The sequence below is a fragment of the Xenopus laevis genome, chromosome 8L (assembly GCF_017654675.1).
Source record: "Xenopus laevis strain J_2021 chromosome 8L, Xenopus_laevis_v10.1, whole genome shotgun sequence".
In the NCBI taxonomy this organism is placed as follows: Eukaryota; Metazoa; Chordata; class Amphibia; order Anura; family Pipidae; genus Xenopus; species Xenopus laevis.
This window is the reverse complement of record NC_054385.1, coordinates 14,136,176-14,280,354: the sequence shown is the minus strand read 5'-3', so window position 1 is coordinate 14,280,354 and position 144,179 is coordinate 14,136,176. Positions and strand designations below refer to the sequence as shown.

Sequence of the window (144,179 nt, the reverse complement as noted above, 5' to 3'; positions counted from 1 at the left end):
TCAAAAAAAACTTCGAAAAGTGCTCTGGAGGGTCCCCATAGGCTAACATTGCACTTCGGTAGCTTTAATGTGGCGAAGTATGAAGTCAAAGTTTTTTTTAAAGAGAAAGTACTTTGATTATCGAATGGTCGAATAGTCGAACGATCATTTGAATCATTCGATCCGATCGAATTTGACCAATTCGATGGTTGAAGTAAACAAAAAAATACTTCGAATTCGAATATTTTTTCATGCAAACTATTCACTCGAGCTTAGTAAATCTGCCCCTGGTTGTCAGCTCACCTCCATACCTTAAGTCTACTAGAAAATCATGTGAATGTAAAATAAACCCAATAAGCTTATTCTGCTTCCATTAAGGATGAATTATATCTTAGTTTGGATCAAGTACAAGGTACTCTTTTATTATTACAGAAAAATGCGAAATATTTTTTAGAAATTTGTATTATTTTATTATAATGGAGTCTATGGGAGAAAGCCTTTTTGTAATTTGGAGCTTTCTGGTAATTACATTTACAATAACTAAAAAAAACACTGAATAAAATCTTATCAATGTACATGCGAAAGGCATATTTTATTTTTTTATTATGCAAATAGCTGCTTTTGGTTGGATTACTTTTTGTAAGAGAGTTTAGGTGAGACAGAACTAGAATCATATACTGTAACTGTTATGCTGTGGATAGGCCCGTAGGTTCATGTTTACCAGGTAATATACAAGGAGAAAAGTGGCCATAATTTATTTTTTTTTGATTAAAGGAAACAAATATTCACAAACCTTCCATATCAGGTTCCTTTGATCTTTCTGTGCTATGTGTTTCCAGAAAACACGCAGCATAGATGAAAGGGGAACATGGAACATCTAGCCTAATGCTTTGGTACCTTGGTTAAATTACATTTATTGTTTTCAGGAAGGTTTCCTAGGAGAAGATTGAAACCCAACTACAACTGTATAAGACTAGGATCCCTAAGGATGCCGTACCTGCAGTACCTTAATTGGCCCCCAAATCATTATCCTGCTTTTGTTCATAATGCAATGGCAAATAGTTACCTACTTTCATGTGCTTTTTTATTGCACTCTCTGCACAAACAGTGATATCCTGAATGCCTGCTAGAGAAATAGATGAAACTTTGTAAATAGATGCACTCATGGATAGAAATACATTAGTCTTGTGGCTGATGCATGGATTAACTGTTGCATAATTAGATGGTTATAGTTAAATTACAATTGGATATATATATTATATATATAGTTCCCCAAGATTGACGCACTCCAGGACTTCATAATGCAGTTTAGAAAAGAAAATTTATTGTCAACGTTTCGGTCCCGTTCTGGGCCTTTCTCAAGACATATATATATATATATATATATATATATATATATATATATATATATATATATACACACACACACACACACACAATCTCATTCATATCTGGATCCCCTTACTAGAAGTGCATTACTAGATCTCTTTGTGTCATTTTCTAGTTTGCTTCACCTTTGCTCGCTCTTGTTGGTTCATAGCCTCTTCTCTATGATTTTCTCTTGCCCTCCTGCCCTTGCTTGTTCTCTCTCCACCCCCTTTCCTGTGGTTTGGCCTATTTCTCCGTCTTTATATACCCATCTCTCTATGGATCCTTCACTTCTCATGCAAAAATCAGATCTCTCTAATTTGCCTTGTATATCCCATGCAATTTCTTGGGGGTCACCCTGGCCTTTTCTGGATGCCCCCTATCTCTCTCTTTTACAGCTCTTCTCTATCTTTGCCTTTGCAACATGTGGAGGTTACTCTGGACAGTTCAGTCTCAGCATTGAATGTAAGAACAAAAATGAGAGCAAGCCGAACATTAAAGTGGACTTTGAATATCCTTTTAGGTGAGTGCTAACTGGGTCACTCTTGACTTTTCAGCATTAAACTTTGACCCCACCCAGTACCCAATTAGCTTGTGAAGATCTGGCCTGTCCATGGACAGTTCATTCACAAGCTCCTAATTGCTCTTGGCATAACATGGCCTATGCATTCTCTGGTACTGATCTCCCCTCTCTGTCCCACAGGCTGCACCAGGAATATTTTGATGCCCCAACATGCCGTGGTGCCACTAGGAAGGTCTTTTTAGTTGGAGATTACTCTTCCTCCGCTGAGTTCTTTGTCACAATTGCTGTATTCTCCTTTTTATATTCACTGGCAGCCATGGCCGTGTACATGTTCTTGCAGAACAAATACCGTGAGAATAACAAAGGACCAATGATCGTAAGTATTTGTGTACAGAATGAAAGGGGTCAAGCTGATTTTTAGTTAGGTATGGGTATGATACCAGCACATGGCTAGCTTTGGAACCTAGTCTATATTCTCTGTATCCATTCAGCCAATTTGCTTATTTTTCAGGACTGCATAGCAACAGCCATTTTCACTTTTCTGTGGCTGGTCAGTTCCAGCGCATGGGCTAAAGGATTGGCCGATATAAAGCTGGCAACTGACCCAGAGCTGGTGATTGAGACTCAGATCCCAGAATGCATGAAGTCAGAAAATGAAATGAACTGTTCTGAGCTGAGAGATCCTGTTATGTCTGGGCTTAATACCTCCGTGGTGAGTAACCATTGTGCTTCTCATTTCACTAAAACATAAACTAATCTGCTGGTTACTTTCCAACCATCCTGTAGTATATGTATTATTACTCTACATGCAATGACAACAGTAGGGTTGTAGTCTAAATATTGCAGGTTGATGTAGGGCATCTGCCTCCTGTGCTCAGTTGAGCATATTAGATGGAAAGGACTAAAGGTGGCCATACATGGTTGGATCTGCTCGTTTGGCGAGATTGCCAATCTTGCACTGATATGCCCACCTTGAATGGGCGGTATTGGTCTGATATCATCATGGGCCCAGGGGTCCAACGATTGGATCTCAAGGCCAGGAATACAAGTGGTGGGATCAACTGGCCAATTTCAGGGACATATTGATGGCCAATAAGCTGTTGACTTTGTCTGTCAGCAGTTTTTATCAGCTCGTTTATGGCCACCAAGGGATAACTATGACTATGAAGATTTTCATTCATCCAGGTCATGGTATCAATGAAGAAGTTTCACTACTCATCCGAGCAGCTTCTTCAGTTCAATTGACTGGTGTGGGAAATTCTCAGCATATAAACTCTTCCACTAATCCAATCACAATGGCCCATTGGAACTCTTCAAAGAGGTGACATCCTATCACAGTAACTACACAGAATCTACACCTTCTTCAAATGTCACCTCTTTGAAGAGTTACAATGGGCCATTGTGACTGGATTAGTGGAAGAGTTTATATGGCGAGAACTTCCTACACTAGTCAGTTGAACTTTAGAAGCTGCTCGGATGAGTAGTGAAACGTCTTCATTGATTACTCAGCAAGTCCAGTTGTTTTTAGATTTACCTATACTAGATACAAGGGATAACTAATTTATAATAATGGTGAATGCTTAGGGGGATCCAGTTTTTGTTTCTCATATGGCTAATTCTGATTCTTTTGCACTTCTAGTGCGCCACTTTAGGGATCCCGAATTTAGTCACAAGGATGGATATAGAGTTTTTATATGTTAAGAGTTATAACACATTGATGACAGGCAGTCGTAGGAGAGTCCCCTAATCATATTTGCCTAGATGGTCAAGCACTAAGGTCAATGCCAGTCAAACTGAAACTTGATAAAATGTAGTTCTTTTCCCTTTCCTTAGGCCTTTGGATTTTTAAACTGCATCCTCTGGCTCGGAAACGTGTGGTTTGTCTTCAAGGAGACAGGATGGACAGCTCCCTTCATTAAACCCCCCCCTCCAGCACAAGAGAAACAACCAGCCCCTGATGCCTACAGCCAAGGAGATCAGACATATGGACAGCAAGATGCCTCCTACGGACAACAAACCGGGTACCAGCCAGATTATTATGGCCAACAGGCAGACTACAATCAGCAGGGTTACAGCCAAGGGGGATACAGCCAACAAGGGGCCCCTACCTCTTTCTCAAATCAAATGTGAGCTGGTAAGTATCCTCATGATCTGGGCTAAGGGAAGCGTGTGTGGGGGTGTCATGGAACTGGACTGTAAAAACACTATCTACTCAAGAATCATTTCTGCCTACTACAATATGTTCATTCCCTCAGCAGAAAACTATACCCCCAAAATGAACACTTAAGCAACAGATAGTTTACATCATTTTAAGTGGCATATTAAAGAATCTTACCAAACTGATATATATATATATTTAAGTAAATATTGCTCTTTTACATCTCTTGCCTTGAACCACCATTTCGTGACTCTATCTGTGCTGCCTCAGAGATCACCTGACCAGAAATACTACAAATCTAACTGTAACAGGAAGAAGTGTTGAAGCAAAAGACACACAACCCTGTCTGTTAATTGGCTCATGTGACCTAACAAGTATGGTTTGTTTGTAAGCACAGTGAATCGTACGATCCCAGGGGGCGGCCCTTATTTTTTAAAATGGCAATTTTCTATTTATGATTACCCAATGGCACATACTACTAGAAAAGTATACTATTATGAAAATGGTTTATTTACATGAAGCAGGATTTTACATATGAGCTGTTTTATGTAATATCTTTTTATAGAGACCTACATTGTTTGGGGGGTATAGTTTTCCATTAATGAGCAATCAAAGGTGATGAGCATAATCCAGTCACCTGGCACCTCTGGGGATTGATAAAGGCAAAACATTTTTGCCTTTCTTTATACCCCGTACATGTACAGTGGCACTACTCATTTCTCTTCCTTTTGACCCCTTGGCTCCATCAGAACTATTTTGCCTTCTAGTTACCTGCCACCTGTTTCATAGACATCATGCTTCACAATGTGATTGGATGGGGGTCAGGGTTTTGGGTACTCCTGCTGAATTTGGGGTGCACTGTAAAGGCAAGCTTTGAACAAAAAAGCAAGGACACATACAGTAGGTCTGACGATGGGTGGGTGGGAAAGTGACTGACGTAAAGGTGAGTGAGTGGGTGTTTTGGCCCCATTGTCCATAATACTACTTAAAGTTGTAGTAAAAATGCCCCACATTTATACAAGTGTCATTGCCCTTACTATTCCTCCATTCCTCTGTCTCTTACCTCCTCTAATTCTTGACATGATTGTTTACTTTCTCCCGTTGGGTTTCTTGCAGATTTCGTCACTGCCGATCCACGAGATCCTGATACAGGGTGTAACTTTCTGACGTGCAGTGCTGCAGCCCAGCTGCCTGAGTGAATATCAATGGGAGAATGTCGTGTCCGTGATGTTTATATAATATATAATATAATATACATATATTTAATGATATCTATCTATACCAAAACACAGGAAAATCCCATCTCATTCTACCAGAGACTGTCTTCCTGCAGAGCATTGCTGTGTATTTACTTCATTGTCAGACCCGCAGAGCATTGCTATTTTCGCTGTGTAACCCCCCTTTTTCCTCTCGGGATCCCTACAGAGCATCACCATTTTACCCCCTCTTCCCTGCTGGAGAGGGAGCTGCAGAGCATTAGCTAGGTCACCTCCTCCTTCCCACATTAGTGAATGCAGTATTGTAATGTGATTATTCAGTTACATGGACGACTATCTGTGTGTCTGGCAGATAAAGGATTTTTAGGGGTTATCAGGTCCCATTGAGCATAGATTTTCAGCTTTGTTAGTTCTGTATTTCCTTTAGTGACCAATTATGTCTGCACTGCACAATAATTTGTAATCCATCCTTATGCAAACAAAAGCATTGATGCTGAATTTATGTTGTTCTGGATCAGGACTTTTTTTGGGGGGGGGGGGGTGTCTTAAAGACTCATTAGCTCTCCTGTTGGTTTGGAAACCTTACTAATGAGAAATATCAAGTGTCTCATTCTCCCTGCGCTGCTGGGTACCGAATTTCCCTAAATGTCATTGAAGCCAGCTTTTCTTGCCCATTACCTCTACGCCTATTGCTCCCATGCCTGGTACATCCCTCGTGCTGTGTATTGTGTTTGTGACGCTGAAGTTGCGTGTTGTATTCCTGATTGGAAATAAAGACAGACTGGAACAGACGTGTATGGGTGGTTATTAAGTAACACAAGTCAATTACTAAAAGGGAGAAATATTTACCATTTATAAGCCTCCCTTAAATTACATTATTATAAAACCTATTATGGGATGAGTGGCCAACCTCCCCAAAAAAGAGAATTTGGTGTATCCCTACCATTTAGGCAAGACCCACTTAAAGGGGTTGTTCTCTTTTAAATTAACTTTTAGTATGATGTAGAGAGTGATATTCTGAAACAATTTGTAACTGGTTATTATTAGTGATTTTCAGCAGCTTTCCAGTTAGCAATTTCAGAAATCTGGTTGCTGGGGTCCAAATTACCCTAGCAACCATGCATTGATTTAAATACGAGACTGGGATATGAATAGGAGAGGGTAGCCTTAAAGGACATTTGTTGTAGGTTGGGGTCAGGGACCCCTATTTGAAAGCTGGAAAGAGTCTGAAGAAGATCCAATTGAGTCCAATTGAAATGCTAAAAGTTGTGAACCACCCCTTGCTGCACCTCCTATGAACGCAAAATGCCAATGCCACCAGGTTGTCCAACAAAACGGTCGGAGTATTTCTGAGATACTGTTCAGTTCTGACTAAAGTTGGCCATAGACAGGCTGATATTAGTTGGTTCTCCACGATAATTCAGCCATGAAATCCAGGGGAGCAACTGATGCAGACATCTTCCGAAATACTTCTATTGACTCCTATTATGACCTTTTCATTGTCCTGATGGCTAAACAATTTTGACCTCTGTTCGTGTATGCTCAACTTAAAACTATCAATGTGTGCTTGCACAATTTTTCTATATATCTTTGTCTATTGGAAAAAAAATACAAGGCCTATTTGTGCATTCTTTTCCCAAGGAACACTGCAGTGGCCTTGCTTTCATACTCAGATTAACACAATCAGTTATTTATCTGCCCAAACTCAAAGACTTCTCAACATGGCTATTCTGATAAGCAGAAATTCTCATTTGCAGTTGGTCTTTGTTGAATAAAAACCTATCCACTGAATCTCTCATAGCACCTTCAAATATAGACTTCTGCACAACATATCAGCAGCCTAGTAATATCATCAACTTTTATTAACAGTAGCACTTGGTGATACTTTCCCTTTAATTGCAATTTTCTGAAACATATTTTCATGAGTGAAGACTCTTATCTTGCAGAGATCTCTCTCCAGCTGTTGTTGTACTATAGCTCCCAGCATCCCCTATTTACTTGGTACGACAAGTACAAGACTGTAGTTTGTGGTGTATAGAAGTAGGGGTATCGCTGCATTATAAGGAAAAGGAAGTGGGGGTGGTGAAAATGTGGTAGTCTGACTTACACTGCTGGTGGAATTGCTGTTGAATTGAAGAGTAGATGTCACTGATGAAACTGCAGTTGTTTGTAGAGGAGCCATCTCTAGAGGATCTTTGGTTGCATAAATGCTGGAGCTGGGTGAGCTCTAGAGGAATGCAGGAAACACAAATGTCTCAAACAGTTTCTATTTAACCCCCAAATAATGAGTAACAATTTCTTCCCAGTGACAGATATATCAAAGCATTGTTTATTTATTATTAAATAATATGACACGTCTAACTATAATGGAATTATGTATGCTTAGGGCACACACTAGGCTAAACCCTGTTCTATTTCTATTTTATGACATTTACATGAACAATAAACAGTTTATAATTAAATTAGACTCCTTAGCAGTCACTTTTGGGAAGGCAATACATGAGCAGCCTTATCCTGTAAATGGGTGCCTTGTGGAACGCCCATCTCTGATGCTCCTGTGATTTGGGACACTTTAAATAAGAAAATTAAGACAATGTTCAATTGAAATAATATACACAGAGAATTTGCCATAAAAGGCACACAGTTTACATCAGATATGGCAAGTGATTTCATCCAATGAGAAAGCAGCGTTTACCTCTCACAAGAGAATTCTGAACCACCTGAACCTTGCAGAGAACCCCATTTACATGATAGCAGGCACAAGCAGCAGATTTCTCAGTTCTCAGTGTTTATAGTGTGGCCTGCAATTAAGAACAAGTTTATTTCTGAATAGGATTTATTTGGCTTAATTTTGCCCCTAGTGTTCCTATTCAACCTGTTATTTGCCACTTAATTGAAATGTGTTATTTGACTATGGGTTGGTTGTAGACCTTCCCATCCCTTCTGTACCCTCTGAAGGTATCCCTGTGCATGGGTTTCAGACAGGCTGTGTATTTAAGAGTAGGGATCCTGGATTCAGTTGGGAATTCTGCTTTTGTCAGCAGGATTCGGATTTGGCCAAATCCAGGTGCCTGGCCAAACCAACTCCCAATTCTAATTTGCATAGGCAATTTGCATATTGTCGAATCGAATTTGCATTCGGATACAGCTGAATCTTTCATAAATGATTCAGGGATTCGGCCGAATCCCAAATAGTGAATTCGGTGCATCCCTATTTAAGAGAATCTTTTTTTTTTTTACTTAAGCTAATGGTTAATCTTAAAAGAGCAAAGTAACAGAAACCCTAGTTGCTAGTGGCAATTTGTTAATCACCCTCCCAGTGAATTCAGTCACAGATTTTCTACCCCTGGCTGGCACTCACCTTATTTATAAAATGCAGAGTGCTTTAATGAAGTGTGCCATCACCTACTTACTGCCTCCTGTGTTACCCTAGACTTGTGCGCATTAGAGATTACTGTATGGCATATGCACCCATCTTCATTCTATGCAAGATATACCTGGGAAAAAGCAGTAAAGTACCCCAACTAGTTAAAGGGGTGTTTCACCTTTAGTATGTTATAGAATGACTAATTATAAGCGATTTTTCGATTGGTCTTCATTGTTTATTTTTTTTTTAAAGGAAAAATTGCGGGCACACAGGAAAACTCCCATAGTGTATCACCAATGGTATAGTTACACTATGGGAGATACACTATGGGAGTTTTCTGTTGTGCACTCTCTTTTTCTTTTAAAGTATTTTCTGGTTGGTGTGTATGAAGCTGAGGATTCTACACTACTGAGAGCTGCCTCCATTTGGATTTGAGTTCAGCAAGAAACCTTTTTTCTTTTATTATTGTTTATTTTTTTATAGCTTTTGAATTATTTGCCTTCTTCTGACTCTTTCCAGCTTTCAAATGGGGGTCACTGGCCCCATCTAAAAACAAATGCTCTGTAAGGCTACATATCTATTGTTATTGATCACAAGTTTGGATCATGAATATAGCGGATCATATTCAAGTGATATATACTGTATGTAGGTATATGCAACTGTATGCCCTCTGAGACTCAGTGGTTAAACTCCAAGCCTCTGTAAAATAAATATATAGCTTTAGCCTTTATCACCATCCAGACAGATGGGAAAGCATCACACGATGAATATTTGTCAACTGGCAAAATAATCTGGACAACAGACAGCTGTGCGTTTGTTCGCACACAAATTTTGAAACAAATTCTGGTGCGCAAGTTTAAAATTGTGCACAAAATAATTATTTTGCGCATGTAGCTGAGAAGGAATTAGAGAGAACACTGACCAGAGATGCATATTGCAAATAAGCAAACTTAACTCCCAGGCATGTTATCATCTGGTGATATCAGTAGTAACATGAAGTTCTACAACATGTAGAGGCATTCAGATTTCGGAGTAACCCTTGCATATAGGAACACACTTCTCCCTAGAAGTAGCACACTTCTTACTGGTGATCAGTATATACAATCTCATGGTGCTATTTTGCTCCTTGGCACCCTACCTAGTCCTGAGCTCACCAATTTTTTGTCACAATGGCTAAATCCTAACTAGACCTGCCACCTACTCAGACCCTGGTCCTGCATGCACATGGGTGCTCTACCGTTTATACTTCTACACACTGCCACCTACTAGGCATTTCTCGAACAAGTCTCAAATTAGTCGACCAAGGAAAAGAAAGTAGACACAGAAGGAACCACCTAAGTTATTCAAACTAAATGGGGAACTGCCAGAGTAAAGTGCAGCTAAATTTTCAGGTTCCCTACATTTAATATGGACTGTTGGGGTAAGTTAGTGAACACTGCCTGCTTCACTCAGGATTCTCATTCTGTCTATGTCTATACACATGTCTATCAGTGTATCAGTGACCATGAATGTTCCTGCCTTGGGCCAGTTATTCATTGTTTCACGCATCTGAGGATAGATTTATATTAAACAATGATGTCCTAAGCTGAAGTCTTTGGACTGGAGTTGATCTTGGAGTAGCTGAGGGCTAAAAAAAAATGTGGAGCCATATCTTTCTCACTGGCATCAAGCTTGACAGTAGTAATATAATATAAATACTTCTCCTTAACTTATATTCAGTGCACAGCTATGAAGGTGATAGATGCCATCAGCATCGGACTGGAATACTACTTGACTGAAGTACTAATTGACTGGAGAACTACTTGAGGTACCACAAACCCCCTCCCATTCCCCTGAGCGTACCTGTTGACTAAATACATGTAGAGGAGGTACTGTATGTATACTTGCCTGTCCTCTGTGTTGTTCTGTACAAGTAGGGGGAGTTGTCCCCACCCCTGTGAGCTGATAGGAACAGGACGGACCAAACAAAAAGTTGACAGGAAGGAAGGCCTGCACAGGAAGTATTGTAAGAGAAGCTGACAGGAAGGACGGCCTGCACAGGAAGTGCTGTGAGAGAAGCTGACAGGAAGGAAGGCCTGCACAGGAAGTGTTGTGAGAGAAGATGACAGGAAGGACGGCCTGCACAGGAAGTGCTGTGAGAGAAGCTGACAGGAAGCAAGGCCTGGACAGGAAGTGCTCCACACAAGTATGAAGCGCTCACCTCTGCTTCTTTTCCTTTTTAGGACCAGGTGCTTAGCAGTCAAATTCCCACTCTGCCATGGGTTCCAATCATATGAAATCTCCAACAGACCGCAGCACACTGACACGCTGTTTCAGTAAATTTTCTTTGTGATTTATTGGCTCATTTGCAGTAGACAAAATAATGCGACGTTTCGAGTCACACAGGACTCTTTATCAAGCATTGATAAAGAGTCCTGTGTGACTCGAAACGTCGCATTATTTTGTCTACTGCAAATGAGCCAATAAATCACAAAGAAAATTTACTGAAACAGCGTGTCAGTGTGCTGTGGACAGGAAGTGCTGTGAGAGAAGCTGACAGGAAGCAAGGCCTGGACAGGAAGTGCTGTGAAAGAAGTTTACAGGAAGGAAGGCCTGGACAGGAAGTGCTGTGAGAGAAGCTGACAGGAAGGAAGGCCTGCACAGGAAGTTCTGTGAGAGAAGCTGACAGGAAGGAAGGCCTGCACAGGAAGTGCTGTGAGAGAAGCGGACTGGAAGGACGGCATGCACAGGAAGTGCTGTGCGAGAAGCTGACAGAAAGGACAGTCTTGCACAGGATGTGCTGTGAGAGAAGATGACAGGAAGCAAGGCCAGAACAGGAAGTGCTGTGAGAGAAGCTGACAGGAAGTGCTGTGAGAAAAGACAGAAAGAAATGCCTGAACAGGAAGTGCTGTGAGAGAAGTTTACAGGAAGGAAGCCCCCCCTTTGTCCCTCAAATCTGTGCCTGGTTGTCCAGCATATCAGAGGCCAGCAACCACTGGTGGGAGGCTATTTGGGCCTCTGTTTAATTGATATGAACCTTACAAGGGCATATTTTAAAACCCAGTCCAGACCTGTTGAGATTAGGCACTACTTTAACTGGCTATATATATATATATATATATATATATATATATATATATATATATATATATATATATATATATATATATATATATATGTTCGTACTGTTAGGCAACAAGAGTGTCCCGTTATGCTGCCACCCCTCCAGGGCTAGGAAGAAGAAAACAGTGCTTCTAGGTGGCGGGGTCACAAACAGGGGAAGGGAGATGACCTCACGTCTGGAATTGGGGGGAATAAAAATCCTCTTTTGCCAACCTTCAGATCTGAACCCGCGGAGTTTAGGACCCTGAAGACAGAAAGATTAGCGCGCCCCCGTGGCTTTGCCCAATTAGAGGCGCTCACGGGGAAGCGCGCGAGTCTTGCAACTCAATTCGGCTTTATGATTGGACAATGGGATTTTTAATTTCGCGCCTATGATTCGCTGAGATGTCATTGGCTTGCTTGATGCCGATTGGTTACTCTGTCATGAATGACGGCAATTGGTTGGCCGCCCTGTCACTGCTCTGAAGGAAATATGGCGCATGTGAGGAACCTGAAGGTGAGCGAACTGCAGGGGAAAGGTGACTCCTGTCCTTTATTTATATAATAAATCATTTCCCTACATCGGCAGGAGACGAGGGACTTATTCTGTTGGAAGGAAACAAGCGCTGTGGTATAATGAAAGCTCTTTTATAATGGCCTGAGGGAGCTGTCTTTGGCTCCACTCGTCTGTCTCTTTCATTGCCTCCCCTCCACACACTTAATACTTATAGGCACTACTTTCTACTTCTGGACAAATACTCCCAGCCTCCCAGTGTTGTCAGTCAGAGTCCTCCAACTGCTCTGTGAACTACAACTCCCAGTGTCCTTTAACAGTTTCCCTGCTCTTCATGTCCTTTTTGCTGCCCCCCCCTCATGTACTGCAGTAGCAGACCAAAAATAATAATAATAATGCCCCACTCTGCTGTTACTGGGTCATTTTCTACTTTCACAGAGGGGTGTAGTTACCAAATGCTAAAATGTGCTCTAGAGAAATGCAGGAAACACAAATGTCTCAAACCGTTTCTCTTTAATCCCCAAATAATGAGTGAAAATGTCTTCCCAGTGACAGAAATATCAAAGCATTGTTTATTTATTATTAAATAATAGGGCACGTCTCACTATAATGGGAATATATATGCTTAGGGCACACACACTAGGCTAAACCCTGTTCTATTTCTATTTTATGACATTTACATGAACAATAAACAGTTTATAATTAAATTAGACTCCTAAGCAGTCACTTTTGGGAAGGCAATACATGAGCAGCCTTATCCTGTAAATGGGTGCCTTGTAGAAAGCCCATCTCTGATGCTCCTGTAATACAAATGAGATTTGGGACACTTTAAATAAGAAAATGAAGACAACGTAGAACGTATAACACAGGGAATTTGTCATTAAAGGGACACAGTTTACATCAAATATGGTAAGTGATTTCATCCAATGAGAAAGCAGCGTTTACCTCTCACCAGAGAATTCTGAACCTTGCAGAGAACACCATTTACATGATAGCAGGCACAAGTAGCAGATTTCTCAGTTCTCAGTGTTTATAGTGTGGCCTGCAATTAAGAACAAGTTCATTTCTGAATAGGATTTATTTGGCTTAATTTTGCCCCTAGTGTTCCTATTGGACCTGTTATTTGCCACTACATTAAAACATGTTATTTGACTATGGGTTGGTTATAGACCTTCCCATCCCTTCTGTACCCTCTGAAGGTGTCCCTGTGCTTGGGTTTCAGACAGGCTGTGTATTTAAGAGTAGGGTTGCACTGAATCCAGGATTCGGTTGGGAGCGTACTTACGAAATGCTAAAATCTGTGCCAAATTGATTGAAATTTAACATAATTCACAAAGGTATTCAGTTCAATGCATGCTTTGCTATACTTGCGCCTTGTATGTAAACTGTTGTGCTGGAATTCTTGGGCATTGTAGGTAAACGGACACGCTGTTTGTCTGAGGTTTTGCATTCATTGCAATGTTGTTCTGTTCATAAATGAGCCTCACAGAGAGGCACAGTGCCAGTCTACAAAACACTGCATTGAGCGGCACAGCTGTATGGCCATCCTAGCACAAGCGGGGGCCTATAGGAGCCTTGGGAACCTTTTATATAATCCAGCTATTTGTATTCCATTGTACATGTGTTTTTATTTATAGATATGTGAAGTTTTCAAAACAAAAAGTATTTAAAAATGTATTTATTCTTCAGGGTTTGGTTGGCATAGTCACTGGAGGAGCCTCAGGCCTCGGCCGGGCTACTGTAGAACGGTTTGTGCGCCAAGGAGCCAGTGCCGTCATCTTGGATTTGCCCAAGTCAGAGGGGAAGACTGTGGCTGAGTCTCTAGGCGACACGTGTGCTTTCTCTCCCACTGATGTAGGTACTGGGGAAGCTAGAGTTACATATGAGGGGATAAATTATATCAGTGAAATGGAAAAACATACAGGTACGGGACCTGTTTTCCAGAATGCTTGGGACCTGGGGCTTTCCGGGTAACGGACATTTCCGTAATTTGAATCTTCATACCTTAAGTCTACTAGAAAATCATGTAAACATTACATAAACCCAATAGACTAGTTTTGCTTCCAGTAAGGATTAATTATATCATAGTTGGGATCAAGTACAAGCTACTGTTTTATTATTACAGAGAAAAAGGAAATCATTTTTAAAAATTTGGATAAAATGGACTTTATGGGAGATGGCCTTTCTGTAATTCAGAGCATTCTGAATAACAGGTTTCTGGATAACGGATCCCATACCTGTATATCAATGAATTGCAGTCTTGCCTCCCATAGACAAAGTCAGTTGTATTCTGTCTGACTTTCAGTCCAGTCCAATACGCTGATCAGTACCATGCAGATTAATGTACATTTCCTGGCCACATATTTTAAAGTTATTCTTTCTATGAGGGTGAATACATTTTCAGAAATAGGGATTTTAACCAGAGGTTTATAATAATAATAATATTTTTTACAGTGAGAGCTGTGAAGATGTGGAATTGTCTCCCTGGATCAGTGGTACAGGCTGATACATTACTTTAAGAAGGGGTTGGATGGTGTTTAGCAAGTGAGGGAATACAGGGTTATGGGAGATAGCTCATAGTACAAGTTGATCCAGAGACTGGAGTCAGGAAGGATATTTTTTGCCTTTCGCTGGATCAACTAGCAGTTAGGCAGGTTATATATACACTTAAACGGTTGAACTAACTTGTATACAGCAGTCTTGTTTTTCATAGGCTGGGACCTCCCTGCCTTATTGTTGTAATAGAGTGAATAAAAAAGGCACTCTGAGGGCCAGTTAGGGTAAGGCTTAAATGAATATTGTGGTTTTATATATGTTTTTTTACCTTTAATTTTTTTTAACACAGGTGACTTCTGAGGTAGATGTGAAAAATGCTTTGGAACTGGCACGCTCAAAGTTTGGCAGGGTGGACATTGTGGTGAACTGCGCAGGAATAGCTGTTGCTGCAAAAACATACAATCTAAACAAACAGCTGCCCCACAGTTTAGAGGACTTCCAGAGAGTAATCAGCGTGAGTCAAAACAGTATTGTCTGTACTGTGTTCAAGCTCTGCGAGTAGCCGTATTGCACTTGTGGTTTATTCACAAACTTTAATTAGTTGGATCAGTTCAGGGGTCCGGTTGGATCTCACTTGAGCCTATGAGATGTGCATAATTGCATTAGGGTTTTGAAGCCCACGTGTTAATCTAGGCCATCTGTACTTTACCACACAGGTTAATATCGCTGGCACTTTTAACGTCATCCGTCTGGCAGCTGGCGAGATGGGGAAGAATGAGCCTGATGAGGATGGACACAGAGGGGTCATTATTAATACAGCCAGTGTTGCAGCTTTCGATGGACAGGTAAGAGGGATTTTGTCAGCAGTAAACAAAGCAGCCGTCCAGCCCTTCCCCATATCTCTCCTTTTGCTCCAGCAGAGAGGCAATTTTGAGTCTTCCAACAACTTTTCATCTCTCCAAAGCTCTGGAATCATTGCTTTAGCAACCTTATTATAAGTGTCTATTGATGGTAGTTGTTGTTTGTTCTATCACTCAGAATTGTATTTCTTTCAGACATAACTGTTTATATATTTTTATATTCAATCTGCTAGGTGGGGCAAGCGGCCTACTCTGCCTCCAAAGGAGGAATTGTTGGTATGACTCTGCCCATTGCACGAGACCTGGCACCTATGGGAATCAGAGTTGTAACTATTGCTCCAGGTAACTTACATAATCCTTTCCTGAAATGCATTTTTTCCTGCCTTAGAGGCAACCTCAATTCCAGAATACAACGAGTGGTTATGCAGAAACACTTGTCACTTTCATTTGTGGGGTCATGCTATTTATCAGTTAAAAGAATATTTTGCTATCGCAACCTTTTAATGTCTCTTTAAGAAAATCTAGCTTTAACTGAAGGAATCAATGGTAAAAGAATGTATTGAATGTTTCTTTGCATCCTCAGGATTATTTGCAACCCCTCTGCTTGTTGGACTTCCTGAGAAGGTTAGAACATTTCTGGCCAAGCAAGTCCCCTTCCCAAGCAGACTGGGTGACCCGGGGGAGTATGCGCACCTTGTGCAGTCCATTGTGGAGAACCCAATGTTAAATGGAGAGATTATTCGACTTGATGGGGCTCTCCGCATGCAACCTTAATGAGAAGGACTATATGATTCAATGGGACCATTTGGGCTATTGATTTATACCGGCAGCAAAGCCAGGATGTAATACCCCTGTAATTAATAGCAGTTAAGTTCTTTAAAGTTCTTTATTCCCTGGAGTGCAGGTAAAGTGAATGGAGTTAATTGTTAGGCCATGATATGATCAGGATCAAGTTAACTGAACATGGAATCTCTTAAAGTCAGCCAAAGCCATGATCTACAAAAGTTCCTAACAATGAATTGGCCTTTCTGCCGCCGACCAACCATCTCCTGGTATATAACTGTAATTTTAATGTTAATCCATTAAAAAGCATTTCAAAGAAGACACGTTTCCTGGTGTAGAATGTTTTGGCCTATGATTGGTCTCTGCATTATCGCTACCAATGCTAGTGGCACAATAGCATACAAACCTACATACTTAAAGAGTTCACCAGATGATAGAAATGAGGTCTGAACAAATGATCTGAGTTGTTACTGGTCTTTCATAGTCATCATGTGGGGCTACCGTTATTGTTGGGCAGTTTTGTGCAGCATGCTGCAACTTTAATCTAAATGTGCAAGTGGGAAAGTTATAAACTTCGAAGGTGTGTATGGTTTCCAGGCCATGAAGCAATTCCGTTTCTCAATGTTTCACCACAAGAGGGCACTGTTGCTTAACAGATTGGGAGTCACTGGGAAGGGGCTTATTTTTGCTTGGAGGATTGCTGTCTCTTCTTAAATCACTGCAATCCAGTTACCAAAAATGCAAGGAGCACTACAAGGGAATCCAGACATTACTGACTGCTTCAACCTGATGTAACTGTAGGTTTCTTGATGGAATTTGTGACAGCCCCAGGCTGCCTTTCAATGGAGTGTCCTTGCACCTGCCCCCTCCCCCGTCCTTGTACTATAAAAAATCTACAGCACTTTGTATATAAGCAGCACTTTATTAATAGAACTATACGTATTGTACTTGTAGTTCTTGGGGGGACATTTCTTTAAATAGAGCACACTATTTTTTTCCAGTCCGTTTATGCCAAGTAAACTGTATAGCACGTCAGGTAGTTAGTGGGAACATTTTAGAATAGAATTTCACACTTTCTTCCCTAATGAGCCCTGAAGAATTTTGGGGGGGGGGGATTTAAAGAAGTGGTGATACTGAGACAAAATAAAAGTGGAGATAAAAATTTCGGATGTCCCCCCAAATTCACAAATCTCTAGCTTCACTTTTGTAAATTTGTCTTTTAAACAGACAGTTTTCAGATTTTGTCTTTCACACAACATTTTAACAACATTTTTTTCTGAATTTGTCTTTGTCTTACTAAACCAGTCAGACAGCCATCAATTTGGAATATCTGGGGGAGGGGGTTATTTTACCTAGGAAAATTTATACATATTTTTTTTTTCAGGATAACCTGGGCTTTCTAAATCTGCCTACATGTTTGGGTAATTCCACTTCTGTACAAGGGTCTAAATACAAAAAAATGCTATTTTGCATAATATAGGGATTTGTATCAGAAATGTGTATTATTATCTTAGGCCAAGTGTCTCAGTGTTGCCAATTAAAAATTGACTGGGAAGCTTTACTTTTCCTTTAGATAATATATTCACTCAAATTGCTAATATTTCCTCATTCATTAAAGGAGACATTTTGTTTAAGGAAGTCTCAAAGCTTTTGGCCTCTTCTCACCTTACCGCCTGCCCTCTTGATCCAATTCCCTCCGCAATACCAATCCTTGTCTAATTAAAGCCTTAGCTCACCTATTTAATCTTTCGCTCTCTGTTTCTTTCTCAACTAAAACATGCTCTTGTCACCCCTATTCTGAAAAAAACCCCTCTCTTGATCCCTACAATCTTGACAACCTCCGACCTATCTCTCTGCTACCTTTCATCTCTAAACTACTTGAGCGCCTAGTCTACAACCAACTAACCTCATTCCTCTCTGACAATAACCTGCTTTACCCCCTACAATCTGGTTTTAAGCCACAACACTCCACTGAAACTGCCCTGACTCGACTAACGAATGACCTTTTAACCGCTAAAGCCAACAATCATTTCTCACTACTAATACTGCTTGATCTCTCAGCTGCTTTTGACACTGTAGATCACCCTCACCTCCTCCAGTCCCTCCATTCGCTTGGCCTTCATGACACAGCCCTGTCCTGGTTCTCTTCTTACATCACCAATCGTTCCTTCAGTGTCTCCTACAACGGAGCATCTTTTCCCCTACCACTTTCTGCTGGGGTTCCTCAAGGCTCTGTCCTGGGACCATTACTATTCTCCCTCTATACTTCCTCCCTCTGCAAATTAATCAACTCTTATGGTTTCCACTACCACCTCTATGCTGTCGATACTCTGATCTATCTCTTGATCTCAACCCAGAACTCCTAACTCCTCCTGCCTGTCCGCTATCTCTACCTGGATGTCGCAACGCTACCTTAAATTAAACCTCTCTAAAACTGAAATGGTTCTCTTTCCTCCAACTAACACCAGTAACATCCTGAAAGTATCCATCATAGCTAACAATTCCACTATCACCCCCTCTCCCCAGGCCCGGTGCCTTGGGGTTATCCTAGATTCTGCCCTGTCATTCTCTCCTCATATCCAGTCACTTATTAAATCATGTCACTTTCACCTAAGGAACATATCCAAAATATGATCATTTATCACCCAAGATGCTGCCAAAATTCGTATTCACTCTCTCGTCATATAACGTCTAAACTACTGTAACTCTCTTTTAATTGGCCTTCCCCTCCAGAGACTGTCTCCTCTCCAGTCCATAATGAACACTGCGAGGCTCATACACGTCAGCAACCGCTCCTCCTCTGCCTCGCCATTCTGTCAATCCTTGCACTGGCTTCCGCTACCTTTCAGAATCAAATTCAAATTAATGACCCTGACATTCAAAGCACTTCATAACTCTGCCCCATCCTACATCTCTGAACTCATCTCTATATACTCACCCACTCGCTTACTACGCTCCTCTACTGACCTGCTACTCAACTCTTCTCTCATTACCTCCTCACATACTCGCATTCAAGACTTTGCAAGGGCTGCACCCCTCCTCTGGAACACTCTCCCACTGTCTGTCCGACTTTCTCCAAACCTTTCTGCTTTCAAAAAATCTCTGAAAACTCACTTCTTTCGAGAAGCCTACCCTCACTCTGCTTAACTACCAAACACAACACCACATACAATACCACATTTCTCACCCACTTAATTCGATCTTGCCCACTCCCACACCTTGTGTATTACTCCCTTCCCTTTAGAGTGTATGCTCTTTTGCATAGGGCCTTCCTCACCTTTTGTACTGGTATTGATTGGGATGTATTTAACTTCATATGTTCTATGTATATAATTCATGTGATTTAGTTGTATAATCACATTTACTTTACAGTGCTATGCAATATGTTGGCGCTATATAAATACATGTTAATAATAAAAAATAAGAATGTACCAGTGCGTTATACTCATTTAGATATAGAAGAATTGTGCTTAAAAAAGTAGTGTTTCAGGCTGATTTATTGTATATTTCTGCAAAAAAAAACAATAATCCCTCCCTTCTCTTCCACTTCCTGCTCCCTGAATTCCCAGGCTGTGCAGGGGGCCGGCGGCTCTCAGTTCACTGCAATGTTAGCAGCTAGCAGGACCTGATAGGGAACTGAAGCATGTCTGCGCTTGTGTGACTTCATGGCTATGATTGGCTGTCCCCCCACCTACTGTGCTTCTGGCAGGCACTGTTAGGACACGCCCACCCCTCATTTGACAGATAGACAGGGACCAGTGAACATTTATAGGGAGCTACAATCATTTTTAGCACCATGTAAAAACCTACATGAGGTGTGAAATGAAAATTGGTTGAACCAAAGCAGAGCAAATTATTTTAGAATTAATCTGACACATGGGGAAGAATTATACTGACCTTTACTCCATTTTTAAAATGTCCGGAGAAAATGTTGTTTTAAAATGACGTTTTTGCATCATTTTTATGTCATTGGAAAGACAAATTCATAAACGTGTCTGTAAACTGTCTTTCACTAAAATATGGTGCTAAAAGTGGCGGTTGAGATGGAACTTAATCGGATTTCTGTTTGTGAATATGGAGAAAGTATTTTACACCAGTTGACCACCACTTTTACTACAAAAATGGGTTATCTCCACTTTTGAAAATCCCCCTATGTATTGTGTAACTAAATATTTGTGTCTGGGGTTTGGTGTGCATTTAAAACCAAATCAAAAATTCAGCTCTAGGTGCAGTGTGCTATGCTGATATGTTCAAGCAGCCCTGTTCTTACAGCCTGCTATATAGCAGATATAATGATATGGAGGTTGGCCCACAACCCACAGGAGGGGTGCGTTCAGGGCAATCAGTTGCCCCTGCAATGGGTGGCGGGTTTAGTTTGCATAGTGCAGGCCAGGGGGCAAGTTTATACTCATTTTTGCTCTTAGCACCCTGCCTTGCACCTTGTAAATGATCTTTAGGGTCCTACATTATTTCCCTGCCCTCTGTTGTGTCTTATATTACCTAAAAGAATTGCCTACTTATGGATACCCCAGTAATATTGAACACTGTAGTTCTGAAGTATGTCTCTCTGGTTAGGCCCTGTAACTGCTGGACTGCGTCTCACAGAATTTTCTTTGGATTAGTTATTTAGCTACACTTAGAACACACCAGGCTGACATAAATGCTGTAGGCAATTCCTGTTCCCAGCATTGCATTTCCTCACACATCAAATTCCTAATCATCATACATATGTACAAACGCTACACAAGCTGCAATGCCTTTAATCCCTCTGTTTATCGTCATATCTGCCTAGAGCAGCCCCTCTGGCTCCTTAACGTCTCTCCTCCTCCATTTGCTTCGGTCCAACTGATTGACACCACTTCCAATATTCATCCAAAAAAGACTTTATTCCAATCATTTTTTTTCTTAAAGAACTATCCTATTTTTTTTTTTTTATTGTGCCAAGGGCTGTCAGGATCAAATCCTCTAGGAGCCACAGAGTAGGTTGATATGCTGCATTTATATTATTTATAACTTATCTCTCCTTTCCTCCCTCAAGTATATCATTCAGACAACATCCTGGACACTCGCGTCAGTGATTCAGAGGCAGAATTGGATTTTTCTTAATGCCTCTACTGTTTAAACCCATTATCAAACCAGCAGCGCCGATAGCATTGAGGCTGGCAGAAAACCGAATTGGGCTACAGTTACAGACACCTAGCTCTTGTGGGACAAGTTACTAACAACAGCTGCCAGTGTTACTGAGAATAAATCAATGAAGAATAGCAGCCCCCAGAAATGAGCCGTCGCAGCCTATCACCCAGAAGCGATCACAGGCCCCCTCGCGAGCCAGCATAAAGTGCTGCATTTCCATTCGATCTTCTTTCTCTCTCAAAACAATCTGATATCTTGTTCTGAAGGCGCCAGGATGGAACGGGCATTGCTTTCTACCCGTAACCTTCTAACAGTGACCAATGTTAGTATAGTGGTTTCATAGATGTGTATTGAAAGGATAGTCTAAAATCTGGCAGGGATCATGGCAACCACATTAGGAAAAAAGACAAAATAGAAGCTGCGATAAATAGCTTTAAAAGGCAGATTTATCAAGGGTCGAATTTCGAATTCATAAACTCCCTTGAACTTGAAATTCGACCAATCGAAATTTATTGTTAAAATCACATTTTCTTAAACTCGGGTAAATAAGATCGACCCGAAAAACTCAAATCAATCAGAGTTTTAAAAACTCAATTCGAATTTTTTCTCCGAACAAAACTTGAATGTCAGGAAGGCTGCAAAGAACTCGAAAAGAATCGATCCCTGGATGTCTCTGTAATAAAAACTGCACCTGGTGGTCCGCTGCTCCTCTTCAGCCGCCATTGCGGCCACTTAGGGCGCATTGGCGCTAAATTCAAATGGGTATATAAGGGAGCTCAGTGGTGCTATCTGAGCTTGTGCTAATCTGTGTTAGAACCTGTTTGATTCCTGTTGTGACCCCTGCCTGGCTTTTGACTATTCTGACCTCTGGATCCTGACCCTTGCCTGTATACCGACTACCTCTTCTGCTAAATCCTCTCAGATCGACTTCCTGGTTTGACCCTTGCCTGCCTGACTACGTTTATTCTCTGCCTGCCCGACCCAGCCTGATCTGACTACGCTATTGCCTAACGCCTTGTTCTACGACCTTCTGCCCAAAGACTTTGGATACCGTTGTGCCCCTTTCGCCTTGCACCTCTCGTTATAAGACCTGGCGGCATCTGAGTAGCTGAGGGCTCCTCCCGAGGCCAAAGGCGGCTGCTACAGGCGGAAGCACGAGCCAAGACCAGGGTGCTTGGCATCGGTTTTGACTTTAGGGTGCCAACCGTTAGTCTCCCATTGACTTAAACAGCAATTCGGCAGGTGTTAGGTGGCGAATAGTCAAATTTTAGTTCTTAAAGGGCCAGAGTATGATCTTGAAAATTGAATTCGAAATTTTTGAAAAACTCGAATTGATTTGGATAACTACCTAGTCCAATCTGCCAGTTTTGACCATAAAATCTGCCCCTACGTCTACAAACAATGCCAGATGCAGTGCTACTACCCTTTAAAAACAAACATACACACCACATTCAAACGTTCTGTTTTCAGTTATATTGACGTGCTGTCACTTTAATAGCTAGTCCACTCTGCTGTTTAATTCTATTGTTATCTGCATGACTTCACATGGCATGCACTGTTGCAATGTCACAATGCTCAGCAGTACACATTCCATAAAGGGTCTGGGATTCTGAATTGGAACTAAAAATGTGCTTGTTTTTATTTAGCATAAACTTGGTGTAATGTAAAAACAGGATCATAAAAACTCCTTGTGTGTTGTCTACAGGTATGATTTCTCAGCATGTGATTAATTAGCTGCCAGTGAATCTAGCAACTCTGATTGGTTGCTTGCTCCCTGCACCTTGAAACGCTTAGGAGGGAAAAAAATCGATAAAGTTGGTACTTTTGTAGAGAAATATCTGACTACATTATCCAGGGAGGTATGACTGCAAAAAAGCCTGCAAGGTATTTGTGAATGGATATATATTCTACATATCTATATATAAATGCATATATCATAAATGTGCGATAAAGATCTCAGCAGTTACCTGTAAAAACTCGCCTGCCCGTTGAACAATTCTGTCTGTCCCACAGATATTCCAGGAATGTATTGAGCAGTACCTCACACAAGCACAGGCCCTGAGGAAATCTGACAGTATAAAATCATGATATTTTATTAAAAGAAGGCTTTTCCAGTAAAACAGCACAGGAACCAAAGGCAGGGTTGGCAGGATGGTAGAAATTTTGCGGTTGGCAGTAGGGGTGGCATGACTCCGGGCAAAACAGAGGGTTGTGAGACATTGAACTTTATATATTATATAAAGTAGGAGAGTCAAACATATGGACCTTCGCAAATATGATACCTTCACTGCTACTATAGGCACCATCTCTCCCTACTATACCTGCTATCCCGCAGTCACACTCCCTTCCCAGAGACTATTATCCCACTGTTACTATAGACACCATCTCTCCCTACTATACCTGCTATCCCACAGTCACACTCCCTTCCCAGAGACTATTATCCCACTGTTACTATAGGCACCATCTCTTCCTACTATACCTGCTATCCCAGTCACACTCCCTTCCCCGAGACTATTATCCACTGTTACTATAGACACCATCTCTCCCTACTATACCTGCTATCCCACAGTCACACTCCATTCCCAGAGACTATTATCCACTGTTACTATACACACCATCTCTCCCTACTATACCTGCTATCCCACAGTCACACTCCCTTCCCAGAGACTATTATTCCCACTGTTACTATAGACACCATATCTCCCTACTATACCTGCTATCCCACAGTCACAGTACCTTCGCAGAGACTATTATCCACTGTTACTATAGACAACATCTCCCCCTACTATACCTGCTATCCCACAGCCGCAGTCTCGTCCAGAGACTATTATACCACTGCTACTATAGACACCATGTCTCCCTACTATACCTGCTATTCCACAGTCACACTCCCTTTCCAGAGACTATTATCCCACTGTTACTATAGGCACCATCTCTCCCTACTATACCTGCTATTCCATAGCCACACTCCCTTCCCAGAGACTATTATCCCACTGTTACTATAGACACCATCTCTCCCTACTATACCTGCTATCCCACAATCACACTCCCTTCCCACAGACTATTATCTCTCTGCTACTATAGGCACCATCTCTCCCTACTATACCTGCTATCCCACAGCCATAGTCCCAAGAGGCTATTATCCCACTGTTACTATAGGCACCATCTCTCCCTACTATACCTGCTATCCCACAGCCACAGTCTCTTCCAGCGACTATTATCCCACTGCTACTATAGACACCATCTCTCCCTACTATACCTGCTGTCCCACAGCCATAGTCCCAAGAGGCTATTATCCCACTGTTACTATAGGCACCATCTCTCCCTACTGTACCTGCTATCCCACAGCCACAGTCCCTTCCCAGAGACTATTATCCCACTGTTACTATAGGCACAATCTCTCCCTACTATACCTGCTATCCCACAGCCACAGTCTCTTCCAGAGACTATTATCCCACTGCTACTATAGACACCATCTCTCCCTACTGTACCTGCTATCCCATAGCCACACTCCCTTCCCACAGACTATTATCCCAACGCTACTATAGGTACCATGTCTCCCTACTATACCTGCTGTCCCACAGCCACACTCCCTTCCCACAGACTATTATCCCACCGCTACTATAGGTACCATCTCTCCCTACTATACCTGCTATCCCACAGCCACAGTCCTTTCCCAGAGACGATTATCCCACTTCTACTATAGAAACCATCTCTCCATACTATACCTGATATCCCACAGCCACAGTCCTTCCCAGAGACTATTATCGCTCTGCTACTATAGGCACCATCTCTTCCTACGATACCTGCTATCCTACAGTCATAGTCCCTTCCAAGAGACTATTATCCCACTACTATTATAGGCACCATCTCTCCCTACTATTCCTGCTAACTTAATCAATCTTACTTTATGCATATGCAGTGCGAAGTTCCTCATTTTGTACCTTTGTCTTTTTAAATTGTGTTTTACTCCTGTATTTAACTTATACCTACAGTATATAGTGTAAAATCTCTAGAGCCTGGATGAAACTTTTGCTGTATTTATTAGTGGTCAGACACAGCACCTCTAGTGTGGCCCTCTTCCTCCTATTCTTTGGGGATGAAGGAACAGAGGCAGTGGAAGGTCCTATTCATAAAGTAGGCTGCAAGTCTTGCCTGGCTTCTTAAAGGGCTGTTTCACCTTTATGTCAACTTTTAGTACTTTATAGTTTTTGAAAATTTGCCTTCCTCTTCTACATCTTTCCAACTTTCAAATGGTGGTCGCTGACCCCGGCGGCCAAAAAACTATTGCTTTGTGATCTTACAGTTTTCATATCAATGTCTATATCATACTAAAAGTTAATTTAAAGGTGAACAACCACTTTAAGTGCTCATGTTTCAATATCACATTCCAAATGATTATTAATTTAATTGTTATCCCAGGGCTACGAGACTTATATAGTGAAGTGAAGAGTTTGACACTCCCTTGTGAGAGCATGGTTATTCCAAATGGGAGCAAAGCATTTTTGGATGTGCCATGTGACCACCTCTAAAGCAGTCAGAAGGCACAGCGAGCAGGCCTATAGATGGATATTCATACAGAAAGGCCTGTGTGCTGTCAGTCGCATGTCTGTTTTCCTTCCCTAAGGGTGCAGTGGGAAGCAGACGCCCCTTTTTATTCCAGCTCCTTGGCTCCATAGAGAACTGTTGGGACTTGTTATTGGTGAAAGGCAGCCAGCTCTCTGCTGTTTCATGCTTATCCCTACATCTCACTGTTTATGGAATGAGGCAGGTGCTGACATCATCACCCAGGTGTGCAGAATTTTCCCCTTCAGGGCTAACACTCAGCAGGCGTCACCCTGACTCACGCTCCCTACAAGATATTGGGGGATTTGAGGGCCAAGAAGTCACTGGGTCCATTTTTCCCAGGTAGCTTTTAGGTGCTTGCACATTTAGCATGGGTTGTTGAATAAGATCAGGCTTTAGAACTAGGAATTAGGAAATGTATCCACATGTAGAGTTTGCTCCTAAAGGACAGGCTTTGCATTTATAACCAAAAGGTTGACTGGACGTTAGGCATGATTTAGAGCTGTCAGTTGAAGTTCAGCAAAAGATGAATGAGTTGGATTGTTCTTGTTAAGGGCATAATAGAAATATTAAAGGGCAAGTCAACCCCCAAACTAAAACGTGATTAATAAAAGAAAACATGATTCTAAGCAACTTTCCAATATACATTTATTTTGTAAAAACAGATGCCACAGAAAGCAGCATTTGCTTAACTCCTGTGGCTAGAGAAACAATGGCTGCTCAGGCAAGGCTAAAAGTATAGGTTGAGTCAGTTACACCATTAAAGAATTTTGTGGACAAACCGTAAATTTGACTTTTAATATTCATCTCTTAAAGGGAATGTCAACCGAAAAAATTAATTTTGCCAAGTAAGAGAAAACGTGATTCTAAGCAACTTTGCAAGATACTTTCAATGCAACTTTGGTACGGTTTTTAAGTTATTTGTATATTGTGGCCAGCAGACTGGGGTAGTAATTGCACTAACCATAGTAGTGTAAATAGGGATCAATTTCACAGTCTGCTATTCACTATTACGAGATTTTTTAGAGGAATCCTCCATTTTGTGAGCCAAACTAGGAGACAGCAAAATATTTGTGTAGAGCTGTTGTCACTTTTGGGTCTGCTGATGACTTTTCCATACTTTGGGGGGTAATGTGTTGATATATTTAAAGTGTGCTACTTTTCTAAGGGATCGTTTTCTCTTCCCCTGGATGAAAGTGCTAGGGTGCTAAGGGATGCAAAAGTGTGCCCCTAAGTGGACACTTAAAGCAGAAGGAAAGGCCTATTTACTTGGGGGTGCCAACGGTTAGGCAACCCCAAGTGATTGTATATACTTACCTGAAACCCCAGGCCAGTGCTCCTATCAGCCGAAAACTATACTGGTCCGGGGGTTCTTCCAGCGAGCACCACGGAGTGATAGTCTTCCTTGTTCTTTTTTCTTCAAATTTCTCAGGGCAAACGCATGCACAGTAGGATGAAATAGCTGACTTCTGTTAATTTTCGGCTTTTCATTCTACTGTGCATGTTCAGAAGAAGAAGGAAGGTGATCGTTCTATGGTGCTCGCTGGAAGAAACCCTGGACAGGTGCAGTATTCTGTTGATAAGAGCACCGGCCTGGAGTTTCAGGTAAGTGTATTTACTTGGGAGTGCCAAAAGTAAGGCACCCCAAGTGATTTTAAACAGTCTTTCCTTCTCCTTTAAGAAGCACTCGTTCCCCGGGGAAAGGCTCTGTTCCTCTTGCCAGATTTTCAGAACAGAGTGCAACGACAGGAGGTGCTCCTACTGCTCCCTAACTTGAGTGGGGTGCAAGTTAGGTGATGGTTAGGGGGTAGGAGAGGGGGTAGGAGAGGGGGTAGGAGAGGGGACGCCTACATGCCTTCCCCTGTCTGCCCTACTTGGAGAGAGTACTCTATTCAAGGGCTAGTTGCGATTCTTTGCACTCAAAAACCGAGTGCATGCAGCTATTCAGAAAAGACAAAACGTAATCAGATTGCAGCCTTTTATGGCACATTGCATTTTACTTTGAAAATTTCCCTTCTAGTAACGCATATCAAAAGATTTACAGGTCTGCTATTGGAAAGACAACATCTGATTGTTACTAGACCTGAAGCAAACAGAACACCCATTTATTGATGTAGATTCAGACTAGCATTTCAGTCTTGACACCCAACAATAATCTGATGGGATGATGAATTGGATGGCCTATTATAACTGTTGTTAGGGCCCCATATGGAGCCATACTTTGGTTGTTCAATCAAATATGACAAAATCTGGCCACATTAGTTTATGTATGACCCATTTGTCTGTAGTTAAAGGGGTTGATAACCTTTAAATTAACTTTTAGTATGATTGTATGATTTAGTATGATTGTAGAGAGTGATATTCTGAGACTGTTTGTAATTGTTTTTCATTTTTAATTATTTGTGGTTTTTGAGTTATTTAGCTTTATTTTTAGCAGCTCTCCAGTTTGCACTTTCAGCAGGCTGGTTGCAAGGGTCCAAATTACCCTAGCAACCATGCATTGATTTGAATGAGAGACAGGATTATTAATATGAGAGGGCCTGAAAAGGATGAGTAATAACAATAAATTTGTAGCCTTACAGAGCATTTGTTTTTTCCCCCATTTGAAATCAGGAAAGAGCCAAAGAAATGAGGCAAATAAAGCAAAAACTATAAATAATGGAGACCAGTTTAAAAGTTACTAGGAATTGTCAATTCTATAACATACTAAAAGTTAACAAACCATTTAAATGCCAACAGACAGGAGATCCTTGTACAGTAAGTGGGATGTTAGAAAACTGTTGTAACTGCTATATATCAATTTGAAACATTGAAAGGCACCAATCAATAGCCTAATTAACATGTTTAATATAGCTCTTACTCTGCAGCATCTGTTCAATAGCCAATTAAGGTTAAATTATTATTATTATTGTTATCCTTTATTTATATAATGCCAACATCTTCCAAAGCACTTTATAAAGCTTTTGTATAGACCTGATGGTATATTCCTGCATTTCTGTAGGATCCTTTTGAAATGTGGGAATATTATAAGGACACAGAAAATCATTTCTGGAACACAGAGCTTTATCTCTTTTCTACCTTTGCCAGTTTTTGCTTTATTTGAGCAGTGTAAAATATAGGAATGTGTTTAGGAGTCCGCGATGGGGTGAGGGAAACATTTTTTTGCCACTAATAAGTAGGAGATTCCAGGGAGGCTGTTAATTATATAGAACTGGCAAGGGGACTTTCCCAGGAACAACTTCCACATACTCTACTAAACTCTAAAACGACAGCACAGTGTATGTCTTTCTATGCTATCCCTGCTGTCTGTCTGTACCTATTGCTTTGCTCTTGAACAGGTTGTATTAGCATACATGAGATCATGGCTGTCCATATAGAATCAGTGCTGAATGTATCTTTTTGAAAGCTGCCACACTTTTTGCTATGATATCTCTATTAGGGATGTGCCTAATCCAGGTTTCAGCCAGTATTCAGCCTTTTTCAGCAGGATTCGGATTTGGGCGGACCCTTCTGCAAGGCCAACCGAATCCCAATCGGGACGGATGGGAAATCGTGTGACTTTTTATCACAAAACAAGGAAGTAAAAATTTTCCCCCTTCCCACCCCTAATTTGCATATGCAAAATAGGATTTGGATCGTATTCGGCCGAATCTTTCGCAAAATATTGGATTCGGGGTATCCCTGATCTCTATGTATAAAATGTTTCCCCTAGACTTCAGTGAACTGGCATCTAGTGGGCAAATTTGTTTTGAAAAACAGTGCCTATATTAGTCAGTCACATTTGATCATCACATCTCTCAAATATGGGGTATTTCTCAGCAAGCAGAAGACGTTTGAAGGCTCTAGTTGGTGGGCCCTTGGAGCCCATTCTATCACTGGGCTTCTATACTGTAAGCTGCCATTTACTAGTGCTTTATATTGGGCCTCTTTGGATCTTTGCATACTTGAAATGCCAGAGCCTTTTTAAAAAAAAAAAATCTCAGTTAAGACACAGCCCTAGCCCCATGTAAAGTGTAATAAAGAAAATAACACCTTATATAAGAGGTCCCAAAGTCTAGTTACAGCATGCCTCCAGAGTACCCCAATGAAGCTCTCTTGAACTCATTCTGTGAATATGCAGAGATATGACCACTGGAATGCTTGTGAAAATGGAACACTTCAAATATTTTCATGTTAAGGGTTTCCATGATTTTGTCTACTCTGTATAGTTGATGAAACAAGAGCTTTACAGAAGCGTTTTGTAGCTAATGATAACATAAGGTAGAATTGTGGTAAAAGAAAAAAATATATATTGTATTTTCTACAGCAAATAAATATGTGTTAAATTACCTTAACATACTGATATGGCCTATAAGATCATTGTGACTCATTGCTAACAAAAGAAGAGGCTAGAGTGGGTAAATGAATAAAAGAGGGACATTGGGAAGAAGTGATAAAATCCTGTATAAAACCCTGTATGTATTTCAGTAGTTGAACAACAGTGTCAAAACAATCACCCAAATACAAGCGTTTTGAAGCGCAAACCACTGACAGATATATATTATCAAGTTAAATAAACTTGGTGTACCCCTGCAGGTATCTGAAACTACCCTGGAAGTTTACCTACATAGGCCCCGTTGAGGCAAGCCAACCCTGATCCGCTGGCCAGGATAAAAGAAAAATGGCAGAACGATACACCAGACCTCGAGGATGAAATGTGGGTAGATGCCTTAAAGTAGGTCACAGATATTACAATGTCCGTTAGGGACAGGTTTATTCAGATTAAACTCATTAACCGAGCCTACCTAACACTTTACAGGCTGGATAAATTGTACCCCCAAGTAGCAGATACATGTCCCAAATGTAATCCTGCGGTAGGCATCTTCCTTACTTGGGTTGGGAATGTCCAGTAATTAAACAATTTTGGTCTGCTGTGTTAAAGTATATTAGTGAGAGCCTGGCTCTCCCTAAAGCTTGCCATAGATGCAAAGAATCATCGTACGATCGGACTTCCCCATCTCCCGACATGCTAGGGTTGCCACCTTTTAAAATAATCTTTACCGGCAGGTGGAGGGGGCTGTGATGATAAAGGGGGCGGGCAGGATGCACTATTGGCTGGCCGGGTCGTGATGTCAAAGGGGGCGGAGCCAAACGGACGAATTTGGCAAGAAGCCCAGGAAAAAAGGTAAGTTTGGAGCAGGCTGGGGGCAGGCCACGGGCTTTTTTAGGTGTATTACATATTTACCGGCAGCTACATTGCCGATAAATTTGTAATACCGGCCATGGCTGGTGTTTAACCTGTCCGATCGACCAAATGACTGATTTCCGCTGGATGAAAAATGCCGGGACGCTCCACACATGATCCAAAAATCGTACGAATCCTCGATTTGTACGTTCGGATCTTTGCGTCTATGGCCAGCTTAATATTCAGTGCCCAAAGGTATGCTTACTTGGGGTGTTGGAAGATTTGGGACTATCATCATACCAACGGTTATGCTATGTCCAGCTGTTGTTTTATGTAAAAAAAAAAATCTATTTTGTTGACCTGGAAATCTACAACGGCTCCAGCATTTACTCTCTGGAAAAAACGAATTAATGATGTATTACCGAAACAAAAGTTGGTTTATTTGTAAAGAGGATGCCAGATAAGTTTAACGCAATATGGGACACTTGGTTGAATGTTCAATCCGTACAAATTGATATGACTCGCAATGGCTTATTTGGCTATGTACTTTTTCTAGCTCTACTCTTTTTTTTTTCTTGCTTTACCTAATTCTTTTAACTGTTAAAGCATTAAATAAAAACTTTTTTAAAAAAAACAATGTACATAAAAATATATTGCATGTGACATTTTAAAGTCAGTTGGAGGAGGGAATTATTGTTGTACCTGCAGGCCAGGAAGTGAGCAGTGCAAGAACAAATAGCTTCCTGCAGCCGGCTGTTAATGCCTGTGCATTTTATATAATTTTCTATGTATGAGCAATGTATTAAAGTGACTCTATGATTTCATACTGGAGCATTGAGACCTCTGCCCCACCTCTGAGGAGCTGTCACTCACTAACTGAGTGTCAAAATGGACAGTGGCTGTTAGGTAATGTATTAAACCTAGCAGTGCCGTGCATATAGAAAAAGATTGCTAAGATATCGGTATCAGTGTGCACATATGGTTACAAAGCCGATCATATGCTTTCATTTGCTTCTCTTTTCTTACGTCGCTCATCGGGTTCTTTCCTTTCAGCGGCTAACAATTGTCCTTCAGTGCTTGCTACACCACCTGAGCTTTTACAGGAGTGCATAGCCAGAGGCCTTCCATCTGTTTAATTACACGTGTAGGCCTGCGTCCTTTCACTGCAAGTGCTGCAAGTCACATGGCAGCACCAGTGGAACTTGCAGTGGCACTGCCACGTGCGAGTATACTGGAAAGTCTTGTATCCACGGCCGCAGCACAAGAGCTCACAGCTGTCGGCTTGAGTTGACGTACGGTTGCAGAACCGTCCATAGGTGCCAATGCTGCCCGTGGCATTGTCCTTCTCACAGAAGTTGGGTGAGCGGTCTACGTACACCAGATCAGTCTCTGCTGGCTTGCTATTATTTTGAGGGATCTTAAGTTTGAGGAAAGTGGGCACAAGCTGGCGCCTACCTCTCACAGCCTCCACCATAACAGCCTGCTCGTACTTGTCCTTAAGAGCATAGCCAACCTCTCGGAAGTGAGGCAGTGTCACCCAGCATGTCTTCAAGGTACAGGACCCTGATACTCCATGGCATTTGCACTCCAAGCGCATGTTCTTCTCCAGCAGCTGAAGAAAGAAAAAGATTAAACAGTGTGGTTCAACTGCAGTAAGATGTGGAGTATTTACGCATAGCAACCAATCAGCAGTAAGCTCCAGAGTGTTTTGTGCATGCCACATTACACTAGCAACATATATGGATCTAATAATTCATCAAAATATGCAGTAAGACCGTTGTCTGAAATGCTTATTTATTGTCTGGCTTCAAGCTTCTTCCTAGTGCCAGCCATAGGCTTGTGTTCGCTACAGGGCTTAGCCTGCTAATGATCTTACATTCCCACCCTAGGTGTGCACATCAATGTGACCATTGATAACAACCAAACAAGCTTTGGTTTTGTGAACTAACGTGAAACACATACTAATTATGGTATTACCTTCCTCCCCACAATGTTGTTATGAACGTTCATTAGAGTGCGGGCATTGCGCTTCACTTCACTGGCATCCAAAAACTCTCTGGAGAAGCGGATCCCATATTTTACATCAGCTGAGCATCCACCCCACCTCCACCCTTTCTCTGGATCTTGGTAGCCATTCTTCTCCCTGTCACAGCCGCAGTATGTGAGGTTTCCTTGGCTGCATGCGTTAGTGATGGAATGGGCAATACCAGCCGACAGGATAGCATAGTAAAATGCGGTTTCCCGGCTTCCTGAAAAATAAGAGCAGTTGAGCACAATCCTGTAGGTGAAAAGCTGCTGTTATAAATATGTATATATATATATATATAAGGCGCTTATGTATACCGCAAAGCTTTAGATTTTACATCATTCACCTCCTGTATGTTTTTGGAGTATGGAAGAATAATGGAGTGCTCATTGCTACACTGCAGTGTCATTAAATGATTCTGGTTCTAGTAGCAGTGCTCGCAAGACTAGAAGTTGGAAGTTGCACTCTGCATCATGGCCCTGCCCTGCCTCTTCTCACCTTGACTCCAGTATACAATTCCAATAAATCCCTAGTCCTTCAATTAGAAAGAGGTAGAGATGCACTCAATACAGAATTTCTGGATTTGGACGATCAACAAAACGATCAACAAAAATTAAAAAACCTTTAAACTAAAAATGTCTGCACTCGTTGTTGTTATCCTCATGACTTTCAGGGTTTGGTTCAGCAGAATACTTATGATGTAGCCAAGTCCAACTCCTGCAAAACGGACTGAGATTCAACAAAATCCCAAAATGAATACAGGATCCAAAGAATCCTTAGAAAGTTATAGCAAAAAACAGAAAAAGTATTGCATTTGTTAGGATAGCCAATGAGATGATCTGTAAACAAAGGGGGCACTTGCTATTAAATTTTCACTATAGCAATATAAGACACACTTTGCAATATGTGGATAACAAAGGAGCCACATAGATTGTTAACAAGTATCTGATGTTGTTTGTTTTATCAGCAGGTCTATTGTGAACAGGCTAATTTCCTTGTTTAAGCTCTCTCTACTGATGCAGATAATAGTAAAGGATGTAATAACAGTACAAAGCAGAAGAGGAAGACGCTTGAGCATAAAAAGGGGAGGGAGGCTCATGAAACAAAGGAACCGTGGAAGGAAGAAAAGACAGAAAAGAAAGAAAGAAAAAACAGAGAGAAAAGTGGAGTCATAAAATATTGGGGATAAATAAATATGGATGGCAGAGGAATATAGAGGAATATAGAGATCAAGAGAAGAAGAATAGAGCATGAAGAATGTTTGAATATAAGGTGGAGGTAAAAGCAGAAAAGGTGACAGAAAGGAAAATCAGAAAAAACCTGGAATGAGCAAAAGATATGATATTAGGGAAGAAGATTTGGAATGAAGGGAAAAAGTTGTAGAAAAAGAAAGAAAAAGATATGTGGCAACAGAGAAATGTGAAAAAGCAAGAAGTAAACAAAATACAGTACAAAATGTATGGGACCAGTGCCTTGCAATACAAATCAGACCCATGACCGAGTCTCTAATTTTACTGGCTAACTGCCCTTTTCTGGATCCGTTAAAGGGTCAGACACATCACACATACCTACTTTTAGCTCCTGTCCAAAGACACTTTGTTCTCCCAGAGAGGTGCAGTTCCACCGACTGTTCTGGAACTGATACTGACACTCTTCAATACCCAAGCGTGCTCCTGTACCTACAGCAATCATGGCATCAGGACGAGCCTCGCAGATGGTCCTCTGACGGGGTGACAGGCCTGGCATCTTCCTACAGATAATGCTGGCTCCCAAGGCAAGAACTGAGGAAACCCCTCTGTAAAGTAAATAATGAAACCTCGAGGATCAGAAAAGAGTGAGATTAGAAGGCCCTCCTTCTGTTGTTAATAAGAACTCCTACTATTCCCCACAATCCTGCCATCTTTATTGTTGGTATACATTGGATAATTTGGGACTGTTCCCTCTACCAAATATTTTACTGTTGAGTGTAAGTTGAAAGGACCTTGACAAAACATAGCTGCTGGGGAAAAGACGCCAGCATTGGTGATACCAGGGCAGAAGAAGACTACCTGAGTGTGAGGATTGCTCCATCCTTAACACAAAATGCAAATGAACCTCATAGGTGGATGGTAATATTTACCAAAGTAAGTGTGTGTTGAAATCCACTAAGATTGTGGAAGTGAAATGTGTGCAATTTGACAAAGACATAAAGTGGCCATTAGTTGCTTTTTCCATTGGGACCCAAGACAAATAAATAAATACTGCCCACCCTACTACAGATCTCCCTGAAATCAACGTATTTTGCCAGGATGACACATATTCTGATCTGTTACTGATTTGGCCACCTAAGTGGCAGCCCACTTCAGGCTCATTTTGAAACTTGGGCCATATTAGAAAATTGTATAGAGCCACTATGGACCTTTACCATAAATTGATGTGGCTCAGCTCATGGCATTTTCCTTCCAGCCAGATCAATATCTGAATACCGTAAGTCCCTAATAAGATACATATTGGAAATGTGACTCCTTTGTGCCCATATACAGTATGTATCAAGAGAGTGCTGACTTGGTCAACAGAGAAGTAACTGTCAGTCAATGCCTTTCCATTAGTAGCCACGTTAGCCAGAACTTTAGCTATGCATTTCTTTCTGTGTTCCTCTAATGCAGTGATCCATAACCAGTGGCTTGTGAGCAACATGTTGCTTACCAGCCCCTTGGATGTTGCTCGAGTGACCACAAAGTAGGTGCTTATTTTTGAATTCTTGGCTTGGAGGCAAGTTTTGATTGCATATAAACCAGGTGTACTGTAAACAGAGCCTCTTTTAAATTGCCAGTCCACATAGGGCCTACCAAATGGCCAATCACAGCACCACACAGGAACATTTTTCATGCTTAAGATGCTCCTCAACTCTTTTTATATCTGAATGTTGCTTATGGTTAAAAAAAAAGGTTGGGGTCCCCAGCTCCAATGGCTTCCCTGACCCACAGGAACATCACTGTGTATGGGGCGTGACACTCCCTGAAACTCAAAGAAAATCAACCCTTTTCTACTCAAAGAAAGTGTAGATCCATTTCTCCCACATGCAAACTGAGGCCAAAAGGATAAAAGTAATACAGATAAAAAAAAAGCAGTGCCCCTAGTGGTCTTTTATAGCTAATAAACAATTATGGTAGATCTCCAATAGGAATGAAGAAAAAAGGACTGAAATGTTCTGTGCGTTTATTAATCACTTGCCTGAAGTACATGAGAGAAAAGCAGGCACAGATGTAGCCTAAGCCGAATGCCATAGAATTAGCGAGCATGCCTGTGCCAAATTTATAGATAAGTAAATTCTTCATTAACGAAACCGACCATCTGCAAGCACAGCATGCTATATTGTCACTTCTATATACTAGCAAGTTGGCCTCTTTGGGTTAAAACCAGAAGCCCAAACATAATTGGTGCCAAGCCGGGCAGAGATAAGGGGTGGTGGAACAGTAACAGATAATAGGTCATGAAATTCTACCGATCCATCCACAGCCTGTAACTGAACTGCTTCTTGCCACACAAGGGACCATTCTCTGCTTGGCTCCCAGAACAAAACGCCTGTGTGTTCTGCTAACTGATCAAGAGCTCTGTCACTTAACACTAACGTCCCCCTCCTTTTAAAAAATAATGTATTTATTTGCGGCGAAATAAATGGGACGCTCTGAGGAATGGATGTAGCTGAACGGTCAATTGAAAGAGCAGAACACTGTGAACTTGAGCAGGCTCTGCGCGCTACATCCCCTGCCTGTGTTCTCTCACTCAATCTGGACTCGGCTCTGAAGTCCCACATATACGAGTCTGGGCATCAAAGCAGCAGGCGCATCGCTGGAGTTGTTACAGATAACCGTTTTTATTACTTTACAGATATCCCTCTGTAGGGGAAATGCACAAATCAGAGGCCAGTCTGTTATTTTAAAGGATGAGCGCCAGTTATTTATATCCTGTACTTGTAAAAACAAATATCTTTGAAGCTTTCGTATGGCCAGTAGCTTTATCTGTTTTATGAACCAGCTACTCAATGATGAATCTACAATTCAATAAGGGGATTTCTTATTGATTCTTCAGGATTTGGTGAAATCCTTAGTGTTCAGAATGTGCAAATTAGATGCCAGATGTGGTTTGGTATTTATCTGTAATCAAATTCCAAAAATGATGGCTTGAGTGTGACACTAATACTCGGGCTCCAGGTAGTTGCTCTGTATAGAATCTTATGGGTGTAGATGTAAGAGCACTAAGGGGCGCAAGAGCAGGCACCTTAATGCTGCCTTGGGGTTGCTGATGAACGATTTGATGCTCACTGCAAACAGCAACATGAAGAGGTGCAACTCAGCCCTGTCCTTACCCCCTGCCCTTCTATATGGTCTGTGCCTCTTACCCTCTGAATGATGCTCAAGGTAGGGCATGGGAGGCCTACTTGCTTCTCCCTGCCTGCCTCTCACTAACAATGTGCTGACTGATGCAGTGTGGAACAGGAGCTGAAGGTCTCTGCTCCATGCAAAAAGAGAGCAGATACCTACGGCTATTTGTAGAATATTCCACGCAGTGTGCAAAGTGTGAAAATAGTTTGGTCGCTGCCTGTTTTTTTACACTTTGCACACTGCAAATGAACACGGAACAGTTATTTTTTTAAAAGTACTGCGTACCTTATGAGATGAGTAGGGATTCACCGAATCAATCTATGCACTTGGCCGGCCTATCTTATTTACTCCACCAATTTAAAATTATAAATAAAAATCAATTGTTTAATTTGCTGCAGTTCATATATCCTTTAAAAGCTTAAAAAGACTTTTAAAAACCCAATCACTGAAGATTTCATACGCCTTCAATCACAGTTCATAGTTTTCTATATTTCATAAATGGGGGTTATAACCTTTCCCGGATATTGTTATAGTTCACCAATCCACTCAGACAGTATTCAGGAGGTTGCTTTTAGGGATGCACCGAATCCACTATTTTGGATTCGGCCGAACCCCTGTATCCTTTGTGAAAGATTTGGCCGAATACCGAACCGAATCCTAATTTGCATATGCAAATTAGGGGTGAGAAGGTGAAAACATTTTTTACTTCCTTGTTTTGTGACAAAAAGTCACGCAATTTCTCTCCCTGTCCCTAATTTGCATATGCAAATTAGGATTCGGTTCGGCCAGGCAGAAGAATTCGACCGAATCCTGCTGAAAAAGGCCGAATCCTTGCCGAATCCCGAACCAAATCCTGGATTAGGTGCATCCCTAGTTACTTTGTTGCCAGTTCACATTAAGTTTGTGTTTTAGTAGTGCGAGCTACTATTGCGGTGTTCTTAATTGACTTATCCTTTCCAAAGGGCAATTTTCTCCCTACTAATTTAAGCCATAAAAATGCCTCTAGTATTGCTGAATAGCGCCAGCGACTACTGCGAGGCGACCCCCCCCCGTCACCCGCAATTCTTAATCCGGGAACCCTCCTCTCTCAGTTAGCGTCGGGTTGATTCAGCGTGCGTTTCACCATGAACCGCTCTACATTATGAGCTGCAGCCAAAGTTCGGCTAATGTTAAGCCTTTGTAAATCAGAAATCCTTCATGAAAGATTCGGCAGAATACCGAACCGAATCCGAATAATAATTTGCATATGCAGATTAGGGACGGAAGTGAAAAAGTGGTAAACCATTTTTTACTTCCTTGTTTTGTGACAAAATTTAAGTGATTTCTCGTCTGTGCCTAATTTGCTTATGCAAATTCAGGTTCGGTTCGGCCAGGCACAAGGATTTGGCTGAATCCTGAACCGAATCCTGGATTCGGGGCATCCCTTAAGATAAGTGAATAGACCCGATAGCAGAGACTGCAAGTGACAAATTTAAAATGGGTCAGCAAATTGACGTATCTGGGATTGAAAGTGGAAACAGATCCTAACAAATATGTAACAAATAATCTAGAACCAATAATCCTGAAGCTGCAGTCAGCGACTACATTATGGATGAATCTGCCACTAATACTCTGTGGAAGGGTAAATGTTATAAAAATGATTTATTTGCCGAAAATTTTGTATATCCTTTTGAACTACCCACCTACATATACTGTATATATAGTCATATATTAGGCATGTGTGATAATGATCATTTCAGGAGGTAAACATGCCAGGACAAACAGATTTATTGTATTGTTTCCCGTACTAGATCTGTTTGTGCTTTTCCATGTGTAACAGTCCTGAGCAACTAAACTCTGCGTCTCCACTCATCTGGCTCCATTCCACTTTAGCTGTTCTCCTCCCATTGGTGACATAGACACTGAGGATCATTTATAAACACTGGGCAAATTTGCACCTGGGCAGTAACCCATAGCAACCAATCAGTGATTAGCTTTTTTTCCAGCCAGCTTCTGGTCGAGCAGTGAAAGCAATCGTCTGATTGGTTGCTATGGGTTACTGCCCAGGTGCAAATTTTCCCAGTGTTTATAAATGACCCCCGCTGAGTTACAATTTCTTTTTTCCATAGTATCATTTGGCATGTCCAATAACTATGATTTTGCTTTCCCCACTCTCGAGTTTCCCAGAAGCACTTGAATATATTACTAATTAGTATTAGCACCAGTAATGTATTAGTTACTTCACGTAGGCCTTACTGAGCACGTTCCCTGAGCTTTCCTAACGTCTGCCACAGATCAGTGTTTCATTTCCGTATTCTTTTTATGGTACATTTTGTGAAGGTTAACTGCCCCTTTAAGCACCCACAGTTCAGACACGCCGAGGAGGCAACAAAAGTTAACACCTTGAGCTTCTCGTCAGCCAAGTAAAGTGACTCACTGTCATATCTGGCACATTTTTGTGTTCTTCATTGCAGCAGAATATATTATACCACACAATATATCAGCCTATTTTAGCACCTTATTCAAATAGTCGTGTCTGTCTCTTCTTAGTGAAGACTTAATTCTGGACAGGAATTAGGTTTTACACACTTGTAAGGCCAAGGGCACACTAAGCAGATTGTCCACTTTCCTCCACAGGCATTTTTTAGAGGAGGAGGAGGAGGAGGAAAGTTGATCCCCTCTTATGCACACACCACTGTAGCTTCATGGACAGGCCTCGCTTTGGTCTGTGTGGAGCTACATGGAATGGATATTGGGTTAAAAATGCATACATTTGTGTGTTGTGCCGATATCCTCTCCATGTAGCTCTGTGATGCCAGGCCTTTCAATAGATCTTCAGGGGTGTACGTATAACAGCAGATCCACTTTCTTCCATCTCTATAAAATACGTCTTTGAGGAAAGCGGGCAATCCACATAGTGCACTGTTGGCCTAAGTCAATGGCAAAGGGATTGTTTTTGCCTCTGGCAAATTTACACCAGTTTAAAATCCATTCCATTTTATTTTCCAAAGCATTGAATGCTTTATAAAGCATCTATTCTATAAGGTAGTACATAATATTTAGGAAGCAAAGCATCTAATCTTTGGTTCAGGGCCTCCTTTGAGATCTAACATTTGGTTAGGGACCATTAGCTCATAAGTTTTCAGATACAGGTATTGGATCCGTATTCCGGGAACCCGTTATCCAGAAAGCTCCTAATTACAGAAAGGCTGTCTCCCATAGACTCCGTTTAATCAAATAATCCACATTTTTCAAAATGATTTCCCTTTTCTCTGTAATGATAAATAAGTACATTCTACTTGATCCCAACTAAGGTATAATTCATCCTTATTGGAAGCAGAACCAGCCTATTTATTTTATTTCATGTTTACAGGATTTTCTGGTAGACTTAAGGTATGAAGATCCTAATTACGAGAAGATCCCTTATCCGGAAAACCCCAGGTCCCAAGCAAACAGGTCTCATACCTGCATATGAAACATTGTGTTTTGGCAGTTCAGCCATAGTTTCAACAATATCTAAGTATCTAGGATAGTAAATAGACATTCTACTTAAATCGCAACTAGCCTTCGGGCACTCACTTCCAGCCACCCATCTATGGGAGCAAGGTCATTGTTTGTGGAGAATTAGATTTGCCCAAAAGTTCCAACAAAAGTTAACATCTTGAGCTTTGTCAGCCAAGTAAAGTGACTCACTGTCATTTCTGGCACATTTTTGTGTTCTGCATTCCAGTGCTATTGCAACAGAATATATTATACCACACAATATATCAGCCTATTTTAGCACCTTATTCAAATATTCGTCTCTGTCTCTCTCTAGGGGTATATTTATCAAAGAGTGAAGTTAGAGATCACCACAGTCCACTTGAGTGAAATACCGCCTCTCTCCATTCATGTCTATGGGATTTTTAAAGCTGTATTTTTTAAAGAGTATTGATAAATACGCCTTTAAAAATCCCATAGGTCCCAAGCATTCTGGATAACAGGTCTGATACCTGCATATGAAAACATTGTGTATCTAGGATAATAAATAGACATTCTTATTGAATCGCAACTAGGCTTCGGGCACTCACTTCCAGCCACCCATCTATGGGAGCAAGGTCATTGGTTGTGGAGAATTAGATTTGCCCAAATGCTTGTTAAATTAAAAGCAACTGGGAGGAATGTACAAATAAAGGGCTGTTTTTCTCCAGTTGGTAATGTGTAGCAACCAATCAACAGTTAGCTGTTATAGATACAACGTCAGCAAGGCTAATGAAAACAAAATTCTAATTGGTTGCTGTGGATTGCTGCATTTATTGTCTTATGTGCTTTCATGCCATAGAGCAGGGGTCCCCAAACTTTTTTACCCATGAGCCACATTCAAATGTAAAAGAAGTTGGAGAGCAACATAAGCCTGCAAAAAGTTCCTGGGGGTGCCAAATATGGACTGTGATTGGCCATTTGGTAACCCCTGTGTGGACTGGCAGCCTACAGGATGCTCTGTTTGGTAATTTGTCTAGTTTTTATGCAACCACAACTTTCTTCCAAGCAAGGAATTCAAAAATAAGCTCCTGCTTTGAAGCCACTGGGAGCAACATCCAAGGGGTTTGTGAGCAACCAACTTCTGGTTGGCGATCACTACTAAAGAGCATATACCCACAAATGTTTGTTTTTGTGCTCTCAGTGCCCCGCATGTATTAATTTATCCCATTGACTCCAGCAGGTCTATACCCATTGGGATGGAGGTGAAATGTTACTGGACTGTCTTGGTCTGTTCGGCAGAAAATCGGGCTTGGTGATACCTCACATCATTTTGTGAATGTTGCACCGAGATGGAGGTAAGCAACAGTAGCCACAATTGTTGCCCACTCCTGTACTTTAAGTATTGTATATGTTTGTATAAAGATAAAGACAACTCAAAAAGACTCATAATAGTGTCTAAGGTTTCCATCCTAATAAGAGATCTTTGTTTGGGTTGATCAGGATTGAAACGTTGGTCACTGTTAACAGCACTTCTGAATAACATTTAAAAGGGCAGTATACACTGAAAAAAAAGCCTTTGCTAAAAATTGGCACATTTCACATTTCCTATTCTATTGTCATTGTAAGCTAATTTGAAAGTTTGGCTGTTTTCATTGACCACCCCCTTCCTTTATAAACCGGGCAATTTGTTTAGAATTGCCTATCTACTTTTAAACAAACAAACCTCTCTCCTCACAGGGTGGCGGCAGACAGGGAGATTAGTCTCCAAATGTCTTCCAGCCGGCGAGAATGGGAATCACCAGTGGGATGGCATACGTAGTGCTTCGTTTTCCAAAGTTGCTTGAAGTTGCCTCACAAGGAAACTTCGGGCCACTTTGAAATTCCGAAGTGATACGTATGCCATGCCACCAGCGATTCACATTCTTGCCATCGGGAAGGCATTTTGGGGAGTTTAGTCACCGGGCGACTAATCTCCTTATCACTGGGCGACTAATCTCATCTACCAGCACCCTAAGGTTTAGGGCACACCTGGGGATTCGGGGAGATTTAGTCGCCTGACGACTAATCGCCTCTTCTTTGGGGCGACTAATCTCCCTGAACTGCTTCCCCGTGTCTTCAATGAAAAAAAGCCTGCGCCAATGCACTCGCGGTGCTTCTATTTCCGAAGTCGCCCGAAGTTTCCTTACGAGTAAACTTCAGGTGCACCGCGAGTGCATTGGCGCAGGCGGTTTTTCATTGAAGCAGACAGAAGACACAGGGAAGCAGTTTGGGGAGATTAGTCACCCAAAGAAGAGGCCATTAGTCGCCGGGTGACTAAATCTCCCCAAATCTCCAGGTGTGCCCTTACCCTAAAATGCCACAGAGGGCTTATCTCAGCCAGCAGAAAAGTGCACTTCCAGTCCCCCAGATCGGGACCAGGAGCTGATAAAATGAATTATGAGCTGCTCAAAGCTTTCTTCTCTGCCTGCACCTGGAACCACTGCGTTTGCCTGGGTGCAGGAACACGCGGCGGATTTCGGTGCAAAAGCATACACTCAAGCATTTCCACACTGAAATCTTCTGCATGTTCCTGCACCCAGGCCTATGCAGTGGTTCCAGGCGCTGGCAAAGAAGCTAATGCCAGTGTTAGGGCTGATTCTCATAAGCCCCTGCGTGGCATAAACCTAAGCAGCAGCTCGTCATTAGGGACTTTGCAGTGGACTGTAATCAGTTTTATCAGCTCCTCTGGTGAACTGAAAGTGACAGGAAATATTAAAGTGAAACTGGCTTCATAGACTTGTTTAACTTCAGAATTAACAAAAGCCATAGATATTGTTTAATTAAAACAATAGACAAAATGCATGTTCAACACAAGCTCAGCTCATGTGGAAAAGGGGTGTGTACGGTCCCTTTAAAGGAGAACTAAACTCTAAAAATGAAAGTTGCTAAAAATGCCATCTTTTATATAGTGAGCTTATTGCACCAGCCTAAACTTTTAGCTTCTCAATGATCCAGGACTTCAAACTTGTCACAGGGGGTCACCATCTTGGAAAGTGTCTGTGACACTCACATGCTCAGTGGGCTCTGAGCAGCTGTTGAGAAGCTAAGTTTAGGGCTCGTCACTAATTATCCAGCAGAAAATGAGCTTCCCCTGTAATATAAGCTGATGCTACAGGGCTGATTATTAAATTCTGATGCTAATTGCACTGGTTTCTGTGCTGCCATGTAGTCATTATCTGTATTAATTACTAATCAGCCTTATATTTTGACATTTCTATTCTATGTGTACTGTATATTGTGAGTGGGTCCCTAAGCTCAGTAAGTGACAGCAGCACAGAGCATGTGCAGTGAATCAGCAGAAAAGAAGATGGGGAGCTACTGGGGCATCTTTAGAGACACAGATCTTTACTGCTAAAGGGCGGTGGTTGCCTTGGGCTGGTACAGAAGCTCAAAACATGTACAACATGTTTAGTTAAGCTTCAGTTCTCCTTTAACACTTCTTCTATAGTGCACCACTATACTGCTTAGGATAAAGATAGATGGATAGAAGATGGACGGACAGATGATAGTGTCTCTATAAGTGTATTCCGGACACAGTAATGACACAGAAGTTCATTTGTTCTCCTTACTTTTCTTTCATGCATATTGTCACACATTTGTTTCCCTATGAATACAAATATTGTTGCTTATTTTAACATAGCACAAAACATATTTAATATGTGACCCCCTGTTTCCCACAGGTAAGAAGATATAGTGAGTGCACAGCTAGATCATATAGTGGCAGCGATCTGAGGGATTCCCCTGCATTAAGCAAAGGAACCTGAAGGAGTGGGTGGAATGACGGCCAGGCAGGGGTGGGGGGACCAGCAGTGCCAGGAGGAGAACACCACAGTTGCCAGACTATTGCATTCTTTGAGAATAATCTGCACTGGCCGCGCGCATACACACACAACTCCAGCAGGAATGAAAAATATGAGAGTACAGGTTTCCTGGGCCAGTCCACTGTTGCTGTACAAACAGGTGTGTTTGTTTGGAAGCTCAAGGGGGAGGTGACAGCAGGTATTTTGTCACCTGGAGCAATAGAACTCACTGCAGGAATATACTAACCTCAGCATGCTATAGGAACACCCAAACAAGGCACATACGTGACTGTGTGGTGCACCCTAGGCCCCTGTTGTTTCTTTCTCACCTACATTTTGAAGTATAGGACCTGTTATCCAGAATGTTCGGGACCGGGGGTTTTCCAGATAATGGATCTTTCTGTTATTTATATCTTCATACCTTAAAGTCTACTAGAAAATCATATAAACATTAAACAAACCCAATAGGCCGGTTTTGCCTCCAATAAGGATTGATTATATCTTAGTTTGGATCAAATACAAGGTACTGTTTTCTAATCATACAGAAAAAGGAAATCTTTTTTAAAAATTCTGATTATTTGGATACGGTAGACAGCCTTTCCAGAATTCGGAGCTTTCTGGATAATGGGATTCCGGATAACGGATCCCATACCTGTACTGTGCCGCTGTTTAATACAGAGCATTGTAATGAATGCCTTTTTGTACTATGTAAACCATTTCTTGGTTTAAATGCTTCGCTTTTTAACAGAGGGACGTGGTTTTAAGGGCATGTGGCTATTTTTTTTTATCATCCTAGGTTTATTTCCAATTGTATGTATGTGTGTGTATGTTTTCTCCCTTACCCTATTTCATTTTCTTGTATTCTCACACTTTCCTTCAATTACAAGCATTTCCTAGTCACTTTACCTTTTACCTATAAACATAAATTCTGCGCGAATTTATTCCCCTGACCTGAAGCACAATTTAGAGCTCTAATACAATGGTCTACCTAACGTTATTCTTTTAGCCTGACCCTTTCCTGGGACTTCAGGTTGATCCAAGCAAATATTTTAAATCGAGACCATCGGCAAGTGTGAGATGATGCTGGCGTTGCTTACCCCTCTCCACAGAGCATTAACCCAATGCAGAGCACAGTGTGGCAGACCTCCAGTACACTCAGCTTTAGCCTCATACTTTGTTTTTTTGTGCTTCACTCCCAGTGATCAGTCAGCAGTAGGAGGCTTCCCCTGGACACTTCTCGAGCAGACGACCAGGCACATTTCCACCTGCAAAAGCAAGGTTGATGTGTAAAGGAGCTGCAGCGGGTAGATATGTAATGCTCAGCCAGGCTGTCACTGCTTTTGCTTCTTCCAGATGCACAGCTCAAAACAATACAACTGGTGTGCCCTGCTACTTCCCTTCCCAATAGATCCGTGAACAGCTTTGCCAGTCTCCAAGGAGTTCCTTTACCACCACCCCCTTGTCCCAGTTATATCAGTTTCCAAACACCCCTTTAGAAAAAGAAAGGAAGCTACCTGGTAATTGCTTTCAGCTATAGGATGAGGGAGCTCTGATATGTGTCTTGTGCTTTGAGTTTATGGTGCCTGTGGTACCTTCCTCTGGACTCAGTTGGCAAGGTTCGGGTCATTAAAGTTGCAGATATGTAGCAGGCGTTCTTAAAGAATCTTGGGAAGTATTCCGGTTGCAGGTGGGTGCTGTCTCCATAACTTGCAAGTGGGAAGTAGCTTCCACCAAATTCTTTCCCATCCAAATTTCACCTTAAACGCTTGTAGGCGGGTGATCGATGTGGGGTGGGGGAGAAAAGGTGGGTTAAACAATTCACCGTCGCTTGCCAAAATATTCTCTTGTTTTTATTCCATCACACACCTCCTTCTGAGAAGAGGAGAGAGAGAGAGGGAGCTGGAAAGACAGAATAGCTTGGTGGGTGGGACAGGTGCTGTCAAATAAGCTCCAAAATGATAGTAGCTTCAGTAATCATCCAAGCAGTAAAATTGGCTTCAAACTTAGCCCCAGAGCAAAAATCCTTCCTTCAAAAGAAAAAAAAAGCTAACATGCTTAATATACAGATAGAGGCAAATCTGCCTGAGAAGCTCATAGCACTATGCCAGTGTGGAGGGGAAACCGTTATCACTAATCACTGTCCAGACTACAAATCACCCTCTTTGTTTTACTGCCAGTTCAGAATAGTCAAGTCATATTGGCACCACCTCCTACAACAAGGATATTTTTTTTTCTTTGCAGCAAAAAAGAGGACTGACTGTCTGTTCTGTCTCTTTTTAACTATTTCAAATGCTGTAAGAAAAAGGATAGAGCTGGGTATCTAGCAAATCTGGCCATGGAAGCTCTTTCTAGACTTTATGGGGCAAATTCACTAACCTGCGGAGATGCGCTAGCGCAGCCTTCGCCAGGGTGCCGCTAATTCACTAAAATCCGAAGTTGCGCTCAGGGAGGCGAAAGGTAGCAAAGTTGCGCTAGCGTTAATTCGTCAAGCAAAGCGAAGTTACAATAGCATTGGCTAATTTGCATACGGCGCCAAGTTAAAGTACAATGGACGTATATGTAGCAGCAAATACATTACACTACACAAGCCTGGGAAAGCTTCATAAAATAAAATAAAGTTGTTATTTTGCCCTATACATGTGCCCACTGTATAGTTTAGGTGCCATATGTACCAAATGTAGGGGGGAAGGAGGGTACCCCCAAAAAAAGATTTACGATCTTTTCCAGCCTATCACCCTTAAAAAAGGAAGACACCAGCGTTTTTTGGGACTTAGAAAAAATGTCAACTATTTTTGAAGCAAGTCCTATCTACTCTATTGCACTTCGCCTGGTCTGAGCTGGTGAAGGCAAGTCTGGCGCAAGAGGCTAACGTTCAGTAAAATGCACAAGTAAGTGAATTAGCGCAGTTACGTCCCTTCAACATAGCGCAACTTCGCCTGGCGTAAGGGTGCAAAGTAGCACTAGAGTAGGTTGGGTAAAGGGGTACCAATCAATCAAGACAAAATAAGCAAATGTTAAAGGGCTTTTTTTGTATTCTGTGATGTTTTTGACTTTATACCCCGCACACCTGGAGATTCAGGGGGGATTTAGTCGCCTCTTCTTTGGGGTAACTAATCTCCCCAAACTGCTTCCCCAAGTCTTCCGCCGGCTTAATGAAAAACACCTGCGCCAATGCACTCATGGCGCTTCGATTTCCGAAGTTGCCCGAAGTTTCCTCACGAGTAAAGCAGTTCGGGGAGATTAGTCGCGCCAAAGAAGAGGCGATTAGTCGACGGGCGACTAAATCTCCCCGAATCTCCAGGTGTGCCCCTACCTAAAGACATCTAAGAGTGATTGTATGGTGGAGTGTGACTCATTACCTTATCAGTACTTACAGTGGTAAATCCTTAGTGCTTTGTTTTTAAAAGGGAATATTGTGTTAAAGGGAACATATTGTGTAAACAAAACAAAAGTGTGCCATTGCACTATACACCTCTAAATAGTAAAGTTGGATTGAAAAAAAGACCAAAGTGAGGTTCAACCCCTCCAAATGAACCCCAGTGCACATATATACACATACTTATACAGACCTCTCTGTACACTTGAATACACTATATACAGTATACCAATATCTAAACTAATTGTAGATTTTAGTATCACCATAGCCTATGATATTATGTCTGTCCAAGAAATCATCTAAACTCCTCTTAAAGGCATCAGCCAGAATGAGCCATAACAATATCATCCGGCAGTGCATTCCACAACCTCACTGTCCTCACTGTGAAGAACCACCTACTCTGCTTCAAATGAAAGTTCTGCTCTTTTAGTTTAAACAGGTGGCCTCTGGCCCATTAATACTTTTTATGGGAAAAAATGCCCCCCCCTCGATCTTGTCTAAAATGCCTCTAATGTACTTGTAAAGAGTAACCATGACCCTTCAGAAGCATCTGTTTTCCAGAGAAAACAACCCCAACCTTGACAGTCTCCCCTCATAATTTAAGTCTTCCGTCCCTCTAACCAATTTAGTTGCACTTAGTCTCTGCACTCTCTCCAGCTCATTTATGTCCTTTTTAAGGACTGGAGTCCAAAACTGCACTACATACTCCAGATGAGGCCTTAACAGGGACCTATAAAGAGGCAAAATTATATTTTCATCCCTTGAGTTAATGCCCTTTTTTATGCAACACAGTATTTTATTTGCTTTAGTGGTCACAGAATGACACTGCCTGGAATTAGACCACGTGTTATCTTCAAAAAGCCCCAGATCCTTCTCAGTTAAGGAAACTGCAGCACATTACCACTTAAAAAGCAAATGGCCAAAGACAAAACACTGGTCCAATTACAAAATGTTACATTTATAACACATTTGTAATATATCTTTCAGCCAGTTCTCTATCTAAGTACAAACTCTATGTTCCAGGCCAATATTCCTTAATTAACCAGTAACCTTCTATGTGGTTGCAAAGTCTAAGTAGATTACATCAACTGCTATCCCAGTTGAGTCGAGGTTCCTGCTCATCTGCAATTTAATTTTCTTTTATGAGGATAAAGGTAATTAAATTGGTTTGGCAAGATCTGTCACGCATAAAACCATGCTGGCACAAACTCATAGTATTGTGATTTGCAATGAAGTCAAGTATTGTATCCCTCAATACCCCTTTAAAAAGCTTTCATACCACTGACGTCAGACTAACCAGCCTATAGTTTTGAGGCTGAGAACGGGATCCTTTTTTGAATAGCGGCACCACATTAGCAATTCATCAGTCTCTCGGCACCATGCCAGACCTCAATCAATCCTGAAAAATCAAGTAAATCGGTTTGGCAATAACAGAGCTAAGCTCGTTTAGTACCCTGGGATGAGTACCATCTGATCTTGGACCTTTGTTTACCTTTACATGCTCTAGACTCTTTTGAATTATCTCTTGAGTGAACCATGCATCAGTAGTTACGCTTTTTCCCTGTTCTCATCAACCAACTGGCCCTCCTCTGATATTAAGCATCCCACCACCTCCTATATAGAAGGTATGGGCTTAGAATAGTTGTGCTGCTTAATTGAAAATTTCCCCAAAAACTAGACTAGCACCACCTATCTGTTCCAATTCCTAAGGTAGGATGCATTTTGGATGCTTTAACAACATGTTTTTGGACCATAAAATACAGAAAAATAAAATAACAACATGTTTTTGGGCAATAAAGTACCATAAATAAAATCTTGTCTCTGTAGATTTTCATTAAGACTCAAGTCTTAGGCCCGGGAGCCAAGCAATTTGTGTGCACTGATACTTGTGCTTTACATCATTTTGGGACTTCTATAAGAAGCTGTTAATTTGTCAATTATAATGGATTTTTTTATACATTGTTTAGCAAATCTCAAGTGTATACGTTTCTAGTTTGTGAGGGTAATGTGTGATAGCAGGCACAATATTGTATAAAACACGCTGGGGTAAGTTGGCCTCTACACTGTGAAAGCCAGTTCTGGCACAGAAAAGTGCATGGCACAAAGGATATCTTTTGCAGATACGTTGTAGAGGGGATCTGACACAAAGAGAGACTTTATTTAAGTACGATTGAAGGTGAGTGAAACAGCCCTGTGAGCAGAGTCCAGGACTTTCTTATCAAGCTCTCCTTGGGAGCAAGATAACGATGAGCAACTGTGGTTTTCAGTTTCCGGAGGCAAAATGAAGATCTTAAAAGCACTGCAGGAAAACCAGATTTCCGTACAAAAAAACTGGCTGCAGAAATGGGATTCAGGAAGCTTTAAAAGCTTGTTTTACAGGGGTTATCATATAATAATGAAAGGTTCACTGGAGAGCAAAGTAATGAAATTAGTTTTTTGATTTTTTTAGAGATGCATAGCACTACATGTTTTGGACCACATGGGTCCAAGGAGGAAAACCAGAAGAAGGACCCATGCGGTCCGAAACTTGCAGTGCTATGCATCTCTAATAAACTTTGCTCTCCAGTGAAGCTTTCATTATTATATGATAACCTTTTGTAGAACCTACTACACTGTTTGAACTTCACATACTTGAAGCGTTACAGAGGACACCTTTTGATAGACATTGTTTTACAGGGGCTAATATTGTCTGCTCCTGAACTAGTCAGCAGATTCAAAATGGTGGCCTTCCAGATACGTGAACCGAATACAGAATTGTGCAATGCACCACTTTAACCCTAGTTAGATAATGTCCAAATGACAGCTCCACTCTGTGCACATTTTTAGCCAGCAAAAAGAGAGCATTTGCATTTCGGACTAAAGCCAAGGCTAGTATTACAAGTTAACCAGCAATGTAATTGTCAGTAAATTTGTAATGCCTCGTACTTGCTACATCTGCCTGCCCAGTTTTGCCACTATCTTGCCCATTTATGTTCCAAATTCTTCCCAATCATCACTCTTTCAACAAACCCCCTGGATTGGCCTCAAGTTTACCAATCTGACCACCCTTTTCCCCATAAAGACACACCTCTCTCCTGTGAGTTTGCTGTCCCTCCCAGAGGTGGCTGGTATTAGACACGAGCAATCAGGGCTACCCTAATCTATATAGTAGGGATCCCCAACCTTTTCAACACGTAAGCAACATTTAGAAGGAAAAGGAGTTGGGCAGCAACACTAACATGAAAAATGTTCTTGGGGTGCGAAATAAGGGCTGTGATTGGCCATTTTGCAGCCCCTATGTGGATTGTCAACCTACATTGACGCTCTGTTTGGCAGTACCCTGGATTTTATGCAACCAAAACTTGCCTCCAAGCCAGAAATTTAAAAAATAAGCTCCTGCTTTGAGGCCACTGGGAGCAACATGTTGCGCACGAGCTACTGTTTGAGGATCACTGCTATAGAGTAATCCCTTTTTTAAATATTGTTTTTGCAGGCTTTCCAGATTTCTTTAATTTTCTTCTTTATGTCCGTCCTTCTCTGATAATCTTAAAATGACACCATTGTGCAAAGTAGGGCGCTGCCTTCTCCTGCATTAGCAGGGCATTCAGGTCCAAATGATTGGTTTGTCATTGGTCAGTGCTGTCATTCCCATGTTGATTATATAGGCACAAACTCACCATTCACTCCAAATAAAACTGAATCTGAATTGAGCTGTAGCATGCAAGAACTTTGTTTTCTTTGAGCCAAGAATCACTCTTTTAATGTCAAGGAACCAATGAGAAGGGCCCTCAGGAATTCACCAAATTCAAAATTTGGTTCAAGATTCAGGCACATTCATCAGAATTTAGATTTGTTCCCATCTTTAATGTTTAGCCAAACTGAAAAATGAATGTCATGTGACTATCTAAAGGAGACATGTATGTATTTAGAAACTGCGTTTTTTGGGGGGATATATAGGTATGGGATCCATTATCCGGAAACCTGCTATCCGGAAATCTCCGAATTATGCAAAGGCCGTCTCCCAAAGACTCCATTTTATCCAAATAATCCAAATTATTAAAAAAATTATTTCCTTTTTCTCTGTAATAATAAAACAGTAATTTATACTTGATCCAAACTAAGAAATAAATAATCCTTATTTAATGTTTACATGATTTTCTAGTAGACTTAAGGTATGAAGATCCAAATTGCGGAAAGATCACTTATCTAGAAAAGCCTGAGTTTTCTGGATAACAGGTCCCATACCTGTACTTATATAGGAAGTCTCGTAGAAAGGTCCACACTGTACAAAAATACAACCTGCAATTCTATTTGTCTACAGTGAGGTTAGAATAATGATATACTGACCTCTAGTGATGACTAACCAGATAGCAAGTGATAGATCCATGATTTTTTTAGAGATAACAACGGTGAACAGCTAGTTATGAATGATTATATCATTTAGGGAGATAGAGAGATTTTTGTACTCACCGTTAAATCTTTTTCTCTTGACCTATATTGGGGGACACAGGCACCATGGGGTGAAGATCCATCAGCTTGGAGAGTGGACATTAACATGTTAATTGTGACTCCTCCTCCTGCTCTGGGCTTCATCCCCTGCCTCCTCCTATAGTATTCAGTTTCAACCGAAGAGGAGATCTACTCATGGCAACCCAAAACAGAGAAGTAGTCTCTCCAAAACCCCTCAGAACTATAATACAATTATAAACAGTAGTAACAAAATGTGCAACCTTGGTTGTCTTAACTTCAGTGTATAATCAGGGAGGGAAGGCCTTTGTCCCCCAATATAGGTCAAGAGAAAAATATTTAACGGTGAGTACAAAAATCTCTCTTTCTCTTACCTAATTGGGGGACACAGGCACCATGGTTATGTCCCAAAGCAACCCGAGGCTGGGACACTGTAACTCTTAGTACGTGCTCAGTTAAGAACTGTCTGTAACACCTTCCTCCCGAAGCTAGCTTTGGCTGAAGCCTGTGTGTGAAGCTTGTAGAAGCATGAAAAGGTATGTAAGGATGCCCAGATAGCCACTCATCAGCTGAGGCCTGATGTCTAATTGCCCAGGATGTGCTGAATGACCTTGTGGAATGAGCTTTTACTCTCAGTGGAGAGTTTTTCCCCTTAATTGCATAAGCTCTTATGATGGTGGACCGAATCCATTTTGCTATGGTTGCCATGGACTCCTTGGTCCCCATCCTGGGCCCACTTGGAATAACCAGAAGAGCTTCAGACTTGCGTATATCTTTTGTGGCCTCAAAGTAAGTCTTGATCGCTCTAACCACATCAAGCTTATGTAGTCTGTTGTCGGTCGGGTTCTTGAGCTCTGGGCAAAGAGAGGGTACCACAATAACTTGATTTAGGTGGAATTCTGACACCACCATAGGGTAAAAAGTCAGGAGTTGGTCTCAATACCACCTTATCCTTGTGGACGATGGTAAAAGCAGCTTTGCAGGATAGTTCGGATACTCTACGTGCCGACATGATTGCCACAAGAAAGACCACCTTTTCCGTGAGTGTGGATAACAGGATAGTGTCTAATGGTTTGTAAGGTTCTTCCTGTAGGACTGAGAGTACCAAGTTGAGATCCCATGGAGGAATGGGGCATCTATATGGTGGGACTATTCGCATTGCTCCTTGTAGGAATGTTCGGATATTACTCCGCATGGCTAGCCTCTTCTAAAAGAGAATGGACAGCGCTGACACCTGAACCTTTAGAGAGCTTAATGCTAGGCCCTTGTTGAGGCCTTCCAGAAGGAAAGACAAGATGTCGTTCTCTGTTGCCTTCTGAGGTTCCTTGTGATTGGACTCACACATGCTATGAAAGTCCTCCACACTCTGTGGTAGATCTTGGCCGATACTGGCTTTCTTGCTCGAAGCATAGTGAGTATCGCAACAAATGGTGCTCCAGCCCTGTTTAGGACTGCGGTCTCAATAGCCACGCCGTCAAAGCCCAAAGATGAGAATTCGGATGGCTGATTGGACCCTGTGTTAGGAGGTTGTCTCTTTGTGGTAGATGAAAAGCTGGAGCTATCAACAAGTCCACTATGTCTGCGAACCACGACCTTCTTGGCCAAAATGGGGCGACCAGTATGGTTTGTGTTCCTTCTCGCTTTATCTTCTTTAGGACTCTTGGAAGTAGAGCGAGAGGAGGAAAGATCATGTTGAAGTCCCAGGGAATCACCCGTGCATCCACTGCGAGAGCTTGAGTATCTAGACTTCTTGCTACAAATCTTTGGACTTTGCGGTTGCATCTGGATGCCATCAGGTCTACCTCTGGTAGTCCCCACTTCTGTTCTATCATCTGGAAAACTTCCTGATGTAGACTGCATTCGCCTGGTCTAGAGTTTCTCTGCTCAGGTAGTCTGCCATCCAATTTTCGACACCTGGGATGTGGACGGCGGATATTGCAGGTATGCTGTCTTCTGCCCATAGCAGAATCTTGCTTGCCTCCTTTAGTGCTGCGGGTGCCCCCTTGGTGGTTTATGTAGGCTACAGCTGTAACGTTGTCCAACTGTATTCTTACAGGCAGCTCCCGCAGAAGTGGCGTGAATTGCTCCAGGGCATAAACTATCGCTCTTAGCTCTAGTAAGTTGATCGGGAGTAGTCCTTCCTCCTGAGCCTTTGCATGTTCGAGCACACCACCCCAACACTTCAGACTCGTGTCTGTGGTTACAACAGTCCATTGATGGTTGGGGAAGGGTTTTCCCAGTATTAGTCTTGGTGGATGTGTCCACCAGTTGAGAGAGAGTTTGACCTGTTCCGGAATGACTATTGGGCGGTCTAGGTTATTGCGATCCCTCCTTTGATGGCGTAGAATCAGGTGTGAAACTGGGCATAAGGAATAGCTGGAAATGATGCCACCATCATTCCCAGAGTCTGCATGGCTGTTTGGAGAGTCACTGTGTTGTCTCCCTTGAGTGAGAGATTCCGTCTCTTTAAGGTGGCTGCCTTTTCCGCCGGAAGAAACACTCTTTCCTTCCTGGAGTCCAGAATTAGTTGGAGGTATTCTATGTGTTGCGTTGGTGAAAGGTGGGACTTGTTGTAGTTGATCACCCATCCTAACCCTGTGAGGGTCTGAAGTACTTGGGATGTGTAGTGTTCAGCTATGTCTGAAGACGGTCCCATTATGAGCAAATCGTCTAAATATGGGATGACCGTTACTCCCTTGATTCTAAGGCTCTCCAGTGCTGCCGCCATAACCTTTGTGAAAGTGCGCGGGGCTGACTAAAGGCCGAATGGTAGAGTCACAAACTGCCAGTGATTTCCTGCCACATAAAATCTGAGGTATCTGTGGTGGGAGGGGTGGATCGGTATTAGGGATGCACCGATAGGTTCGGGCAGCTGAACCGAATCAGAATCCTAATTTGCATATGCAAATTAGGGACAGGGAGGGAAATCGCGTGACTTTTTGTCAGAAAACAAGGAAGTTAAAAATGTTTTCCCCTTCCCACCCCTTATTTGCATATGCAGGTGGCAGAGGTGTGCAAGAGACTGTACAGCAGGATCTTAACCGTGGTCCTGACCATTTGCTCCAGCCACTATATGTTCCATGTCTTCTCCTCTGAGGACACTAAAAGAAACTGAATACTATAGGAGGAGGCAGGGAATAAAGCCCAGAGCAGGAGGAGGAGTCACAATTAACATGTTAGTGTACACTCTCCAAGCTGATGGATCTTCACCCCATGGTGCCTGTGTCCCCCAGTTAGGCAAGAGAAAAAGTGGTTGGTACAGAGCTACAACCTGTCAGCACAGGAACTGAACCCAAATCTTTTTATAACAAATAGGGTGGGATTACAATAAATTAACATATAGAATAACGGGCAGAGGAAGCTGGTTCACAAGATCATACAGTCTGCAGGGAAAGGGAGCATAAGGTTGTTGAAATGAGTTTGTAGGGGCTTCAGCTGCCTGAGGCCACCCCCATGCAATTACATTGGAGCTTTTAAATAGCAGCAATGATCCAGGACTTCAAACTTGTCACAGGGGGTCACCATCTTGGAAAGTGTCTGTGACACTCACATGCTCAGTGGGCTCTGAGCAGCTGTTGAGAAGCTAAGCTTAGGGCTCGTCACTAATTATTCAGCAGAAAATGAGCTTCCCCTGTAATATAAGCTGATGCTACAGGGCTGATTATTAAATTCTGATGCTAATTGCACTGGTTTCTGTGCTGCCATGTAGTAATTATCTGTATTACTTACTAATCAGCCTTATATTGTTACATTAATATTCTGTGTGTACTGTATATTGTGAGTGGGTCCCTAAGCTCAGTAAGTGACAGCAGCACAGAGCATGTGCAGTGAATGATCAGAAAAGAAGATGGGGAGCTACTGGGGCATCTTTGGAGACACAGATCTTTACTGCTAAAGGAATGGGGTTGCCTTGGGCTGGTATAGAAGCACAAAATAGGATTTTTTGCTACTCACCGTTAAATCCTTTTCTCTGTAGTCGAAAGGGGGACACAGGGACCGATGGGGTTAAGCTCCATCCTCCAGGAGGCAGGACACTTGGTAATATTAATTAAGGGGCGTGCCATACTTGGCTTAACCCCGCACACTGTGCTGAAGCTTCAGTTTGTTCCAAAGAAAAAATTAACTGATAACAACTATGACAGAATGAAAGCCAGGGATTATCCTGGACACGACCGTCTGGTCAAAGGCTCGTCCTAGGGCGGGAAGCCCTGTGTCCCCCTTTCGACTACAGAGAAAAGGATTTAACGGTGAGTAGCAAAAAATCCTATTTTCTCTGTCGTCTAAGGGGGACACAGGGACCGATGGGGACTTAAAGCAGTCCCAGGACAACAGCAGGGTGGGACGAGCCAGATTGAACATTAATGCAAAACAGACTGCAACACCCTGCGGCCTAGAGAGGCCTCAGCTGAAGAAGTGGTGTCAAGTCTGTAAAATTTAGTAAAGGTATGAACTGAGGACCAGGTGGCTGCTCTACAGATCTGATCCATTGAGGCAGAGTTGCGCCAGGCCGCTGATGCACCCATGGCTCTTGTGGAGTGAGCCGTGATAGTCTGTGGTGGCGTCTTGCCTTTGGAAAGATAAGCTTGCCTGATGGCTTCTTTTATCCACCTAGCAATGGTAGTCTTGGAAGCAGGAAAACCCTTACGAGGACCGGCAGGAAGCACAAAAAGAGTCTGTGATTTCCGAAAGGTCTTTGTCCTATCAAGGTACCACCGAAGGGCTCGGACTACATCTAATTTGTGAAGACGTCGTTCCTTGTCATTTTTGGGATCCGGACATAGTGATGGTACTATGATTTCCTGATTAATGTGAAAGGAAGATACAACTTTAGGTAAAAATGATGGAACTGTTCGTAACACTGCCTTGTCTCTGTGGAACACCAGAAAGGCCGGATCCGAGGACAGAGCGCTCAGTTCGGACACCCTTCTGGTTGAGGAAATAGCAACTAGGAACACGGTCTTGTAGGTGATCCAACTGTCGGAAACAGAATGCAGTGGTTCGAATGGGGAATCCAGCAATGCTTCCAGCACCAAGTTAAGGTCCCAACCTGCAACTGGCTGCTGAAATGGCGGAACTACATGCGCCACACCTTGTAAGAAGGTACGTACGGTGTCTTCTGTTGCTAGTCGATGTTGAAACAAAATAGATAATGCCGAAACTTGGACTTTCAGAGAACTGAGCTTTAGGCCTAATTGTAGACCTTGCTGAAGAAATGATAGAAGTCTGGGTAAATTGAGTTCCAGGGCCGAGACATCTAGCTCCTGACACCAATTATAGTAGGAACGCCAAACCCTGTGGTACGACTTAGAAGAAGTGGGTTTACGAGCTTTAAGCAAAGTGGCAATAACTTCTTCTGCTATCCCCTGTCTTCGCCAGATGGATGCTTCAATAGCCATGCCGTCAAAGCGAATAGTCCGGGATTGGGATGCGACACTGGGCCCTGGTTGAGCAGATCTGGTCTGCATTGTAGACGAACTGGTTGGTCTATCGACAAATCCTGCAGATCGGAGAACCATGTTCGCCGAGGCCAATAAGGAGCTATTACAATCACTGTCAGTGTTGACTGCCTGATCTTCTTGAGCACTCGAGGCAACATCGGAAGCGGGGGAAACACATATGCCAGGTCGAATGTCCAGGTTTGTGTCATGGCGTCCACCCCCGCCGCTAGTGGGTCTCGAGCCCGTGCAAAGAATGTGCGTACCTTCCGGTTGGATTTGGATGCCATCAGATCTATCTGTGGTTGGCCCCAGAGACCCACGAGTTCCGCGAACACTTCCGGATGAAGTTCCCATTCGCCCGGTCGAACTTGGTTTCGACTGAGAAAGTCTGCCTTTATGTTGGACACTCCCGGAATGTGGATGGCCGACAATCTTACTCGGTTGACCTCTGCCCACTCCAGTATGAGCTGAACTTCCTTCAGTGCTGCTTTGCTGCGAGTTCCTCCCTGACGATTTATGTATGCCACTGTGGTGACATTGTCGCTTTGGATGCGAACTGGTTTTTGGTACAGGAGACATGACCATTGATGCAGCGCTAGTTTTACGGCCCGTAACTCTAGTATGTTGATGGGGAGTTTGGACTCCTCGTGAGACCATTGACCTTGTGCTGATAGATTGTTCCAGGTTGCACCCCAACCTTTTAGACTGGCGTCTGTGGAGATGACGTTCCATTCCGGAGTCGCCCAAGATTGCCCCGTGATTAGGTTGTCCATCCTCAACCACCACTGAAGGTTCTCCCTTGTTGTCTGGGAGAGATTGACCACTCGAGACAGAGGTCCTCCCTTCCAAGATGATAGTATGTTTGCTTGTAAGGCACGAAGGTGAATCTGAGCAAAGGGTACTGCTTCGATCGTTGAGACCATGAGACCCAGAACCTGCATTGCCATGTGTACAGTAGGATTCTGGTGTAATAGCAATGACCGCACTTGCGTCATGATCTTGTGTTGTTTCTCCTGTGGAAGGCATACCAACTGTGAGATTGTGTTGAACTCCAAGCCCAGAAACACCATCTGATGGCTTGGTTGAAGGTTGGATTTTGACCAATTGATGGTCCAGCCGAAGCTCTGTAACAGTCGGATCGACTTGTTTAGATCCTCCTTGGCCTTCACTTCTGATCTGGCTTTGAGGAGAAGATCGTCCAGATACGGAGTCACAGATACTCCCTGAAGCCGTAATGTTGCTGCTGTGACCGCCATTAACTTGGTGAACACTCGTGGGCCCGAGGACAGGCCGAACGGCAGTGCCACAAACTGAAAGTGTAGATTTGCAAATGCGAATCGGAGATATTTCTGATGAGGGGGCCAGATGGGGACATGGAGATAAGCGTCCTTGATATCTAATGACATCATCAGCTGTCCCTGTTCCATTCCCCGTATCACAGAACGGAGAGTCTCCATCTTGAAATGAATGGAACGGATAAACTTGTTTAGCAGTTTGAGATCCAGCACCGGCCTGAAGGATCCGTCCTTCTTTGGCACTATGAACAGATTGGAGTAGAACCCTGAGAATCTCTCCTGTCTTGGTACTGGTATAATTACTCCGGTGCGCTCGAGATTGGCAATGCAGTGCAAGAAGGCCTGAGCCTTTCTGGGATGAGTTGGAACTTTGGACATGAAAAATTTTCGTGGAGGCGATCTTGTGAAATCGAGGTGATAGCCTTCTGAGACTATTTAGTTGACCCATGCATCTGTTGAATGATGGATCCACACCTCCCGGAATCGCAGTAACTTGCCCCTTATTTGCTCTAGCGATTCCGGAGGGAGTGCCCCGTCAGGCTGAGGTAGACTTATCTCCTGCTGGTTTGTTGAATGTTTTGTTGGACTTCCATGGGGTACGACCTTTTTCACTGGTCTTCCCTCGAAAGTGCGAACGTTGTGGTGGGCTGCTTTTACGTGAATAACGGCCGCTTTGCCCACGAAAAAACCGTCCACGTCTGGTTGTTCCTGTAAACTTGCTCTTCGCCTGAGGGAGAAAGGTGCTCTTTCCCCCCGTAGCCTGTGAGATTATTTTCTCAAGTTCCTCTCCGAATAGTCTATGTCCTTTAAATGGTAATGAGGTTAGTGACTTCTTGGAACTCAGGTCAGCAGACCAGTTTTTAAGCCACAATGTTCTGCGTGCCGCAACGGACAGTGCTGAAGTCCGAGCTGTGATCTGCGAAACATCTAGAGTAGTGTCACACAAATAAGCTGATGCTTCCGCAAGCGTCTGTGCTGAAGACAATAGATCAGTTCTGGGGACTCCCTCTTGGATGTCCTTGACCAATGATTCTGACCATGCTTGAATAGCTCCGGAAACCCAGGCTGATGCCAAACTGGGTCTGAGAGTTGAACCAGAGGACGAGTAAATAGCCCTTAAAAATCCTTCCATACGCTTATCAGATGGATCCTTAAAAGCCGCTGCGTCATTAACTGGTAGCGCGGTAGATTTTGACAGTCTGGATACTGGGGCATCCACGACTGGGGGAATCGTCCACTTGTCTACTATTTCTTTGGGAAACGGGTAGGACTTTGAAAACTTTTTCGTGGCTTGAAACTTGCGTTCTGGATTGTTCCATTCATCCTGCAACATGTCCATCAACTGTTCATGCGATGGAAAACATAAAGTGGATTTGTGTTGTCTCTTGAACAGCTTTGCTGAATCGGACTGTTTAGGTGTTTGTGAAATGTTAAGTACTTCAAGTACCCCCTTAATGATTTTATCAACGTCATGTTGGGAATCACGGTCTCTCTCAGCCTCTATATTCTCCTCTTCCTCATCAGAGGATTCATCTGAATAAGGTATCTCGCCCTCTGACTGAGATGATCCTTGTTCTACTGACGACTCGTCAGGAGATGTGTTAGATGGATTGTCGGCTTTAGCGCCATGTGTGCGCTTGCGCTTGTTGCCTTGCTTGTGGCCCAACTTTGCTAGTGCTTTGCCTAAATTATCAGCTATGGCTGGAAGCCCCTGCAGGGATGCTAAAGACTGTGACAATTGTACCGCCCAGAGGGGGGCTGGTAAATCTTGAGCTCTGCTGGTGCCGGGTTCTTGTGGTGTACCCTGTCATTTGTACCTTCAGATAGATTTACTACTGAATCTGAATTATGCCCAGCAGCGGCAGGGGCCCCTTGCTCAGCAGAACAAGACCTGCAAAGTGGCTCACTCTGGCCCCCAGCAATTTTTGATTGACATTTGTTACAGGCAAAATAAATGACCTGTGTTGTGCTGGGTGCTCTCCCCCCTGCCCTAGAGAATAAGCCCACTGGCCTACCTTCTGCCATTGTGATTCACCTGAAGCCAAGCAAGTGTGCGTGAGTTAAACCTTGTAGGTCACTTTAACGCTGCTTGTAGTGGTGAGAAGGCTCTCCCCTCCTTTGCTGCCAGTCGCTCTGTGTGCACCGAGCAGTTACTTCTGCTCCCTCTGTGCGGCGCGTGTCTGCCCGCTCAGTGTAGTGCGCAAGATGGCCGCTGGAACGCAATGCGTTCCACCGCGAACGTCATTTGAAAATGGCGTCGCGCACTGAATGGCGCCAAAAACGAGACGCGCTCTCTCCCCACCGGAATAGGCTAGAACGGCAAGATATGCGCAGCAGAGCAGAGGCAGCCTCCCTCTGGGTCCCCTTTGAATGATAGCAATGACTCGAGTCTGGACCCAAAGAGTATGGCGACTGGCTGGTAGAGGGAGGAGGGAAGGGGAGGGGGGGGGCAACCGGCGCCACAGTAGCATATGGATACTGGGGGAGACCGGACAGCTTACCTCAGTAGCAGTTAACACCGGCCAGACCTTCTGTCAACCAAGTTTGGCGCAGGCATTGTCTGGGTGGTTGATATAGCCGCATGGCTAGAAGAAATACCCCTGTGACTGTTCCATGGCGGGGGCTAACCCTTAGGAAGCAGGTATCCCTGTTCCTGGTGTCACCCCGGGTGTCAGCCGATGCTGACCGAAGAAATCTTCCCCCAGAGGGGAAGTCCATCCTCCTGGTAGCAGGACACTTGAAAAACTGAAGCTTCAGCACAGTGTGCGGGGTTAAGCCAAGTATGGCACGCCCCTTAATTAATATTACCAAGTGTCCTGCCTCCTGGAGGATGGAGCTTAACCCCATCGGTCCCTGTGTCCCCCTTAGACGACAGAGAAAACATAATATACAATGTTTTTTAACGTAATTCTTTAGCTAGGCTTTAGTTCTCCTTTAACGGAGTAGCAAGACTACTTCTGTATATCAGGAACTGAAAATCCTCCCGGTATCATTTTCCTGATCAATAAACACTTTGACAATCTTAGTTTACGATGAGCCCATATAAATTGAATTTTTGAATGTCCCTCTGTTTTTGAACCCGGAATTATTGTCGGTATGGATGCATTTTAAGATAAATCTCCTGTGGTTAAAAATGTATTCACTTTTGACCATATGCATTTGCTCTTTTATTTTTTTTAAATTAAAACTGTTTTTTTAAATAAAACAGTTTGCACCAAACTATGTACTAAAAGACCAATGCAGAAGCTATTACACATGATTTTTATTGTAAAACAATCCACCATCTCTGTAATCAAAGCAACAGCTAAAAAGCATTACAGGCCAGTACAGCAAACATGAGTAGGAAAAGCTTTAAAAGTTTCTGCTTCTAAAAGTAGGGTAAAAATACAGCTCTCGACACAGTAATGCCACAATTCTGAGAGTAAGGGTAAGACTTCATATAATTACATCATGATTAGAAGTAACAAAAAAAAAAAATTAGGGTAACAGAAGTAGAAAAGGCGTAATCCATATTTTAGACAGAAGCTGACAGCGGTACAAGTCCATGTAACAGCCATGATGAAACTCTTGCCAGCCAGAAAAGAGTGGTCTTGGGACATCCAGGTGGCAGAGTCAAAGTATAAAGAAGAGAAAAAAAAAAATCTTCCTTGCGTGAAATGTTACAGAAGCAACAACGGTATGTCCTCTAATCATTTGGGTTGGGGTTTGCATCTGGGTACTTGGTCAGGTCAAACGTCAGAACTTTGCTGATTACACAATCCCCTTGCTGGAGAGAGAAAAAAAAAAAGGCTTCTGAAAACAGAGCTTTATTTTTTTGCATATTTGCATTCACTAATGAGTGGAACTCCTTCACTACCCCATGCATTTAGCAACAAACTACTTCCCCTCTTAAGGTGGCCATATACTGGTAGATTAAATCGGACGTTATCAGTCCTTTAGACTGATTCGGCAGCTTATCTGCCCGTATTTGGTGGCTTCAGATGGGTCTTCCTGATTGATATCTGGGCAAAAATCGGTAGATATAGATTGGGCAGGTTTGATGAATTCCTGCGATCGAGGACCATAATGGCTAGTTGATGTGGCCCTTTGACCGTCGGCACCCATTTCCTTCATTATAATCTAATCATTTGTCCGAACGATCGGATTAACCGGATATCGCCCTGCCCTTGGAGGGCATATCGGGTTAAGATCTGCTCGCTAAACGAGAGTATTTCATTGCATCGGACCACTTTTAGTTAATCCCTAGGCAGCCGTCTCTTCTGCCTAAACTCTAGTTCCAGCCTCATTGCGCAGGAATTCATAGCATTGAGACATCTTCGCAGAATGTAGGAATAGGTTCTGTTGGCAGCCTGCCTTAAAGGGGTGATTCACCTTAAAGTTAACTTTTAGTATTTTAGTATGACCAATTCCAAGTAGGGATGCACCGAATCCACTATTTTTGTTTAGGCCAAACCCCCGAATCCTTCTCGAAAGATTCGATCGAATACAGAACTGAATCCTAATTTGCATATGGAAAAGATTTTTTTTACTTCCTTGTTTTGTGACAAAAAGTCACGCGATTTCCCTCCACACCCCTAATTTGCATATGTTAATTAGAATTCAGATTCAGTTCGGCCAGACAGAAGGATTTGACCGAATCCGAATCCTGCTGAAAAAAGCCGAATCATGGCTTCAGTGCATCCCTAATTCTAAGCAACTGTTGTAGCTCCACAAGGCTACAAATGTATTGTTATTGCTACTTTTTATTACTTACATTTCTATTCAGCCCTCTACTATTCATATTCCTGCTATAAAAGCTAATTCCTACTCCATTTATAGATGGAGTGGAAACCTGTGCAGAAAGCTTGTCCACACTGTAGGGTTCCTGTACTGAATGCACCCATATGTAATGTTTGTTTTCATCCATTTAAACAGTTTGTTTATATTATATAGTAACATTACCTCAGGGTAGACTCCGATTAAACTCTCAGCCTTAGTGTAAAATTCCTCTTTTAGAGAAATGACAATCGCTTGGAAGTTAGACATTGACTGCTCCTTAATGTAATTTGCCACCTATGGACAGAAAGCAAAAAATATTTAGTGAACTACTCCCAAATCCTTTCACTCCAACAGTCAGATTAACACTATTTCCAGTTTATTCTAACTATAAGAACCAGTTCACAATCATTACAATAGCTGCAATGACAAAAGCACTTACCTTTCCTATGTTGGTGTTATCCAAGGCAGCGTCAATTTCATCCAGTACAAAGAATGGGGATGGTTTGTAGCTAAGGATAATAGAAATAGATAAGGAACTGTTTCCCAGGTAAAGGAGATCTAGTTAACTATACACTGCTTTCATGAGTCTTTTATCCATCAGCCAAGACTCATCTTCAATCATCTTCTACAACAATAATACTAATGAGTTGTATGGAATAAAGTTGTTCCATCTCCAGAAGATTCCGAATACAGCCAAGACTGAGTAGTTTAGGTTCCCCTCATTTCAATGGGGTTATCTGTTTAGCTTTTTATTGGCATACAAAGCTCTATACTCATCTGGTTTTAACTATAGCCAACCAGGAGGTATTGTAGTGGTTGATTTGTCAATACATTTTGCCCAAGATATGCAAAATACCTGTGAATAGCAAATAGCAGAGCAAGTGCCGCCACAGTTTTTTCTCCTCCAGATAAGTTGTCCATGGGCCGGAATCGTTTACCAGGTGCCACGCAGTTGTAATTGATCCCATCTAAGTATGGCTCCTCGGGGTTCTCTGGTCCCAGAAAAGCCTGTACGAACAAACAGTGTCAGGAGGCAGAGTACAGCAGCCAAAAATAAATACATAATAGTTGTCTTAGCTTGTTACCTGGGCACTGCTGTTTCTAGAGAGGGCCTTGTAGATTTCATCGATGTTTGTGGCAACAGACTCAAAGCAGGCATTAAACCGGTCAAATCTCTCCTTCTTGGTCTGCTCGAAGGCCTGCTTAGCTTTCTTGGCTCGTTTTCGAGCAGCTTCAAACTCTGTAAAGGGGGGTAAAAACAGCAGAATAGATTCATGGAGCAAACGTTAAAAATAAAAACTAAAGAGCACTCTATTTTTTTGTTTTGCAAGTTAATTTTTTGGCAGGCTGATATTTGTTAAAATCCCTTGTAGGGTCATATCCCGTATCACACGCATCCAACAATACAGCCCTGATCTTAGACGTATCTAAAGATGGTATCTATGTTTAATATGTGTGTTTCATTTACCAGTTGACCTGCCTTGCAAAGTTTTGCTGTTGGTACTTCTAAATGTCAAGCTGATGCCTGGTTTAATATACTTTACAATCACCCCTATGAAATTTCAGATACCGTTATCACTTTAACAGTGACCCTTAAAGGGGAACTAAAGTCTAAAATAGAATAATGCTAGAAATGCTGTATTTTGTAAACTCAACCTAAACGTACTGCACCACAAGTCTAATAAAACAAATGATTTATGCTTTCAAAGTTGGCCACAGGAGGTCACCATCTTGTAACTTTGTTAAACATCTTTTCAAGACTATGCACATGCTCAGTGTGGTCTGGGCTTCCTAGGGAGCGTCATAAATTATCAAGACAGTACAAGTCAAATAATATCTGCCAAACATGCAGATACAGCAAGCCTGATAATAATCAGAATATGCAGACGACACTGGGTCCTGTGTTGTCATGTAATCTAATGTGGATTTTATAGTTTTTGTATTGTTTAATACAAACTTTCTCCAACTCTGCAGAACCAGTGGCTGCAGCAAAATAATCCTTCAATGAGAATCCCAGTTTATCTGTTTAAATCTGGCGCCATGATCTTTGTCCCTCTCACTACAGCTGGAAAAATTAAAGGGGATGTAAAGGCAAAAATAAAATCCAATATGAATCTCTACACAGGGAAACAAACAAAGCTGCTTCAGTTCTGCAGGGCTGGTAAGTAAGGCGGGGGCTCCCCTGCTGTTCAAAAGTATGATCGTTTCCCTGCAGAGCAGTTAGGGCCTGTCTGAAGTTTCCTTTCCGCAGCAGTCAGAGCAAGTAAAACGAAGGGGGAATTTCACTGCATACAGTCAGGTTTCTTATAAAAACTGTACACATTTTTTTTAAAGTATATTGGAGATCGATTTTTTTTTTTACATTAAAGAAAGTAAAAATGGGATTTTATTTTTTTGCCTTTACATCCCCTTTAAGTTGCTCAGACTATTATACTGAGGGCAGGGACAGCATTATACTGGGGCAGGAACAGCAAATCGGGCCTGCCAGATACATAGATTCACTTGCGAAAACCATGCTAGTGGCGCCATGCGAATATGAAATTTAGGAACTGCTGCCTACATTGGCATTCGCATTACTCACCATCTGAGGTCTCCTGGAACTTATCTCTGACACTCTCAAGCTTCTCCATGGCCTTCATGTTGGGAGCAGAAATCCTCTGTAAAATGCTTTGCTGCTCATTTATCTTCTGATGCAACGCGCTCATCTCCTGCTTGATGTCATCATCAGCCACTGCATCCTAAAAAGGAAAAATTCCAGCCTATGAAATAAAGATTTATAACCAAGACAAAGCATACATGCAGAAAGGTATAGCAACGACCTTTGACATTTTGCAAAACATATTTAATGCGGTGTATTGCTTGTTATTAAAAAAAAATAAAAAAATAGTACAGGGATCCCCTCAGTTTGTTCGCACAACTCACCTTCAGATCCTCAGAGAGGTCACTGTAATCTATTTCAATTAATGCCTCTTTGGCGTAAACAGTGGAGGATCTCTGGGAACTGCTGGCAGACTCCTCTCCTTGGGAAGAACCCTGACAGAGAAAGAAATTGTGCTACTTTAATACAGTGACATTTCAAACATCTTTTCGTGTAAAAGGATGAAGAATGTTCCAACCTCTTCTTGACTGATATCATCCATGGTGCCTTTGGACAGTGGCAATTTGATATCCTGCATCTTGCAGGCCTGGAGCAGGTTATGACGGTCACTGCGCTTCTGTTCCAGCTTTGTTTCAATGGCTGTGACTTCCTTTTGAAGATGGGTGACCTCCCTAAGAATATCACGCATTTTGTTACACTATATTCACAGAAACTGCTCGTTTACAGACTTCACAAGGAGTTACTAACTTGTTTGCACTGCCCAGTTTTTTACGGATATCTTCCATTAAGTGGTTCTTGTCGTTCACCTCGGACTTTTTAGCCAAGTGTTGGTTCTTAAGATCCTGCAACTGGGCCATTGTCTCATCGATTATCTTCATGTGTCTCTGCTCTTCCTAAGTACAAAGAAAGTTTCCCAAAATCCATTTCAAATACCATGCTGCACTTTGGTGGCACATTGTGTGTCAAGGTAGGACAGCAATGCAATGTCTTAAAAAAAATCCATAGGAATTACAATTTTTCTCTTTGTCATTCATTACCTTTTTGAGTTTTTCTATTTCATTATCATCTTTCTTTACAGACTGCTCCCACGTCTGCACTTTGCCCTGGTCCTCTTTAAGCTGGTTCTTCTCGTAGTCCAGCTGAATGCCCAGACGGGTCTTTTGATTTTCAAATTCCAACCTGTAGTGAAAGAATAAAGGAAAATGAAATCAAGATCCAATGTCTGTGAGACGGTGCAGTGGTGGATCACGCAAATAGAATTGTCCTGAAATGCAGCCCACATATTTTTGAATATTGCAGCTGGAAAGTTATAGTTTGTATAGTCAAAGTAGTATATTAAGAGATTTTCTCAAGGACCTGCAACTATACTGCCTGCCCTGCTACTACACATTAATCCAATGTGATCAGGTGAGGAATACTTATATACATTAATTACTTAATGTGCAAATGTATCGTTCTTTCATGCAGATGACTTGAGGAATTTTTGAATTAGAAACTAAAAGACCCACCTCTTCTTGGCAATCTCATTTTGCCTCTTAACCTTCTCCTCTTCAAACTCTCTGATGTTTCTGACACCGATTTCCCGACAGAATTCTTCAAAAACTTCATCTTCCACCTGGTAAACAATAATTTTATGTCAGGAACAGACTGCTTTTCTATTTCAACATACTGTTTGGGCTTATCAGACATGCTATGCAAGCAGCCACCTTCAGCAGGTCTTTAAGGGGAGGAGTATGAGCAGCATTTATGTGAGGGGAGGATTATGCCTCTTGTGGTGATCACAGACACAAGATGCTGAAGGACAGAGAGATGGATATGCAGAACTGCTACTCATTATTTCTGGGCCAGCAGTTCTTAAGGAAAGCTGCTGTGCCCAACTACTCAAACAAGAGAACAAAAACAATAAAACTCTTCTTAATCAAAGGCTTCTTTCTACATTGCTCTTCACCTGATTCATTTTCTCCTTTAGATCTTTCATTTCCCGATCTCTGCTCTGAATTATCCTCTTGATATCATTGATACGAGGGCTGAAATTGGCCAGCTCACTCTCCAACTTGGACTTTTCCTGTTTGGGGAGGAAAGAAAAACACATTTAACACTACAGTGTATAATTGGACACTGCTAAAGGTTTTGGGTAGATTTCATAACTCAGACACCCGTACCAGGGATCTCCCGCTGGGCCTCAGTTAAGCACAATTCCAAATCAGCCCTTTATTCCCACCCTAGGTCTATATGCCACCTATTACATTTACTTCTGTCTACATTCGATTGTTGTGAGTGGGCCCTGCAAGGCCCTGTCTCACATTGCTCGTTTGTAAAACACAAACAACTGCTCACAAATGTACAGAATTTGGCTACTTACCTGCATGTTCATAGCCAAGTGCCGTGTTTTTGTTTGTTCCAGATCACTCTGGGAGTATTTCAATCTCATCTGTAGTCCATGGGCTTGGGATTGGACCTGCCTCAGTTCAGCTTCTTTGCGTTTAGCTTTCATTTGCTCCTGTAAAAGATGAGCCCTTGTCTGTGAGACATTTCCAACACTAGTGCACGTTCAGTGCCTTGTGTAAAAACATGATGGGTGCTTCAACAAGCTTTCTACAATACTTTATCAGTGTCTCCATGTTCTGATAGAGTCTAACCTTTAGTTCCTCTGTTAAGCGCTCCTTTTTTTCCTTGAGCTTATCAACCGCTTTTTCATCCCACCTCCTGGCCTTGGCTTTCAAGTCGCTGGCACCTCCGGAGATCACACCAGACTTCTGGAATAAGGTACCATCCAGGGCCACTGTCTGCAGAGCAAGGAGATTTAGGAGTAAGTCTGCCTGGTACTATACAGTATAAATCCGAATCTGTATAGATCATGCAAAAATAAATCTTCAGCTAACACCACAAGCATTAAACTGTTCTTGCTTAAACTCCACATTTCATTCTGTACACAGTTGCCTAATTATTCACCTTATGCCTCTGATGTCCACCAAAAGCAATCCTGCGTGCATCCTCTACATTGTCACAGACCAGAGCATTACCACAGGCATACTGCAAAGCTTTCTTTATATGTGGAGGCTCATAACGAATAACATCAATCACCAGTTTCGCTCCTTTCAGCTCCCTTAGCCTCTCATCTGTGGGTTTCACCTGTACGTAAGTTAAAGACAAGCAATGACTATCAGTGTAATGATGCAGATATATAGTACCTAAGCATCTTAACATTAACAAAGCTAAAACATATATACATTTGGTCTACATAGCCAACATTAACTCAGCAGCAACATTAAGATAATAAGATGGCTACCTCCAAATAATCAAGGGGAAGAAAGGTTTCAGGTTCCCCACGTTGCTCTTTGATATACTGGATGCAATCTCTACCAGTCTTCTCAGAATCAACAATGATGGCATCCATATTCTTTCCAAGCACCTTGGTGACTGCAATCTGGTACTTCTTTTGGGTGGGCTGACAGAGGTCAATCAGACGACCATACTGACGCAAAGAAAAGGGATAGAATTAGACTCCATTGTTTATAGTTCAACTGGATAGAATTCTAACTGATTAAACTCACCACAGATCCAGGATACAGTCTCTTTATGCTCTCCATAATCTCAGCTTTCCTCTGCTGTCGACTGCTCTCTTGCCTGTCAATCCTAGCATCTCCCAATTGTTCCATAACCTGATTTAGCTCACTGTTAATCTCGTCAATCCTTCGTTTGGCCATCTCCACCTCTTCGGTTAAAGTCTCCTCCAGGTTCTTCTGTTCTTCCAGTGACTGCCTGTAAGACAGAATATGGCAAACATGATTGGTGAGAGACAACATTACAGCACAAAATGTTTTCAGAGGCCCATCACATACTTGCTGGTGGCAATGTACTCCTCGAGTTTCTCAATCCTCTTTTGGTTCTCTTCTAACTCTCGCAATTTCTGTTTGATTTTTGCCTAGGGAAGGAAAATTCCATCTAGTGACTTTTTTGGTACACCCAAACCTATAGAAGATTTTACTTTCAGTATTTATAGTTTAAAACAGTGTTCATAAAGTAACAAACCTCTGTCTCCACTTTTTTCCTCTCCTCTAGATCAAGCCGATCTTGGTCGGCCTTCTGGTCCCTATTAAACTTCTCCAGCTCTTGGGCTAAAGTAGCGGCTCTCTTGCTGGCCTCTTCCTTCAGGCGATGGTATTTCTTGACCTAACAGACAATAATAACAATGCATAATATTATATATTATTATTAACTATGAGTTTATATGATCAGCATGTAATAAGACCATACCTGATTTTCTTCCAGAGTAAGATCCCGCCCTTGACTCTGGCTTTCCTCCTCCATCCGTTCTTCAAACTCCTGCCGAGCCTTCTCTACAGAAAGCATTTCCTTCTCCAGTTCGTCCATATCTGCTTTGCGCTTCTTGTACTGCTTTTGGGCATTCTGAAGAGATTTCTTGGCTGCCTCCAACTTTTTTATCTTGTGGGAAGTGTTTTCCTTGGCCTTGATATACTGAGGACGTTTCTGATTCAGTTCTGCATCCTTCTCTCTTAGAATGAGAGAAACAAAAATGTTAAAATCATCCACAAATAAACTGAAAACAGATACAAAAATATACTGCTGCTACTGTAAATATTTTTGACTTCAATCGGGACACAGCAGATACTGGAGGGGTCAAAGTTAATCTCATGAAGATCAATCCAACAAACATACTGCGCTTCCAAATCTATTGGTAATTAAAGTTATATCCTGGTAGAATGTAATTAAAAAGGTTCTAAACCCACATAGTAAATGACACTAACTTGCAAAAGTGCTTAGAGGATCATTCTGCGGAAGTTTACAATCAATGACCTCAGGGTTTTGCTCTGCAAACAGCAGAGAAGTAGATTCTACACACTACTGCTATCTGAAACTCTGACTTATCCCACATATCTCCCTGTACACAAGCACCTTAACAGTGGATCTCCTGTTACATGTACAAAGAATTGGTGCTCACTTGATCTCTTTCTCAATGGCCTGCTGCTCTCTCATCATCTTCCCCAAATCTTTCTTCTTGTCCTTGAGCTCTTCCTCCACTTTGTCCATATGCTTCTTGTCCTTCTCGATCCCCTTGTTCTTGACGCTGAGGTCCTTATTTAGCTTTTCGATCTCAGATTCATTATGGTAGAGTTTGAACAGTTGCATCTGGATTTGTGCTCGAGCCACCTCGTCTTTCAACCGCTGATACCGCTCCGCCTGCGTGGAAACCATGAAGCTTACAGCCCAATACTTCAACTCAAAACAAGAACAGAAAGCTAGCCTCTTCTTTTACTCCGCATGTAGTGACTGGCCACTAACTGCACTAAGGGAACATTACAAACAAACCTCTTCCTTTTCTTGCTTGGCCTCCTTCCTCTCAGCTGCGATGTTTTTCTTGCGGTGATAATTAAACTGTGTGTCTTCTTCAGCTTTCACCATCTCCTTCTTGCGCTTATCATACTCCTGTGCCAGCTCTCCTGATCGACTGATCTCCTCAAACAGAGCTGTACGCTCTTTGGGGTTCTTCATGGCAATGGACTCCACCGCCCCCTACAAACGACAAACTTTGTTTCAAAACCTTCCCAATAAAAAGCTAGCTAAAGGAGATAAAGACCAGGCAAGGCAGTAATTCATGAACGATGAACCAATAGTTAAGGCCATGTGAATTAAAAGTTATGGTGTGAGTTCATTTACCTGGAAGACCAGGAAGTTCCGGGCCTTAATCAGGATTCCCAGCTTCTCCAATGCATCGCTGTACTCGGATAGCTGAACCACCTTGTTGTTGATCTTATACTCCGATGAGCCACCTAAGAGATAGATGCACAAGTTTAACAGGAACAGTATTAATACGGGGAAATTAATGGTAGATCTGTAAGGGATATCTAGAACACCAACTGCTTTTGTATTAGGATTTTTTTTTACCATTGTGTTTGATAAGAACATTCTGATATTTGATGACCCCACCAAGCACGAATCTGGTCTCCTACCTACAATAACTCTTGAGAAAACCTTCTCTTCGCCACTGTCTTCAGAGTAGACCATACTGACAAAGGCCCGGTTAGCTGCTGGCTTGCCCACGGGTGCCCCATGGATAAGGTCACGCAAAGTCTTTACTCTCAGGTTGCTTGTCTTTTCTCCCAGCACAAAGCTGATGGCATCCATAAGATTAGACTTCCCTGTGTATGTAAAACAGACACGTTTTTATTTGCATATAGGGATATTGGCAGCCGGAGCTGCGTGCAGAATATTTATGCAAATGGTTGTATTGCGCATGTTTTTTCCTGAACGCTAATCTATTGCACTGCTCTGCCCGTCTTTCCGTTTTTTGCGAATTCACAGTGTGAATAAATTTTCGCAAATGAGACGGGAGTTTGCGCAAGCGCACCCAATGTGAGAGGTTGCTGTGCGCAAAAATAGCGTTGACAAAAACTTAAATTCGCAGTGTGCAAAACTGTTTCGCCAATATTTTATCCGGCACCAAAGTTGTGGCATAATTAAGTCGCAGAGTGTGTGCATAAATATTCGCAATTTGCGAATTGTGACATATTTAAAAAGCTCCTATAGACATTCGCATTGTGAAAAAAAAAATCGCAATTCTGTTTGCCCCCTCGTATTCAGCTTTATAAAAATAACCATGCGCAGGGCAAATATATTCACTTTGCGAACCAATCTGCCCTGCAAGAAGTTTATAAATGACCCCCTGTGGGTTTCATGTTTAAACAGTGGGCAAATTTCAACCTGGGCAGTAACCCATAGCAACCAATCAGTGATTAGCTTTTTTTTTCAGCCATCTGCAGGTTGAACAATAAAAATCAATCATCTGAAATTTGCCCAGTGTTTAAAAATGAGCCCCCGTAAGTTTGCACAGGTGCAATAACCCATAGCAACCACACATAGTCACCTTATTTATTAGGAACGGTCTTATTGCATGCTATGTGTTACTGCACCTGGGCAAACGTGGAGTCCTTATTAAATATAGGGGGGTAGGAATCTTATATAAATTAAGGATCCAAGATGTTGTACAAGGGACTCAGTACAGCAACGTTAAAGGAGAAGGAAAGCTATCGAAGCAGTTTGGCCACAATAGTGCAAGCTATAAAACTATATTTATTCTGTAGAATGCCTTGCCATACCTGAGTAAACAGCTCTAGAAGTTCTCTCGTTTGTTTAGGATAGCAGCTGCCATATTAGCTTGGTCTGACATCACTTCCTGCCTGAGTTTCCCCCCTAGTCACTCATAGTTCTGGGCTCAGAATACAACAGGGAGGGGGTGAGGGACAAACTGAGCATGCTCAAGCCCTGGAAGTTTATGCTGAAAACAGGAAGTCTGATACAGAAGCCCATGAGTACACAATAGAAGGAAAGAAATGCTGTGTTTATTTTGACAGAGGACTCAGTGCAGCATTACTTTGAGGGTTTACTGGTGTATTTATATAGACCTTTCTGATCAATCTTAATTAATTTAAGCCTTTCCTTCTCCTTTAAAGACTAAGGCACAAGACATGTTCTAAGCATAACTTTATTACAGTGGCCCATGGCAAATATATGCTTATCCTTACTGAGAGAAGGCACAGTTACAGCCCCGTATGACACAACTGGACGTCACCTCTGCTAATAGATCTAGGCCTACAACTCCCAACAGCCCCTGCGACGTTTCAGATCAGCTGCTAGAGAGGCACAGGTAATGCAAACAACCCCACCCCCTCCTCCATTGGAGACTCACCGGATCCATTTGGCCCGATGATGGCGGTGAACCTGTGGAAGGGACCGATAATCTGACGCCCCTTGTACGACTTAAAGTTCTCGATCTCGATGAGTTTCAGGAAACCCATGGTTGCGGCTTTTTCCCGTTACCCGGGTAACAGCCGCCTTTTTTTTTTTACGCCAAAGACAGCGACGAAACCCAGGGCCCAAAACGCGCCAACTCTATCCAATCGGCCGCCGTGCGCGCCTACTAGTGACGTGACTGTGTTCTTTCCGCTTGAGGGCGGGGCCTAGTCAATGCGAGGCTGGAATAGGAGTATCCCGAAGTAGTGTCGCTCTCTGTGAGGTGCGAGTCCATTTTATTGGTTGAACAAAATTGCCTTTGGGAGAAGCTATAGTTTCAGTCAGTCACAGTCTACTAGAGCTAAGGGGATTTTATAGCTGTGTCAGTCGCTCCACCAAGTACTTTCTGTTTTATTAACAACCACAACCATGTTTTGATATGTTTCCCTGATATTTTACATGTAGAATATTCATACTTCCAATTTATTGTCGCTTTGTGTTTATAAATATGTCTGGGAAGAAGCTGCTGCTTTTCTAATACCTTTTACGCGAGTTGTTCACCTTTAAATTCACTTTTGATATTCTGAGATATTTATCAATTGGTTCTCGTTTTTTTTTGTATTTGTGGTTTTTGAGTTATTTGGCTTTTTATTCAGCAGCTCTCCAGTTTGCAATGTCAGCAGTCTGGTTGCTAAGGTCCAAATTCCCCTAGCAACCGTGCACTGATTTGAACGAGAGACTGGGATATGAATAGGAGAGGCCTGAATAGAAAGAGGAGTGATAAAAATTAATAAAGTAGCAATAACAATAAATGGGTCGTCTTGGAGAGTATTCGTTTTTTTTAGATGGGGTCAGTGACCCCCATTTGAAAGCTGAAAAGAGTCAGAAGAAGGCAAATCAAAAAACTATAAAAAAAGAGAAACAATGAAGGACACTTGCAAAGTTGCTTAAGGTGGCCATAGACGAAAAGACATCGTCAAACGAGCTGATTTTCCCCCAATATGCCACTAAGGGGCATGGCTATATCAGGGGTAATCTGATATAATCCCTATGGCCAATGAGAGCGCAATGGGCTCCGGCAGGATCGGTCGGGACAAAATCAAACCTGTCCGATCAACCAAACAACCGATCTCCACCGGACGAAAAATGTTGGGACTCTCCACACACGATCCGAAAATCGCACAAATCCTCGATTCATACGATATGATCTTTACGTCTTTGGCCAGCTTTAGAATTAGTTTATATCTGCATGTTTGCACACTCAAAACAAATACAATTTAGAGAGATGGTGGTTCGAAAAAATAGTTTTTACTTTTATAGAATATCAACCACCCATTAGTTGTACATAGCAAGCAAGATATCAGCTTGCTTGCTATGTACAACTAATGGGTGGTTGATATTCTATGCTATTTTTAACATTGTATAAATTATGCCATGTGTTGTATGGCGTTGTTCATGTAAAATGCTTTTCTTTGCATAAAAGTAAAAACTATTTTTTCGAACCACCATCTCTCTAAATTGTATTTGTTTTGAGTGTGCAAACATGCAGATATAAATTATTGATATAGGTTACCTGCAGTAGGGGTAACACTTGTTTCTGCACCTCTTACTATTTTTTGAAAGTTCTGGTGTGCCCTCCATTCATTATTAACTCTACAGCTTTAGAATTAGCCATTGTATAACATACTAAAGTTGAACCACCCTGTTATTACCTGTTGCCGCATGATTTATGACCAGTAGACGGTGCTATTGTCCTATTGCTATCAACGGAGATTCCCTCTGGCCAGCCTAGTGAGTAACGGCAAGCCATGAATTCAGATAAAAACTCCTGCTGTATTTGCTTATCACTCTCATTAAAGGAGAAGGAAAGGTTAAACTTAAGTAGATTTCTATCATAAGTCTGGTGCACCCATAACTTACAAAGCGTAGTTAATGCTTTCTCCCTGGTGTCTAGAAGAAGGAACAGCGCTCTGCAGAAAATCTAGCAGTGGACTCGGGTGACGTCAGTAAATTTTAAGGCAGCCTTGAGGTGCGTTGGGCACAATTATAGTTTAATGCGCATGTCTAAGAAGCGCAGGCTTTCTCTCCAAATAACGCACATGCAAATTTAGCTATGCTAACAGTTATTGCCCGTTCTTGCTGCTATTGCTAATGAGCGATACGTCACATGTGATGCGCTCAGGGGAAGTTTTTTTCCGCGAGTGCTCATTAGTGTAGTAGAGGCGAAGGAAGTCTCAAATCCTTTATTAAGATAGCCGCTGCGTTCTACAGAAGCAGAGCAGAAAATCAACCATCATTTTCTACTTTTGTATGTGCATTGGTGAGGAAAAAATATAGCAATTAAGGACATCAATGTGAGTACTATAGAGGGAGGTAGTGTATGAAATTTACCTTTCTTTCTCCTTTAAAGGAGAAGGAAAGGCTGTATTTACTTGGGGGTGCCAAGAGTTAGGCACCCCAAGTAATTGTATATACTTACCTTACACCCCGGGCCAGGAGAAAACTGCACCAGTCTAGCGGGGTTCAACCAGCGAGCACCACTGAACGATCGGCTTCCTTCTTCTTTTTTCGTGCGGGGGTGCATGTGCAGTAGAGTGAAAAGCTGAACTTTAATGAAGTTGGCTATTTTGTTCTATTGAGCATGAGTCTGCCCCCAGAAATTTGAAGACAGAAGATGATTGATCCGTGGTGCTCCCTGGTGCAGTTTCCCCTATAGGAGCACCGGCCTGGGGTGTGAAGTAAGTGTATATAATCACTTGGGGGTGCCTAACTTTTGGCACCCCCAATTAAATAGGCCTCTTCTTCTCCTTTAACCTCTAGTATTTAAAGCTTGTAGTTCACCTTTTAATAACCCGTTAAGCTGGCCATACATATGGAGATCCGCTCGTTTGGCAAGGTCTCTCCCCGATATTGGACTGATCATGGGCCCAATGATTGGATCATAACAAGGCGAAAACAGGCTGTCGGATCGAGGACTGCATAAAAAAAAAAATAAAAAAAATCCCGTCGGATCACAGATATTGTTCGGGGAAGCCTGTTGGAAGGCCCCATACACCATGCAATAAGCTGCCGACTAAATCTGCCTGTGTATGGGGATCTTCATTATTTATTTTGCATTTTTTTTTTTTTTTTTAAATTTGCAGCATTCCCATTTTCCAGCTGGCTACTAAAAATAGTTTTTGGTTGTTAGGGTCACTGACCCTGGCAACAGGTGGAGTGTGAGGGATTGGTTATTTGTATATTTTTTGTGTGTGTGTCTTTTTCAGTCCCTCCCATATTCACCTGCCATGGATAATCTATAATTCTTCAAGATGGCCCCCCATGTGGCCATCTTCACTAGTACTTGGAAGATAAAATGCTTTGTGTTTGAAGCCTTGTCGTTCCTAGTAAGACAGGGAGCCATTTGCAATCAATGTGGTCCTCCAGTAAATAGCCACTATATCTTCAATGTTTTTAAAGCACACTGCTCTTGTCAGAGACTTGTTCCAGCAGGCAAGATATGTTTGGGATTCCCAAGGCTATACTCACTTACCAACAGTTCGTAGTATGGACAGCATACTCATTTTCCAAGTAAAGCCATTGGTAGAGCAGGTCATTCTCAGCTCTTTGTCCCAGTCACCTAGAGGCATCAAATACATTTTTATAGCATTGAATACATAAGAATCTGTATTACTGCCCTATACAATATACAGAGCAAAATGGCTGACAGTGGCGGTAGAATTCTTTCTTGAAAATGGACTTGTACCTTAAATTGTTGGACCGATTATTTTTGAGAGTTGAGAAATACAATGGGAACTTTTATGGACAGTTGATTTCGGCTTCAAAGGAGGCAAATGGTTAATTGCATGAATCTCTGGCACAGTATTTCAGTGTCCCAGGAAATCAACATGATGTTTAGAGTCACCGGTGACAAAGAACTAAATTAAGACAATATCATTTTAATCTCTAACTCTCGGATAAGAGTTTAAAATCCAGTGTGCTGGTCATACGTGTATGAGACTAGATGGCATTGACAGCTGTCCAAGCAGTGTGATGTAGTGCACTAGTTATATATACTGCTTTTTAGCCATGGGGTCTTAGGTTTGATTCCAGTTAGGGTATTATCTGCAAGGAGTGCACAAGGCTAGGGCCAGATGAGGCCAGTGGAGAAATGAAAGCCGAGAATCTGCTTCTCTGCTGTTGCACCTGGAAACATTGCCCCTGCTCGGTTGCAGGCGGACACGGTGGAGTTTGACCTGTTCTCTCGGGGGGGGGGAGATCAGGGGGCAGTGTGGGCCCAGGACCGCCATCAGAAATCACAGGGCCCCATTCGACAAAATTTCCTGGGCCTCCTGGGCTGCGCCCACCGCAAGCCACCCCGACAGGTCCGCCCCCCACCACACAGTAAAAAAAACAAAAAAAATATTGGTGGCTAGGGTTAATAAAAAATAAAAAGATATTGGTGGTCAGGGCCCCCCATAAAAAAACATTTGTGGCCAGGGCCCCCCATAAAAAATATTGGTGGCTAGGACCCCACATGAGAAAAAAAAATAAGAAAATTGGTGGCCAGGGCCCCTTAAACGTCCATGCCATCCTGAAGTCAGCAGCTCTCAGAAAGATGGGAGGTCCGGCTAATCAAGTAAGTGTAGCGTGGCCAGGCCCCCCTTACCCTCGGGGCCCCCTACAACTCTCCCCCTGTCCCCCCCTGATGGCTGCCCTGTGTGGGCCTGTGCAGGCAGCAGACAGTACGGGTCCCACTGGGTTTTTAGCCGGTGTCCCGTCTGCCCAGTTTGACTCCCTCTGTCTGCACCTGAGCGAAGGCAATTTTTTTGGGTGCAGGCACTTAAATCAGGAGACCACCAGAGAAGGCGGAGCAGATTCTGGACCTACAGAGATCCACACAGTGGACTAGCCTAAGTTCTCCATGTCTGCATTGTTTTGTGCTGGGTTCTCTAGTTTCTCCCCACACACTCCAAAATGATTTTATTGGATCCTGATAAAACTGATGCTAGTGTGTGTGAATGTAATAGGGCCCTTAGATTGCAGAATATGTTTTCATACAAACAATAAACTGCATACACCCCATACATTTTCTAGGTGAAAAGAAACATTAGTTTGGCTAGTTAATATTATAAATAAAAGTTATTTTAAGATGTACATAACATTTTTGGATGATGTATAGCTTATAATTCAACGGAAGCATATTTTCTTTTCAAAAAAAGATCACAATTTATTTGCAAACCATTGAGTGTAAAAAGAGCAATAAATACATTTATTTACAGCTTTTGCATAATTTAGGAAAAGCTTTACAAGGTTGTCTGGACAGACATATGCATCGTTCCTCATATAAGCGTGTATGTTCTTTCAGGTACTTTACAGTCTTGGCACCATGCGGGCAAAGCTGAGTTTGCGATCCAAGCAGCAAATGGGCAGAATAAACAGATTCCATGTTCACCACACGCATCCCGTCCTGATCCGTTTCATTCCAATTTCTCTTTCTTGCCACTAGAAGCTAAAGCTCTGCATCCTTCCCCGTCCCACAGCGGGGACTTCTCAGGTAAGCAATGTACAACATAAAAACAGACAGAATCACTAACAACATCACGTTTCAGGGTCTGTAGAAATGCAGTCACCCCTGACAAAAACAGTACAGACTAAAGGTATTCAGTTTAAAACAGCTTGTCCATTATATTAAGGCACTTATAAAATTCCAATGGCCAACCAGCCAATAAGAGCAAACTGTTCTGGGGGAAAAGGTAGCGCAAACTGATTCAACTAAGTGCTGAGACCCAAATTCCAACAGTAGAAGGTGCAAAACCCCCCAAAAGCACAAGACACTGCAGTGAGCAGCCTCTAGGGAAAACCCCAAACATTATGTGATGGAGCCCATAGTCCACGATCACTCTTGGTTCTCCTCCACGAGTGTACGCCAGCAGAACCATCAAGTGTATATTGCAGATCTTCACAGATCCGTTACTTTGTTTTCTACGAGAGCAGAGATCTGCTGAAGACGGTAGGCCAGTTGCATCTTCTGCCCATTTGGATCTTCCTCCAGGGCCGAGCTAATCTGTTGAGGAGTGAAGAGGATCATTACAAATGCATTCCTCCCATGTCATCTCTTACCACAGGTCACACCATTTGAGCCACCTACCTGATCATAGTACTTATTGATGTAATTATAAAGCTCCTGCAGTGCAACCAGGGAGTCTAGTTCAGCCGAATGAGCCTAGGCAGATAAAGTAAATTCAACCAATTAATAGTAAGAAACATGCTTGCTTTGACAATCACAGCAACCTTATGCTGAAATGCAATGTGTGGCTTAGAGCGCTGCCAATGGCCATAGTCTGTGCAAGCCTATTTTCTGCACTTCATGCAAGTGTTAACAATTTTCTAAGTGTTCTCCCCATTATGGATTTATTCTGGGTACTCCATACTCCAAAATTGAGTCCTGCGAGGGTCAATTTTTTTAAACCTGTTCCCGACTCCTAACCTCAACCCAAACCTGCAATTTGACCTGCATGTTTCCACTACCTGACCCGCAATAGGCCAACTAACCTTCCAACCAGTGGGACACGTGAAAACGGAAGTGACGTCACAATTGCTCGGAAGTGTTCACTCCAGTGCCGAATCTTCCCAAAAAAATCTAAAAACTGGAGTAACCACAAGGGTGGGTGGGAGGGATCAAGCCCACACCTTTGTTAGGTACCCGGCTGTGTTACCCATGGGCTGCCTGCACAGCAGAGGAATCAGGGACTTTGTGCCCGAAACTGGACCACTTTGTGGGAGTCTACTCCAAAACACTCAAGAAGCTTAACCGACTTCTGATAAACTTGTGCATAATATGAACCTCAGATTGCCTGCTCCACTAAGGGCAAGGGACTGATGTGAATGTGAATTAAAAAAAGCACTCCCACTTACCCCCGACTGTTCTGTAAGGAAGGAATTCATTTCTTGGTAGCTGGAAGCAGGTGTATTTTTGATGTCAGCGTAGTAGCTACAAAGAGAGATCATGCAAAAGGAAAATTACAATCCTCTCAAATATGTCTGGATTCCAAATACTTAATCCATTGGTAGATTGCTGTTGCATGTTACACATTCATGTTATGTAGTTAGGCCTTTTTCTGAATATTATTTTTTGCTCTACTGTACTGTAAGCTATCACTGCAATCTATGTGTGTGTTAGTAGAACTAGAATCAACCTATAGCTAATCAAAACATTAAAATCCAGGGTTAAGATCAAAGCGAGAACCACTTATTGTGATATAAAGGACTAGACAGACTTTTTAGCATACACATACTTTTCAACGAGTTGTTTATATCGTGGGATTTCCCTTGCATATAGCAGTTTGTTGACAGGAGAGTCCTGCAAAGGAAGGATAGGTTACCAATAGTACTTTGTTTCCTTGACATCATACTTTTCCCCCACTTCCAAAATATATTATAGCCACACTCACCCTTCCCACTTTGTGCTCAGAGATGATGCAGGAGTCAATGAAAGTCTGAGCTATGACGGCCAGAATGGAATCTACATTTTCCGATACCTCAACGTCGAACACCATCTGAGGATTTTTCAGAATTAGCACCCAAAACCGTAACATGAGGCTGGAAGAAGGGAAGTAAAAGAAAAAATATTAAAAGTATGAGAGTGAGAATATTACCCGTGTACTGTAACCTAACACAACCAAACCAGTAAAAGATAACTGGTGGTTGGTAATCACTGGGCAACCTTGCAGTGTCACTAATATAACCAGTTCTATTCTATTCTAAGAGGGAATTTAATGTGAAACTAGTTAAAATATCCAGTAAAATGTATTCTGATTTTAAAGATGAAACTGGAATTCTAGTTAAATCTTAAACACCAGTATCACCACTTCACAGGTCACCTGTTAGCATCTTGGATAATGACCTACAACCAAAGTGCCGAGGATGCTGTGAAATCTGCTCTACATACTTTGTAGCGCTTGTTCACCTGTTTGTCTTCCAGATGTGTACAGTCTCTGCATCGGTAATCTCATGCTTCTCCGCCATCTCATCAAGGAAATCAAAGAAATACTTGATAGCGATAGGTACAGGTCGGTTGACTCCCAACATCACCTGAAATGCGTCATCCACAAACTTCTGCAATGTTCCCTGTGGGTGGCAAGGGGTGCAGGGGTTTAGCAATAAGAAAACCAATGCCCATATTTCCAAAGATGTGCCATGATGAGAGGAGTCACTGTCAGTCTTTCTGAATTCATAAAGTCAATTTTATGGGACAAGAATACCAATAAGAGAAGTAGTTATGATTTCCTCTATCTCACCTTCATAGACAGTAAGCGGGTCAAGAAGATTTCTGGTATTGCTTTGGCACGTTCACGCTCCCGCATGCTGCTTCTCCGATTCTTGCAAACCTCTGGTTCCTCCACAGGCTTCACTAGGTGCCAAATTCTAATCCCTCCCTCTTCTCCATCCTCCAACATTGGCGTCTCTGTAGGATACACAGACAGAATAGTATCACCGAGAAGAAGAATATTTGGAGCATCTGCTACTGTGTTGTTGGGAAACCTACTACCCAGTGGAAAATAGCAAAAAAAACATAATGGCAATGGACAGGAGACTATGCAAATATGGACTCACTTTCTCCACCAATAAAACTGTTGCTTGGAGTCTCACACTGATTATTGTGCAGCCTTGGGATGAGAGCTACTGTTGCATTATCAGGAACCTGAAAAAAAGAAAGAACCTTGTAAAGCTCAGGAAGAAGGAACACTGCTACTGCTGCTGCTACTACTACTACTACTACAACTGTCCATGTTCTTACTTTGTAATGGTGCAGTGTGTTCAGCCTCTTCCACTGATCCTGTATTAAAGACGTCAGGTCTTCGTCAGACAGAGTCAAATGGCCCGCATTTCCAGAGCGCCACTCTGTAGATAAAGGGAGAAAAAAATATATCCTCACTATTTAAAAATATAGGGATTCGTATAGCCTATAATATAATGTAATTCAATATAAGAATATTAGCCTATGACGAAGTGCCAGATAGGCACAATACGGGCCAGGCTTATTTTGTACATGTTATTTGAATAAAGAAGTTTTGTACTTTTTTTTTTTTACTTTTTGCTTGTATGTTTGAGTTTCCCTTATAATTTTTCTACTGTGTTCCTCTCCCCTTGGCTGATGGTAAGGGGCTTGGCGCGCGAACCTGAGACTCTACTTATTTAAATATTTTTCTCTTTTTCACGTGTGAACAATTGAAGTCACAATGGGAAGTTCCAACAAGGCATCAGAGTGAGTTCTTTTACAAGTCATTGAACTCATAGTTGAGTCCTCATATTTAACAGCAGGGGGTGTTTCATTTTTTTTATAATACACAAGAGCCTTGAATATCCTGTTAATAATATCCTTAAACAGTGCTTCCAGTGATGTAATCACTCATAACTGGCGCTTTGTAATGTAACCTTTGTGCCTTTAAATGGTCTTTATGCCTTTAAATGGCCATAGAATTCCTTTGTGACTTATAATATCCCTATAATTTATCACAGGGGGTACATGGTAGTTATGAGACTACTACCCTAGATTTCCATACCTAGGTCAAGAGTTGTAGCTGCTGGTCTCTGTGAGAATGGAGTTCCTTTGTACACTTGGTTCAGGATCTTTTGTTTGACCTGGGTGATTGTGTCTGTATCAAGCACTTTCACAGGAACATGATGTGTCTCTCGCCCACTCTTCACGATCACAGTAAGTGTCGTGAGATGATAGTCTATGTCTTCCCGTAGCAAGTGGCAGTCATTTAGGGTACGCTTTGCCTTGCCGGTCACTGCATCCACTGGACCTTTATCCACTTGGTACTTAATGGCACAGTATAACATGTAGAGAGGCTCTGCAGCTGCTTCCTGTAAGAAAAACATTTTTAAAAATGTTTAGCTCTTAAAACAATCACTTATTCAGGCTGGCTGCCCATGTTTTTCAGTAAACAGTCTCCCGTTTCCAAAACCACAGCTGTTGGATCGTTTTGTTTCAGAAATTACACCAACAAGAAGAGAACAAAGGTCTCACTTGGAACAAACTCTGTTTTGCTTCATGCTTACGGGCAACTTTGTACATGTATGGGCATCTCTGAATGTTACAGCATGCTCCATTTCTAAATATACATTTCAAAAAGCTAAGAATTGTATCTGTGTGTGGAGTGGGAGAAGTTGATATATATACACTCACCCGAAGGTCTGTCTGGAGACAGATAGACATCCAGTTGGTTAGAAGTTTCTCAACTATGGTCTCTGTCCTGAAGGGAAAAAACAAAAAAGGTGGAACTGAACCTACGCAGTCTTTACTCAGAAAAGTTTACCCTGTGCTACAGAGGCTATAAGTAGAATATTCTTGTTTGGATACATTCTGCACAGCCACTAACCTGCGGAACAAGAGCTTTGGATTCTTGGCCACGCATTGGTCTATCAGATTAGCCAGCAGTGTTTTCATGACATCTGTAAGATACTCCAATTTTCCATGCAGAGCCACAGTAAGCAAAGAAGCAGCATGGCATCGGTCCCGCTGGGAAAGTGTGAGCTGAGCATCCAGGGTTTCAATTAGCTAAAAAAACACAGTGTCAGAGTCATGTTTATTAAAAGAGAACTAAAGCTTAAGTAAAGAAGGCCACAAGCGAAAGTTTTTGCAGGAGTGTTATATGTCTGCTTTATTGCAAGAGCAATTTGAGCATTTAGGAAGAGGAGGCAATGCAACCCACAGTACCATTTCGATGTATAAACTGTATCTAGGTGGATATGATCCTTTAAAAGAGATTGGACAATTTAATTAAGGGGGGTTCAACAAAACCCCAAGCCTAAAATCCTTTTATTTATGAAAGTGGAAAAAGAAAATTAAAGGTTAAAGAAAATATGTGCCCATAACCAAAGGAAGAACTGGACAGGGAGCACACGTGTACCTTGGTAAGAAAAAGCTTGTTATTGAGGAGGTTGGACAGCTGTGTAAGGCCTTGTTCCACAGTGCTCCTTCTTCCTGCTGGAACATCTAAGCTCTTTGGAAGTGGAGAGTCAATGTTTACAGGGAAGAAGATTTTTTCAACATATGTCTTAGAATCCAGAAAGGGAATTCCAGAACCTTCAAGTTCACTACTAAGATCCATCATTTCTGTCATTAAGTCTGAAAGAAGAGTGGGTGACACCATGATAAACAAGGAGGAAATAGCTCTAAAATACAAGATAAACAAGACCAAATCCAACGGATATAAGGTGGGAACATACCACTAAATTCCTTTCGACATTGATCTCCTACACGGGTCTCCAGGTTCTCCAGTTGCACAAGCACTTTCTTGTAATCTCTCATGGCCATCTTACTTTGCCTTCTGAAAACATTACCAAGAAGTAAAGGTGACTACACAATGCAGGTAACATTTTTCCCCATCAAGAACAGCACTTGGTGACTTATAGGCTTGATAATAATGTATGTGAAAAAGATTACTTTTCCCCCGCATTGTTTTCCCTAGATTTGTCCCTTAACTTACCTGTACATATAAATAATTATTAGCACAATAGGGACAAGAAGAGCGGCTCCAACTGCCAGTCCAATTTTGGCTTCCTTCGGAAAAGCAGTTTGCCCATCTACATCATATTTTACTTGTCCAAGATTGAATTGAAGGTTTCCCATATGCACCTGATGGAAAGGAAGTAGAGAATAATTTAGACCCTGGATAGAAGTAGTCACGAACAATCACCCCCTTATGTTCAAAAGCTCACCACAAATTCTGGCAGAGATGTGCTCATGTCCAATGGCTGTGGTGATTCAGGAGGAGGTTCACAATACAGATGATTGTGCGTCAGGGTTTTCACATTACAGATGCCATGTCCAATTGTTGCAACAACTTCTTGTTTACTAATTCCAGAATCAAGTCCCTCTCCCTTACAATAAATGTAAAATGGGTTAAGCTTATGGAAACCAGATAAAGAAAGAGGTAAGAAGAACTAAGCAAGATGTTGCCAGATGTAATTGTTGAAAAATAGTAAGAAGGCAAGAATTTGTACCTCAATATCAAGAACATTCCCAGGTTTCAGATTATATGGTTTGCTTGGGCTTTCTCTGTTCAAAGGTTTAAACGTTGGGTTTTTGATATACGTAAAGTTCTCTCTGAGGCTGCTGAATGGGATCCGCACGTTGTCCAGGACAAAGAACACATCCACAAGTTCAAAAGTTTCACTGATGCTTGGGGAGTAACATTTCAGGAGAGAGGAGGAATTGTGGTGGCATGGCCCACTAAACTGAAACACACAGAAAAATGAGTTTATGAGGGATTTTTCACAGTCATGGCCTGCTTTTATAACCTATAGTTGATTTAACATATCAGCTGGAGGATCTGGCTCCACCACCACCAATCCAATGATTTACAGCATACACACATACATGTAAGCATCATAACATGCTAAAGGACAGGGATATGTAATAATTGCTAGTGGCAACATGTTCTTGGAATCCAGCGAGCATTAGGGTTGATTTAGCGTCTCAGATGTATAGGGGAGAGAAGCGTGGAAAAATAACAGCTCCAAAAACATCTCCGCCAACAATTTAATTTACACCGCAGCATAAATAAACACATATAATAGACTCCAAAGTCAAAGCATAATCAACCTCTTGTATGGAGCCATGCTCTAGTGTTCTCTTCCGCCTCCTCTTTCTCTTCTTCTTTCTACCACTACCATCGTCCACTCCAAGCTCTTCAGAAGATAGCTTGGCCAAAACAGTCATGACTGGGGTCTCCACCACATCCATGTTTGTACCTTCCACCCAGATAACGCGTCCTCCTCTAAGAAAAAAAAAAAGGAAGGTGAAAATATGAGCATTGCCAAGAGGTCCATTTGTGCAATCCATTATCTTCTGTTCACCTACCCCTGGAAGCATCTAGAGGGGTTTGCCGATGAAATGCTTGGGTTCTCTGTATAGCTGTATTTTTTGTCCTCTACAATCCGTTTTGCACTTCCATAAAACACACTAACTGACTGATCTTCTTGGATTGGGCTGGCACCTGTGGCACAGTGTATCTCTTCTTCTGTTACTCCACCATTTCGTCTAGAAGGGGAGACAAAAAAAAATTTGCAGCCTGCAACTGGCAGTGATAAAGAAGAATACAATTAAAGGGGTTGTTCACCTTCCAACACTTTTTTTCAGATACTTTACCAGAAATAAAGGCTTTTTTCAATCACCTTCTATTTGTGACCATTTTTCTAATATTGACATATACATTTTAATTTTTCACCATTTCATAATTTTTCTTTCTGAAGCAGCTCTGAGAGCGTGGTCACCGACTGTCACTGTTTTAAATTGATACATAAGAGGATACATTTCTGATTTTTGTCCCTGCTGAGTAGGCAGCTGTTATAATTGATGCAATAGTTGCTAATATTCCACAGACACTGCAGAGGAACGTATCAACTAATGTAGCTAATGTAACAGTTCAGAATCTTCACCTGAATTACTAAACTGCCAGACTGAAGCACCGGAGATAGGACCATGAAACTTTAAATGTCCGTTTTGGAAAATTGGTGAAAAATAAGAAAGAAAGTCTTCATTTCTGATGAACTGAACTTAAAAAACAACTGAACTTAAAAAAGTGTTTTAAAGTTGAGCAACCCCATTACATTTAACTGTAACATAATCACAATTGGATGTGAAGATTGAATTTCTTTCAATGGTTGAGTTCTAATGACAAATTGCAGACTTTACAAGCAACAAAATCTAAGAAATGGTCGAGTAGTATAACAAGGGCGCATTCAGGTCTCGGTTTTCCTTTTAAAACGCTTGTTAGTTGCCAGGATATGTCCAATTTTGGCTTTTTGTAATAAAACTATAAAATAATAGCTGGTGAAAAAGAAAGTTGTGGCCAGTCTGCCAGAAAGAAAAAAGGCAGATTTGGCAAAGTTACAACTGCGGGCTTAGAAGCCATGTGTCCCGAATGGCAGCAAATTGTAAAGGTGGGGGCCTTGGAAATATATGATCTGCTTCCCCTTGGATTGAAGTCCCTTTTCTGACCTGAACCGTAGTAGATGCATTTTTGGGAGTCTGACAATACTGTTACACATTAAGACCTGACCAAGATATTCACCTACTTACATTTTACAGGGAATATCCCCCACTGTAACGTTAATCAGATCTCCTGTTAGAAGCTTGGAACCAGTGATGGTTATCAGAGTTCCGCCAGCCGCAGGTCCTTGTAGGGGATGCAGTGACTGCAGCACAGGGTCCTGTTGGGTGTTATCATCGTAATTAAGATTTAGCTAATCAACAAAGCACCAGTACAGAAGTGCAATCCTGAATATCCTAGTGCTGGCCTAAAATTTTAGATACACAGGCAATAGTTTCCTAGTCAACACACCTGATATGTGAAATGCTGGGCTGAAACCCCTGGTTGCTGATCGTCCACATACACCTCTACCGGGCCAGACTTTTCGGCATCGCTGGCAGACAGGGTGCAAACGATTCTACAAGAAAGAATCAATATTTAAGCCTCTATTTTCTAAGCTGCTACAGAACTAAGCAATCCACTTGTCCAGATGGTTAAGCCAGAACGGAGGCCATAGTGAGCCACTGTGATGAGGAAGCATGGATTATGGTTGCAGGTGGTTTTATTGGTAGAATAAAATGCATTCAATGTTAACTTTAATTGTCCAGTCCTATTGTTTTGTGGCTACATACTATAGATGGACAAACTGGTTATATTCAGCCATAAAAATGGGCCATTTACTATACAAATCACAGTGTGCAATCGGCCGTGGCCTTGCCCATATGAACAGCTTGGCACATTGTAACGTGATCAGCAGAACAGCTTCAGCTTCTATTTGGTTATATCTGCAATAACAAAGTTATCCAACAGGGGGCGTAAGCTACTTGTGGAGGTTTAAAAAAATAATGACGTTTTCAAAACAACCTCATGTATACGATATTGTTAGGCAGAACCAGCTATGCAACTGCCACAGGGGAATCAGGTGTGCATATAATGTGTGTGGTAGTTACTGTAGGCCATGCAAAGCAAGACTAAACTACTTTTCTGTGTATAACAAAAGCAAGAACCTTTTATGAACTCCTTAGATGGTATTTCAAGCAATTAAAGGATTATAGAAATGCTACACCTTATATTTTGTGATTCTACCCCAGCCTAAGACTACTGCAGCCCTTTATCAGGGAAGATATGTGCCTCTGAAGATGCCTCCAGTAGCTCCCCATCTTCAATGACTGTATAAATAGAATATAAAATTCACCATGTTTGTAATTCATTCAGATTCACATTACATGGCAGTATAGAAGCCGGTACATTCTGTATCTGACCTGAATAATCAGCACTGTAGCATTGCTACTATGATAGATGAGCATCAATTTCTTCTTGGCCCCTATGCAGCATTTCTAGCCAAAAAACAAGGAAAATTAAATTCATGGGGGATGCCAATTTGCTAGACAACCCCTGGTAAATCGCCAATTTATTTCCCTGTTCCTCAGGCACTGGCCTGGAGGTCTTTCTTATCCTGGTTTCCCAGATATCCCTTGCATCTTTATTAGATTCTACACCTGACAGGTGGATACTCTTACCTTATAAATTGGAATTTTGGCTCACAGCAAAAAAAAAGAAAAAGTTTTTATGATTTGTTTGCCTTGCTGTGTGATTAATTTGTATGAACCCTTCAGCAGCTCTTTAAAAATATGCATCTTTTGCCATTCATGCAAGCTGTACAGTACAATGAAGTATACTTGCTTTAAATACTAACCTATTAGAAGTAATGTAAAGATCTGGTAAAAGGGTGCACGGGTGGCCGGCCACTTTAACGGACACATCTTCCGCTTTCTGTCCCATGTTGGCTCCAGTGATAGCGAGTGTGGTCCCACCCTCAATGATACCAGTCAATGGTGAAAACTGGCCAAAAAGAGACACGGACATTCACTTATAAAGCAAATTAACAGTACAAAAACATACATGTTCCCACCATTGGAATGATTAAATTAACCAAACCATGTTGGCTTCATGCATAGACCTTTATTTACCGAATTGATTGTTGGCGTGGGACAAACATCGATAGCACTCTGCTGGCACTGACTCTGATGCAGACAGGCTTCACCTTCCATCTTGGCACACCACATACAGTTGTATTGATCATGCAAGGCCTGGCAGCGACTGCAGTCTGACTGTCCAACCGAGCAGTTATACAAAACCACTAAAAAAATAAAATAAGTTATACAGATCCACCATAAAAAATGAGGAGTCTGACAGAGCCATTATAGAAAAGGAGGAATTATACAGGGCCCTTATGGAGAAGGAGGAATTATACGGGGCAATTATGAAAAAGGAGGAGTCATACAGAGCCAATATCGAAAAGGAGGAGTCATACAGGGCCATTATGGAAAAGGATGAATTAGACGAGCCCTTATGAAAAATTAAGAATTATACAGAGCCCTATAGAAAAGGAGGAATTATACGGGGCCACTATGATAAAGGAGGAGTCATACAGGACCATTATGAAAAAGAAGGAGTCATACAGGGCCAGTATGGAAAAGGAGTCGTCATACAGGGCCATTATGAAAAAGGAGGAGTCATACAGGGCCAGTATGGAAAAGGAGTCGTCATACAGGGGCATTATGGAAAAGGAGGAATCATACAGGGCCATTATGAAAAAGGAGGAGTCATACAGGGCCATTATGAAAAAGGAGTCATCATACAGGGCCATTATGAAAAAGAAGGAGTCATACAGGGCCTTTGTGCAAAATGAGGAGTCATACAGGGCTTCTATGGAAAAGGAGGAGTCATTCATGGCCATTATAGAAAAGGAGTCGTCATACTGGGCCATTATGAAAAAGAAGGAGTCATACAGGGCCTTTGTGCAAAATGAGGAGTCATACAAGGCTTCTATGGAAAAGGAGGAGTCATTCATGGCCATTATAGAAAAGGAGTCGTCATACTGGGCCATTATGAAAAAGAAGGAGTCATACAGGGCCTTTGTGCAAAATGAGGAGTCATACAAGGCTTCTATGGAAAAGGAGGAGTCATTCATGGCCATTTTAGAAAAGGAGTCGTCATACTGAGCCATTATGAAAAAGAAGGAGTCATACAGGGCCTTTGTGCAAAATGAGGAGTCATACAGGGCCATTATGGAAAAGGAGGAGTCATACAGGGCCATTATGGAAAAGGAGTTGTCATACAGGGCCATTATGAAAACGGAAGAGTCATAGAGAGCCATTATGGAAAAGCAGGAGTTATATAGGGTCATTTTGAAAAATTAAGAGTCATACTGAGCCATTAAGGAAAAATGCAAAGTCATATAGAGCCATTATGGAAAATGAGGAGTCAAACATTATGGAAAGGTCCCCAAGTATTGTTGGACTAAAGTCAGCATTCTTCAACATATAATCAAGAGTTAAAGCTTAATAGGATGTTAGCGGACAAGGTCAAGAAACATGGCACTATGGGAAGAAAGGAATTAGAAAGCCTTATATAGAGAAGAATTCAGAACCTTTCTAGGAAAGAAGGAATTATATAGAGTCACAATGGAGAAGTCCCACAGATCCACTGTGGTAAAAGCTCTATAGAGCCATTATGGGAAAGGAAGTTATACAGAGCGAATTTGGGCAAGAAAGAGTCAAACATTTGGTATTATGGCAATAGAGAGGTTTTGAAGATAAAAACACCAGGTGAGAGAGGAACCCATTGTGGGGATATGAGAGGGAAGCAGGTGGACATACCCTGAATGTCTTCTTTATCATCCACTCGATGACCATTGCCCGTCTTTACATAAACAGTAGCCCGATGCTCCAGCGTATGCAGTGAATATTCAAACTATTAACATGATAGAAAATATTTAGGAAATATCCAGATTATCTACTCTAACATAAAGCCATCACTTTCTCAGTAATGAAAATGCATAAGGATTTGGTCCAACCAGGGACCCAAGATTTAGCCAAGTGCCAAACGGAATCAGTGATTTGTTGTGTTCATACTCACAGTGCTGCCCACCTTTCCCATCTATACAGTACTGTGTACCCACCTTGTGCGTCTGGCAGTGCACTTGAAAAATGTCTTTTTCTCCAGTCACATTCTCAATTTGTGCAGGCAGTGTTGTTGTGGTGCCATGGGCCTCAATTACACAGCTATAACCCAGAACCTCCTCCTGCAGAAAAGACAGAATTACATTAGCTGACTGACATTGTAAACCTGGGGACACACAAGTCACACAGTGTGATCATTCAGTACAATTTAGGTACATCTGGATGCCTTTACATTGCTTTAAGGCTAATTTCAGATGATGCTGTGGGGCTCATTTATCAACACTGGGCAAATTTTCCCATGGGCAGTAACCTATAGCAACCAATCAGTGAGTGGCTTTTTTCAGCCAGCTGCAGGTAGAACAATGAATGCAACAATTTGATTGGTCGCCATGGGTTACTGCTCACGGGCAAATGTGCCCAGTGTTGATAAATGACCTCCGTTGTGTCAATCAAATAATGTGACCCAGAAAATGTGGTAATTTAAATATATGTTAAAGGGTGTTTCGCCTTCTATTAGTATGTTATAGAATGCCCAGCTCTAAGCAAATTTTCAATTGGTCCTTATTATTTATTGTTTTAGAATGATTTGCCGTTTTCTTTTTCCAGCTTTCAAATGGGTTCACCATCTAAAAAACAAATGCTCTGCAAGGCTACAAATGTATTGTTATTGCTACTTTTTATTACTCATCTTTCTATACAGGCCTCTCCTATTTATATTCCAGTCTCTTATTCATGTCAATGCATGGTTGTTAGGGTAATGTGGACCCTAGCAACCAGATTGCCAAACCAATTCCAAATTGTCTCAAAATATCACACTCTACATCATACTAAAAGTTAACTCAGAGGTGCGCAACCCCTGTAATTAAACACGCCATTATCCTGATGGGCCCAAAAATATTCTGCTGTATAGCCCAGTAAATTGCAGCTGGCAAATAACACTTCACCTTACTATTGTAATTATTAAAGGGACATGAGAATGACAAACTATGAGTAAATTCTATGGCCTAGTTCCTCTTTAAAGCAAATCAGACATTCTAAGATTTCAGTTTTAATTTGGTTACTGGGAGCTTTGTATAATTGGCGGTTATGGATGATATTCAATTTAGCAATTAGCATGTCATCTCTCAATGATATAAATATGCCTGTACTGAGTACCATTTGCTCATGGGTTGGATTTTATGTTAAAAGTAAAGGCATCAATTGTTCACCCACCTTAAGCAGTTGTAAATTACGTCCAAAAAGATCCAGTTCTCTCTCTACACCAACAGGGATCAATGTCGACCCGTCAACGCTCTCTATTCTTGGGCAAGCATCTGGACCACCCTGCTATAATCAAACAGATGGGGTAAGTGCACATGTATTTATAAAGTAACCACCCCAATAATGCGTTTCTATGTGCTTCTTACGCTTTGATTGTCTATGATTGCATGATCTGGGCTGCAGTTTTGTACATCATGAGTGCAGCGATAATCATTCACGCACCAATGACAATCCCACTGGCTGCTTACACATCCGGCACACCTACAGGCACAAATCATTTCATTAAACATTTGCATTTAACATCCGTTTACCTTAAGATTAAAAGCACTGCAACATTAGTATGGAACAGAGGATTGTACCTCCATACGAGAAGCTCTTGCTTATATTACATCTTGCTCCTCACCCAAATAATTTTCATTCCAGGGCAGACAAAAGGAGCAAATATTATTATCAGTGACTCATGTTTTAAGCCAGGGACAGACAGCATGAATGGTTTTGATGTACCGGGGATAAAATATTAGCTATTCATTTCCCAAGTTTTAATTTTCATGGTTTTATTACCTGGTTTAGTTGCAACTCACTGGTTATTAAAAAAATAGTCAGTGGGCAGCAGTGTTTTCCGGTAGTATGATCTAAGAAAACACAACCTGTTTTGGTGCATCGGCAAGCCCAGGCCGCGGTCCACAAGTAATAATGAATATTTGTATCTCTCTGAAACAGCAAATCAAATTATACTAGTAACATATATGTATGGGGACCAGTGTTCCCTGGATTCACATCTGACTTTAACCCGCTCCCTCTCGAACCTGGGCCGGGCTGGTTTGTCCCCTCTGTTTATAGACCCATGCCCGTCCCACGGAGACAACACTAAAGGGTTGGGGCAGGCACAAGTCTATAAATTCAGGGAAAGGAAGCTGGCAGTGCGAGGTCGCAGGCGGGGAGAGCGGAAGGGCGAGCGTGAACCGAAGATTTTTTGTGGTAGCTGCTTTGAACCCACGGGTTTCATGCTGGCCTGCACATTTAGTAAAAATGCATGTAAGATAAAGGCTAAAGGGGATATATATATATATATATATATATATATATATATATATATATATATATATATATATATATATTCCTTCATAAAAATGACTTACGGGGCAGTAACGGCCAACTTCATAACAGCCTCGCAGTCATAAAATGAAAAATTCCTCTCCACTACGGTGATGGTCTCGAATATGAGAGCTAGCCGCATTACCACGTGATCTGAAGGAGAAAGAAAAATAAATTGCAAGGGTGTCAGAACCAGAGGAATTTGTATCAGGGATCTGGCTAGCTTAGACAACCCCCCTTCCCCAGCACAATAAAACATTTCAACCTTCTTATGAGAAAATTCAGTCTATTTATAGTAGGGATGCACCGATTCCAGGATTTGGTTCGGTGCATCCCTAATTATAGAAATGGACTTCCCTTGGAGTCCTTACCAGTCCCTGCAGGTCAGATTCGATAAGTGTATATTTATAACTTAAACCCTTCTCTTACTTTTCTTCTCTTACTTTGGCCAAATCATTTCAATCTGGTCCCCAGTGATTATAATGTCTTCAAAATTAGGTCACCCCCCCAACACTTAACAACCTAAATTTACAAAACATTATAGAATATTTAATGGCACAAGAGGAAATTAAATAATAGGCACAAAGTTTGCAAGTGGTCCAGTAACCCCTAGCAACGGGAAAGTAGAACTTTTGACTAATTGCAAAGGTTGCCCGGTTACCAAACTTAAGAAAAACTGCACTTTCTATTCCATTACCCTGTATATTTTCAAGACAGTTCTCAGTATTAGAGGAAATGGGAAGCGGTCACGTTAGACATCACCCTGGTTAGTGTGAGTCATGCCCAATGCTGTGCAGAATTATTGACACATACAGATGACATTACACGGAGCAAATGCTCAACTTCCCTTCCGTAAGGGACAGAAATACATTTGGGAACTCTTAATCTCTTGCCAAAAAGTTTGTTACCAAATCAACCTCAAAGTCTCTTTTTTTGCAGACCTCTATTGGGGAAAATGTTTGATATGAAATAACAAAAGTGTAATAAAGGATATCTCTAGAGAAGTAAATCTAGAGAAGCTGACTTGCTGATTAATCATTGAAGATGTTTCACTACTCACCCGAGCCATCTTCTTCAATAAATAAAGTATAAAGGGGATACCTTTATTGGCTAGCTAAGATGATAATCACATCAAGCTTTTGGAACACATCAGTTCCTCTTTCAAAGCCAATTGCCAGAACTTTTTTGAACGTTATTCAGGTATGGGACCTGTTATCCAGAATGCTTGGGACCTGGGGTTTTACCGGATAACGCGTCTTTCCGTAATTTGGATCTTCATACCCTAAGTCTACTAGAAAATCATGTAAACATTAAATAAACCCAATAGGCTGGTTTTACTTCCAGTAAGGATTAACCATATCTTAGTTTGGATCAAGTACAAGTTACTGTTTTATTATTACAGAGAAAAAGGAAATCATCTGTAAAAATTTGGATTATTTGGATAAAATGGAGTCTATGGGAGACAACCTTTCCGTAATTCGGAGCTTTCTGGATAACGGGTCTCATACCTGTAGTAATGAACCTTATATCAAGACTAGATTATTTTTTGCTTCTGTCCAACCAAGATTTTAAACGGCTATCTGGGATTTGGAAGTCAGCGACCCTAGCACCTTGGTGGGATATTGAGGGGTGGGATAGATATCTCTTGTTATCATTATTTCTTCACTGTTTATCATCAGACCCCTTCGTACTGATATTATAATTTATCCTTCAAGCAGCTGCCTGATTGCAATGGCCACCTGTATCACATTGATGACCACAATCGCATAGACACCAACAGCTCATATATTTACCAGGTGGGGATACTGCTTAACTACACCATCCCCCTACATTTACTCTATAAATTACATTTTTCTTTATCCGGCTCCAAGGAGCTTTCATATTCTTATTTTCATCTCGCCGGTGTGGACCATTTAGCCTTATCCTATTTTACACCATGGTGTAACTTGACTTACTGTGTCCTACTCACCTTTCCCAGGCTCACTGGGGGGCAGCTCATTTGGCAAGGGTGTCCTGCAGGTGACACGGTCATCTATTATGTGAGCTTCATTAGGTATGTCACCAAATAAGCATTTCCAGCTGCTCTGCTCTTTCACAAAAAGCAACCTAGGCACAGTCAGCGTTACCTGAGATAATAAAATACGGGGTTACACAAATAAAAATAAAACGCAAGTATACAGAGCCACCAGAAAGTCACTAATTCCATCCACCCATAATAACGATCACCCACAGAAAAACCACCACCATCCGCAGAGAAAGACCCCAGAACCACAGTCATCCTTACATCAACATTACACAGCCATTATCAGTTACATAGACATGGCTCCCATTATAAACAAAGATACAACGCAAAGTTATCCATGAAGAAACCTAACATCATCTCGGTGGAAAACCCCACACAGCCACCATCATTCAGTTAATCTTCTACACAGTCAGCGTACCTCTGTCTGCTGTGTTCGGCTCAGGTTGGCTGGGGCGATGTCTTCAATCGCTAAACATTTCGTCTCTTTATCATAACTCCACAAATAGTGGTTCTTCTCAGTGTAATCCGGACACTGCTGTTTCTCTGTGCACCTGAACAGAAACAGAACAATTAGTCGCACAACGAAAGAATGAGCCGGGGGCTCTGTATCCTCCCGTTGCCAATAAGAATTAATTTTGCATTATTTTTCATCCTGTGTGTTCCTAGGATTCTACCTTGCAGGTTCCAACGGATTTGAAAACTTAAGCTCGCCATAGATGCGCAGATTTACCTGCAATATCAGACAACCAAACGGACGTCCCCATCTCCCGACCTGCCAGTAACCTTCAGTTTAAATAAAGTAGTAAAAGAACAGATCAGACGATGTTCTGCCCCTGACAGCAATTGTACGAAAGTTTATGTCCGACAAAAGCTGGTGACAGTCTCCCACTGAAAATCGGCCGATCGGCAATACATGCAGAGATATTTTCGGCAGCCGACAGAAATCTTTTAAACTGTCCAAACGACCGATCTCCATGGGGCGAAAAATGACGGGACTCTCCATACACTGTCCGAAAATCGTACGAATCGAGGATTTGTACGATTGGATCTTTGCATCTATGGCCAGCTTAAAGGAGAACTAAAGCCTAACTAAAGAAGTGGCTAGAAATGTTGTACTTATGTTTTGTGCTTCTGTACCAGGCAACCACAGCCCTTTAGCAGTAAAGATATGTGACTCCAAAGATGCCCCAGTAGCTCCCCATATTCATTTCTGCTGATTCACTGCACATGCTCTGTGCTGCTGTCACTTACTGAGCTTAGGGACCCACTTACAATATACAGTAGAAATAGGATAGAAATGTCACAATATAAGGCAGATTAGTAATTAATACAGATAATTACTACATGGCAGCACAGAAACCAGTGCAATTAGCATCAGAATTTAATAATCAGCCCTGTAGCATCAGCTTATATTACAGGGGAACCTCATTTTCTGCTGGATAATTAGTGACGACCCCTAAGATTAGCTTCTCAACAGCTGCTCAGAGCCCACTGAGCATGTGAGTGTCACAGACACTTTCCAAGATGGTGACCCCCTGTGACAAGTTTGAATCTGGATCATTGCTGCTATTGACAAGCTGAAACTTTAGCCTCGTGCTATAAGTTCAGTAAACAGAATATGGTATTTTTAGTCATATTCATTTTTAGGATTTAGTTCTCCTTTAAAAGAGGTGGATCACCTTTAAGTATGTTATAGAATGGCTAATTCTAAGAAACTTTTCAGTTATTTTTTTTTAGCTTTTGAATGATTTGTCTTCTGACTCTTTCCACCTTTCAAATGGGGGTCACTGACCCCATCTAACAAACAAATGCTCTGTAAGGCCACAAGTCTATTGTTATTGCTACTTTTAATTACTTAAATTTCTGTTCAGGCCTCTCCTATTCATATTCCAGTCTCTTATTCAAATCAATGCATGGTATCTATGGTAATTTGGACCCTTGCATCCAGACTGCTGAAATTGCAAAATTGGAGAGCTGCTGAATATAAAAGGTAAATAACTAAAAAAAACACAAATAATAAAAAATGAAAAGCAATGGCAAATTGACTCAGAATATCACTCTCTACATGATACTAAAAGTTAATTTAAAGGTGAACAACCCCTTTAAACTACCCCTTTAAACTAACCCCTTTATACTAATGCGTGCCAATAGGAGATCCTTCTTTGGCAACTACATGAAACATACCATGGCTGTCCCTTCACAACCTACCTTCCTTGCAGGACACACCAGCCACAGAAAGGGTCTCCAGCGGCAAGACAGGAGTCACAGGAAGAATAGCTGGAACATTCGGCAACAGGCATTTTAGTGACCTGGGTGGGGAGAAAGGGAGGAATGAGAGCCCTATTCTCAGGGCCGGCCTTAGGCCTATTGGACCAATTGGGCCCAATAGGGCCCCACACCTCTGGGGGCCCCGCACCACAGGGCAGCACAGATATTTCCCTCAGCACATGATGCTGCCTGGCCTGCCCCCAACTTTGAGAGTCCAGCCCATCCCCAAATCCGTAGGTCCAGCCCACCCCCAACTCTGATAAGCCAGCCTGCCCCCAACTCTCATAGACCCAGCTTTCCTCCAACCTTGATAGGCCCTGCCTGCCCCCAATCCAACCAAGCCTGCTCCCAAGCTGAATTGGCCCAGCCTGCCCCAAACTAATTGGCCCAGTCCACTCTCCTATTTCCTCCCTCTCTCTCTTACCCTGTGTGCCCCTATTATGTGCCCCTATTTCATCCCTTTCACTCTCTTACCTTGTCTGCCCCTTTCCTTTCTATTTTGTGCCTGTATGCCCTTATTTTCCTAAATACTTGGTGTGTCAGTAGCCAGCAACACTTTGTCTAGGGGCCCCGCCAACATGGTCCCAATTGGGCCCCACATTTGATAGGATCAGCCCTGCCTATTCTAAATGGGAACATCAAGCAGCAAATAAACATCTAATCAAGTTATACTCGTATAATAACCTGCGCTCTGCATTACTGGTAGCCAGAACCAGAGCAGAGAACAATGGCGTTACTGTAACACATAATTGGAGTGTGAACCAGTAAAGCAAAAAATAAGGATAATTGGGCTAGTCAGAGCTACAAGCACGTGGGACGCTGTGAATAGCAACATCACAACATTAGGACTCAATGGGAACGACTGGGAGCGACCTGTGGTTTGCAATGTAAAAAAGCAAGTTTCACAGTAAATAATTATAGAGCAGCTGTTGTTATACTATCACTACCAACACTCCAAGCTGTGATTTATGATGCAGTAAAAAGCTGGAAGTCAGCAGCATAGGTAACCCTGAGAAGTGACCCTCAAGTCTAATGACCAGTATGAATGCACGACTTCGTCCGACTCCTCTTGGTTTGAGGTAAAGGAATAGAATGGCCAAGTCTAAGCAACTTTTCAACTGGTCTTTTAGTTCTTTAATTATTTGCCTTTTCCCTCTTGCCTTTTCAGCTTTCATATGGGGATTAGTGACCCCCATCTAAAAATAAATGCACTGTAAGGCCACAAATGTATTCTTATTTCTACTTTTTATTACTCAGCTTTCTATTCAGGCCCTCTCCTATTCATATGGCAGGTTTTTTTTTTAATATAAATCAGTTCATGGTTGCTAGGGCAATTTGAACCCTAGCAACCAGACAGTTGAAATAACCAACTGGAGAGCTGCCGAATGAAAAGCTAAGTAACTTAGAAAACACGAATAATAAAAAATGAAAACCCAATTGCAAATTGTGTCAGAATATCACTCTCTATAGCATACTAAAAGTTAACTTAAAGGTGAACAACTCATTGAATTTAAACTTACAGCCTATGTAATAAAAGCTGTACTATAGCTCCCTGAATATTATGCAATCATGTTATATTCTTATAGTATGTATAAACCAATCTCACGCCGTATGCTTTTATGTGGTAAAGGAGCAGCACTTTCCAGGTTGTCTGATCATACAATATTATTCAGTGGGGTACATATATGGCCCTAGGCCCCCCACAAAGAATACAATTTTAGGTTCTTTCCTCAATTCACAAACCATCCCTCTGCCAGTTTTTACCAGGCCTTCTTTCTCCCTGGGACCCCTGATAGTTATACTACTGCTATTGGTTGGTTGAAGCTATTGAAGCATACTTTATTTATATACAAGTATGGAACCTATTATCCAGAACGCTTGGGGTTTTCTGGATAACGGATCTTTCCGTAATCTGTCTCTTCATACCATAACTCTACTAGAAAATCATGTAAACATTAAATAAACCCAATAGGTTTTCCTTCAAATAAGGATTAATTATATCTTAAGGTGGCCATACACTATTAGATCCGCTCGGTTGGCGTTATCGGGTTAATCCGAACGTTCGGCCGAAGATCAGATTACAATGATGCGAATGGACTTGGACAGGTCGCAATACAGCTTCAACCAACCAATGCGGTCCTGGCTTGAAGAAAAGAAATCAAACTTCCCCGATCAATATCTGCCTAAATTGTGGCCAGATATCGATCGAGGTACCCATTGGAAGCCCCCACACACAGGCAGATAAGCCGAATCGGTGTAAAGGACCAATATCTGCAGCTTTTATCTACCCGTGTATGGCCACTTTTAGTTGGGATCAAGTATAAGACACTGTTTTATTTTTACAGAGAAAAAGGAAATCATTTTTTAAAAAAAAATTTCCATTATTTAGATAAAATGGAGTCTATGGGAGATGGTCTTTCCGTATTTCAGAGCTTTCTGGATAATGGGTTTCCGGATAACAGGTCCCATACCTGTAGCTGTAAAATGTTACACTGAACATTATAAAAGCTTTTCAACAATGATATCAGTCCCTGCCATAGCATTGCATTGCATAGCAGGGTCGGATTGGGTCGTACCAGACCCAATCCGTTCCGAAAACTCCACCCCTGCCTGACGCCAGTGTCGGACTGGCCCACCGGGATACCAGGAAAGGTCCCGATGGGCCCAGGTGTCAGTGGGCCCTTGTGCTGCTAAATATTTGGCCTATTTCATGGCCATTCCCTATTTCTATGAGAAAAAGAGGCTAAATAGATGGAATAATCGATATAATATGTAAAGAAAAGAGACTAGGAGAATAGAGGTTGAGTGAGGAGAGAAAGAATAATAGTACTGACAGTGGGGCCCTGGTCTAAGATTTTTGGGTGGGCCCCTGGTGTCCCAGTCCAACACACCGATAAACGATGGTATGGGAGGGGGCAGAGCAGGATTTTTGGGAAGGGGGCTAGGGCCTTGATCTGCTAACCCTTGTGTGCCCTGCTGGCCCAGACCCACCTGCACTCCAGACCTCCACCCCCCGATCGAAGAAATGACTAGCACAGGTAGGCGTGGGGGGCCCTGATGCAACAGACCCGGTGGGCCCAGACCCCCCCCCAGTCCGACACTGAGCAGAGCTTACAATCTAAGGGTAGGGTTGCCACCCGGCCCGTAAAACACCTACCAAGGCCGGGGCCGGTATTAAAATGTAGCTGCCGGTAAATTTGTAATACCCCTAAAAAAGGCCATTGGCCCGCCCCCAATCCGATCAAAACTTACCTTTTTCGCTGCCTTCTGCCCATTATGTGCCGTGGTTCCACCCCCTTTGATGTTACGGGCCGTCCCTTTTGTTTCCGCCCCCACCACTGGCCCATCGCGTACTGTTGCTCCACCCCCTTTGACATCACAGGCCGCCCCTTTTGTTCCTGCCCCACCACTGGCCGGTAAAAATTTTGTAAAAACGTGGCAACCCTATCTAAGGGCCCTATCACATTTACACACACTAGGGTCAATTTCCTCAGGAACCAGTGAAGCTGCCTGTATGTTTTTTGGGTGTAGGAGAAAACCGGAGTATCCAGAGGAAACCAGGCAACATAGAAATGCCTTACATATATGAAACATTCCATTCTCGTGCAGAGAATACCAAGTCACTTCCCCACCTTTGATTCTGTCATAACGTAGAGTTGCTTCGCCTTGTCATCTAGAATGAGGTCAGAGTTGACAGGAGACCCTTGCAAAGATGCTACTTTACTGTACACGACTCCTGTATTCGAGGACACAAATACCTGCAACAACATATACACAAGCTTTGGTTTTGCTTCTAAGTAAAATATTACAGGTATGGGACCTGTTATCAGGAATGCTCGGGATCTGGGGTTTTCCAGATAACAGATCTTTCCGTAATTTGGATCTTCATAACTTAAGTCTACTAGAAAATCATGTAAACATTAAATAAACCCATTAAGCTGGTTTTTGCTTCAATAAGGATTAATTATACAGTATTGTAGTTTGAATCAAGTACATGGTACTGTTTTATTATTACACAGAAAAAGGAAATTATTTTTTTTTAACATTTGAATTATTTGGATAAAATGGAGTCTATGGGAGATGTCCTTTCCGAAATTTGGGGGTTTCTGGATAACGGGTTTCCGTAAGTTTCCATACCTGTACTATTAAAAGCCACAGCAAAGCCACTTGGGTTGATTCAGTGAAATAGGACATGGTAAGATTCACACATGGAACACAAAAGTCAAATCGTATGAATGAAGTAAAGACCACAACAGCCCCGGTTGTATGATACAGTTACAGATAATTGAAAACCGGCCTAGATCAATAATGGCAAATGTCACTTTGCACGTTAAAGTGGTGGTTCACCTTTGAATTAACTTTTAACATATTATAGTACAGTAAGTTCTTAGCAATTGTTCAATTGGTCTTAATTTTTTTCTTTTTTTATAGTTTTTTTTATGGATTATTTGTCCTTTTTCTGACTCTTTCCATCTTTTCAATGGGGGTCACTGACCCTATCTAAAAAAAAAATAAAAGCTCTGTAAGGCTACAAATGTTAACAAATATTTGTAAGGCTACAAATATTTCTTTCTTTCTTTTCAGACCCTCTCCTATCCATATTCCAGTGTCTTATTCAAATCAGTGCATGGTTGCTAGGGTAAGTTGGACCCTAGCAACTAGACTGCTGAAATTGCAAACTGGAGAGCTGCTGAATAAAAAGCTAAATAACGCCAAAACGCCAAATAATAAAAATGAATAAATTGCACATCATCTCAGAATATCACCTTCTACATCAAAGTAATAGTTCATTTAAAGGTGAACAACCCCTTTAGAGCCAATGGTTGCCGGCAGACACTCTTCAGACTGGATAAAATGTATTTAGAAGCTTGCACGTGAGGCAATGGTCTGTGCTGCTGCAAATTACATGATTATTATTACATCACCTATTTGCTTTATATTTCAACATAAATTCCCTGTAACTTATAGCCCCCCCACCATCCACCAACTCACTTTGTGAATATTTCCAGCAGCATCCCCCAGAAAGGCGACGGTATAAGTGTCTTCTGCCAAAGCTGCCACAGCAGTGAGACTGGGCTGATCCTCCAACAGCGGCGTCGCTTCAACTGGAACACGGCTGGCTATTGGGCTTGGGGTGTGTTCCCCACCACACTGGAACGACTTAGGTGAATCCTGATTAAGAAAAAATGGATTATTCCAAGCCACAGCCTCCACCAGTGTTGGACTGGGATGCCAGGGGCCCACCAGAAAACCTTAGACTATTGGCCCACTTTCCAAACTATTATTCCTCCTCTCCTCACTCAACCTCTTTATTCTCCTAGTCTTTTATCTCTACATACTATACTCAATTCCTCCATTATTAAGCCTCTTAAAGAAATAATGACCATGAAATAGCCCAAATGATTAGAAGCAAGAGGGCCCACTGAAACCTGGGCCCACCGGGAGTTTTCCTGGTATCCGGGTGGACCAGTCCAACACTGGCCTCCACCCCTACAAATCAGTTTCAGCTCCTGATAAAGGATAAATGAAAGCATCACACTTCGTTTTTTTTGTTTTTAAAGGAGAAGGAAAGGCCTATTTAATTGGGGGTTCCAAATATTAGGCAACCCCAGGTGATTATACATACTTACCTCACACCCCGGGCCAGTGCTCCTTTCAGGAGAAAACTGCAGTGGTCCGAGGGTTCTTCCAGCGAGCACCATGGATCGATCGGCTTCCTCCTTTCTTCAAATTTCGTTAAATTCCGGCTTTTCACGCTACTGAGCATTTGCACTCGGGCCAGTGCTCCTATCAGGAGAAAACTGCAGTGGTGGTCCGGGGATTCTTCCAGCAAGCACCACGGGATCCATCGGCTTCCTTCTTTCTTCAGATTTTGTTAAATTTTGGCTTCAGCTTTTTCCTCTACTGAGCATGTGCACCAGCGTGAAGAAAGAAGAACCCCGGACCAGTGCAGTTTTCTCCGGATAGGAGCACCAGCCCGGGTGCCGAACGTTAGGCACCCCCAATTAAATAAGTCTTTCCTTCTCCTTTAACATCACAGGTATTTTGTATTGGTTCCCAGAATTTCCAGTCTGCACTCCCTGTGCATGCATTCATTGTTTAACTATAAGGTTATTTGGAGGCTGCACAGTACAGCACCGTGGTCTAATAATGCTAGGGATGCACCAAATCCACTATTTTGGATTCGGCCGAACTCCGAATCCTTCGTGAATGATTCGGCCAAATACCAAACCCGAACCCTAATTTGCATATGCATATTAGGGGTGGGAAGGGGAAAACTTTTTTTACTTCCTTGTTTTTTGACAAAAGGTCACGCAATTTACCTCCCCGCCCTTAATTTGCATATGCAAATTAGTATTTGGTTCGGCCGGGCAGAAGGATTCAGCCGAATACTGCTGAGAAAGGCCGAATCCCGAACCGAATCCTGGATTTGGTGCATCCCTAAATAATACCACTTATTTAAAACCATTTCATATAGGTATAATTGAGCACCGTGATTGATACAAATTCTTCCCTATTATCTTCTGGAACTTTTGAAGTACTGTGGTTGAAAATTGTGCTTAGGTTATAGCCCAGTATTTATTTATTACTACTAATTGGTAGCGCATTGTGAACAATGGGGAGTGGCCCCTACTAGTTTGCTCCTGTTGGAGTTTTTATGGGAAAGGGAAATACTTTTTTTTTTTATTTGTTTAAATAAAATATTCGTGATCTTAGACTTCCACATTTTTTCCCACAACTTGCATTTCTAGAATGTTATATCTGGTTGTTGCTTCTCAAGAGAAATGATACATGTGCAATACTGACAACATATAGGAAAACTGCCATGGGTAGGACAACATAGAGGTAACCCCTGGGATTTGCGTGTGGATTTGCGTGTGGGGGCAAACAGCATTAGTTTGTGGCTTGTCTCTGTTCAAATGCATTGCTGAGTGTAACACAACTGTTCTTTTATTCAAGGGGATGTAAACATATATACACATCTATCTTCCCCTTGCTAGTCTCTGCTTTGGGGTTTCCAGTTATTGATGAAGTCAATAAAGCCTGACGGCAAACCAAGTTACGTTTCAGGCCTTCATGAAGGACGGAAAGCTTGGATTCTAGTTGCTTTTTTTTTTTTTTTTTTAAATGCAGTTAAAAGCAATTTAGAAGATATACCGCATTATGGCCATTGACCATAAAATTCCAAATGGTGGAAGCTGTCTGTGTTGTTCATTTGATTGTTGTGTGTTTGGATCACTTGGAGCAGAAACCTTACTAGTTAGGGACTGCATTAGCTGGGGGAGTATAAGGCCAGCCGTAGTCAATTTTTGCTAGGGTCACACATGGAAGCCTTGACCTTATCAACTGTTGCTGTATCCAGTAAGGGACTACCCTAAGGTCTTCTGCTGGCTGCTGCAGGTATGGACTGTAGCCGGTAGGAAGCAGACCAGCAGAGAAACTACAGAGATATCACTGCTGACATCCCAATCAGTTATAATATATCTGGATGATTGCAGAGCAGCCAAACACTATATTTTGCAATTGGCTGACTCATTGTCGTAAGAAACAATGGGTTGCAAGCATCTACCCAACTTAAGGCAAATGCTGCTGGCCACATGACTCACAAGCAGACATGTCTGGTCTTACAAAGGGTGGTTGATACCATTTTCATTCACTTTCCCAGTTCAAGTAAATTCCACAAGAACATCACCCACATAACAATGAACTAGAATGGCAACTTTGAGGACAATACATTTACATTTCAAAGTTTAAACACATACCGGAGAGAGCTTAACACACTTTGAATTGACTCCGTACTCTATTACAGCTTCTTCTTTATTGTCTTTATTCTTGCCTTCTGCTGTATAGCACAGCTCTCGAGCCCTCTCTATGGTCATCTCTATGTCTTCCATTTTGTAGGAGCAGAGAGCTGTCCGACTGCTGGGATTTGGAGTTGGGCCTTGACTTGCTGCAAAGACTACAAAGAGTTCTCCATTCCTTGTCTCCAGATAGGCAGCTTGTGCCAGGTTATAGCCTCCTTGGCAGACAAGAGGCACCTCAACGTAAGAGTAGAGGTGGATATCCCCAGTGCAGACACTTCCGAGGTAAGTATTGTAATCCATCTGTGACTTACCTCGCCGGAAAAACAAAAAGTAGACATGATTTTTATTGGAGAAAATACCCACAAACGTGTTGTTGTAATCCGAAAAGTCTCCCACTACCAGTTTTCCGAGTCCCTCATTGGAGAATACAGGCGTCTTCCCTAGCTGTCTTATTGTTATTGGGGGTATGCCACTTGACAATCTAGCTGTCAGGCCCCGTCCGACAAACAGAAGGGGATGGTTGTCCAATGACCCTTCTACTATTCCCACGGTTGTGACTTTGGGGTCATTGGCAGCTACAAACTGATTGTCCCCCGGATCTATTGTCTGAAATATAATATCAGAGATGTTACTTAGCCTCCTTTTCTCACAGATGCCCTGAAAGACTTGACCACAGGTTATGAGTTCGCTACCATTAACGTTAACAGTCAGTAGCTTGTTAGTGTTGGGGGTCACAGTGGCTTGAGGACAATCCTTAAGTTCTTTAAATGGAAGACACTCTGGGCTGTCTTCTCTTGGGCCCGTGGAGTCCTCAAAGAGAAGTTGTAGATCAGGGGAAAGCTGGAAAATCCAGTTGACAGCCCCAATGTAGATGAAGCCTGAAGTGGGATCACGTGCCATGTGGTTGAAGGTGACATTGGGCCTAAGGAAAAAGGAGGTAGTGGAAACAGGAAGACAGTTGCAGAGGAAAGAAAGCAGAAAGGGAGCCAGGCCCAGCATAACGATGAGCTGCCAGGGAGAAAAAGAGGAAAGATATTATTGTTAGTTTGACACATAAACCATATGTATCATTTAGGCATACACACCCCGAAATCCCACTGGCATATCTTGGTGCTAGCTCTAAACTGGGAACAGCCCCGTAAATGTTTTTTGTAACAATGTTTTTTTTATTTCCAGTTTTCGGGTATTTAGTATTGCAGTACTTATTGTGTATTTTCAGCAAACACGTGTGGTTTTCTAATATAAAATAATTAATTCTTTGAAAAGAGCCCTTACAGAGAAATAGGTTTTCAATGCGGGTAGGTTGCCAATAATTTATTTACAAGCTGAAATTCTATGGATTTTTTTTTTGTTATCTCTGCATGATTTGTTATTTGAAGTTGCCCTTTAATCGCCTTCCTTCCACTTCATGACAAGAAGTGAAAGCAATAGGAGGCCAAAGATTGCTTTCAATAGCAATTCAATTTACAAATAACTATAAAATCTTTAAATAGTGTATAATATAGTATATATAGTTTAGCATTACATTCAAAATTGTATAGAAAGTCTTTATTTAATTTCAACATTTGGCTTCAGATATTCGCATACAATACATACAGCCTAAATTTCCCCCAAACAATCCCTTTCCGTTCTCAGGAATTAATCTTTTCTCCAGAAATCAGACTGTAGAAGGAAACTGCAATTCCCAATGTAAAGACAACATCATCAGTTACGTTATTTCACACTTTGATATTAAAAACGCAGAAACAGGTTGAAGTTCTGGGAATATTTCCTCACTTCAATAATCACTACTTAATAGGGTTACACAGTTGGCATTTGGAACCACAACATTCCCTGCTAATTTGGCATATGGTTGTGAATTTGTTTTGGACCATTACCACAATGACAATTAAAAAAATGTAAAATAAATCAAAATATAAAAATGCCATTTAAGACAAAACATTATTAAGTATTCAGTACAGTTTAGTGGATTATCTATATCAAAACAGGGTTTTGATATTTGTTTCTCAGTGAATTGTAAAAACATTTAAAGGGATACTGTCATGGGAAAAAAATTTTTTTTCAAAATGAATCAGTTAATAGTGCTGCTCCAGCAGAATTCTGCACTGAAATCCATTTCTCAAAAGAGCCAACAGATTTTTTTATATTCAATTTTGAAATCTGACATGGGGCTAGACATATTGTCAATTTCCCAGCTGCCCCAAGTCATGTGACTTGTGCTCTGATAAACTTCAATCACCCTTTACTGCCCTTCCCCCCCCAGCAGCCAAACAAAAGAACAATGGGAAGGTAACCAGATAACAGCTCCCTAACACAAGATAACAGCTGCCTGGTAGATCTAAGAACAGCACTCAATAGTAAAATCCAGGTCCCACTGAGACACATTCAGTTACTTTGAGAAGGAAAAACAGCAGCCTGCCAGAAAGCATTTCTCTCCTAAAGTGCAGGCACAAGTCACATGACCAGGGGCATCTGGGAAATTGACAAAATGTCTAGACCCATGTCAGATTTCAAAATTGAATATAAAAAAATCTGTTTGCTCTTTTGAGAAATGGATTTCAGTGCAGACTTCTGGGGGAGTAGCACTATTAACTGATGCGTTTTGAAAAAAACATATTTTCCCATGACAGGATCCCTTTAAAAAAAGAAAAGGTTCAGTTTTCAGTGGGCCACAAAGTAGATTTGGGGATTATTACCATAAATGGGGTGGATCCGGGATGTGACCATGCATCCGCTGTTGCAAACCAAAAATATGGAAAGCCCCCAAAAAAGTGTTCCAATCAAATGATTATAAAAAGTAAAAAAGATTTTATTAGGACATAGGGAGCCTAATGCGTATGTTGCCGAATGGGGCACTTACTTATAGGCCCCATTAGGGACAAAGCATTTTTTTCTTATTGGTAGGTCGGGCCCAGGTAACACTGGATAGACTAATAATTGGGTATTATTATATTAGAATTTTATATCACTATAAAGATATTATTATAATAATATAAATATATAATTGGGTATTATAATATTATATTGGTATATATAATTTTATAATAGTAGTATGTGACCCCATCATTACTGGCTTTGGTGCATTCCTATTAAACAGTTGTTGTTTACATAGGCTTAATACTATAGCAGGTATCCAGGGTTGCCACCTTTTTTGAAAAAAAAATACCGGCCTTCCTATATATTTTTCTTTTTTTATTAATAACATTGGGATCAACCATAATTGTTACCGGCCAGGTGGCAACCCTACAGGTATCCCATTTGGGTAAAAGGAAGAAACAGATTGTACTTATTAATTGTACTTAGTGTGCGATTGCTGTACAGCACCTATCACACTGCTTCCCGGGCGGCTGGGAGACATACACCCAGACCCACCAAGCATGACAGAAGATGCCTGTGTACTTAAAATACAGTACACTCCTGTTTTTTGGATATTGCCGTCTATGCAGGATGTGCCAGAGTAAGCAGTATGGCAGCTTTCATATGGCCATCACACAAATGGTTGTGCCACCTGGCAGCCACAGATGATGCTGCTCCTTTGGAAGCAAGACATTAGTCTGTGCATCTTAAGGGGCTTCCTCAACTCTACCGCCAGCGAGGGCTGGCCATTACCAGCTACAAATATTACTTGGGTGTGTAGCTACCCCTTCTCCTGCCACTCCTCCCAATTACCGACGCTGTAGGAAGCCGACCCTTTCCTAACCTTAACTCAACAATCACTCGAGTGAACTAAACAGATTTTGCATCTGCATCATTATCCTTTATGTGAATCAGGCATATAAAATGTAAAAAAAAAAAACCCTCATATCTTCACTTGTGGCAAATGTAATCTGTTGCATCTCCCAGCAACTGCCTGAACTCGGTCTTGGAAATAAGCCCGTCTGACCCTAATAAACGCACACACATAACCCAGACTTCAGGCTGATCACAAAAAGATAAATAAGCAAGTTAACCAGATACCTCAAGAATGAGTGTACGCCTAACCGATACATGTCATTTTCACAAGATGCATTAATAGGAAGGTTAGATCAACTTGCTGCACCCCTGAATAAATATTTATATAGAGGCAAGATTAACAAAGGGAAACAAAACCACTCATGCTCTGAATGATGTTACGTAACTGGTACAGATGTATTAAAGTTTTTTTTTTAAAACATTTATAAACGTATAAGGATACTGGGCCTCATTTGCTAAAGCAAGGCAGGGTGAAAAGTGTAAAAAAATTAGCACAAAGCACCACGTTGTTTGCACTTTGCACCATGCTCCATGCTGCAGGTTGTTTGAAAAAGACCTGCGTCTTTCATGAAAGGTGGGCTTAGGGTAGGGTTTCCACCTTTTCTGGAAAAAAATATTGGCCTTCCTATATATTTATCTTTTTTCCCCATTAATAACATTGGGATCAACCATCATTTTTACCGGCCAGGCCGGTAAAATACCGACCAGGTAGCAACCCTAGCTGAGGGTGACCCAAGCTTACACACATTCAAACGCAGTACCATGGAGCCCTTGCCTGTACTTACCCTCTGCTGGGAAGTCAGGTGCAGCAGCTAAGTGCATGGACCCTTTGGGATGCAGTAGCATAAGAAGGGGTCTGAGAAGGGGCCCCTAGGGTCAGACTAGGGGTAGGCAGAAGAGGCATATGCCTAGGGTACAAAAGTGGGGATGGGCAGTGGGTACAGACTGCTTCTGTCAACTACCCCAATTTCAACTTTGGGTAACTGTGCCTGTGGGGCTCCTTAGGGAGTTCCAATGCGATGCAAGGTCACCTTTGAGCACTGCCACTACCACATGTCCCCCAAACTCATCCCCACCCAGATCACTAGTCAGGAGCCTTGCCTTGGGTGCTGCTTCAGTTTGGCCTGCCACTGGGAACCCCTGAAGTTATGCACCAGACAGTGTCATTTGGCTCTTGCACTTGCGCCAGGGGCAATGACAAGTGACCTCTCCTATCATTTTTAAATGTTTAAAAAAAAAAGAAAAGTTTCGATCTGTGCTAAAAAAAACAAAATTCTTCCTATAAAAAGTTGTTTCTTTGCCTAAGGGTCAGGCCACACGAGCAGATTCGGGGAGATTAGACGCCCCAGCGATAAATCACCTCTTCTTCGGGGCGACAATCTCTCCAAATTGCCTTCCCCCTGCCCTCCGTCGGCTAAAATGAAAATTGCCTGCGCTTCCTTTTCCGAAGTCGCCCAAAGTTTCCTCGTGAGGGAAGGCAATTCAGGGAGATTGTCGCCCCTAAGAAGAGGCGATTTGTCGATGGGGCGACTAATCTCCCCGAATCTGCTTGTGTGGACTGACCCTAAAACTAGCAATGCCTCTGCATCCTCCTGCCACACACTCCTCAAAGGGTTATAACACACAGACAAAAAAAAAGAGCAATAGAAAAGCTGCTAAGAGTGCGTTATCCAATAGCGAACTAAAAAATGAACTTGCCCTTTAATTTAGGATTTCATTTAGGATTCAATAGACTTTCATTATGGGTACAAGAGGACCAGTATGCTAAGAAAAACAACTGACATTTGTTTCAGTATGCAGTGAGAACTACCTAGGACCAGTGTAAACAATAAAAACCCACATTTTATAAACCCAAACACTGCTCATCCTCATAATGGGTCTGTCCCTTTTATGTTGGCAACACCAAACACTGATGAAATGAAAACGATTAGTGTCCCTCGTGGACACACCCCTTCAGCAATCACACAAAGTGCTTCCAGTGATGACTACAAAAGGGAACCTCAGACCTCCATGCAAGGCACGATCATGAATGAACACAAACCTTTCTTCTTCTTTTAGAATGGGAAATAGGTGTCTGTCTGGACGCTCTTTATTTTATAACGCAAAGGCAATCCATTCTTGATATGGCTGGCTTCATAGGGAAGCAACATATAAGGATAGGAATAAGCGGTGGTTTATTCTAACATTTTTTTGATATCTTGATCCTATGTTCAGCATCTGTCTGTCTATCATTGAAAGGCTGTCAATTTAATTACAACACTAGCATATAGAAGCGTAACTTTTCTCTTGAAAAGAGGCAAAATCCGAATATCCTACAATCAGTTGACCTTACTGACAACTGGAAACGTACCAACTATGGTGCACCTGCTGGGATGTGGGCCATACTTCTGCTGTCCACAATGGGAATAACAACATATTCATTGTTGTCACTTTTTTTTTCTTTCAAAACTAGCCCGACCCATAAACCCCAGCTATTCCAAAGTACAATGGGACGCACACAATCTATAACAATGGATTAACCTAATTTAATTAAACTGCTACTATAAGTTACTAGTTATTGTAACCGCCACTTCTATAACTCGCCACCCTTTTGTTTCCCTTCAAACTCGTCTATTAAAATGATATATAATGAAATATAATTCCCTACTTAGCAGGTGACCGTGTTAGAAAGGACAGAGAAAGGCTACACAAGACATACACAAAGGCAGAGGTACTCACAAGCAGGCACTTCTAGTGGATGAGAACTCAACACCGAGAGAAGCCCTTAAGCAGAGAAACAATAGACAGATGTGCCTATGTGGGGACCTAGCGTTCCCCAAGGGGGTCTGGCACATGAATAGATGGAGCGGAAACAGCAAATTGCTTCAGGATTGGGCATCGCTTTGTGTGCTCTGACCTCCCTACTGCAACTGCATCTGCTACACTGGTAGTGCGGCGACATCCCCTCGTACAGACCCAAGCCTAAATGCTTAACCCATTATCTGCCATAGGCATCAGTGCAAAACTCTTCTGTCACTGTGTCACACAGGCGCCTTCCACCTTCCATAGACACTAACTTTCCCAAGGGGAAACCCTGTGCTGAATAAGGAGGGCGGAGTAAAGAGAAACAAGAGCCAGCTTGAGAGTGCCAGATGATGACATATTATTATAAATGACTCCACTGTCAACCCCGCACAGACTGTGATTCCATATCATAACAACGCCCCTACTGTCCTACACAAAGGCTCACGCACATATCCACGTACACACAGAGCCACACTTGTGCACAACATCTTAGCAGCTCTAACATACTAGCCACTGACTCTCCCTCTGTCCTGGACCCGAATAAAAGCCAGTATCTAAACTTGCTTAGCTGCTAGCACTCTTAATGCATGGGCCAATAAAAGCTTATTGGTCCCTGTATGGGGCCATCCGACGGGCGTCCCCGATCAATATCTGGCTGAAAGTCGGCCAGATGCCAATCGGGCAGGGTAAAAAATCCTGTTGAATCGGGAGCCACAATCACATCATACCTCAACGTGGGCACATCGGGGAGAGATCTGCTCGTTTAGCCAAACGAGCGGATCTCCCTGTGTATGGACACCTTTAATCCAACAATACTCCTATACCAAGAAAGCTCTAAACCGGTGTTTCGTACGATTTTTCTCATGGGATCCAAATTAATTTGCCAATTAGACACACATTTCTTGGTGTAGAGCAACTTATGCACCTCAATTCTTACATTGTAGTAAAATTCATATTATCAAAGGGGACCATAGGGAGGCTTCTAAGTGACAAGAACACTCCCCTTAGGCTATGACACACATGCACTTTTATATTGTTTTTAAGCTGCGTTTTAAAAAAACAAACAAAAAACAAATGCCGCGTAAATTCGATTCAGTTGGTGCATCATTGACTAAACTTGAAAACGCATTAGCCTGGACTCACGTGGCTTTTCATGGCGTATTCCGGTACTGGTGTTGCAGTTCAGCGACGTCTTTCCAGAATTAGTTGTGTGCACTGGAATAAAAATTTGTGTGCACGCATACACAGCTCAGAGAGAACATTGCTGATTAGGTATAGGGGGCCCAGTGGTAAGCAATATCAATGGGTTTATTAAAAAAAATGCCTTATTCCCAAAAGGGATATGGAAACTTTTACTTATGCCACTGCCGGTTGGCTACTGACTACGGAATTATCCAAACTCGATTCGAGTTTTTTGTAAAAAATCAAATTTGATTTTCGAGATTTATCATACTCTGGCCCTTAAATAATTTTACTATTCACCACCTAAAACCTGCCGAATTGCTGTATAAGTCAATAGGAGTCGTCCAGGGGTCAATTTAGAGTTGTTTGTAGCCTTCCTGACATTCAAGTTTTTGTTAGAGAAAAAATTCCTTCCAATTTAAGGGAGTTTAAAAAAAACTCACATGAATTCGCTCTACTTGTACATGTTTTGTACATTTCTCCATCCCCTTCCCCTCTGGACTATTTAGTGAGTTGTGAATTCAGCCACTAAGAGTGACTCTGTTATGAAGTTTCCCAGCACAACCACCCCAAACGTCCATCCAACAACTCTCCTAACTGGACATACCCATCTGTGCCAGCTTTTCACAATAGTAGGAGGCAGAAACTGGCAGCTCCTATCAACACTGCACCCACTGCTGTGCCAAGGTGACCTTACTGGGTCATAGAGGAACCTTTCCCACAGCCAGCAGCGATGAGCAGGGTGCCAAAGCATTGCGAGACAAAAACTAGCACACGAGAAAGGCAAGTCCTGCAGCCTGGGGATTTATTAGTGGAAAAGAAGAAGAATGTTTTAGGGAGGCAATCCTCAGGTGGAAAAAGATGGGGCCCAGATGCAATGTACTCCCATTCAGTAGAATGATTTTGAGTGGGATGCTTTAATCAACACTGAATTAAGAATGTGAATTAATGAAGAGGAGAGGTGAGGGGCAGGCTTCCCCACACACTGAGACAATTATCATGCCTGGCACAGACCATGACCTCCCCCTCCCACCATCATGCCTTAGTGCCAGTACAAGCTCTGAAAGACCCTCTTTGTCCCAGGGGCTCCGATAAGGTCTCAAAAGGAACAAAACAAAAAAAGGACATTTCCCTCTGTGCATGAAAATAACGAAGACGTTGAGCGAGTGAGTCACCAGGGCCTCCCCATTCATCCCAACATCATTCACACACCATTACTCTCAACCCTTCCCCATTCCAAGCCCCCTAATTTTATCGTTCCCCTGTTTATCTTCATATGCCATCAGTTTTGTTACATCTCCTCTTTAGTGCATGTGTGTATTTTCTTTTTATGCATATTTTTAGATAAGGGGAAATGTCTCCATGATATTTATCCTACCAAACATTTCCAAAGCCAGATAGGCTGTTGTAAGTTAGCGCTTACTCATATAGCTTGTCTGATTTGGGTCTGTTAAGGTGCTTCCAGTCATATAGGAGGTACATCTACATTAAACATACATAAAATACACAATAAACTGAGAATTTGTGTATGTTTGTAAATGTTCATCACATGATAGAGCCCCTTTAAGTAATGTGCTCTCCCACTTAACCCTAACTCTTGTGGCCTGTGTGGTGGATTACCATATGGTCTATCCAGGCAGTTGCCCAGGGTCCTTAGTCTGTAGGGGGCCCAGTGTTTATTTTCAGCAATACCCCCCCCCCTCCCCGAATCTGTACCGCTCTAAGCTGCCGCCCTTGGCAGGGGCCCATTGGTGCCTACACCAAAAAAATGACCCTCATACATTGGCACTAATGCTGCAATGCAACTGTAATGCAGGGATGTGGGACTCATAAACGGCTCAGGATGCTGAAATCATAATTCAAAAGTAAACATTTATTTTATATGGAAGGCAAGATCAATATTGCAATGGGATCTAGTACCCAGGACGTCTGGTTCTCTGGATGCAAATCCAATCTACTCATGAAAACATGACTAGTATCATCCTCAAATATTCAACATTCCTTCCAAAAAAAAGAGTCTGTACACAATTGAGAAACAGGAACATACAGGCAATAAATATATATATATTGACATTCGTCAAGTCCCTTCTAAAGGCCCCCATTCACTGGCCGATAAAAGCTGCTGACAGACCGAGTCGGCAATTTATTGGCCCGTGTGTGGGGCCATCCCATAGGCTTTCCCGATCGATATTTGGTCGATCTCGATTGGGCAGGGTAAAAAATTCAGTTGGATCGTGGCTGCATCTTTGCGTGTATGCGGCCCCACGATCTGACCGGCCGTATCAGATGCATTATGATCGAATCTTTGGGCCCTAGGGCCCACAATCGGATCAGCCCAATATCACCCACTTCAATGTGGGCATATCGTATTGCCAAACGAGTGGATCTCTACGTCTATAGTCACCTTCAGGAGAAGATTTAGCAACTGGCTTGGAAAAATTCCTTTCTTTTCACATTCTGTCACCCGTGAAAAAGATTCAAGTTGTCAGCAAATTATTGTAAATTATAGTGTCTATAGTAAATGATATAGCACTGCACAACAGAACAATAGGAGGGTGTATACACCGAACATATAAATTACATCACAATGCTGACTGATAAAGGAGGGCAAGAGGGCTTATTTCCCAAATTTATGACTGCACCCTAGCATTTTGTCTTAAGGTCAGAAACAAATTGGAGGGTCAGACATTTCCCTGTATTTATCATTCTTTCCTGAGTAAAAACAATTTTGCTGAGTTGCAGGGCTTTGTATTGAGATAAATTTCCTGCATTGTGGAAAAAAAACTCTTGCTAACTTTTCACTAGGCATGCAACATATCCAGAATTCAACTTGAGTTTCGGCCGAATCCTAGCACTATACAAATATAGATGAATCCTTAGTGTTCTGCCAAACCGAACCCTAAAACTCGTGTGACTTCAAAGCACTGAACAGCTGAAAGCGACTACTGCTTTTGTGTGGGGGGGGGGATATATTTATTCCTCTGGGAACATCCTTTTCACCCAGGAAAAGGTTCAAGAAAAGAATGATAAATTGCTGCATTGCACAAAATATAATTTAGAATATATTTACATACCAAGGGTGGTAATTTTCCTGACAATTTAGATTTTTTTCCCCCACTATCCCTTGATAAATATGCGCCATAATCTATGAGGTGCAGTCTCTCTTGCTGACTTGGATGAAGCTGGGGGTTGCAACCTCATATAAAAATGAATGAGCAATATTAATGGGGAAGGTGAAGGGAGGACTGGCTGACACTTGAGCACCCGGGAGGAATCTGCCTGGGGTGGGGAATTACAGTCTTCTCTAAATAATGCTGCAAAACAAACAATTATATTAGAGACATATAATCCTTATAATCACAGTTTAATCCTTATAATCACAGTTTAAACGGGGCTGAAATCAAGGGGAAGGCTAATCCTGCCAGTGCTGATTATACTTCACATGGCTTCCCAGAAAAACACATATTATCTCTGTCCCACTCTTCAGCTACTGGATTTCCTGCAGTACATCTTTTAAAGGGAAACTACAACTCCAGTCTGCAGCCTTGTGATATGAAGGCTATTGGACAGTGATTGGACTTGGGCTCTCGTGCCCACCAAAGGCCTTCCTTGCAACATACAACCTGCCCACGTGTGGACATGCAACATCTTGAAAGATATTGCATACTGCCTTCCTACTTTTAAACCTTGAGGGGATGGCTGACCCTAAAGGCAGATAAAGCTGCCGATATCGGTCGTTTGGACCAATTTGACAGCTTATCTGCCCGTGTATGGGGGCTTCCGACGGGTCTTCCCGATCGATATCTGGCCACGATATCGATCGGGAAGGTTTGATTTTAAACTGACCGACCTGTCGGACCCCCTTGGCGCATGGTAATTCGATCGTTCGAATTACCCCCGATATAGCCATGCCGTTTAGTGGCATATCGGGGAAAGATCCGCTCGTTTGGCGATGTCGGCAAACAAGCGGATCTTTGAGTCTATGGCCAGCTTAAGACATTGAGACCACAGGACAGTCAGACAATCAGAACATGCCCAAATATGAGGCTGGTAGGGGAGGCAGAAAGGAATGTATCTTAAGCCATCAAAGGAAAACTACCCTTTTCTGAAGCTTTTCAAAAATGACATCTGAATTACCCTTTATCCTTTTTTAAACAACAATATGACTTTTAGGGTTGTCCTTCTCCCGAGCGAAGAAACGTTAATGAGTCGAAGCATGCCTTTATAAAGGAGCCTAACACGCCCTTTCGGGAAAGAGGCGTTTCCTCTTCATTCTCTGGGAATCTGTTAGACTTTAGAATACAACACAACTTGCCTTTATCCCAATGTTATTTTGGATCAAGGGATATCTAATAAGTGAGCGGCACAACATTTAATACCCCAAGTGGCAGTATAACTTTAAAACCCATTATGCACTTTTTGGTAAGAAACCCTACGCACTTGCCCTGTAGAAACTGGTAGCACTGGAATCCAGCAACAGCAGCATCTTAACAGGTTAAGTTGGCCAAAATTAAGCTGATCAGCCACATTTAGAGGCCCACTTATCAAAGGTCGAATTTCAAATTCATGTGAGTTGTTTTTAACTCTAATACATTTGAAAATACTTGAAATTTGATTGGGAGGGTATTTAAGAAATAAATCAAATATCTAAAACTTGAACGAATATTACTGACCCGAAAAAAAACCCTTGAATGTCAGGAAGGCTAATAACATCTTCAAATTGGTCACTGGACCTCTCCCATTGACTTATACATGAACTCGGGTTTTAGGTGGCAAACAGTCTAATTCGAATTATTCCCAGGGTAGAGTTTTGATAAATCTCGAAATTCAAATTCAAATCGAGTTTGGGTAATTCACAATTTGAATTTGAGAGTTTTGACCAAAAAAAAACAACATTTAAAAAATTTGAATTCGAATTTACTATTTAACCCTTAATAAATCTGCCCCATATTATGAACAGACAAATACTGTGCAGTCTGCCCACCCACCTGCTGTAAAGAACGTCCCTGCAGACTAAGATCCTAGCCTGCATAACCTGTAAAATATATCCTTATAAAGGCTGCTTAGTGATGTCATCTGTGTAATTTAAATAATAATCTGCCCTTTGTTGTCAAATATAAGGATCTCAGAAGTCATCCATGAGCTATAAGGGTGGTGCTAGATGACTCTTTTTCGGGCAACTAATCTCCCCTAAATGGCTTCCCGCCGGCTAGAATGTAAATTGCGGGCAGGATGGCACTCAGAACGATTCGTTTTCTGAAGTTCCCTCACAAGGAAACATCAGGCAACTTTGGAAAGCCGAAGCGATCCGAGTGCCAACCCGCCGTCGATTTACATTCTAGCCGGCGGGAAGGCATTTAGGGGAGACGCCCGAAGAAGAGGCGACTAATCTCCCCCAGTAGCCTTGTCTGCCACCACCCTAATGGTCATGAAACTCCTTGTTGATTTCAAAGGTTCATATATTGGACAACAGGGGGAAGGGGTACATTATTTCCCCAACAATCAGGCTGTATAAATTCAGATTAGTGATGTGTGGGCCACGGGTCGGGCAGGTTCGGGCATTTATAGACTTCTCAACCCGCACCCGACCCTAGCCCTCCTTTTATATACCTGCACACGCCCCGCAGTGGCGTCACAAAAGGGGCGGGGCGGTGGCTGGTCTATAAAAAGAGGGCAGGAGCAGGCCCGGGCCTGGTGTGGTTCGGGAGGGGGCGGGTTAGGGTCGGGTGCAGGCTGAGAAATTCTTGTCCCGCACATCACAAATTCAGATGCAGGGTAATGCTAATAGCCAACACTTTGACTGCAATAGTTAACCAGTACTCCTGGATAGCTGTGTATTCCTGTACCTACCTGTTAGTCACTTGGCCTGACCACCCACCTCTGGTATGTGCAAGAACCCACTTCCCAAACAATGTGTGATAATTAGATGTACCTAAACCTGATTGTGCAGCGTCTGCATAGACACCATGTAATATTGCTTTCCCTGTAATTCCATCGAGACCACCCAGCGGCTGTTCCAAAGGGAGCGTGGCAGAAAGCAGGAGGTGTCTATGAGACAGGTATGAGCCTCGCAATCCCAAACTGACGTGTTCTGCAGGTGTGGGGGAGGGGGTGACACAAAAAAATCCCAACAGTCTCCTTAAAGAGAACATATCCTATTTTTGTCTTTCATTTATTTTGCTAGTGCTAAATGAAATAGCTTGGGTTATCCTAAAATCTCCTCAGGGTCGGATTGGAAACCTGGTTAGCCCACAGCCCAGAGCCACTATATCCCCCCCCGACCTACCTCCTGACCCCGAGCAGTAAAAAAGGTACACTCGGGGGGTCGGAGGGGGTTGCAGCTGGGGCCTCCAGTCCAACCCTGAATGTCCCCCTTTAAAATTTTAAAACTATCATGTAGTGTTTCCACTGCCGGCTTTTGTAACATGAGAACAAACCCACATTGTGACTGTTTGTCAATAATGGCTGCATGTATTATCTGCCTCTAATATAGCACTTTTTTTGTTTTTTTACCTTTGGGCCCCCAGATGCTGCTAGATGTGGTAGCTCTGAAACATCTGGGGAATCAAGGTTAAAAGGGTTGTTTACCTTAAATTAACTTTTAGTATGATGTAGGGAGTAATATTCTGAGACAACTTGCAGTCGGTTTTCATTTTTTTAAATTATGTGTGGGTTTTGAGTTATTTAGCAGCTCTCCAGTTTGCAATTTCAGCAATCTGGTTACTAGGTGGCCAAATTACCCTAGCAACCATGCCCTGATTTGAATAAGAGACTGGAATATGAATAGGAGAGTCCTGATTAGAATATCAAGTAATAAAATGTCGCTATAACTGTAACCTTACAGAGAATTTGTTTTTAGATGGGGTCAGTGACCGCCTCCATTTGAAAGTTTGAAGAAAAGGGCAAATAATTAAAAAAAATAAAAAATAAATCAATGAAGGCCAATTGGAAAGTTGCTTAGAATTGGCCATTCTGTAATATACTAAAAGTTAACTTAAGGGTCAGGGCACACAGGCAGATTCAGGGAGATTAGTCGCCCGGCAACGAATCTCCTCTTCTTCGGGGCGACTAATCTCTGCGAACTGCCTTCCGAAGTTACTTCGGAAAACGAGTGCCTTCCCGTAGGCAAATTTCATTATTGCCGGTGGAAAGCTGAGGAAGGCAGTTCGAGGAGATTAGTCACCCCGAAGAAGAGGAGATTTGTCCCCGAATCTGCCTGTGTGCTCTGACCCTAAAGATGAACCACCCACAATATATCTAATAGGGGGGCTCCCTTTCCTAGCAGATGAATTAGAGCTCACTCAAATAACTGATTCCAATACAAACAGAATCTAACAAAATAACTGCCTTTTGCACAAATCCTGCTCGTAGAGAGACATGATTTCTGGTGATTTTAATAGAGTGAGCTCTAATGCATCTTCTAGGCAAAAGAAGCCCCCCAATAAGATATATTGGCTCTAACTGTCAATGAATATCGGACACCCAACTCCTGCATGAAGACAGAATGAAGAGAAAAAGATGCTGAGAGAGGGAGAGTGAAGATAAACTTGATTATTTCAGAAACAATGCAGAATATTTAATTGATTGTATTTAGAAAACTTCTTATTTCAGTGTGATGAAAGTTGTAGTAAATTTTCATTTTGCAAAAGTTAAAATTTAAACTGGGAGCAGAAATTTTGGGATGGCCACTCAGCAGAAGAAATATCTTGGGCAGGATGATCAAAGCAGGGAGTGGCAAGGCCTGGAGCCCAAACACACAGCCAGTGAGGCACAAATCTCCAGTCTGTGTAGAGGATTTGCTGTGACCCGGCCAGGCTTAACATGAAAGGGCCTCACATGCTGGATGTGTCTGGGCTATGACAAGCTTCATTTTGATAAGTGACAGGCTGGATGTGACAGCCAGGGACAATGTGACAGGTGGCACAGTGCGTGTGTGAACGCAGGCGGAAAATGAACCATGTCAGGATAATGGAGGGAGATGCGATATCTGGCTTTCAGTTGTCTCCATCCTTAAAGAGGCCACTGCTCAGAAATTTATTAGAAAACTTTTCTGCTCCAAATAGTTTCTCACAATCCTTTCCTCTATTGCCACCTATTGCTACAAATCTCTCTTCTAATTTCTTCATACAGTCTCTTCCTTTGATCCAGTCTATTTGTGCTCAAATTCTCCCAATTGTTCATAAAACCCCTGCCTAGAACTACGGTTATTGCTCCACATAACCTCCTAGCTAGAAGGACTAAAGTCGGCAGATTTTGTAGGATGGTGTCGGATTGATAGAACGCATCCAACAAGTCGGATGTAGTTGCATAGGTCAAAATTTAATGGGACGGATACAAAAATCTCATGTGGAAACTACATGGAACATCCAACGCCATTCTCAGACTGGAGTACAGCATGCTGCGTCTTCAACTGATGAGATAAAAATTGATGGTGTCTGACCAACTTTTTTCCCCCGTTGAAATACATTGACTGTCAGACGTAGGCGCAAATTACACCATCTTACTTTTTCTGATCTGACTTTGCCTTCTAGCTATAGGGCAGGCATGTCCAAAGTGCGGCCCGGGGCCAATTGCAGCCCTTCTTCATATTTACACCAGCCCTCAGCCTCCATCATGAAATTAAAAATAATGAGGCCCCCCAACACAGTGCGGTCAGGACTCCCATAGCAGTAATATTAGGGCACTGAAGGTGTTAGCAATAAGACAGGTACTGGCACATAGTGACGCGCCGCTCTTGCAAACTTCTTTAGGGCTGAAGGTACAATAGACGTACTGACGTGCCAGTACAGTGAACTAAAGAAGTATGGCGTCACTACGTCCCAGTATTGATGGGACACAGACAGCAGTATAGACCAAGTGACAGATCATTTCACTAATATGCCCAAATATTACTGCTACCATTAATCGATTCCTGTAATTTAATGTTAATGGTTCAAAGAATGTCAGCCTGAATGGTCGTCCCCCACACATTTTCACCAAATCTAGCCCTAGTTGCAAAAAGTTTGGCCACCCCTGCTATAGGGGGATCAGACGTCATAGGGTCCTCTTGATCCATACATATCAGTGATCCCCAACCTTGTGAGGCAGTGAGCAACATTCAGAAGTAAAAGGAGTTGGGGAGCAACACAAGCATGAAAAATGTTCCTAAGGTGCCAAATAAGGGTTATGATTGGCCATTTAGTAGCCCCTATTTGAATTGTCAACCTACATTGAGGCTCTGTTTGGCAGTGCATCTGGTTTTTATGAAACCAAACTTGCAAGCCTGGAATTCAATAATAAGCACCTGCTTTGGGGCCACTGGGAGCAACATCCAAGGGGTTGGAGAGCAACATGTTGCTCATGAGCAACTGGTTGGGGACCACTGATATATATCATCCCTGTATCTATTAATATTGCTTCATGTAACTCCAACTGATCTATGTAGTACCTCCATATACTAATGCCTTCTGCTTCACAAACTGCATACCCCTCCCTGTAACAAATCCTTTACTATACCTATTGCTCCACATAACTCCCTTCCCCATATAACCCCATCCTACATGTACTCCTATCGCTGCTCCACATAACCCCACTCTATAATATTTCCTATTGCTCCTTTTAAAGGACTCCATAACGACTATATCTATATAACTCGTCCCTAGAACACCTACTATTGCTCATTATAAATCCATACAAACGCTATCTAGAACTACACCTATTGCTTTATATAACCTTCTCTATAACCTCATCTACTACTCTATATAGCCTCTCACCATAAGTAGACTGTTTGTTCCACATTCCCACCTATAGATGTTCCTTATAAATCCTCTTATTGCCCCATATAATCCACTCAATATCTCCTTGCACATTGGCCATATAATGGTATGGTCACACTGTGAGATTCTGGGAGATTTAGTCGCCTGGCAACTAATTGCCTCTTCTTTGGGGGCGACTAATCTCCCAGAACTGCTTCCCAGTGTCTTCCGCCTGTTAGAATGAAAAAACACCTGCTGCATGGCACTTGCGACGCTTCGTTTTCCGAAACGTGAGGCAACTTTGGAAAACGAAGTGCCGCGAGTGTGTTTTTTCATTGTAGCAGGCAGAAGACACGTGGAAGCAGATTAGTCGCCCCAAAGAAGAGGCGATTAGTTGCCGGGCGACAAAATCTCCCCGAATCTCACAGTGTGACCTTACCCTAACCCCTTCTGTATATCTCGCTATTGCTCCTTGTAACCTTTCCTATCACAACTGCTATTGCTCCTACAACTCTTTCTAATGCAACACATCACCTAACCCATAATTGCTCCTACTGTATGGCCCCACAATCCCTACCCTATATCTCCCACTATGCTACTCTGTATAACCATGCACTGCAGCTCAAACACGAGATTCATAGAATCCTCCTTCCATAAACTTCCTGGAAACAAACTCCAGAGAAGAACAGAAATTGTTACAAATGTCTGACATCAACAGCTATGTGACAGTGATAAGCAGTCTCTACATAACCTGTGTGTGCCATTTCCCCTTTCCGGCCAGCCTTGAACCCTTCCTTCAGATAGTGAGTATCTTTTCATTCCTGCTGTGCTTGCACCCTCCCCTGCTTTAGCTTTTGTCTTTGAGTACAACACACACAGCTAACATTTCCTCAGCAGGATGACAGCAGAGAGGGGAAACTAAAATACAAACAGCTGGCTATATGCACCAATACGCTCAGTATAACTGGTCAATATCAGGAAACTTCAAAAGAGGCCGGCACAAGCCTGGAACCCACGAAATAGCAAAGCCGAAGTAGATGGTAAAAGGTTAAAAAAGCTTATTTTTCCAAAAATTAAGAACAAAGGCCTGGTCAATATCAGCCTGATACTGGCATATCTATACAGTGCTTGGGAGGCAGATCTAGTTGAGACCAACCTATAGTAGCTGTGTTGCTATCTATCATATCAATTAATATTCAGTCATTTGACACCAAGGGTGCAATTTATATTCCCTATAATAGTTATTCCTTGAATAGAAAAAAGTTACTGTTGCCCCGTCTGAGACAAATTGGAGCAATGGGATTTTTTTGCCTTCCTCTGGATAAACTAGCAGTGAAGCAGGTTAAAATAGAGTTAAAAGGTTGAACTTGATAGACGTGTCTTTTTTCAACCTAACTTACTTCGCCAGTGCTGTTTCCCATAGAAACCCATGGAACCATATCTGAAACTACTTATTCTGCCTCCAAGTAATTTTCATCGAAACTAGAGATAGATACTGCTCAGGTGAATCATACATACAACAAATATTACTGACCACAGCCAAGGCTTAGTGCTTTTCGTACATTGCCAGAGGCAACAACTATCAACACTTTGTCATCAGACATGAAAATGGCAATAAAATACACCGTCAGCTCTAGAGCCAATCCCAAGCATTGCACCAAAATCAATACCTCTGACACTCCACTTTATTAACAGGGTCATGAAGACCCACCCCAGGCAGCATGGGAACCAAGGTTAAGATCCTAAAAAAAAAAATCAGCTAATTTGGCCAGACCGAAGAACCAAGCAGATTTGCCTTGTTACCCAAATGCGAGGGACCCACTGCTATGTGTATGCCTTGCCTTATGCTTCCACATGTAATTTAATGTTGACTTGAGGAGCAAATATTTGGATAACCCGGGGATGGGTCCTGCGTAGTGTGGGCAGTCCCAAATGGCATATAAGAGCCCATAGGGTCCTTGTCCAACAGATCTCAACCAAAAAAATAATGTTTTGCCTAATAAAAGAAACATAATTCTAGGCAACTTTGTCATATACATTCATTACAAAGTTTCTATGATTTTTTAGTTATTTGTATACAATGGAAGACAAGGCGGCTGATTAACAGACCTGTCTTTGCTGGGGAACTAAGACTTTTGCTACATTGTTTAAAAAGTAACAACTGGCGTTAAGCAAATGTTGCTTTTGCTATTGTATTTTCAAATAACTTTAAAAGCCTCAAACATTTTTAATAAATTAATATTGCAGAGTTGCTTAGAAGTAGGTTTTCTTTTATTAGGCAAATATTTATTTTGGGGTTGACTTGCCCTTTAATATCTATGAGCAGCTATGGAATGGTAACAGCAGTCTTTTTGGTCCCTATATGAAGTCTGCTAATTATTTGGCCATGTATGTGCACCCAAGAATGTGTTAAGTATACATAACAATAACAACACTTATACAAGGAATACTCTGTACACACAACATAGACCTGAGTACAGGAAAACAAACAAGGTATTCTACATTATTTGTTGTTTTTCTACCAGGCCAGGGGGGGATCCTTTTCCTGTGCACTTCCCTGTGTGGAAGCTGTAATCTCTAAATGTCAAGACACAACAGGAAATGAAAAGAGCCCAAATAAACAGACCCCCCTCCTTACCTGCTCATATCTGCAGACTTACTAATTATTCCACAGAAAAAATTACAAATATTTTTCCTTGTACCTTCATTGCAGAGGTCAAAGGAATACTGTATATCGGCACAGGTTTTTTTTCTATACTTCCTGTTCAGAGCTGGGTTAAAACATAACCAGTAACTAGAAGAAATGGCTACGGGACATACTTTAAACCCAGAAATGTAGGTTCTATGTTGTCTGCAGGCTGTTACCTTCCTTGATGCAGACAGAATGACAACTATTCAGGAATTAATGGTTACAGCTGCCATGGAGTTGTTTCCTTTGCTAAGTATTTTTTTATCAAAAGCCCTCTCCTAATTAATCTTGTTCAGCTAAAGGCACTTGCAGCAGAAAATTGGTTGAGACCAGGACTAGACTGGCAATCTTTGGATTCTGGCAAATGCAAGAAGGCTGCTATAAGATGTTATATATAGTCAATCTTTAGTGGACAGGTGGGTGGGGGCTGTTTAGGCCTCAGTGTACTTAATGCCAAGGTCTATTCTGAATCCCAATGCACTGGTTTGCCTTGTGAAACACAATGAAGTGCATAAGGGAGCACTCTTATTTAATCCTCCCATTCCATTCACGACAGTGGGAGCCACAAGGGGCATCACTGGTGCCTGAAATAGGCTGATAGGCTGGCATGTAAGGCTTTGGCACACAAGAAGTTTTGGGCTTTGGCACACGAGAGGTTTTGGGCTTTGGCACACGAGAGGTTTTGGGCTTTGGCACACGAGAGGTTTTGGGCTTTGGCACACGAGAGGTTTTGGGCTTTGGCACACGAGAGGTTTTGGGCTTTGGCACACGAGAGGTTTTGGGCTTTGGCACACGAGAGGTTTTGGGCTTTGGCACACGAGAGGTTTTGGGTTTTGGCACACGAGAGGTTTTGGGCTTTGGCACACGAGAGGTTTTGGGCTTTGGCACACGAGAGGTTTTGGGCTTTGGCACACGAGAGGTTTTGGGCTTTGGCACACGAGAGGTTTTGGGCTTTGGCACACGAGAGGTTTTGGGCTTTGGCACACGAGAGGTTTTGGGCTTTGGCACACGAGAGGTTTTGAGCTTTGGCACACGAGACAATTTGGGCTTTGGCACACGAGACAATTTGGGCTTTGCCACACGAGAGGTTTTGAGCTTTGGCACACGAGACAATTTGGGCTTTGGCACACGAGACAATTTGGGCTTTGGCACACGAGACAATTTGGGCTTTGGCACACGAGACAATTTGGGCTTGGCACACGAGACAATTTGGGGCTTTGGCACACGAGACAATTTGGGCTTTGGCACACGAGACAATTTGGGCTTTGGCACACGAGACAATTTGGGCTTTGGCACACGAGACAATTTGGGCTTTGGCACACGAGACAATTTGGGCTTTGCCACATGAGAGGTTTTGAGCTTTGGCACACGAGACAATTTGGGCTTTGGCACACGAGACAATTTGGGCTTTGGCACACGAGACAATTTGGGCTTTGGCACACGAGACAATTTGGGCTTTGGCCACACGAGACAATTTGGGCTTTGGCACACGAGACAATTTGGGCTTTGGCACACGAGACAATTTGGGGCTTTGGCACACGAGACAATTTGGGCTTTGGCACACGAGACAATTTGGGCTTTGGCACACGAGACAATTTGGGCTTTGGCACACGAGACAATTTGGGCTTTGCCACACGAGACAATTTGGGCTTTGCCACACGAGAGGTTTTGAGCTTTGGCACACGAGACAATTTGGGCTTTGGCACACGAGACAATTTGGGCTTTGGCACACGAGACAATTTGGGCTTTGGCACACGAGACAATTTGGGCTTTGGCACACGAGACAATTTGGGCTTTGGCACACGAGACAATTTGGGCTTTGGCACACGAGACAATTTGGGCTTTGGCACACGAGACAATTTGGGCTTTGGCACACGAGACAATTTGGGCTTTGGCACACGAGACAATTTGGGCTTTGCCACATGAGAGGTTTTGAGCTTTGGCACACGAGACAATTTATGGCTTTGGTACATGAGACGATTTGGGTTTTGGCACATGTAATGTTTTGTCTGCTGCTGCCATTCACAAGAAACAGCAGTGGACAAAAAAAAGTTTATGTTGCAGCAAAATCTACCCATGTGTCGATGATGGTGTGTCTGTCAGTGTACACCACAGTTGGTTTGGAAGGCATATTCTCACATTGTGTGATATAGCCCTACGGACTCAAGACTTCTGCATTTCTGCACTTCTGCATTTATCTACACAAACATTCAAAGCATTTCACCCCACATTTCTGTCTACTCTGAATGCTGTTACCTAGACAGTTAGAATTGCAGCCACAAAGCAAGACTGAAGCGCTGCTCTGTGAGAGAGAAGGGAAGGACACTTAACCCCCTATACTTTCCCATACAAGCACAAACATGGCTATCAATTTTAAGTCATTGGAAAGTTAGGTTTTTTATTTGTTTTTGAATTATTTAGCTTTTTATTCAGCAGCTCTTCAGTTTGCAGTTTTGGCAAACTGGTTGCTAGGGTTCAGATTATCCTAGCAACCATGCAATGATCTGAATAAGACACCTGATTATAAATAGGAGAGGCCCTTCATAGAAACATGAGTAATAAAACATATTTTTTTTAAATTCGTTCGCTATTTCTTAATAAAGACTAAACGATTTAAAAGTTTAATTTGTCTTTGTAGTATTTTTTCGTTCAATACTAACGCATTTTTTTTTTTTTTAAAAGATTGATGTTACTGGTCCTTTAAAGTGGGGTCAGTCACAGAAAGTATCAAGAAAAAAAGGCAGATTTTTCAAAAACTATAAAAATGGAAATAATAATAAAGACCAATTGAAAAGTTGCTTAAAATTATCCATTCTATAAAATACTAAAAGTTAACTTAAAGGTGAATCAAAAAGTTAAAAAAAAAACCCTACCCTACATAGATCCCCCTCCCTCCTCCCCCCAGCCTCAGTGTTACCCTGGACAAATGCCCCTAACTCTTTACTTACCCCTCGGTGCAGATTCTGTACAGCGGAGTTCACAGGCGCCATCTTCTTCTCTTCGGTAATCTTCGGAATGAGACCGACGTAGCGGCGCATGCACAGTTGGAGCAGTTTTCTGTTTTGCAACAACTACGCATGCGCTAAAACTCACTCATTTCGAAGACTACCGAAGTGGCTGAAGATGGCGCCCGAAAACTCCGATACCTGAATCTGCCCCGAGGGGTAAGTAAAGGTTTAGGGGCAGTTGCCCGGGGTAACACTTAGGCTAGGTGGAGGAGGGAGGGGGGTCTATGTAGGGTAGGGGGTAGGTTTTTTTTTAACTTTCGGGTTTGCTTCTCCTTTAACGGCATCCAATGTTTTTGTGTGTAATACATGGAATCTAATTGCAAGCAGTAGTTGTCTAGCTGTTTATATTATCTGCACTGCTGGTTCCGACTCCTACAACCGTGCAGCAGAAGCTGGCTGATAAGGGAGCTGATTTCTCCCACGTTGTATCAAACACTGGTCACAATTGCAAATTCATTTACGAATAACTTTAAAAGTGACGCATAATGAATGTACACTGGAAAGTTGTTCAGGCAAAAAGAAAATAGATTTAGGGACTTTACAGTCCAGGGAGCTGTAGTTTAACCTAAACACCTTCCAATACAAACAAGAGGTGAGATTGTGCATTGTGTCCTAAAGCCCGAAGGGGATTAGCAAGGGCTCAGATAAGCAGTGCAGGGAGTAGGAGGGGTAGCAATCTATATCAGTACAGAGTATCTTGTCCCTGGTCAGCTTATTGAACAAGTTCTGCCCCTACTGCAGTATCCATACAAATAATGACATACTCTGTCCTTGCATAGACTGCATCTCCTTGTGTTTTTACATTGCTACCAGCAGATCCCTAACCTGCCTGAATTCCCACAGGGACAAAGTTGGGAAGGGGGGTCAGAAGATCAGATACAAACTGATCGGCCAACTATATCTTAAGGGCTTTAGCGTACGGGCAGATTCGGGGAGATTTAGTCGCCTGGCAACAATGCAATTGCATCGTTTCAATTTCCAAAGTCGCCCGAAGTTTCTTTGTGATTCAGAAATCGAATCGCAGCGAGTGCACTGGTGCAGGTGATTTTTCATTTTAGCAGCGGGAAAGTAGTTCGGGGAGATTGCCGCCCCGAAGAAGAAGCGATTAGTCGACTAAATCTCCCCGAATCTGTCCATGTGCTAAAGCCCTAAGCCCGCAGAAATAATAGGCAGAAGGGAGAGGTAGTAACACAGAAATGCAGGAGGGGGGGAGGGAGGCTAAAGCAACAGGTAGTGATTTAGAGGCAATGAGAGCACCAATCACTAACACAAAGTGGGGAGAATAGTTCCAATAGTTCTCTCTTACCTGCTGCAGTGGTCCCTCTGTACATAGATCAGCGTCTGTCCCACAGAAGGGAAAAAAGAGCAACTTCCCTAGAAGTCTCCCAGTGAGAACAACAGGCTGCGACTCGGCATGGGAAACCTGTAGGTCCAGCCCACCAACCAGTGTTCAGATTATTATCTCCGCTCCTGTCTCTACTGCCCCCTGATGATCACTGTCGGAAACGCACCCTGCATATATTTTTTTCACTTTATTTGCGTTGGGTGTTGCTTCATTCATTCCTGTTGTTATTCTTTAATGTGTTTTTTTTTTTTTTATTCTTTCTAATTTGCTCTTCAGCAAGTCATTCCGGCTTCTGAAGATACTCAGTGATTTTTGTGTTTTTTGGTTCAAACTGTGCTGCTGCAGCACCTCTTGGGCAGGCCCGGACTGGCAATCTGTGGGTTCTGGCAAATGCCAGAGGGGCTGCTATAAGGTGCCATAGAAAGTCAGTATTTAGTGGACTGGTGGGGGCTGTTTGGGCCTCTATGTGGGCTGATTGGGCCTCTGTGTACCTGAAATGCCAGGGCCTATTTTAATTCTCAGTCCAGACCTGCTCTGGGGTGTCTTTTTTCTATATAGGCTTGTACAGTTTTGTAAAATGAACAAGCCTATATAGATATAGAAACAAAACAAATACTCCCCCATAAGCCCAAATGGTCATCTGGGCAATGGGTCCAGGCAAAAAGAAAAATGGGGTCCTCTTTTAGGGTTGCTCACTGGAGCATATCCTGTACCCCCAAGATGAGGGGGTCCTTAAAGGGGTGGATTACCTTTAAGATAACTTTTCTAATGTCATAAAACGGCTAATTCTAAGCAACCTTTCAATTGGTTATAGTTTTATAGTTATTGGCCTTTTTTTTTCTGACTCTTTGCAGCTTTCAAATGAGTGTCGCTGACTCCCTTCTAAAAAAACAAATGCTCTGTAAGGCTACAAATGTATTGTTATTGTTACTTTTAATTACTGATCCTTCTATTCAGGCCTCTCCTATTCATATTCCAGTCTCTTATTCAAATCAATGCATGGTTGCTAGGGTAATTTTGACCCTAGTTACCAGATTGGTTAAGATGCAAATGGAATAAAAAGCTGAATAACTCAAAAACCTTGAATAATAAAAAATGAAAACAAATCGCAAATTGTCTCAGAATATCACACTCTACATCATACTAAAAGGTATCTCAAAGGTGAACAACCCCTTTAACCCGGACTGAACCCAAACAGGGTAATGATACAGGGATAGCTTTGTCGGCTATAGGGAAATAGGGCTCTTTATGGGTAATTAAGTAAACTATAATAACTGTTATTATTTCCTCTAGCAGACAGTTGCCGTTTGAGTCGATAAAAGCTTTTTTGAGTTAACTTTTAGTATGATATATAGCAGGGATCCCCAACCTTTTTTTACCCGTGAGCCACATTCAATTATAAAAAGAGTTGGGGAGCAACACAAGCATAAAAAAGTCCCTGGGGTGCCAAATAAGGGCTGTGATTGGCTATTTGGCAGTCCCTATGTGGACTGGCAGACTACAGGAGGCTCTACTTGGCACTATAATTAGTTTTTACGCAATTGAACCTTGCCTCCAAGCCTGGAATTCAAAAATAAGCCCCTACTTTGAGGACACTGAGAGCAGCATCCAAGGGGTTGGAGAGCAACATGTTGCTCACGAGTTACTGGTTGGGGATCATCTGTGGTTTTTGAGTTATTTTGCTTTTTTTTCAGCGTCTCTGCATTTTGCAGTTTCAGCAATCTGGTTGCCAGGGTCCAAATTACCCTAGCCACCGTGCATTGATTTGAATAAGAGACTGGAAGTAGCTTTACAGAGCATTTGTTTTTAGATTGGGTCAGTGATCCCCATTTGAAAGCTGGAAAGAGTCAGAAGAGGAAGGCAAATAATTAAAAACCTATATATAAAAAAAAAATAATGAAGACCAATGGGAAAGTTGATTAGAATGGGTCATCCTGTAACATACTAAATGTTAACTTAAAGGTGAACCAACCCTTTATCTATAATATTTGTGTCTGAACTGCTGATTTACACTGTCATTTAACCGCTCGCTGCCCACTCACAGTCTCAGTATCACCCTCACCCTGCTTTATCAGGCAGATTACAGAGGAGATTGTGTAATGCAGTTTTAGCTTGGATAACCTTCCCAGAGACAATACAGCTCTATATGTTCAACCCTCTGTTCATCCAGGAGTCTGCTTCAATAAAACTCTTTAGATTATACCTTCTTACACTAATAAGTGGGTGTTATAAAGGCTGGGCAGCATCAAGTTTAGATAAATACCACACCTAATCCAGCTGTAAGTGTAATTTACCTTTGTTATCATGTACTGAAGAGGCTAAAAGGAGAAAGTACATTCCTCCTTAATGCACAAAGTGTAGATTCCAGGGAGTTTTAGGCAATTTAGGTAAAATAGCATGAGACAAGGATTATTAAACAGAATTTGGTTCCAGATCTGCATATAACTGGTTTTGTTTCTAACGTTTTATTTCCACGGTTACCTTAAACCAACACAGATCATCAGAGCCCTTCCAAACTTTGGGGCCGACCCTTCTAGAACGGCCCAGAGAGGCCTGGAGTTGTCCGAAGGCCAATTACTGTGAAATTTGGGGAGAATTTTTATTGGCTTATGATCTTACATTTTTCTGTAAACCCAGCTTAAAAGTTGATTATCAGTACAGATATGGGATCAGTCATCCAGAAAGCTCCGAATTACAGAAAGGCCATCTGCCATAGACTTTGTTTTAATCAAATAATTCAGATTTTTAAAAATGATTTCCTTTTTCTCTGTAATTATAAAACAGTGGCTTGTACTTGATCCCAACTAAGATATAATTAATCCTTTTTGGAGGCAAAACCAGACTATTGGGTTTATTTAATGTTTACATGATTTTCTAGTAGACTTAGGCGACAAATCTCTTCTTCGTGGCGACTTATCCCCCCGATCTTCCTTCCCCTGGCTAAAATGTAAATCGCTTGGGGGCAGGCACACGGAGCGCTTCGTTTTCTGAAGTCGTCCGTAATTGCCTCACGAGGAAACTTGGGCGACTTTGGAAAACGAAGCGATCCGTGTGCCTGCCCCCAGGCGATTTACATTTTAGCCGGCGGAAGGCAGATCGGGGAGATTAGTCGCCGCGAAGAAGAGGAGATTTGACGCCTGGCGACTAATCTCCCCGAATCTACCTGTGTGGCCGGACCCTTAAGGTATGGAAATCCAAAATACAGAAAGGTGCCTTATACCTTATCCTGAGCATTCTGGATAACAGGTCCCATGCCATGCCTGTATATTGTCCTTTCTATTCTTGGAACTAGGACTGGTACAGCAGTGATTTGTTATTTCAAAACCAAGGGGAAACATAACCAATGTGACCATTTCCAGCTCTATGAAAACCCTTACATGTGATTTGTAGACTTCCCCCGGGTATGTATAGATGCAGTAAATAGCACATGTGGCCTGTACAGAGCATATCAGCATTTTACTCTCCTGTTGAATTCCTGCGTGTGATGTTTGCTCTTTGCATTGTCACCGATCCTTGTTAAAACAGTCTGGGCAAATAGTCTGAGGAACCCACTTACTGCTTCATTTCTATGTTTCCGTTCTAAACTGTTATGAGTTCCCCCCTCCCCATGTGACAAGTGGGCTGGCTGGGTATCCTGGGTAATTGATCACTCTAGAAGTGAGTGCTGTTCTGAAAAGTGAATATATTTGGGCAAATTCACTAAAGGGCAAAGCGAAAATTCGCCAGAAATCCCATCCGCAAGGACATCGTCAATTCACTAAAAGGCGTAGAGTACAATTCACTAGCGAACGACACCGTCGCTAGCATTCGTTCACACCCTATCGGCAGGCGACTTTTCTCTCTGGCGAACGGTTATCACTCCACAAATTCGCTAAGATGCGAATTTTACTGAACATTACCTCTTTCGCAAGAGTTTCCTTCGCCACCTTAGACCTGGCAAACTGATAAAACGAAACTACATCCTCCTCAATCTTATGTCAGTGACATTGTATCCTGTATGCCGGAAATGTATTAGAGTTGTAAAAAATGCTGGTTTCTTTTTTTTAGAGTGGATTGCCTTCATAAATCCGAACTATTATTTTTTTTAAACTAATTTGATTGAGGGTGAGCTCTTTTGCCTTTATTATGACTCATTGGACATGTGTTTGAAAAAGTGGCCACTTCAAACTTTTGTACCACCATCTCTATTAAAGACATATATAGGACCTATATGTACCCGTCCTATTCAAATTGACCTAAGCGTAAGAGTGCTAGCGAAGTTTCGCTAGGCAGAAATGAAAGCTAGCGAAAATTCACTATGAAATGCTTGCCCAGCCGAAGTTACGCTAGCAAACATTCGGCTGCTGAGACGCAACTTTGCATTTTAGTGAATTAGCGTAGTGGTAGCGAATTTGGGCCTGTCAGTGGCACGGAGTATGGCGAAGCGATCACTGGCAAAAATTTACCCTTTAGTGAATTTGCCCCATTGTATCTCCGGGAGCATGGTTATTATAATATATTTAAAAACATTTGTCCTTCTTGCACTAAACCCCACAACCTGTCTTGGTGTAGGAGCTCCCTAGATTTCAATCCATGTATTCTTCATTTAGTGATTAATACTTATTAGTCATACATTTATCATGTGTCTATTCCATTTCAAGGTTACAAACACCCTTGTGCAGAACCAGGCCTTTGGACCCAGCTCACCGGCACACAGAGCTGGCCTAAGAGCTATCCTAATGATGATCTGTGTGTAAGGGTAGAACTACATGGATGATTTAGGTCCGATCCAACGGCATGCGATGAAACGCTGGCGTCAAGTCGGATGCGCCAGAAATAAGGTAAGAAATAGAAATGTCGCATGAAGTCGCAGCTTCACGTCTGTCGGATGCAGACGCTGCGACTACATCTGACATTCCTACAACTAACCTTATCTTCGTTGCATCCGACTTGATGCCAGTGTTTCGTCGCGTGGTGTCGGATCGGACAATGTCCATAGACTCTACGAGACTAACACCGACTGTGATTCTATTGCACTCTTTGGAAAATACCACTTCATGTCCAAAATATGCAATATGGCAGCTCCTTCTCCAAAACGAATGATTGAAACTCACAATAATTTATATTTTATTTAGGTTCCTGTATATTTTCAAGGCAACTGAAGTCCTGCACAAAATAAAACATAGGTACAGGGGCTGTTTGTACAGGAGTACTAGGCGCTGATACCAACCAGTAGCAGGAGAAGCAATTGCCTGGGCACTAAAAGGAGCCATAGAACATATCAGAGAACCAGTCCATTCAGAGAGGGGTAATGGATAGGTACATATTTCATTTTGCATAGGAGAAAGCTTTGGTTTTCTATGCCCTAATCTGCTCCAAGGCCTCAGGCAGGTTCAGACAGTGCTTTCTGCACTAGGAAAAGTGCAACAATAGGGCAAAGGATGAAGAGGGCAGAATGTGGGACTAACAACTCACAAAGGCACAATAATTATGTGCATAGCAGCTCCTTGTACATGCCTATGCTGGTACCTGCTCTCAGGAACTGCTGATCCTGCAGGCTGAGCCATGAAGGTAAGTCATGCGTTTGGAGGTGTTTACTCCTTAGCCTAGTACTGTTTGCTCATGGTTCTATTCTCTGGAAACAAACCAGAAAGGAGTGCAGGATGCAGATACAGCACTAGGGTTGTCACCTCACCCGCTTAAAACCGAACACATATGGAATCCACAGCCTGCATGGCTAATTAGCAATTCATTTAGATGCATGCTGCAAACTAAAACAGCCACATTGACAATAATTCAGTGTGTCTTCTCCTGCATTCCGCTGCGGCTCAATGGAGGAAAGTGAAACGCAGGGGAGCGCAGGCAAAAACAGCCGTGTGTAAGAGCTCTTAAAGGGGTGAGGTGGCAACAGCACTGAAACAGACACTGGCAGCTCTGAAACAAGGGCCAGATTCACACACAGGTCAGCTACTCAGCTACTCAATCCACTTGCTGCAAAAACGGAAACAAAAAGGAACTTCACCTTTTTTGTTACATTTTTCGTCAGCATTTTCTGACAGTAAAGTCAAAGTCAGCACTATAAACCCCAAATTTAATTGATTTGTAAACAGACTACCTCTGAACATCTTTGCAATCTTCACTCATTCTCTTATTGTAGAGCTTTTGGGAAAATTTTTGCAATTTTAAGGCTCTTACGGGCAGGTTTTCCTGCGCTCCCCTGCGTTGCGCTTTCTTCCGTTCAGCTGCAGGGGAGTACAGGAGTAGGCATGCTCAATTATCATGAAGGGGGCTGTAATCACACAAACGCATGTATGCACCGAACGCAGGTGAAATGCAACATGCTGCATTCCACCTGCGTTTGGCACTTACATGGGTCTGTGTGAGTACAGCCCCCTTCAAAATAATTGAATGCGTCTACACCTGCGCTCCCCTGCGGCTGAACGGAAGAAAGCGCAACACAGTGGAGCGAAAAAGCGAAAAAGTTCAACAGCTGTGTATTAAATTCTGAGTGTCAATGACCCCAACTGTCTGTGCCCAACGTGCACAGTCAGTTTATTCTAGGGCTGCTGGCAATCTGAATTTTCAGAGAGTTGGGGACTGAAAGCCCAGTGAAAACAAAAAAAAAATAGAAAATGAGGAGCACCCTGAGCAACGTGACATACATTTTAAGCAAGTCATAATAAACATATTTAGGGTCTAGTCAGATTTTTCAAGGCTTTTTTCCCCGCAACAAATCATAGGAAACTCCTACCTTTATTTCTGACGTCCTCTAGCTATGTAGAAATTATTTAAAGGGTGGTTCACGTTTATGTTTAACATTTAGTATGTCATTGAATAACTAAATCTAAGCAACTATTCAACTAGTCTTCATTTTTTTCATTTTTAATAGTGTTTGAATTATTTGTCTTCTTCTTCGGACTCTTTTTCGGCTTTAAAATGGGGGTCACTGACCCCATCTAAAAAAACAAAATGCTCTGTAAGGCTACATCTTTATTGTTATTGCTACTTTTTATTACTCATCTTTCGATTCAGGCCTCTCCTATTCATATTCTAGTCTCTTAATCAAATCAGTGCATGGTTGCTAGGATCACTTGGATCCTAGCAATCAGATTACTGAAATACCAAACTGGAGAGCTGCTGAATGAAAAAGTTAAATAGCTCAAAAAACACAAATAAAACTTAAAAATCGTAACTTTTGCTCAGCCCTTGTACCTCTCTGCCTCACTCCTCATTACCAGCTTCCTTTTCCAACCTCAAGCAAGCTTGGTGTCAGTATGAGTTGCTTGTGGGTAATTTCAGATGCAGATGACATTAAGTGGGAGGGGGTAGTATATGCCTCTAAACACATAAAATAAATAGGACTGTGCATAAATAAAATCCCCTTTTTTCCCTATTGCAGCATGTGTCTCGGGTTTACAGATAAGGAGTTCTTTACACAGGCGGCTTCAACCTAAGTACATATAAGTGAGCAGGGACAAACATGGGATTTCTAGGTGGAAATTCCACTATTTATCCAACAGCCTTAACGTCATGTATTGGTTTCCAAGGGGGGTTAAATCCGCCCATACACAGGCAGCTCATGTATAGGGTAAAATATTGGCCTCCATGCTCAATATCCCAGGAAAATCCCATTGGGTGATCATCCTCTCCTGTTGGGCTTTTACTCCCCATGAGATCCAATGGTGACCCACATGACCTTGCAAAACAAGTGACTTTGCACAGTCAGATTTATAAGAAGCCTTCCCACATTTCTGCTGTTGCCGGGGGAAAACCCGGTTAAAAAAACACTGAAGCAATGCCAACCACTGTATGTGTGTTTAGAGTTAATAAGAAACCAGGGGAATAAAAAAATCCAGCCGCAGAATTTCTCAAGTCCGAGTACCTTGGAGTAATGTATTGCAAAAAAGGGAAAGAAACCGGTGTCAGACAGAGAACTAGTTTGCTGCACTTCCTCTTTTATGCACCCGGAAAGGCTTCCCACAATGCCAGCCTGAGAGCAAAAAAACTGCTGGCTAACAGGTTTTTAGAAATGAGACAATTTACAAGAAGTTTAAGAGACTCCGTACACAGATATTAAAAATGACATTATGATGTATATAGGCATTAGTGGCAATAGCGAGTGGATCTATAAAGGGGTGGGTCACCTTTAAGTTAACTTTTAGTATGTTATAGAATGGCCAATCCTAAGCAACATTTCAATTGGACTTCATCATGTATTCCTTATATATTTTTTCCAGCTCTCAAATGTGGGTCACTGACCCCATCTAAAAATAAAAACCAAATGCTCTGTAAGGCTACACAATTATTATCATTGCTCATCTTTCTACTCAGGCCCCCTCCTGTTCATATTCCAGTCTCTTCAAATCAACGCATGGTTGCTAGGGGAATTTGGACTCTAGCAACCCCGAAATTGCAACCTGGAGAGCTGCTGAATAAAAAGCTAAAAAACTACAAATAATAAAAAATTAAAACCAATGGCAAATTTGCAATTTACATCACTCTCTTTACATCATGCTGAAAATCTACGTCCAGCTTTTAGTGGCCCTCAGTGTGAGCCACACCACCCATATGGTTGCCACCTTTTCCTAAAACTTTTACTGGCTGGTGGGCCATGATGTAAAAAGGGGGCGGTGCGGTGATGTTAAAGGGGGCGGGACAAGCACAGTTTCATGCATGCGCACCTGAGCGTAGTTTCGCGCATGCGCACTCCAGCACGCACTCAGCCGGAGCCGTGGCCGGCCAGGTTGCCTAGGGCGCCTTCCCGGGTTGGCCTGGCTCTGGAAGGAGGACAAAAGTTACGTTTCAAGGCCAAGGGGTCTTGTTAAGGGTATTACAAATTTACTGGCAGCTACATTGCCGGTAAATTTGTAATACCAGTCTCGGCCTTGGCAGGCAACCCTACCCACCCACCGTCTCAGATACCATTAGGGCAGACAGCACAATTGTTTCAGCTCAATATGGTCACCATTGCTCTTGTTGGCGTTAGCTCTCCCAATCGAAGAAGACAACCAAAGAAAACAAAAGTCAGATCATTGTGAATTTGAAATGTAAATATTTATTTGGATTCAACTATTAAAGACATTTTGGTCTTTAAAATCACAATTAAGGCACATTGTATGATTGGCTACATGGCAGACGACAATTACATTGCATAGTCGGTTATAACAAAGCACAAAATTCTGGAGATCTGGCCGTAGGTCCATCAGCAAAGCCCGGTTATTAGGACAGACGTCACGGTTTTATGGACAGTAGCAGATATGGGTAGAAATCTTAACTCTGATATGGAATATTCCATCGTGATATATGGCATAAAGGCTAAAGGGTTATTTAGTTCTTAGATGCATGAGTTGGTTTTTAGGCAACAACGAGGAAGCCGACAGTTGGATTCCATTAAGGCAAATGATGGGTTGCACCAGGGTTGGCAGGTCTTATTTTCAAAACCAGCTACAAAACTAGCCAAGAGGCACTTCAAAGGTAGCCCAAAAATAGCACAATATGTGCAGTGAAAAAAAGTCTAATAAATAAAAGAATATATGTGAAAATAGGGCTTTTCCAAATTTTCGCTGTTTCGCTAATTTTTTCATTAAGTAAAATGGGACAGATTCATTCGTCACCAGGGGCATAACTACAGAGGGGGGCCAAGAAGGCGTAGATGCCCCATAAGGCCCTAATACATATACAATTTCAATAAATATTGGTAAAACAGGTCAACCTCTAGACATTTCGGTGGCCAGCCGAGTTTTGCCCCAAAATTGTCTGAAATTGAGGAAAGTCACCGGAAAATGTGAGAATGCTTAAGAAAGACGGGAGACTGGGGTACACAGCCCAAAATCTGGTAAATCCTGACTTCTACACAAGTCAGTCCCATTGCATGCTGGGTATTGTAGTCTTACATTAAACTTGGCAGTTGGAAAATTGTTAAACAACAACTACATTACCCAACATGCATTGGGAGACACAGGCTTGGCACATTAGGGCAAGAAAAAAAAACTGGATGGTTTCCAAAGTACAAACCAAAAAGTAGCCCTAATCTGTACCTTGGCTAGTTTGTACTTTCAAAACCCGCCTGGTAGTCGCCCAATTTGGCTGGAAAACCGCCAACCTGACAACCCTGGGCTGCACTCACAGGTTCAAGTGCTTCTTTGTCGGCTGAAAAATGACGGCGATTTTCTGTAGAACACGCTGATTTTTTGGAGAATCTGGGTGAACTGCTTTCTATGACACCATTTCTGTCACTGTCTAAAGAGCCTCAAAGGCAAGCTCTAAAAAAGAGCAATGCCCGGTAACCTATTTCTGAATCCCAACCCACAGCTCAACAACAGTCTGAAAGGCAGAGGCTAACCCAACCCAGTTCTTTTCTCATAGCAGCAAGGCAGAACAATAAAAACCACAAAGAGAACTAGTACATTTGACAAACAGAGAGAACGTACTCAAGCTTTCCTAGAGCAAATAAAATATGGTAAATATCAACTGCATTCAAGGAAGTAAGCATAACTTTCTGTGCGGTTCTGATGGGACTATTTAACCACACTATTACCATGACGAGGGATATCTGTTCTGCATATAAATAGCGGATCGGTCAGGATTTTCCCTTTCTTGTGAAGTTACACAGAAGCTTGAAATTTGGGGTAGGATGTGAGTTTGAGTGATAAAGAAGCTCTTTGTTCAGGAGTTAGGCTTCTAAATGATCAATTGTTGCTCTTAACCCTTTACCAAAAGCCTGTGTTGTATTGCAGAGAAAGGCACAGAATTTCTAGGATTTGTTTCATGAATTTTTGGCCTGACAACAATGACATGCTTTTGGGGTCATACATTACAGGCCTGCCCTCATGGAATCCTTTCTGTACCCCCGGCGGAAGGAAGGAGTGGTTTAGCCCAATCAATTCAGCCTCAGTTCTAATCCAAGCAAAAACACGATGGAAATGATCATGGGTGGTTATAGCGAGGACCGATAATCATTTCATATATACTATTCAAGTGCAATTTCTTCATCAACCTACCATAATCTGACTTTGAGTGTGCACCCTTTAAAGTGAGCATTACCAGCTTTATAGATAGGTCTGGAGTTCTGCTCTAGTACATTGCCTACAAACACCAACTACACAGAAACATTCTGCCAATAAAATGGACATCTCTATTTGGAAATAGCCCTTATCGGCATAAATTAAGCTACTAAATTGTCCCTTTTCATGTTGTAAAGCTCAAAGAGTACAAAGCATATTATCCAAAGGCTGACTAGATATGATTATCAGCAGGAAAAGCTTACTGGCATGGAATCAGCTGCTGCTGATCCCGCAAGGCAAGAAGGAAGTATGAAGAAGCCAAGGCAGAGTATATTCCAACACCAGAACAAAATTTAAACAGGATCTCCACCCCAAAATGATTTATTTTTATTCTGAGCAACTATCCAGTACTCATTAAGAATTTTTCTATGGTTTTGAAGGATAAGGAATTTTGGGGGGGGGGCTCTAATATGTTAGACCCCCAGTGCATGACAAGTCTAAAGCAAGGGGTGTCTGGGAATGTAGGGTACAATGAATTAAGGTTCCCTTGCACTTTCTAGTTATCTGTAAGTAAAACTGCAATTGAAGGCTGTATTTGTGCACTTCTGCAGTGCTGGTTCTCACTCTTGAAATAACATGCACATCCGCGTACGAGACACGGGTGTTCTAGAATTCTAAGTAGGAATGGTTTCAGGTTATCTATGAATGTTTTAACACAAACACAAAGGCTTCCAGCCCTCAGCCACACCTGTACGGGGCCTGTGGGTGCAATCTAAAAATCGAGCGGTGTGTATTACCTGGGCGTCAACAATGAAACTGCATGCGGGGGGTGGGGGGTGTTATGTAATAAGACAAGGTCGGCCAAAGAAATTAACCCTAAGGCTAACCCAGCAGCAGCTTTTCTATCAACTCCCTGCCTCTCTAAACGACCCACAATCACCTCTAAGCCTGTGTACCTAATAGGACTAGAATGCTTGTGTCTACTGCAGGGGTCAATGTCATGGTCACATCCAACCACAACCAGTGTGCAATACTTTAGTCACTTACATCAGAGATAAAAAAAGCTGATTTTACTTTTTCTAGCAGCATAGGGGAGATGACACACAGGTTGATTCTATGGAGAGGTATTTATGGGTGCTTTGTCAACTGATGGGACAGCGGGATTTCCTGCTGGTGACAAAACACAACAGTGGCAATAGGTTTACACTACCTTGCAGCCTAAGGGTACTGGCACACGGACAGATTTGTCGCCCACGTTTAAATCCATGCTACTGTGGTCAACAGTTCTCCCTGAATTGCCTTCCCACCAGAGATACAAACAATTCCTGTCAATCTATAGATAAATGAGTATTTTGATGTGTGTATGTTACTAGTCCTAAAATAGAATTCATTCTTTTCATGCCATTCACTCTTTTAATTTCAGATTCTGCCCTGATTTTCCAAGACATTATCTCTACACACTGGTAAGTGCTGAGTTGATGTAAAGTTATCCCCAATATTTGCCTATTGAAGTTTTTTTTATCTTCATAACAATAAGTGATTTTCCCTAATATATTATGGCATCATCCTGCTTGTTATTCGGTTCAGAAAAGCCTTTGTGTTCCTTTAATGGTAGGAAGTAAAGCAAACTCCCCTTCTGCCCCGATTTTTTGGCAGAGAAATGATTTATACAAGAGCTTATTAATTCTCTGCCTGCAAAGACAAGACTTAAAACATTCTACATACGGAAACAGGTTACTG

At 42.1% G+C, this 144,179-nt stretch overlaps 5 protein-coding genes across 7 annotated transcripts in view; 2 read left to right on the top strand and 3 right to left on the bottom strand.

The window, feature by feature from the left end:
* Positions 1–6,032, top strand: part of syp.L (synaptophysin L homeolog) — a 19,376-nt gene extending 13,344 nt beyond the window's left edge. The window contains 5 exon segments of the mRNA NM_001087472.1: positions 1,746–1,870; positions 2,051–2,246; positions 2,382–2,582; positions 3,704–4,004; positions 5,145–6,032. Coding sequence (NP_001080941.1) covers positions 1,746–1,870; positions 2,051–2,246; positions 2,382–2,582; positions 3,704–4,000 — 819 coding nt within the window. The 3' untranslated portion in view covers positions 4,001–4,004; positions 5,145–6,032.
* Positions 6,033–12,134: 6,102 nt separating this feature from the next.
* Positions 12,135–16,665, top strand: hsd17b10.L (hydroxysteroid (17-beta) dehydrogenase 10 L homeolog). The gene is given in 6 exon segments (NM_001093599.1): positions 12,135–12,210; positions 13,897–14,061; positions 15,053–15,217; positions 15,420–15,548; positions 15,797–15,905; positions 16,147–16,665. Coding segments are annotated over 6 exon segments (783 nt in total). The 5' UTR covers positions 12,135–12,186; the 3' UTR covers positions 16,338–16,665.
* A 14,962-nt stretch (positions 16,666–31,627) lies between these two features.
* LOC108705399 (protein Wnt-7b) lies at positions 31,628–47,202 on the bottom strand. The gene is made up of 5 exons (XM_018242265.2): positions 46,394–47,202; positions 45,977–46,144; positions 34,804–35,030; positions 33,187–33,458; positions 31,628–32,821 (listed from the first exon to the last, which is right to left on the bottom strand). The coding sequence occupies exons 2-5, from the start codon at positions 46,048–46,050 to the stop codon at positions 32,342–32,344; spliced, it is 1,053 nt and encodes a 350-aa protein (XP_018097754.1). The 5' UTR covers positions 46,051–46,144; positions 46,394–47,202; the 3' UTR covers positions 31,628–32,341.
* Positions 47,203–62,681: 15,479 nt separating this feature from the next.
* Positions 62,682–74,644, bottom strand: smc1a.L (structural maintenance of chromosomes 1A L homeolog). Its single transcript, NM_001087021.1, is given in 25 exon segments — positions 62,682–63,200; positions 64,376–64,486; positions 64,632–64,701; positions 65,049–65,200; positions 65,278–65,432; positions 66,774–66,930; positions 67,115–67,225; positions 67,309–67,462; positions 67,539–67,684; positions 67,829–67,970; positions 68,300–68,406; positions 68,740–68,856; positions 69,154–69,291; positions 69,431–69,577; positions 69,744–69,923; positions 70,081–70,266; positions 70,346–70,553; positions 70,634–70,716; positions 70,824–70,964; positions 71,049–71,307; positions 71,755–71,993; positions 72,123–72,326; positions 72,471–72,583; positions 72,764–72,952; positions 74,500–74,644. Coding segments are annotated over 25 exon segments (3,699 nt in total). The 5' UTR covers positions 74,609–74,644; the 3' UTR covers positions 62,682–63,119.
* A 5,082-nt stretch (positions 74,645–79,726) lies between these two features.
* Positions 79,727–131,571, bottom strand: LOC108705395 (plexin-B3-like). 3 transcript variants are annotated; one of them, XM_041572470.1, is made up of 35 exons: positions 131,419–131,571; positions 106,942–107,991; positions 104,171–104,350; positions 102,811–102,936; positions 99,119–99,219; positions 97,329–97,461; positions 96,857–97,013; positions 94,932–95,040; positions 93,939–94,053; positions 93,745–93,858; positions 92,532–92,654; positions 92,230–92,323; positions 90,538–90,707; positions 90,264–90,409; positions 88,880–88,985; positions 88,618–88,748; positions 87,397–87,576; positions 87,139–87,313; positions 86,538–86,771; positions 86,253–86,414; positions 86,021–86,169; positions 85,761–85,861; positions 85,442–85,659; positions 84,911–85,089; positions 84,718–84,784; positions 84,089–84,395; positions 83,323–83,426; positions 83,139–83,226; positions 82,823–82,989; positions 82,492–82,652; positions 81,977–82,124; positions 81,821–81,885; positions 81,441–81,516; positions 80,674–80,748; positions 79,727–80,589 (listed from the first exon to the last, which is right to left on the bottom strand). In XM_041572470.1, exons 2-35 carry the CDS (start codon positions 107,980–107,982, stop codon positions 80,485–80,487), a joined length of 5,607 nt encoding a protein of 1,868 aa, XP_041428404.1. In that variant the 5' UTR covers positions 107,983–107,991; positions 131,419–131,571; the 3' UTR covers positions 79,727–80,484. The 3 variants fall into 3 exon arrangements, with proteins under 3 accessions (XP_041428404.1, XP_041428406.1, XP_041428405.1); XM_041572472.1 differs by having other exon boundaries at positions 93,745–93,855; XM_041572471.1 differs by lacking the exon at positions 131,419–131,571 and adding an exon at positions 113,434–113,598.
* Positions 131,572–144,179: the final 12,608 nt, after the last annotated feature.

What these genes read in the sequence shown, in the direction of transcription:
- LOC108705399 (XM_018242265.2), bottom strand. Translation starts at nt 46,050, where the DNA reads ATGAGGCTAAAGCTGAGTGTACTGGAGGTCTGCCACACTGTGCTCTGC. An exon ending in TTAATGCTCTGTGGAGAGGG is followed by an intron (nt 35,031 to 45,976) that starts GTAAGCAACGCC and finishes TTTACTTTACAG; the next exon opens with AGGGGTTTCCTCAGTTCTTG. An exon ending in ACAACATTGTGGGGAGGAAG is followed by an intron (nt 32,822 to 33,186) that starts GTAATACCATAA and finishes TTCTTTCTTCAG; the next exon opens with CTGCTGGAGAAGAACATGCG.
- LOC108705395 (XM_041572470.1), bottom strand. Translation starts at nt 107,982, where the DNA reads ATGCTGGGCCTGGCTCCCTTTCTGCTTTCTTTCCTCTGCAACTGTCTT. An exon ending in CCCAGCATTTCACATATCAG is followed by an intron (nt 88,749 to 88,879) that starts GTGTGTTGACTA and finishes AACACCCAACAG; the next exon opens with GACCCTGTGCTGCAGTCACT. An exon ending in GTCTCCAGACAGACCTTCGG is followed by an intron (nt 84,396 to 84,717) that starts GTGAGTGTATAT and finishes TTTTTCTTACAG; the next exon opens with GAAGCAGCTGCAGAGCCTCT.